This window comes from Microtus pennsylvanicus, chromosome 3 (assembly GCF_037038515.1).
Source record: "Microtus pennsylvanicus isolate mMicPen1 chromosome 3, mMicPen1.hap1, whole genome shotgun sequence".
Taxonomy (NCBI): domain Eukaryota; kingdom Metazoa; phylum Chordata; class Mammalia; order Rodentia; family Cricetidae; genus Microtus; species Microtus pennsylvanicus.
In genome coordinates, this window is record NC_134581.1 from 84,928,084 (window position 1) to 85,072,262 (window position 144,179).

The 144,179-nt window shown below is 44.0% G+C and overlaps 2 protein-coding genes and 1 long non-coding RNA gene across 4 annotated transcripts; 1 reads left to right on the forward strand and 2 right to left on the reverse strand.

Annotated features, from left to right (window-relative positions):
- Positions 1–6,999: 6,999 nt before the first annotated feature.
- Positions 7,000–16,047, forward strand: Vsig10l2 (V-set and immunoglobulin domain containing 10 like 2). Its single transcript, XM_075967529.1, has 12 exons — positions 7,000–7,081; positions 8,091–8,441; positions 8,661–8,936; positions 10,448–10,723; positions 11,238–11,486; positions 12,052–12,312; positions 13,701–13,991; positions 14,332–14,628; positions 15,234–15,356; positions 15,644–15,668; positions 15,776–15,828; positions 15,944–16,047. Exons 1-12 carry the CDS (start codon positions 7,000–7,002, stop codon positions 16,045–16,047), a joined length of 2,388 nt encoding a protein of 795 aa, XP_075823644.1.
- An 849-nt stretch (positions 16,048–16,896) lies between these two features.
- On the reverse strand, positions 16,897–104,483 carry Cdon (cell adhesion associated, oncogene regulated). 2 transcript variants are annotated; one of them, XM_075966391.1, is made up of 20 exons: positions 101,011–101,075; positions 74,415–74,547; positions 73,755–74,027; positions 72,025–72,171; positions 71,072–71,215; positions 70,133–70,423; positions 68,147–68,416; positions 62,048–62,401; positions 56,233–56,522; positions 55,287–55,461; positions 52,084–52,215; positions 48,932–49,135; positions 48,050–48,231; positions 47,464–47,569; positions 43,125–43,247; positions 39,667–39,888; positions 37,593–37,858; positions 35,071–35,150; positions 21,535–21,794; positions 16,897–20,954 (listed from the first exon to the last, which is right to left on the reverse strand). In XM_075966391.1, the coding sequence occupies exons 2-20, from the start codon at positions 74,485–74,487 to the stop codon at positions 20,794–20,796; spliced, it is 3,753 nt and encodes a 1,250-aa protein (XP_075822506.1). In that variant the 5' UTR covers positions 74,488–74,547; positions 101,011–101,075; the 3' UTR covers positions 16,897–20,793. The 2 variants fall into 2 exon arrangements, with proteins under 2 accessions (XP_075822506.1, XP_075822505.1); XM_075966390.1 differs by lacking the exon at positions 101,011–101,075 and adding an exon at positions 104,325–104,483 and having other exon boundaries at positions 16,909–20,954.
- LOC142847224 (uncharacterized) lies at positions 25,053–27,073 on the reverse strand. The gene is made up of 3 exons (XR_012910128.1): positions 26,539–27,073; positions 26,420–26,447; positions 25,053–26,307 (listed from the first exon to the last, which is right to left on the reverse strand). It is a non-coding gene; the product is annotated as an uncharacterized LOC142847224 (long non-coding RNA).
- Positions 104,484–144,179: the final 39,696 nt, after the last annotated feature.

Below are 144,179 nucleotides of genomic sequence, written 5' to 3' on the forward strand. Positions count from 1 at the left end.
TGTTCCCTGTGATCTATATGCATTGGTATGTATTTCTGGACTTGGTTCTATTTCTATCCTGAATTGATATTTATTGTATCTTTTTCTTTTTGTCCTTTACTTTTAATATATGACTTGTTCAAAGTGATTTTTATTGTTTTCCTAAGGCCATTCTTGCCTCAGGAGAGAGGATCTGACTGCTGTTAATTTTTATCATTACTATTAAAAAAAATTCTTGGACCGGCAAGATGGCTCAGAGGATAAACTTGTGACCAAGCCTGATAACCAGACTCCCAAAAATCCTCTTAACTTCACACACCATAGTTCAGGCATGTGTGAACACACAGACACATATACACACACATATGGTGTGTACTGGTGGGGCTCCCCAAACTTCTTGCTCTTCCATGGGACCCAGGTTCAGTTCCCAGCACCCACAGAAGGCAGCTCACAATTCGTTATAGCTCCAGTTCCAGGGGAAGCTCATACCTCGAATCTTTGAGGGCATCTGTCTCTCTCTCTCTCTCTCTCTCTCTCTCTCTCTCTCTCTCTCTCTCTCTCTCTCTCTAACACACACACACACACACAAAATTTAAAATAAATTTTAAAACAATGTAAAGACAGCATAAATTCTTCCCAGGTTTCAGAGCCTGTGAATGCCAGTAACCCTTCAAAACAATCCGGGCAGGACAGAGCTGCCCACACCTCATGTGGTTCCTCAGGAATCAACAACTACAAGGCACAGCATTGCTCTTTCTATAAAAAACAAGGCTGGAAGACCCAACTTTCCCAATCGTGATCCATAATAGCTCAAGCTTATATTCTTCCACACTCAGCTTTGCAACACAGGCCTTAGGAACTGCAAACCTCTTTCTGCTTTGCCACGGCTCCTTACTGGTCTCAGCCACTAGAGGGAGTGTGTAGTCTGGAGCGGAAGGAAGGCAGGACAAGCTCCTACTTGTGCTCACAGCAAATGGTGCCTTCTTCACCCCAGCAGCCACCGGCCCACCTAACAGCGTCAGGTGAACCCAGTTTGCAGATTTTCCACATTTGTGTCTTCATCATCTACCTCACTGCCAACGACCACGCTATCCTCCTACCCAACAGACCCCAGCACCAGCTGGCAGCTACTCAAAGGTCTGGGCATGCAAGCCCTTCCTTTTCACTCCCCGACCCCACCACCAACTGGGTAGAGCCCCTCTCTTCAGAGACCCCTTTCTTGAGAACTTCTCCTCTGGTTTTCCCAGCCCTGAGAGGGAGGCACGCTTGCAGGTATGGCTTCCCTATACCCTAGTCTTTTCTTGTTACCCGCCCCTTACCTAATTAACCTTAGGCCTCGTTATCAGTTCCTTATGTTAAATGTTCTTTTTCAGCGAATGCATGGTTTCTGTCTCCCGACAGAACCCAATTGGCACAAGTAATGAGGAATTGAAGTTTTCTGGGGCTGAAGGCTGCTTCTCTTGGCTGCCCTGCACACAGCTCCCCTCCCTCCTCCATTCCCAGAATTATTTGGCTGCTAGTTGCCAAGGAGACGGCTGACAATTTCCAGTTGCCAAGCCTCCCCCTGAAGCCTGCAGAGACATTCTGGGAACTCCCTAGTCCTTCCTGAACCCCAGCCAGAAAACTTGGAACACCGGGCCAGGTTGGGGTGGAGGGCTTTGGAAGGAGGCAAGGGAAGCCAGCCAGTACTGAAAGATGGAGAGAGACTGGAGGTTTCTGTGGTCTCTGGTTTTCTCCACAGATCCCAGGTGCCTGGCTTGCAGTCAAAGGCAAAGGGCCGGCCTTGATGGATGCCCCTCTGTTTTGTGTGGACACACGTTCGTCAGGATCTGTTCAGGTGTCAACTGTGTCCTCTAGACAGGCCTCCTACCACACACACAAACAGTCCCTACACTGTCACCTCAGGCCTAAGAGAAGCCCCTGCCACTTCTTTCTAGGGAAAATCCAGGGAAGAACCTGGCAACCGAAGGCTGCAGAGGGAAATTTGAACACTTTGTTGGCACCAAACAGCATTTAACACCCTTTGAGACCTAATGTCACAGCCCGTTCTGTTTGACGGTAATGACATCAGTGCCAATCACAACAACGAAGAATCTTACTCTAAAAACTTATGTGCACTAAAATGCACATTCCTTTCTTTCATTAGAATCAGAGTTGATGGCAGAGGCTTCCTCTCCCTTCCCATGTCCACCAGAATCCAGGAGCTTCATTGCTATACTTTGAAGAGGTCTGCAAACTTATGTGTTTCTGGAGCAACATGATTAGGGGATGGGCTTATAAGAAGCAGTTAGACTCCTTCACTGGGAATGGGTTGGGTGCCCTTATAAAGGGGCTTGGTGCACAGAGTTTATTTTCGCCCTTCTGCCTTCTGCCACGTTAGGACACGGTGCTCATCTCCTCCACAGACGGAGCATCAGGCACAGTCTTAGAGGCAGAGAGCAGCCCTCACCAGACACCCAAGCCACCCAGCACCTGATCTTAAACACCCCTGAACTGCTCCTTCTAAATTACCAACTCCGTTGAGAGACACCATAAACAGGGACAGGCCTCCACTCCCCTCAGTCCAGGCTGCTAGCATTGTCCTCGTCCCTGACTGGAGTGGGCCTGGGCATCAAAGATGGCATTCGTTTCTCTACCCTGGGCCATTCTTTCCTGGATGCCTCCTGACCTCCTCGTCTCTGCTCTAACCACCCCCACAGGCCTTGCTCCTGACTGGCTCCCAACACACCTCACACACCTATTCCATAAATTCAGACTTCTAAAAACTTAGGAAAATTTTAGCTTCTGTTCATAATCCCTGCGGCAGTGTAGAACTGGACACATGGTAGAAGCACCATCAATTTTATCTTTGTAGATATATTTAAGGTATATGGAATATGTTATTATGTTCCATCAATGAACACTTTAATATTTATTTTAAAATAGAAAGAATGCATGTTCACAAAAGTGCTCGTGTGATCAAATTAACAATAATTTCCTGATATGATCTCATAGATGATTGATCCCATATTATAGAAGAAAAACTAAGACTCAAAATGAATAAGTAAAGTGTGTGTGGTTTATTGAGGACAGAACCTAAAACCTTGCATATCTAAACATGCTCTCCAACTTACCCGCCGATTCTGTAACCACGTTTTTTAACCTACTAGGAAACGGGGACAGAAAAAGGAAAGGTTTTACACGAAGTGGCCCAGGAAAGGCCCGATGTGAAGAGGTCCCTGGAACAGGAAAGCAGGTGGAAGGTCATTCATTTCCAGACCCTTTGGCCCCAGAAACAAGACTTTCCCTCGGCCCCAGCAGGTGTGCTAGCTCCTATCACCCCCTGCTCTTCTCTGTCTCTTCCTTCCTCCCCTGACACACTCATCTCCCTTCCCCAGCCGCTCCAGCAGGGCTTCCTTCATTTCCTCTCCAGTCCCCAAGGTGCAGTTTACAAAGTGACTGATCACTGACCCTAGCTGGTCCTCTGTCCCTCTTGTCCTTCTTTCCATTTTGAGCACATCCAAGGATGTGCCGAGCGTGGAGCCTCTGACCCATGTCCTTTCCAGCTCCTCAGCTCATCTCCTGCTGGCATCCCCAGGGGCTCGTGCTGGCCTCCAAAAGGTGCGTATGGAAAAGCTATTAGCTTCCAGAAGCATCTGCTGCCCCTGCTCCAGCTGTCCCCATCCTTCCGCACTCCGCTTCTCTCTAAAGCCCTGAGACTGCAGAGTCAAGTTCCAAAATGGTTACAACAGGCCTGTGGCCGGAACCCAGCCTGCGGTTGCCTCTAGGAAGCAGAGAGGCGAGAGTAAGAGGCAAAAGCACAAGCGTCACCTGGCTCTGAGTTTAACTAACAGCCAGGTTGGTGTCGCTTTTGCCGGTGCCAGGGTAGAGGAGGAATGGGAGGCAGTAGTCGGAAACCTGGGCGCCTGTGTCACCTGCATGGATACAGACATGGTCAAGAGACACAGGGAAGCGCTGGGATGTCCTTGCAGATGGAAGAAGGCTTTCCCAGCCTTCCTCACAGGCCTGGGTAAGGGCTCAGGGTGTAGTGTGCCATCATTTCCTTAATGGTCAACACAGGTTACCTAAGAGAAGCAACAACAGCCTCACACTGTATATGGCCAAAAGGCTTTTGAGTAGCCCCATCAGAAAAGAAGGAATTTACCACTTCTGGAGGCCCCTGGCTGGGCAGCACGAACCACTGTATCAGAGCGTACAGAGACATATGGGAAGGTATCCAGAGCTGGAGAGCAATAGGGCCCATGGAAAACAAAAGTGGAGAGAATTGGGCATATTTAGAAAATGTGCCGAGCAGAACTCTCTCATGGTGTTGTTGCAAACTCTTATGCCATCCATCTTTTCCTGCCTTCAGATTCCCAGTGAGAAACTAGCTCTCTGGGGTACCACAACTTACCAAGCTGCAGTATCACACGAGTGGAGAGTCCTTAGAACAAATCTCTTCCTGAGGGGCTTGGGTGTGGTTCAATGCTCAGGTGCTTGCTTAGCATGTATAAGGCCCGGCACAACAAAAAGTTAAAATAAGAAAACCTCTTGTGATATACCCATACTTCCTGTTGGTTCTAGTTCCCTGGAGAAAACTAATGAATAGGCCTCTTTCCCTGACTTCCTGACTTCCTCTCCTCCAGTATCCCATGAACTGAGAAGCCCGCCTGAGTCTTCTGTGATCCTGCTGCCCCTAGATCAGAAAGAGATATAGGGGTTAATTCTGCATGCAGCTTAGAGTAACTTCTGCTGCAGAGCAAACCCTTCTCATGGGCAGGAGCATCCTGTAAAAGTTTCCTAATTCACACTGCCTCGGCTCTACACTCTCTCCAGAGACAGGCTAGTGAACACCTTGAGGCAGAAGGCAGTATGAAATTCTCCACTCAATGTCCCCAAATCTATTTGAGTTTCTTTTTCCATTTTGGTTGCATGTGTACATCTATGTTTACATTTGTGGGAGCACACATGTAGGGGGCAATGCCTGTGCATGTGGAAGTCTGAGGTCTTCTACATGATCAATGAGGAAGAACATATCCATCAAACTTGTCTCTCCAAGCTGGGCAGTGGTGGCACACGCCTTTAATCCCAGCACTCGGGAGGCAGAGGCAGGCGGATCTCTGTGAGTTCAAGACCAGCCTGGTCTACAAGAGCTAGTTCCAGGACAGGCTCCAAAACCACAGAGAAACCCTGTCTCGAAAAACCAAAAAAACAAAACAAAACAAAACAAAACTTGTCTCTCCAACTTGCTCTGGTGATCCCCATCTCTGCTTTCTGAGGTTGGAATTACAGGTGTAGCCAGAAGTTTCTGTTCTACCGGGTCCCACAGCCATTCAGTCCCAAAGAAATACACAGAGGCTTATATTAATTATAAACTATTTGCCCTATTAGCTCAGGCTTATTATTGCTTATTATTAACTAGCTCTTACAACTTACATTAACCCATAATTCTTGTCTATGTTTAGCCACGTGGCTTGGTACCTTTTTATCAGTGTAGCATTCTTATCTTGCTTCATCTGTGTCTGGATGGCAACTGTCTGGTCTTTCTTCTTCCCAGAATTCTCTTAGTCTGGTTGTCCCACCTCTACTTCGTGCCTGGCTACTGGCCAATCAACATTTTATTGAACCAATACAAGTGACAAATCCTTGCAGTGTCCAAAAACATTGTTCCACAGCATACAGGTGGGCTGGTATGCCCATGTGGCGTTTACATGCATTCTGTAGATCTAAATTCCAGGCCTCGGGCTTACATGGCAGGTGCTTAGTCACTGCGCAGTCTCTCCAGCATCTAATGGAGTTCTGAAGAATCCTGCTTTGAGAAACATGTCAGAGATCAAAACAAGTGATCCATATGAACTAGTCTCTAGGATCAGGCACACTTGTTCTCACTACATAGGTGGAATCAGATTTTTCAAGGACTACCTGGGCTAAGGGGATGGGGGATAGGAAACCTTGCCCATGGGTTATGGGAAGAGACAGGGTCTGTTCACAGGGCTACTGTCCTAGGGCAAAATTACAAAGGTCAGAGTATCTCTGAACCCCACTGCCTAGCAGTTGCCTCTGACAGCGATCCTGTCACCGAACCTGACACCAGACATCAGATCTCCCTTCTCACTGGGGTCCAGAAATCTCACCCTCCCCTCAACCCTGCCACAGAGAATGGAAAAATCCAACCCCGTCTCAGACTGTCATTCAAACACCATGAGGGTAGCAGGACGGGATAGGAGACACACAAGAGGAGGAGTCAGAGAACCCTGGAGAACAAAATGCTGAGTTCTGCTGTAGCTCCAGACAATGGTGCACCTACTGCATGCTAGGCAGGATTCACCTGTATATATGTACATGTATATATACATACACCTGTATATGTGTACATGTGTAAATCATATCAAACATAAAGTGCATAAAATTTTAAGGCTTTGTGAACTGTGACCCTACCCAAATCAAGAAATAGAAAATTACTAGCATCCAAATGTCCACCACACATTGATATAAATTTCATGTAACATACACAATATGTTGTAACTTAGAGTGTAATCCCATTTATCTATGAAATTACCAAAGTTCCAAGAAGCTAGAAACTTCCTGAAATCCCATAGTCCTTCATCTCTGTTTGACTCCTCTTCCTACACCTCTAGTTTCCCACAAAATATGGGGACAACCCAGGAAGGGATGAATGGCATTCATTAACATGTTAAACCTTAGGCGTCCTTCCTTGGAAGCCCAACATGGAACAGTTGACAGGTTCTGAGGCTGGAGGCTTCATTCACCACCGCAATTGGTGACACTCTGGTACCACTCAGCGGGAAATGCAGGGGCCAAGGTCCTCTCTGTCATGCCTGCCCCTCACCAACCTTGCGCTATGGATAGGGTGAATTATCAGGTAAATAATTCATGAGTTATCAGGGTAATAGGAGAGCAGGGGTATCAGGAGGGCTGAGGTTGGCAACCTGAGCCTGATCTCCATCCTTCCAGGACTCCTGTGCCCTAAAGAGAGGGATTCAAGAGTTAGGCAGGAGCTGCAAGTGGCCTGATGGGGCCATGCTGGATTTGAGTGCCCATCACAGACCTTTCTGCTGCCAGCTCCTGGTACTCTTCTGCCTACTGCATCCAGGAGCCTCAGGTGAGTGACGCTCAGACCTTCTCCTATCCCCTTCTCGCATCCCATTACTTCTTCCCTTTTGCACACTCGTGGTCATTTGATGGCATTCTTTCACGTCATCCATCTGCTAGACATTTAATTAACATGTACTAACTATAATCCTTAATGCGCTGCACCATGATTGGTTAACAAATTAATGGAGCTGGGTGGACTGGCAAAGGCTGCTCTCCTTTCCCTGGGCCACAATAGGATCTGAGGAAGCTAGAGTCCTAGCCTGGAATCCTTACAGAGAAACTTCCAGACCCTGTCTAGCTCTCTTGTGTCCCCAGGATTGCCATTGTCACCAGTCTAATCAGACTGACGTTAGGATGCTTGTTGAATACCCTGTTTTGGAGATGGAGAAATGGGTTGCTGGTTAAGCAATCATAAGGAGCCCAGCTTGGATGCCGGGGCTCATGTAACAAACTGGGCATCCCTGCCAGCATCTGTCTCTCCAACTCTGAGGGATCCAATACCCTCGTCTGGTTCCTGCATGTGCACCTGCAAACACACAAGTGCACAATACGTACACAGACATGTGTGCACACACACAAATAAACACACTAAATCTGAAAACAAACAAATAAACAAAAAACAGACTCCCGGTCCCTGACCCCTTCTCAGACTCTGGGTTTCTTACTCATTGGTCTGAGGAGCCCATGAGTTTGTATTTTTAGCAGATGGTTTGATGGATGGATGAGAGGGTAGACAGGCTGGCATGAAGGTGGGAGGGGGAGACTCTGCTCCAGGATGCCCCTTTATGTCAGTTAAACTCCCTTCCAAGCACTAAACAGGGAACCCCCACAGATTCCCTCTGGGACTGTCTCTTGCCTACTTGCCATAAATCTTGCCTACTGGCCCTCACAGTCTCCCGGAAGCCCAATGGGCTCCCTGGACCTACAGAGCCAGAAACAGACTTCAGATAATGGGGTGGAATACACCCTGGAATCTAGGACAACATAGACATTATGGTTGTCTCTTATGTCCCCAGACCAACCCCACTCAACCTCCAACAACCCTGGAGAGGAGGCTTTGTCTATCCAAGGAGTGCGGGGCAGCTCTGTGGAACTAGACTGCCGTCCTGGGCCAGCCCCAGTGGCGGTCCTTTGGAGCTTCACTCCTCTGGGCTCCCTGGCTCTTCAACCTGTGGCAGTCACCAACGGAGCCTCTTCGAGAGTGGAGTCCAGGGCGAAAGCTCTGGGAGTCGTGAGTCTGAGAAACAGCAGCCTGGTGATAGAGGAGCTCCGAGAGAGTGCCCGTGGCCACTTCCTATGCCAGACCCTGCTTGTATCCGATGGCCAAGTCCACACCACCTATTTGTATCTTACACTGGCCGTGCTGGGTGAGGCGCCAAGGCTGTTGTCGCCAGCCTTCAGCTTCTATGCATGCACTTCTTGGCGCGTGGTGCGCTCCAGATTTAATTCCCGCGAGTGGGGAATCCTGGGATTTAGAAAATGGGGTGTTCCAAATCAAGTGACCAGAAAAGCCGATGGACAGCAGGGCATGAGCCGTTGGACAAGGGTCCATGTAACAAACCCAAGGTCTCTCTTTCTCTAATCAGTGCCTGTGTCCAAGCCTCGGGTGCACCTGAGTGACCCATCCCCAATAGAAGGCGGCTCCGTGGTGGTCACATGTGCCGTGAGGGAGGGCACAGAGCCATTGACCTTCTCCTGGCGCCATCACACACCCCAAAGACCTGAGGAGGTCCTGGTGGGCCTTTCAGAGCCCAGGCTCCAGCTAGATCCAGTCAACCGGACCCACCTTGGCTGGTACAGGTGCAGTGCCAGCAATGCAATCAACCAGCTGAGCAGCGATGGGGCCTTCCTAGATGTCATCTGTGAGTAGAACAAAGTCGGGACCTGGCTGGCCCCTACCTACCCAAATTTGGCCTCTGGTCCCATGTTAGAGCTTCCCAAATCCTTTCACAAGAGTGCTCCAGCCCCCGCCCCCGGAGACTCCAAACATTGGAGGGTGCTTTTCCCGTTGGGGCCAAATGTGTCTCTCACGTCAAGGTTTTGAACCTTTGAAAGTAATGAGTTTGTTTTTCCAGGAAAGGGGCATCTATTCACGTTCATGATCTTACTTACAACTTGGGGAGTGACCTCAAAAGTTGGTCTTTGTTTTGAGTGTGTGGGGCTTTAACTGATCAGCAGACCCCTGGGGGAGCAGGGAGAAGGGCCATAGAGCAAAGAGGACAGCAAGCTGGTCCAAGAGCTGCCAGTCCGAAACCAGAAAGTGAAGGCCGGAGGAAGACAAAAAGCCACTTCCAGTGCCCGTTATGGTGGCCACAAGTGTCTCTGATTACTTGAGAATGTGGCCAATTTGAGCTCTACAAATAAGGGGGAAATGCACCCGAGGTTTTAAAAACCCATTTGAAGTAAGAAAATATAAAACAGCACAGTGCTAACTTTTAAATTGAATAGATATTGAAATAATGTTCTAGATATATCTACTTGACATAAATATTAAAGTAAAAACTGGTGTGTGGTTTGCTTGATTGAATTTGGTTGTTTTTGCTAAGATTTGATCATCGTAAATTTAAACCCACAACACAATGACCCCAACAGCGGTGGTCTAGGTAGAGAGAGAGCTATTCGTTTGCTTGCTTTTTTTTTTTTGACAAGGTCTTAGTCTAGGCTGGCCTCAATCACTGTGTAGCCCAGACTCGTCTTGAGTTCCTAATTCTCTCCCTCTCCCTCTGGAGACAGATATTCTTAAAAATGCTGCCTTGCCCACTGGTCCAGAGACCTTAAGGAGCAAGGACTGATGGTGCCCTTCCAGTAACCTAGATAACGTGTGGGGATTGCAGACTGAAGACAGGGTGCAGTAGCGTGAGCAGGAGAGCTGGGGAAAGAAGGGGAAGCAGGGTGAAGGAGGAAGGCAGACTTCTCTCCCTTCTGGAAGGTGGAAAGAATGGCAGGAGTGGAGAGCCCCATTTCGGAAATCCAGAGAAGGGAGGGCAGCCACTCAGTGAGGTGAATAGTGTTGGCTGTAGGCTTTTTGCTCAGAATGTTGTTCCTCTGTTTCCTTCCTTCTGGAGTCTGGAGTGGTCAACCATTACTGATCATCTGCCTAGTAGGTCCCTTGCTTCAATCCAACCCTATAGGCCAAGCTCAGTTCCCACAATATGAGGCTCCTGTCTCCTGGAGACTTGTCCACTCTGTGCTGTACCGTGCCTATGTCCCAGTCTTCCCAGTCTCCGGAGGCTCTAACACAGGGAACAAGGCTTGCAGCTAGCCAGTGTGTACTACGTGCTCCCAGGATGGGTGAAGACAATCAGCAACAACAGCATGAGCGAACAAAAGGACAAAGAATGGAGAGGTGTGACGAACCTTCCTTATCCTCCAGATGGTCCAGACAAGCCTGTGATCACTGTGGAGCCCCTGGGATTCACTGAGGACGGGTTCTGGGCCAGTGAGAGGGAAGAGGTGACCCTGAGCTGCCTTGCTGCATCCAATCCTCCTAGTCACTATGTGTGGTTCCGTGATGACTCTCAGGTCCACTTTGGACCCACCTACATCATTGCCAGAGCTAGCCGCACCCACACAGGCCTGTACACCTGCCTGGCCCACAACAGCCACCTAGATATCCACACCCAGTCCACTGTCCAGCTCACCATCTACTGTGAGTGTTGAATGGGGAGGGCACCCAAATCTGGAGCTTACCCAGGCTTCTGCTCAGGCAGCCTCCAGCCACCTTGGGGGACATGATGTCAAAGTTATTGGAGTTGGGGAAGGTGTGTCTAGAGAAAGGCCAAGGGAGGTGATGGGAAGAGCCGGGGGACAGGAAGCTCCTAGACTTCCCTAGTACCCTCTCCAAGTTATTACTCCCATGGTCCCAAGGCCTGGACTGAGGCACAGAGAAGGCACTGCAATGACAGAGAGGCAAGATTCCTGGGGCAAACATGAAGACCAAAGGCCTTTCATGGGGCCTCTGCGAACCCACAGGAGCTCCGAACTGCCTAGCCCTTGAACTCCTTGTTCCTTGACTCAAAGGCCTATATTTTCTTTGCCAACCCCCCTCTTTCCATTTTCTCCCCCTTCGTCACCCCGGTTCTCCAAGCCCCCACCTGGGCCAGGCCTTCTGGGCACTAACAGGGGAGCCATTTCAGCTCCTTCTCACCCACCTCTCTACCTAGATCCCCCCAAAGGACAGCCCTCCTGTGCTGTGCTCCCCACCCTTGGGGTTGTGACTCTGCTCTGCACCTGGTCTGGGGGTTTTCCAAAAGCCCAGCTTCACTGGGAAGGGCCCCAAGGGATTGGCCCGACTGCCCCCAACAATGTCACCTGGAGCTATACAGCCACTGGACTTCCGAATGGCAGCATCTTCACCTGCATGGGACAGCACCCAACCCTGGCCAAGCCCATCCTCTGCAGGGTCACTCTCTGTAAGTAGACACAGCTAACACCCAGAACCCTGGTAGTGCTGGCTCCAGAAAGTGTGGGCATGAATCATAGGATACCCAGAAGGACCTGGGGTCTGGGATTAAGCTCTGGATCTCCTACTCCCAGGCATTTCAGGGAACACAGAGATGGTAACACTCCGTTCTCAGCTTCCTGTCCATCATGTTCTCTGCCCTCCTCTGCCTCCACCCGTGACACCCTCAATCTTACACTCTGCCTCTGCCTGTTACATGTTGATCTGGAAATAGACTTCAAAGCTGTCTTCGCCAAATGTTCTATTCTGTGTTCTCCTCTGTGCATCCATGCCCAAGTGAGGGTTGCAATGTGTTTCTGTCTCAAAGACCACCCAGAGCCCAAGACTGTTTTCCACCTATAATCTAGTGCTCACCAACTTTAATAGCTGCTCAGCGTCTGCTGCTGCCTTTGTCCTCCCACACGGTCAGCCCTGGATAAATGACAAGGAATGTGATAGAGTGGAGGGAAAGGTAGGGGAAAAGTGTGTCTGCCAGGCCCTTCCCCTGCCCACAAGATCCCATCGCTCCTTTCCAGGGGAACCTCCCAGGAGCCCCACCTGTGGGACCACAGCCACAGTAGGTGACCAGTTCATCATGCTGAGCTGTGAGTGGCCTGGAGGTGAACCTCCTGCCATGCTGAGCTGGCTGGACGAACATCAGCAGTCCCTGGGTGAGCCCAGCTCTTCTCCAGCTGTCTACCTCCTACAGGCTCAGAGCGATCTGGCAGGCAGAGAGTTTACCTGCCGGGGCTCTCACCCACTCAAAGGCCCTGGTTCCCACTGCCGGCTAAGGCTAGGTGAGCAGGAACCCGTCATGGTGCTGGGGTTTGGGCATGGGGACCCCTTCAGAACCAGGGTTAGGGGCTCTGGAGGTGTGCAGTGCTGTGCTGAGAAGTGAATCAAGAGAGGGACTGATTCACTTTCTCTCCAGGAGTTCAGACTATTTCCGTGTGTGTGTGTGTGTGTGTGTGTGTGTGTGTGTGTGTGTGTGTGTGTGTGTGTGCCCTTGCCACTCTCTGCCTGGCAAGACAGAGAACGATGTGTGAGAGTCAATGTTCTCCGTCTCCCATGTGGATTCCGTGTGAACTCAGGTTTTCAGGCTTGGTGGCAAGTTCCTTCACACAGAGCCATTTTTGCCAGCCCCCCCTCCCTTTTTAATCCATAAAACGAGAGAACTTGGTCAAGATCAGTGTTGTCTAATAAACATATAATATGAGCTATATATAATTTTAGTTGCCACATTAAAACATTAAGAGGTAAAACATTTAATTATTTAAAATTCATTCCCATGTAATAATGTTATTTATGAGTTAATTAACATTTTTCACACTATGTTGAAAATGCAGCATTTTTGTAATTTACCGTACATCTGGCCTCATTTCAAGTGCTCAGTGGACATGCGTGGCTGCCGGCTACAGTCTGGGATGGGGCAGCACTGGACTAGATGGTGTGGGTCCATCGATTGTGTTTCTCACTTGATCGTTTGCACAAGGGAGGTGCCTGGCCATATTCTTGACTTTCAGTGCCTCAGGCATCAAAGACCTCTCTTCTTGTGTCCCTTGCTTTATCTACAGTTTGGTCCCCCACTCCCCGTCTTCACCCACCCCTTCTCAGTCTATGAACAACTGAAAACAAGAGTTCAAAACTGAAAGATTTAAAAGGTGGGGAAAGCAAACAGGAGCTATTGCATGCATCAGGTCTCACAAAATGGTTCTCCACTTGCTCTCCAAAGTCTTTGAGACTAGTGCACTTTAGGGGGCTTTAAGGAGATCCTCAGCTCAAAATGTTTCCTTCCTGATGCCTCAGACTCAGAAATCCCACTCCAAGAGATCCTTTGGCACCTGACTCTCAGGGGCCTTCAGAATCCCTCCTATGGCTCTGCAAAGTGCCAGCCGGGAGATGGCAGGCTGCTGCAGGAAGGAGGCCCCTGCTAGGTGTTGAGGATGGAGATGAGTAAGCAGGACCCCTGCCTGAAGTAACAGAGGCTGGGATGGGAAGGTGGAGGATCACTCAGGAACACTGCAATGACCAGCAGAACCCGGAGTGGACCACATCAGAAGTCTGAACAGGAGGGCCGAGAAGCTTAGGAAAAGCTGCCTTCTCTATTCACTCAGGCTTCCCAACAGCTATTCCCAACAGCTGGGGGCAGCTACTTTTTACAGCATCATCTTCTCTGTTTCTGCAGAAGCCCCACAGCTGGCAGTGGCTGAACCCCGAGTGTCGGTGCTAGAGGGAGAAGAGGCCTGGCTGGGCTGTGCTCTCCAGCAGGGCACACCACCTGCTCGGCTCCTCTGGCTCGGGCCCCAGCAACAGCCTTTGGAACAAAGTGCTTATGGATTCATTCTACACCCCGAGGGTACCCACCTGCGTCTTCAAGTCCGAGATGCTGACCCAGCACACCACAGGGGCACCTACCAGTGTGTGGCCCACAATGCCGTGGGCAATAGCAGCCAGAGTGTGCTGCTGGAGGTCCTGAGTGAGTGTAAAGGGGGTGTGTGCTCCTGTGGCAAGGGACATAGGTGACAGATGGCTGCAGAGAGCTTTGCAGGAGGCTTTGGAAATTACCTTCTCCAAAATTTAGGCACCTTCCAGAAAGTGACCAGATTGGTTATGGGAGTGTGAATCTGGTGGAATCTCAAATACAGGCACATGGAACGCCACTCATTTTATCAAAGGGAAAGTGGAGATTACAGACGCCTAGGGATACATACGCCATCCTGTCTGTCCTCTCTGCAGACTCTCCATCCATGGGGGAAGCCCACATAGCTATTGCTAGGCAGATGCCTGTATGTATCCCCATCTTCACTCACCTCCAGGGTATCCAGCCCCTCCCAATGTCACCATCAGCCGCCTGACCTACAGGCGACAACGGAGAGAGGTGCAGCTGCAGTGGGCCATCTACGGCCCCGGAAACCTGACGGGCTTCCTGGTACAGCAGAGGGCCAGTGTCTCCAGCTCAGAGGCTGGTGCTTGGGAGGTAGCCGCTAGTGACATCGAGCCAGAGAGCAGGGACCGGCGTCTGGGAGGGCTGGACCCAGGAGTTCTTTACGCCTTCCGCATCCTGGCTATGAACCACCACACCGCAGGACATCCTTCGGAGGTGAAGACGCCAGGTGCTGGGCTGGCAGCAGGGAGGAACTTGCCTTTTCCCCAAAGAACTGAAACTTGACCTATCCTCCTCTTCACAGGGTATCCTGCTCCAGTCCTTTGTCTCCATCCTGATGGGCCCCTTAGCCTATGTATGCATCTATTCGTTCTTTCCTACTATCCTTTACCATCTCTCTGGGCAGCTCAGCAGAACCCAGGCATAGGAGCAGACCTACTCCAGCTTCAATCTGAAGAAACTGGAGAGAGAATGATGTTTAGGGGTTAAGAGGAGCCCATTCTGTGCCTCAGTCTTACCTCTCAAGGAACAGGAGAGCTCAGCTTCCTGTTGCTCCCTCTGTCCTGGGAATTCCTTACTTCGTGGCCTATATATATTATCCCTTCAGGCCTGATGCATCAAGATAAGTAACCTTATGTATCTTTTGCCAGAAATGGGTATTTGGCTGGCACCAGGCAGCCAGATCACCTCTTTCAATGGGAAGGAACTGAACTCCACCACATTCCGCGGGCCTCCCACAATAGGCAGCAGAGACTTTGGGATATGCAGGGTACCATCTCCGTGCCCTGTGGGCCACTGTTGCTAATTAATACAACCCATGCTCTCACCTCCTAGTGGACCCTGCCTTCAGTGCCTACCCCGCTGTACTGGGTGCTGCAGGCACAGGAATGGTGGTGGCATTGGCGATCTCTCTGCTGGTGTTCCAGTATGCTGCTCGGCACCCACACACTTTCCCCTGTGAGTGGGGAAAATGAAAGGATGGGCTGCTGACCCCATAGGGCCGCCTGGTGTAGATGTTGACCCCATAGGGCCGTCTGGTGTAGACCTACCCAAAGGGGAATCTAGTCTCTCCTCTTGTTAGGTTGTCATCCTTTGACAGTCAAGACCCCAGCCAGCCTCAAGCTCTGAGGCCATTTCCCCTAGGTTTCTGAGACTCTGCATGAAGCCCATTAGGAAGGGAAGGGCCATTCTCCTGGGGTCTACACTGCATTGGACAAGTAATATTCTTGCATTTCTCTCCACAGACCTCAGCCGCTTGCTTGTTCCCATGTGAGTGTACAGCCTATCTTTTTGGGGTCTGGACTTTTCTGAATTGGGAAGGAAGGCTAGGAAGGTACAGAACCCTCTGACACTCCTCTCTCCCTTGCCCACCACAGGGAGCACAGGCAGCATCAGAGGAGATCCAGGGAAAGCACTGAGGCACCAGCAGGTAGGCAGCGTCTGTGCCAATGGCTACACAGAGACCAGAGCTGGGTTCTGTGCTGTCCCAAGAGTGGCCTCAGCACCCCTGCTTGCTCTTCTCTGCCCACCTGTGCCCTTTCTAGGCACTGAAACAGCAACTACCACCTCAAGTTCAGACCCTGTGCAAGAATCCACTGAGGCACCAGTGAAAGTCACCCTCACGGTGACTGCAACACCAGTTCAATGACGGTGCAAACAGGCTGAGGGAAGGCAAAAAGGGTGGAATGTTCCCATCAGACTGTGGTCTTAAAAGCAAGGAGGCAACTCTCCTTTCCCCATCCAACACGCAGATACCAACTACCTCCCATTCAATATCCCAACTGCAGAAGTGGATGTGTCCCAGCTGCAGCATCTCACGTGATAAAAGTGACCCTGAGCCGGATTGTGGCAGAGAGAGGACACTACACAACTGAAGAAAACATGGAAGGCATCTGAGAGTAGCTGAATATGGTACAGGGAATGTCCCTGGTGCCAGGACACTAAGAGACAGCTCTGAGCTCTTTCGAGAAGAGGGATGAGGGAGGCGCTGGATTGAGCAATTCCTAGCGCAATTCTATCTATGTCTTGCAGCATCATTTCAATTCCAAACTTCTGAGTTGGTTGCTTGGACCTTGTTTTACTGGCAGGAAGAACCAGGTGCCTAGATATGTGTTTCTTTGCTGAAACGCAGCTTAGGGACACCTCTGACCCAGCAGTGGTCAGACTTCTGGAATCTGCGCCAGCAGAGTGTTCCGCAACACTCCAGCCACCAGGCCTGGGGGAGCTGGCTGACAGAAAGTGAGGGTTGTTCCAAAGTCACACTCTGCTAGCTGCCAGCATGAGTCCCTGGCTCCGAGTGTGCGTGTGCGTGTGTGATCTGGGTGAAACACAGCGAGTGCTTGTTTGGCTGACTGGAAGAATCAGGACTCAGAGCTGCCTCCGCAGAGGATTCGGATGAGAAGAAAACAGCAGCAAAGCCAAGGCTGATCTGCCAGTAACAAGGAAAGTGGCGCCTGACGGGAGACAGAAAGCTGGGAGAAACTTCAGTTTCTTTGGTTCTCACATACTTCGAGTTTATTAGAAAGGGTTTCAGCTTTCCTCACAGCTCTCAGGACTGCGTCTAAGAGTAAAAAAATCGTTTATTTAAGTATGGGAAATGAAGTACAAAACGGCAGCCACACCCGATGGGGAGGGTTCTGTTGTTTTTCTGGTCAGGGAAGATGAACCACTTCCACTATTCAAAGCGGTGAAGCAAGTTTATTTGGAGGTGCTGCGTCCATCCTGGAGTTACACTCCAAGGATCCTGAGGTTGCAGTAACAGACACCCCAAGGAAGAAGGGCTTCCTCTCACCTCGCTTCTCCCCATCCACCTGTCTACCCGATGCTATCTTCCCTAGCAAACAGCTGCCCATGATTCTGCTCCCTCCCAATCTCGATAGGACAAGTGAGAGGTGGCTGGGCCCTTGGGTGTTCACAGGGGAGCTGCAGAGCAACAAGGTGGAGATTCTGAAAAGTCTCCAAACAGGACATTACATACCCTAGAAACAAGCAACAGGGCTACTTTGTGCACACACAAGTGCACGAGTACCCCTCTTCACAGGGCTACTGTGTGTGAAAGCAGCATTCTCTTTTAATATAAAATCATATCAACAAAATAAAACCTGTCAAAACTACATCACTTAAAGTATGTACAATTTCAAACATAATATCACAACTTTAAGGAAAATAAAACATACTTTTCAATATAGTACAAAATGTGCATCTCACAGGCAAGGCTGTAAGAGCGAGCAATACAGGTAAAGACAATTCCGAACAGTTTCTGGGCAGCACTGAAGCTGGCGGAGAGAAGTGATAGGATCAGCCTGGTACGATGCCTTGGTCTTCAGAGATTCAGTCTATACAAAGCGAATCCAGCAAACCACTTGATGATGAGATCACACCAACAGTTTCAATAATGCAATTAACCCGTACCCTGTACAGTACCTATCCCCAGAGTCAGCACATAACTGAAGAACACAACCAGGGAGCGGCGACATGATTCACTAGGACTCGAGTAAGTTTAATGCTAAACAGTCACCCAAAACATGAAGAGGACCTACCAACTTCATGGTCATCAGGTCAGTTGAAGGTCAAACCTCCATGGGGGGAGGGAGAGGGACAGGGTAGGAGTGGGGGGAGGGCTAGGGCGGGATGTCAATGAGAGACTCCTGAAGATGGAGTACTTGGCTCTGCTCTGCCAGTTTGGGATGAGTCTGGACAGGGGTAAGCCCCACTAGCTGCAGCAGGAGACTTGCAGAGGAAGAACGCAGTAGGGATCCAACAGCCCACGTTCTGGACTGGTCCCACAGAGAGTGTAACACCTCCAGAGAGCAGGGAAATGGGAACACGGGTGACGGACCGGGGAAATGGCTCCAGTGCAGCCTTTTGTTCATGCGTGAGCCGGGAATTTCATGCCTGCTCTGCTTGCTGTAGGCGTTGGATAACACTAACGAACGGAGTCTAAAACACAGTAGTTACCCCACAAATGCATGCCACCCCCTTATTTTCCTATGGCCTCTTAATTCCTGGGGGAAGCAACACTTGCTAGGATCACTTTTGGTGACTGTGCAGGGCATGAAAGTTCAGAGAAACTCACACTGAGGAGAATTCAAACTCCTAAATATAAAAGCAATTATATAGATTTATATTTATATTTATATATCTCAATATATAAAGCCATTTTTATAAATAAAATACAATAAAACGGATAACACTTAAAACAGCGTTACTATCATAAATAAAGCAGTCCACAATGAGATTGCCCTAAAGGTAAAGTCATTTTCTCTTCATCATGGGCAAGCCCCATGTCAAATTCAATCTTTAAAAGCAGTTTCTGACCTAAAGCTCAAGCTTTACGAGTCACAACAAACTGACCGCCCACAGACATCTGCTTCCTGCTTTCCTAAACCCCCACTCCGAGATGAGACAGCTTTGTTCTAACTAGACTGGCAAAACACACAGTATGTCTCTATGTCACATGTACTAGGACTTTGTCCTTTGCTAGTCACAGATGTAAGGGCTGCAGCTAACTGTCTCCAAAACTAACTACAGATCTCGTACGCTACAGACATGAACCCCGAGATCAAAGAACTTGCTTCTCCAGCAGCCCTACTACCCAGCTATGGAATTCCAGTCGCTGCATTCTACCAGGAGTAACTTGCATAGCGCCCTTGCTGAAACAGCACATACCTACTAACAGCTCTGTTTATAAAAGATACAAATGTGTGAAAGGGAACACTGGCACATCTACACAGAGTTGATTAGTACAGAATCTGATTCTCTTCCACTGCGATTTGTGGGCAACTAGAACAAAACGTATCCTGCAATTGTTGGATTCCACAAAGGAGAATGATTTTCTGTCGTTCCCCCTCGCCCCACCCCAAGGGATACACCATTTAAAAACAGAGCAGTGATCCATCAGGGCCTGGTTTGAGCTATGAAGTACATTTGTGGTGCCTGGGGTTTCTGTTCTACACATGGAGAAAAGCCTTCCAAAGATAGCTGCAATGTTCTTGCCACTCAGAAAACAGTAACTGTGATGCAGAGACTCTATGGACCAAAGACTGAGTTCACAATGATGGCAGCCAGACAAATGTCAGAAAACGCCCCTAAACCTTTTCCTCAAGCTTAGCCTTCCCTGCCATCTGCTATAGTTTGGCTCCATTTCCCAAGGCCTGGTGCCCAGGGTGGCATGTTTAGGAGGTGGTAGAGGCTTGAACAGGGGACAAGTGCGAGGGCTCCAGATCTAGAGGCATGCTCTTGGAGGGGGTGTGTACACTCTGCTCCTCTTCCCTTTCTCCCCGTGCCTCAGGCTTATGGTATAAGCTATCTTGCTCCCCCCCATGCATGCCCATCACAATGTGCTTCCTCAGCACTGGCCCAGAGCCACAGGTCCATTCAATCACAAACTGGAACTTCTGAAACTGTGAGCCAAGAGAACCTTTTCCTGAGTAAGATAATCATCTCAGGTAACTTGCCATAGTGGCGGAAGGCTGACCCACCATGCTTGCTGCTATCATCCAAGACACTGTGCATGCTGGAAGTGACAGAAGGGACCGTCTTCAAGTGGTGAGGCACTACGAGCACTACGGAATACAGAGCTCGCTTAGGTCCCTTCTTCCTGAGGCACGTGGCAGCTTTCCTTGCAAGCTATCCCTTTACAAGCCTGATTTTGCACACACCCTTGCAAACATGGCGCCCTATCTGTAAGCTGACGTGATTAAAGCGGTGGACCACGAAGGCACTCATTTTCCTTCTGAACTTGGTTCCCCTTCTACACAATCCAACAATCCAACCAGGCCCTACATGCCTCTCTGTTCATAACACTGGCTAATTTGCTACCCAGAAGGTTGATCATTTCTTGTACCCAGGTGGAGAGAGAAACTAAGTCAGTATTAGTACTTTTCTGGAGGGCAGCCATAAAATTTGTCAGTTGGGTTTGCTATTATAAATATAAGATCACAACTGTGGTTGATTTTAAAAGTTCTCTAAAAGTCTGGTAACATGGGATAAGTGACAGTTTTCTATCTGGGGGTGACGATGGCAAACTTCAAATGGCTTGGGCAATCCTCCTCCCCACAACTGACTGGGCCAGAAGACGGGACCCAGCACAAGTTCCTACTGCCATTGAAGGTTCTGGAAAACAGAATGATCCCTATGCTCTCCCAATTACTGAAAGTATAGGCGGTAGTGTGGGGGTCCCACTGAAGGGGAAGAAGAAATGAAAAGGGCATACTTAAGACATAAATAATATAAAAGGGCACACATTTTTAAGATACATTCATGACATTACTACTACAAAAATAAATAACGGTTTTCTCTGGTTTGAATTAATGTCCTTCACACAGTTTGTCCCCAGCCTGTGCTGTACAGTCACTGGCTTACAGTGGGAACGTGAGGAGGCCTGTGTACTTTCTCAGGTCTCCTGGGCTTGCCGAAGGACCACTGGCAGCCCCTCTAGAGGAAGGCCAGGAGACCATGTTGTCTTCTCCGTGCAGTCCTCCACGACAGCTGACAAGATAAGAGGATCCCAACTTAAAGCTCTGTCCTCTGCGTCTGAAGGGCCATTGCTATCTCCTGAAAAACACGAGATTTGGGCAGATTATAGACTAACAGACGGTCTTCACACAGCAGTTCTGAAAACAGTTGAATAATAAAGGAACACAAAGAAGTAAGTCCCACTTAAGTTTGGTTTGAATCCGAGGAAGAAGAATACATTTAAAAAAACAATTCTCTCGAGTCACTTACTATATAAGTTATTTGAGATTAAAATGATCCTCTTAAGAGCCCCTACAAATAGTGCTTTACAGAAAGATTATAGTTTGTACAGCCGAGCCAGAGAAAAGCAGGGCTCATCCCCTAAAGCAATGGAATGAGCAGCCTGAGCTATCTACTGCAATCCATCCCTGAATGTGTGCGCTCATCCGATTCCACAAGCTAAGCAGGGCCAGTTTTGGTTAGTGCTCAGATGGAAGAGACAACATGAGCTACCGGATGTAATAACAGAATTTCCCAGCGTCTCTTATCCATCCTTGTTTTTTCTTGAAGTTCCCAACGCTCCCACCCAGTCTGCTAGCAAACAGTGAGTTGACGGTAGAAAACTTCCTGATAAAGTTCTCAGCCCACTGGAGACCAGAAACTAAACGCCTCCCTGTACCTCTGCTGAACTCGGCTGTATCGTCTGTGGAATGAGAATTGATGTCACTGAGCGTGTCCTGACAGCAGGTGTGCTGGGCAGGTGCTGGTGCCACACCGTCCCTGATGCTCTCCTCAGGTAACTGGCCACAGTCAGGAACTGTGGAAGCTGGACACACGGGTACCTTCACGGCACTGAGGGGCTTCATTTCCAGACCATCCTGAGGATAAGGCGCTACCACTGGGACCACAGGAAGGGGAGCGCTGGTTTTGGTGAAACACCTGCAGAGTTTGAGTGAGAAGAAACAGAACTGAGTGTTTAGAGACATCAATAATTATAATAAGTTCATTTAAAAGTATAATGAATATTTTAAATTCACAAACTCTTAAGAATTATGCTTAAAAAATAACTAATCAGCTCATTGCAATTTGAAATAGGAAAACTCTGAAAGCTAGCAATAGTGGACAACGATAGGACATGCACCGAAGGCAAACCTAAGGGCAGAACCTCCTGTGATGACCCAAGCTATGTACTTCCTCCCAGTTCACTGCCAGCAGACATCTCCCATTTCATTAACTAGTTCCCAGATATAGAACACAGGAGCAAGAAACACCAGCTACCGCAAGGAACGAGGGAGAGAAAGGAAGGATGGAAAGCTAAGACACGTGGCCGCATAAGAGGGATGACCTTATGACGGTCAGCATAAAAACGCATGGCTTTGGACAACGGTCGGAATAAAAAAGCACAGCTTTGAACCCAGAAGGCTCATCAGTTCCTTTCCTCTTTGCTGTGCCACACACCTGACAAAAGCGACTTAAGGAAAGGTTTATTCCAGCTCTGAGTCCAAGGGGACAATGTACCACGGTGTGGAAGGCATGGCGGCAGGAGCTGGAGGCAGCTGGTCCATTGCATCTGAAGCCAAGAAGCTGGTGTTTCATTTGCTTTCTCCCTTTTATTCAGCTGGGACTCCAGTCCACAGAACAGTACTGCCCACATTCAGGGTCCTTCTACCTCCATTAACCTAAGCCAGGAACTCCCTCACAGCCGCGCCTGAGAGGTTTGTCTCCTAGGTGATGCTTCACCCTGTCAAGCTGACAGTCAGTATTAACCATCACAGGTGGCTTTCCTCTCAGCCTTGGAGGAAACCGGATAGAGACTAGCCATTTGGATGCCAGGAGTTTTAAGATAGTTTCCCCATTGTAGAACTAAGTGGCTGGAATTTACCAGCACTGAACATTTCACTTCAATTCCATTCGACCTTTACTTCCTGCCTCCAGCTAAGAAGTGTCTTTTCAAACGGGGTAGATCCTGACTCGACCTTTTCGTTCTTCGATTCTTCTGTTGTTTCCTGCAATGGCTGCCACATTCACCCTGCACATTTGCCATTCAACTTCCTGTGCCTTTTCAGCCCTGAAGCTTCCATTTGGATTTTTTCACAGCTGAAACATCCACACGTTCATTTCCTGAGTGTTTATTCTCCTGTAAATGCTTGAACATAATTATAATATTTGCTTAATGCCACTGTTTGCTAGTGGTGATGCTCGGGCCATCTCCCGATCTGCTTCCACTGTCTCGTGGTTTCCCCAAGAAGCACCAGGATCCTGTTTCCTTGGACGTACCCCAATTCTTCTTCATTTCCCCTTGAATTTGCTGGTTGTTTTACTGCCGTTGAACTCAGTCTTCTGACACGCTCTTTCTTGGGCCCTTACCCCAGGACTGGAGAATGCCTTCCGGAGAAGCCCAGTCTGCCTTTGAAGGGTAGGTTCTAGTTCAGCTTCCCTGCTCCAGTTACCTCCCAACAGTGCTAAATTGTCTATATTTTATCATCGCCACTTGTAAGATCAAGCTGTTCCTCTGTTCCTGGTACATTTTTCTTAATTTCTAAAACGGGGACTAAGAAAAGCTGGAAAACGATGGACTTTTATGTAAGGCAGACAGGAAAACAGAAGAAAACGGCAATGTGCTAGAAATAGGTCATTCAAAAGAATAAAGGTCAGAATTTTTTATTTTCATTTTTTACACATAGCAGGGCAGGTTTCTGGGACAAAAAATTAGGAAAGGGTCCAGTTCTGTTGGCTCAAGCCATTGGAAAGACCCGTTCTGAGCAAGATGATGCAGACAAGCCTGAAAGAGAACAGAGGCATGTCAGGAAATCAAGTCCTTAACTTAAATAAACCCAACTTCTATTAAAAAAAAATACACTAACTGCACAGTTAAAGGACACTAGAGATCTAATTAACTTTTGAAAATATGGCAAAAATATGAATATGACCCACATTTTCCCAGGCAGGTCTACAACTGGCCCAAATTACAAGCAGGTATAGACATGGATGTACTAGAATCGGAACCAGAGCCCTGGCTTGGACAAGTCACCTCTCAGAAGAGTATGGTATTAATTCTGATTTGCTCTCTTGGCTACTTGATTCAACTCAGAACTTTAACAGTGTTCATGTGATCAATGTCTTCCTCCCACAGTGCAGTATGTTGTTAGCCTCTCCGGCTCTCATACTCAGTGGACTCCAAAGCGGACTACTGAGTGGTACATGGTACCCACAGACTCTGAACATGTTAAAACATGGGGTGATGTCGAGGGAAAATCTTTCTAGCTTCAAACTACTATGAGAGAATTTAACGGGCATGAGGGTCTCCTGCAGAAGATCCTTCCAACTGTGATGTACTGTGGTAGACATTGGGAAAAACAAGGTAAAAACAGCAGAGGTCCTGTTCCCAGCAGAGCAGAGGAGACAAACAAGCAAACCAGAGTTGCAGCTGATGGTTGGGATGTGGAAGGAAGTGCTGCTGCTGCTGCTACTGCATGTACTTCCCAGGCTGTGTCTGGCTCTACTGACTTCATAGCTGAGGACCTGGCATTAGGTTCAACTATGGAACTGGGGAATTTAAACTCAGAAACATCTCTGGTTGGGGGAATCAGTATGGCTGCTGTGACTAACTGGAAGTATTTCTCCCTCCCCCACCAGGGTTTCTCTGTATTTATTACCCTGGCCATCTTAGAACTTGCTCTGTAGACCAGGCTTCCCTTGAACTCAGAGCTCCACCTGCCTCTGCCTCCCAAAGGGCAGGATTAAAGGCGTGTGCCACCACCACCTGGTTTGAAAGAATTTCTTAAAATTTAAATTCTAGGCTCCCAGCTCTGGCTGCTTAGTTTATATCAGAATATCTGTCCTAAAAGGATGAAGGAATTTTACTTTAAATTTGCTCAAGGTATCAGGAGTTATTAAAGCATTTATATGGCTAAGGGTACGAGAAGTGAGTGTGAACCTGACCTTCAGCCTCCCTTTGCTACTGATGTACCTGCTCAACTGAGTGCAGATGATGCTCTGCAGATCAAGAATGGAGGAGCTAAGGAGCTGAGCTGAGCTTTCAGAAGCATCGTTGGGGCTAGGAAGACAATACTGGAGTTCAGAGCCTGCCAGAAAAGACCTGGAAACACACATAGGCTTTGACATGGGATTCTCAAAGGACCATCTCCTAAAAGCAAGTGTGAATCAGGAATAGGCTGGGCCTAGTGTGTATATGTGAAACAGTGTGGTATATGTATGTCTGTGTGGCACATATGGCCCTGTGTGCATGCGGAGACAAGAGGATGTTCTGTGTCTGTTCCATCACTCTCCACCTTTTCTTCTGGGACAAGGTCTCTCACGGAATCTGGAGCTTGGCTGGCAGCCAGCGAACCACAGCAATCCCCCTGTCTCCACCTTCCTAGCACTGGGGTCATAAGTACACTTGCAACTGTGTCCAGCTTTTTGCATGGGTCTTAGGGTTTGAACTCAGGTCCTCATCTCTGTGGACAACACTCTTCCTTGCTGGGTCATCTCCCAGCTTTTAGACTAGGTTTTTACAAAGCCTAAAACTCAGCATTACATCTGTTCAACCCTAGCTGGGCTTCAAGTGATTTGGCCCTGATCTAACTATATGGCCAAACATAAAAGTAAATCCTTTCTGGAAGAAAACTTTTTCTAGAGTTTAAACCAGTTATATGGCATATATGAAAAAGAAATATTGTCAAGCATTAAACAAGAACAAAAGAAAACAAGTTGGGGTTGGAGAGATAGCGTAGCCATTAAAAGCACTTGTTACTCTAGCAGAGGACCTGTGCTCAGTTCCCAGCACCCACATGGTGGCCCACAACCAACCCATAACATCAATTCAAGGGGATCTGACCCCTCTTTCGACCCTTGGCAGACAGTGACAATACAGTGGTGTTGAAGGTTTCCAGGTTGAAGGAAAACGAGTGTCAACACACAGAAGAGAGAAAATACAGAGTGGAACAAGTAGCAGCAGAAAGGTAGTGTAGCTAAAGTCATAAAGCCCAGTGCCAAGCACATAGTAAATACAGTAAGGAAGGACTTAAAAAATGTAAAATAAATAATTATTAACATTAGAAAATTGGGCTTTTGTATATACCTTTTCTCCAGCAAGCAAGCTCTTAAGGAACATCATCAGGCTCATTGGAAGCTGCTGCTCACAGTCCACACCCCAGGAGGTAAGAAGAAATGGATATTAAGGCAGGAGGACCCAGCACACTGATCCTCCGGCTGTTTGCATCACAATACTGATTGTCCACCCTTGTTCAATAGATAGCTATTTTGTTGGCTAGATACTTTTCTACTATCTGTTGATGTCAGAGTTGTCTAGAGGTCAGTGAATGACTATCCTCAACTGTCACAGGAGACAGCTAAGGACAATAAGACAAAAAGCACAGATACTTGACCTTGATTGTGTCACAGGTGCTAAGTAAACTTTAGGCTCCTGTTTCCCTTTCTCTGCAGGAATCTGAAAATTAATGGAAGGTGCCAGGAACTTAGACAACAAAGAAGAAACAGAATGAGAAGTTCATTTTAAAGAAGTCAAATTAAATTGAGGGAGAAAGAAAAGCCATGCTTACCAGAATCTGAAAAAACCAAGGCAGTTCCCTGTAAATAAACATTACAAATATTAATTAGTTTGCAGAGCTAATGTGAATGAATTGCATCATGCTGAAGTAATAAAATGCCAGGGACTCACCAGATAGTGAGAGGCCTTCTTCCTTCCCTTTGGCTTCCTCTGTCCTGTGCTCTTCTTGAATTTAAAACAGGCTGTAGATGGGATTCCTGAGTGAAGTCTAAGGGCTTTTCCACACCATGGTTTCTAAAGATCCTCTGCCAGAGGGGCAGGAAGTTACACACACAGGGCAGGACCAGGGTCAGTGAGACAGAAGAACAGGGTCAGCTTCTACAAGGACGGTCATCGGTGGCAGTGTGCCACAGGCAGGTATTAAAAAGACATTCAAAAACGAGATTCTCAGCAGGGGAAAGAAAGGTACAACTCCCTTAGCGTATGCTTTCCATGTAAGTAACAGGAACTCAAAAACTCCATCCTGAACGCTCCTTCATCAGAGGGGGTGACAGTAATATAATACACATTTGTAAAGTAGCTAGGAGCTAGGATCCAGATTTCACCATGATAAACCACACTGACTTAAAATTTTCTAGTACATTGAATCTTAACTCAGAATCAGCAATTAACCACTTAGCTAACCAAATGTAAGCAATTCCATCGCTTTCCGGTTAGTGTGCTTCCAGATGTCTGTGTGTCGGTCGGCACGAGACCATCTGGGACTTAGGCTAGGCATGCAGAGATAAAAGAATATGGGCCATGGGCCATAGAGGGATACGACCTCTCTCCTGAATGTGACCAGGTGCAGCGTGAGGAGGCGAGTCTGTCACTGAACATGCTCTCAGACATTTTCTAAGGCAATCAAAACCCACAGAGTAGCTGGGAATATGTAAATTAACAGACCAAATCTCCACAGAGTGAAAAAGAACAGAACATTTGCTGAGACTCTTAAAAGGCACTTTACAGTTCACACAACTCAGCAACGTTTACACTCCGAGGCTCCACAGCCTTCAAATGTAGTGCTGCCAACCGTGGAGTTGACGCTTCTGCAGAGCTGTCTCCAGACGGAGAAACTCGGTGTCTTAATTGTATCAGCACCAAGTAAAGGGAACTCCTGTCTATACAAAGTCTGGGTTACCCAGTAAGCGCCCAGGTGGTCTAGGACTCGCCAGTTTACAAGACAACCTTCCCACCTGTCTGAGGATTTAGGAGAAAGAAAAATGACTATTGTAGGAATCACAGGAACAATGAAATACTCTGTAATCAGCCACAGGAACAGCACAAATGGAATGAAAAAGAGAAGAGACCATTTGTATAAGCTTGCATTTGGGAGACAAGGCGTGTGAGTAGTTAGTTAAACATAATTTAGCTATTTCTGTAAAACTATACACACAAATATCTTCTAAAGAAGTATTTCACTTCTGATTACAAGGCTGGATATAATTAAGCATAATCATGACAGTTACTCTGATCAGATGACAGGACAAGTTTTACAGAAAGTCCTTTTCCCAAGTTCTTTGCAGTCCTGGGGATTGAACCCAGGATCTCATGCATGCTAAGCAAGTATTCTGCCACTAAGCCAGTCAGTGGTACTCTTGATTAGCCTTGAAGGCAAGGAGTAAAGACTCATGAATCCTTGAATAGTCAACCTTTATTTTCACACCTGTGCTCTGAAGAATTCCATAACAGTATCTTGGTGGCAGTTTGTCTCATATTTAGTTCATCTTTGCTGTTTCCTCTCGTCACTGCGAGCTCTCTTACTTGCTGTTCTACTCCTGGATTGTGGGAGCAGTTGAGCTGCTGTATAACAGCGCTCTGATGACCCTCCTGCAGGGCCATGACGTCCTTCATTCTCACCGTCTGCACTGTTGGATACTGTGATGACCCTCCTGCAGGGCCATGGCGGTTCTCACCATCTGCACTGTTGGATACTGTGATGACCCTCCTGCAGGGCCATGACGTCCTTCATTCTCACCGTCTGCACTGTTGGATACTGTGATGACCCTCCTGCAGGGCCATGGCGGTTCTCATTGTCTACACTGTTAGATACTGTGATGACCCTCCTGCAGGGCCATGACGTCCTTCATTCTCACTGTCTACACTGTTGGATACTGTGATGACCCTCCTGCAGGACCATGGCGGTTCTCATTGTCTACACTGTTAGATACTGTGATGACCCTCCTGCAGGGCTATGGCGGTTCTCACTGTCTGCACTGTTGGATACTGACTTTTGTGCTTCTTTAGCATTATGGATAGTTCTCAAGTTGCTAAGTGGTCAAAAATAGAAGAGGGGCTGGGTTATAAAAAATTACCCACTAAGAGGAAGAGTTTAAGTATGCTAGACAATTAACAACCACCTGGGTCCATCGAACCTCGCCGGAGACTCCTTCTATAACTTAATATCCTCGCTTCATCTCTGCGTCTCACAGACGCAGCTGACATCAGTTGTGGAAGGGTACTCCCAGACCGAGAACACACAGACATTTAGGATTATCACAAAAACTTGGCAGCCATCTGTAATAACTGATTTTCTAGACATTATCCCCAGTGACTTTCTTTCTCTTGATTATCAGCCATTCAGCCTGCACTTTTTTTCCCCCCAGATGAATTATAGACATTTTTTCATGCTGATTTTTACTTCCTGCCCATTTCCAGTCTCTCTAGGACCCTTAAAGTTAATCTCTCCTTCTTTCCTGATGGGACCTCTATTCACTCATCTGTGGATTTCATCAGTGTCTCCTCTACTCTCTCCTACAGATGATCAAGACTGATGGCAAATGGGCCCAATTTAATGTCAGTTCCTTCCCATTAAACCAGCCAAGCAGCTAACAAACCACATTTGATTGCATATCCAGAACTGTACTCTTCTGTCTGAATTGAGGAGAAGAGAAAGGCAGAAAGAATTTGATTTATTTGATTACGATCTGTTTAACTCTTGAAAGGCTGAACAACACAATGGTTTCTCAATTTTGTCTTCAGCAGAGGGGATGCGAACGGCACAATGGTTTCTCAGTTACATTTTCAGTGGAGGAAACAGGCTCCCTGTAAGGCTGCATTTAACAGGCCTCTTTCTACACAGCACTAAAATCCAGAAAATGTTTCGAGTCAAGAGAACACAGGAGAGCCGACAGTCATTTACATGCCACAGAGCCCTGGGACAGTTTTCCCACAGATGGCTAGGGTGCCTTCCCTCTTACTTGTTCCGTTGTGTTGTTGTTGCTGTTGTTTGTTTGTTTGACACAGGGTTTCTCATATAGCCCTGGCTATTCTGGAATTCACTGTGTAGACCAGGTTGGCTTCAGATTCACAGAGATCTTCCTGCCCCTGCCTCTGAGTGCGAGCATTAAAAGCACGTGTCTCTGCACCTGGTTTGTTCCCAGATCTTTTTCTATCAGTACTCCAGTTAGGTCAATAGCGTCACCCTTGCTCCTCAGAGTCACTGCTAAAATAGAGGGATGAGAAAAGGGATTGACTGAGGGTTACTAACAACCGGTTTCTTAAAAGCCCTGCTCTAAGAAATGCATTCGGGTTTTAACCCTGAGAAGGCAGAGGAAAAGGAGGAACAAGCTGCAGGGCAGGTGAGATGCTGCACAGAGAGACTCCAAATGAGCCCTGCCTGGTCGTAAATGCCTGTGAAACAGAGAAGACACTGCCAGGGCTAACACCAGGTGTCCTATAGCACACTGCTGGGCAAGGAGCCTTCATCAAAGCTGACTCCTAGGGAGATGACTGCAACTGGTGACCAAGACTCACCCTTCCCCAGCTCTTCAACAAACTAGCGTCTCATTTATGAAATCCCACACCCACTCTGCCTCTCACTTCACAAACAGGGCCTGCAGTGTTCTTGATGACTGTAGGTCTAGCTGGTGACGAGCTGTTTAAAAATCTTTCGCGAACCTGCTGTGGCTCTGAATGACGTGGTTTCATTAACCTTTCTCCTCTGACCCTTTTTAAAAATAGTTTCTAGGAACATCAACCTGACTTAGAGATTCCACATAAATAGTACTCTCTGCCTGGAAAGCTTCAAACCTAACCTGTCCCTTTTACATCATTTTGTAAATTCCTCATCGTTAACAAAATGCTTTCCGCTTAGGGAGCTCTAATATCTCTTATTCTTTTCTTTTTAGAAGACCTAGTTTCACTATTTATTAATCTTTATGATGTCATTTTGAAAAACACCAGACCATGAGCCCCATGTACGCAGGATGAGCCCGTTGGCTTAGTCCTGTATCCCCGCACCTCTGGCTCACTGCAGACCCGCAGCAAATGTCTACCAGATGAACACAACTTCTTTGTCCTTTCTCACTCTCCTTTCCTCATTTCTTTTATTTTTTGACAATATTACCAAGGTGGTGAGCAAAAAAAAAATAATAAGCAACATCGAGTAATTAAATTCCAAAATAAATAAAAGCAAATCAACAGCTCAAGTAATGGGTTAAAATTAGCCAGTCAAGGTTATTGTCTCCTTTAAAAATATCAAACTGCAGCTATAGGTACAGCCTGGAAAACTTTGCAACCGATGTTATTACATCTGTATTGCAGTCCCAGTATCTCCACCCAAACAACAGTATCCTTGCCTGTCTCCCCGGATCAGCAACAACCATTGGTACTAGAAACCAAATTCATCACTTTTCTCAATGAATTGCTTTATTAGGTTGCTTATTTCTACGTCCACCACCCTGGCAATTACCAATCAGGTCATTCGCCTTTGAAAAATGTTTACATATTTGGAATCTTCATTTAAAAAAAAACTTGTTAAAAATGTTTGTTTAGTCGGTGTGGTATGCATACGTGGGACATGGCACATGTGTGGAGGTCAGAGGACACCTGTGGGAGTCGGTTCTCTCCTCCTACCAAGTGGGTCCTAGTTACTGAACTCAGGTAGTCAGGCCGGGCAGCAAGCACCTTAGCCAGTGGAGCCATCTCACCAGTCCTAATTTAAATTTTTGGGGCCCCTATCAGACAACGGCAGAGTCATGATGACAGCAACTCTAGAATTTCATCCCCTGCTTCCTCATTCCTGGGACAAAAGCTAAGTTTGCTTACAACAATGTCTAACAGTCTCTCCTCTCCAACACCTTTGCACACTGTTATGTGTTAAGCAGAAACCCATCCCTGAATACATGACACTTTTCAGAGACCTTCATATGAGGTAAGACACCACTTGCACTGTGTTTTCCGACATTTCACACTTGCCTCCTCCTCTAACACATATCCTGCTGTCTTTTACATTACAGAATCAAAGGTTTGCTTCTACTCTTTAAACATAAGGCTGTAAGATGCACAATGCTGCTGCTGCTGCTACTACTGTGTGTGTGTGTGTGTGTGTGTGTGTGTGTGTGTGTGTGTGTGTGTGTTGCCCTAAACAAGTGGATTTTCATGCAGGAAGAACACTTAAGTGAGAAACACAGATGAAGAGAATTCTCTTGTTTCCAGACAGCAGAAAAACAAACTTGAAATGCAGAAAGTTATTAACCTCAAAATTAAGAGAAATACATTATAATTTATAATAAAACCTCCTAATTCTCCACAGATAAACATGCAAATGACCAAACTGAAGTTGGCAGAGGTCATTTACGTTCTTTTAAAGAAATGGGATCTCAGCTGGGCAGTAGTGGCACACACCTTTGATACCAGCACTTGGGAGGCAGAGGCAGTTGGATTTCCTTGAGTTTGAGCCAGCCTGCTCTACAGAGTAAGTTCCAGGAAAGCCAAGACTACATGGAAAACCCGTCTTGATAAACCAAAAAGGAAGGAAGGAAGGAAGGAAGGAAGGAGGGAGGGAGGGAGGGAGGGAGGGAGGGAGGGAGGGAGAGAGGGAGGGAGGGAGGGAGGGAGAGAGGGAGCAGATCTATTTTGGGCATAAGATGGAATCTCATCATCAAGACATTTTATTAAAGTCTATATTGTACTGTGTTCAGATCAGTCTTCTACTACTGAGATACCTTTCAGATAAGGGTGCTAACTCTAATACTATTGTAAGTCTCCTAAGATCATAAACCTAAACAGTGCCAAGGCACAGGACTACTTATTCGTAGACCAAAGGGCCCCCTCATTACAACACTCTTAACAGTCAAGATCTGCAATGACCACAGAACCACACAAGGACAACACAGACATTAAAACTCTCGTGACCACTTGTTAAATTAACCCAGTTGATTACTGCCAAGTGTGTGAGCCAGCTTCATTAACTTCTTCCTCCTCCTCTGTAGTTTTTGGAGACACAGTCTTGCTCTGTAGCCCAAGCTGGCCTTAGACTTATGGCAATCTGACCACCTCAGCCTCTCAAGCACTGAGATTACTGGCAAAAGCTACCTCACCTAGGTTTTCAAGTTCCTTCCCATGTTTTCTTAACCAACTGTGATGAGTCTGTGAAAATCTCTGAGCAAAACTGTGGCTTTGATATATGCACATTTTCAAAATGAGTGTCACAGAGTTGAAACATGTAACTCTTAGTATACAAACTAGGCGAGACAGCTCTGGCTAATACATAAGCCTTTACAAGTTAGGTAAGGAACAAAAAGTAGCTATGATTTGTTGCTCTGTTCTGAGAATTGCTAAAACAATGTACTGTTTGTTTTCGGAGATAGGTCTCACTATGCAATCCAGGCTTGCTTTCATTCCAGTACAAACCCAGCTCTCCTGCCTTGAAAAGATGTACTTTGATTTATGGTTAGCTAGGTCTTTCTGGTGCAACTGATTTCTAGGGATAACTCTTAACTTTTTATTTCATTGAAAAGCAACAAAGGAAACCCTTCTCTATAGATGGAAGTTTCTGTCCTGCCTGGTCCCACACTCCCAAATAAACACACCGAGACTTATATTAATTATAAACTATTTGGCCTATTAGCTCAGGCTTATTATTAACTAGCTCTTACAACTTAAATTAACCCATAATTCTTGTCTATGTTTAGCCATGTGCTTGGTACCTTTTATCAGTGTAACATTCTCATCTTGCTTCCTCTGTGTCTGGCTGGTGACTGCTACTCAGTCTTTCCTCTTCCCAGAATTCTTTTAGTCTGGTTGCCCCACTTCTACTTCCTGCCTGGCTACTTGCCAATCAGCACTTTATTAAACCAGTATGAGTGGTTTAATAATTACAGTGGACAAAATTTATCCCACAAAAAATATCCCACAGTGCTTCTCAATAATGCATGATCCAAACTTCAAGCTACACTCCAGCTATCTTAGGTACTAAGCTTTCTACTTGCAGAATTTCAGAAGTAGGATGAATTTTTAGGATTATGTAACTCAATACAATCATTATAGAAAAGAACTAAGATTTCTGATGTAACTTCAACAGTCCTTTGGAATTGATACGTACAGCAGTACATGGAAGAACTAAGAGCCTCCACCCCATGTCAGGCTGGCCTTGACCCTACAATTCTCCTGCCTCGGCCTCCCAATTAGCTGTGATTAAAGGCTTGCACTATCAGACCCAACTAAAATTCAAGTTTCTTAGCAAACTGTCTGCTAGTTCTTTGCAATTAATATTTAATATATTAATAATTAATACATATAGAAATAGTATGAAAGCTTTCTTATATTCAGTGTGTCAAAGTTGATGCATTGTGTTTGCTCGTGCTTGAGATAAGGTCTTACCATGTAGCCCAGGCTGGTCTTGACTATACTCCCCAATTTAGGGATTACAGGTTACCGAGGTTATAGACAGAGATGTGCCGCCATGCCAGTTTCCTATGTGTCAAGACTTAAGTTTACATATTATTCTACAGAATTTTATCTTATTTAAACTATTGTATATATCACTTTTACTAGTGAAAACTGTAGATTTGAAAAGCAAGGTTTGGGCTGGGGAGGGACCCACGGACCCTGGTCTGTGGTGTGTGTCTGCAACCCCAGTGCTGGGAAGGCAGAAAGGGCAGATCCTCAGGGCTTGTAATCCAGCACAGACTATCAGATGTGCTCCAGGTCAACGAGAGATCTTGTTTCAACAAACAAGGCAGACCTAAGGAAGGGCATCTGAGGTCATCCTTTAAGTTCCACATGCACACATGTGTACCATACTCGTGTACACACATGTACATGCATGGACATACATATGCAAAATTTCTTGTGGTTTTTGTTTTGTTTTAAGATAGGGTCTCTCTATGTAGCCTGGCTGTCCTGGAACTCACTGTGGAGACCAGGCTAGCCTCAGACTCATAGGGATCACCTGCTTCTGCCTGCTGAGTGCTGGGACCAAAGACATAGACCACACAACCCAAGTAAATATTTTCTTAAGTATCAAAAGATTTTAAGAATTAAAGAAAAAAATAAAAAAGAAACACTGCATAGTCTAATAAAACCATTCCAGCAATATTATTGTGGAAAAACCACTCTATAGATAGGAGATGTTTTTGTTTTGTGTGCTGCTTAAACACGATCAACTGTTTATACTCATCCCAACACAGACATGCAAATAAGAAATGGGAAAAGACAAAAACTGCAATATGGTGAAGAACCCTACCCTTAACAACACTCTATTCAAAAACAAAGCCTTTAATATCATCACTCCATGCCTAAAGAAACTGAGGCACAGAAACATAAAAAATCGCAGCCTTAAACTAAGGACGGTGGAGTTTTGTGTAAAGTATAGAAAAACAAGGAGGTGACCCAGAATGTGTTGGTCACAGCAGTGTGGCTGGGCCCACGCTAACATACCTATTGTTGTTCCGGCAATTCCGACAATTAATGCATTCCAGTGGGTCAATCTGAGGCACTGCTGTGTACACTCCTCCACCCTGGGCAGGACAACATCCAAGGAAAAAGGAAAGAAGAAGCTGAACAGGCAGAGATCACTTGTTAAATAAACACAAATACACACCACTAACCAATGGAGGTAGTACACTTTCACACACTGCCTGAGCAATGGGATACTTGCTACTCATTCACAAGTGAGCCCTGCGCAATGGTACTGTGCACCCCTAAAGCTGAGCTGCCACATTCTTCCAGGTACTTTTATACTGGATAAAAAGCAAATAAATGGAGGGAGGTTAGTCACTTCCTTTCAGTATTTCAAATTTATGCCTTAAAATATATTATGCATCATAAGCGCCCACTCGTGTTTTCTTTTCTAGCAGTCATGGCAAGAGCTCATGTGACGCCTCTTAGAGACACAGGGTGTAAAGTTTGTTTGAGTGATGTCACAAGATCAGCCCATCTTCATTTTCCCGTAATTATTTCGGTTAGGTCTGTTCACTTGACTGTGCTGTTTTAAAACGTCATATTTTTCCAGATGGAGCAGACTCTCAGCCAGCAATGACTTGGAGGGAATATTAATATTTTGGTGTTGCTTTTGGCGGGAACTGCTCCGCAATTAAGGAAAATGCCCAGATTAACACATACCTCATTGTAAAATGTTCACTTGACATACAGAATGGCAAACAGGAAGTTAAAGATTGACTGGCCTTAGAATCAGAGTTCTGCTTTCTGGAGAAAAACAGCAGGGCTGAACTGGGAAGGGGGAGGGGTTGTCACACAGCACTCAAACCTCAGGCAGGCCTTTGAGGTTAGAGAAGGTTCAGGCAGTTTTTGCTACACTTTCCATGTCCCTTATCTTAACAAGCGCCAAACAAACCAAGACTAGACATTTCTCTCAGTAACCCTAATCCACCTAACAACAGAGGAAGCATATCCCTGGACTACATCGAGTCCATGAGGGCAAACTCCGGAAGTTCAGAAGAATGATGTCGTTTGTGAGAATTGCTGAACTGTTAAAGTCAAATCAGTGATTTTCACGATCCCAGGTAAGGTTGTAATTTCTTTATGTCTTCCCTTTCAGAAGGGTAAGAGGATGAAAAGTTTACAGTCACACTGACAACCTCATTTAAATGGCCAGTCGGTTCTGAAAAGCCAGAGTTCTGAGCTGGTCTTCCACAGGGCTTCTTCTAGAAACAGCCAGTGATGTTCCAAGTGAAATGCTTTCTCCATCAGCTTTCTCTGCTCCTCAGCTGAGGTGAGGAGTGGACTGGGGATGGTGACTTCCTCCACAGAAGAATGAAATTACTACCTTTTGGGGACGGTACACTTTATAGAACGTACAAAAATTCAGTCCCACAAAAGCTATAGGTTTTTAACTTAATGGTACAAATGGACCTTCTAGCTTTTGTGGCAAATCTAATATTTCAGTATCTTTACTAAATTGAAGATGAAAAAAAAAAAACTAACTGTTCCAGATTGTAGCAAAGGTCTTGGTAATCAGAATAAGAGTAAAAATGAAATAAGTGTTTAATTTGATAAACTGAACAATTATCTGATTAAAAGGTAATATGGATGCCCAGGCCAGAAATATAATAAATCAAACTCCCTCATATGAGAACCCGTCAAGCAGTATTACCTAAACTGTGCCGGTCATTCCAGTCCATTTACAAGGGACGAAACTGTCTCAGAAATAAGGAAATTTCAAGGTTTTGCAACTGAACTCCTTGTGGCTAAAAATGCTATTCTAAAATCCAAAAGGGTTATATGCTACAAGGTTTAAAAAAAAAAAATTACTGGGCTAAACGAAGTCCCGATGTGGCAGCCTGTGAGCTCTCTTCACGGTCTTCATAAAGCTAGGGGTGCTGCTCGTCAGGGGAGCACTTGCCTACTAGAGGAGAAGCCCCGGGTTCCAGCTCTAAGGGAAAAGATCTCAGTATTGTCCTAGCATCTACATTTACAAGTGTACTGATCGGTCAAAAGTTAAGCATCACCAGGTCCTGCACTGTGCCCGACAACAGCAGGTACAGACCAGAATTGCTTCTTCAATGAGGAGCGCTGGCCACCACCTCCTTCTACCACAGCACCCCAGTGTGCTGTAGAACGTTCCTCTGTTTGCCAGACTTCACAGCATTGCAGTTCTCAGACTCGGCTCCAAGTAAATGAAATGTGAACCATCTGGCCTGGTCTTTGCTCAGCACTATTTCCATTTCGTCTCAAGAATAACTCCCAATGTGTTCTTTCCTGCATTCCACTTTGTGGTAAATAATTTAAAGCTAGACCAAGCTGACAACTACAGCTATTACTGATGACAGAAAACTGATGAAGATTCCTCTAAATCTGCAGCGACTGGCAACACATGCCACGCCCACATCCACGACTTATGGGGTGCCTACAGTGAAAGAAGTGGAGTGACCACCAGTCCTTGTACCCCACCCACCACACTGAGGCCCCAAGAAGCTATCATTTACAATGAGGTCTCTTACATTCAGTAGATGGTGGGAATGCTCAAACTCGACCCGTGTCCTGGCTAGAGAGTTTGTGTGTGCAGAATCAAGCACTCTGTTGATGCTTCCATTCAGGATCCCATTGACTCCACCGGGACCTTTATGGTGGGGATGAGAACAGCCATTGCTGAGGAAGCCTCCGTGGACACTCCCATTGATCCGGGCTGCTCCTGAGAGCGTGGCGTACTCTACCATCTGCCCGTTAATCTCTGACCCTTGATAGAGGTATCCTGGAGGATCGTATTCTGTTGAAAAGAATAAACAAGCCCAGAAGGAAAAGCAAAGTCAGATACTGAAGGAAAAATCTTCCTGCTAAGAAATGTTATTAATGAAATCACTAAGACGCTACAAACAAGGCTAAAATAAAACATGCTAAACTGTTCCCACAAGGCTCTGGTAGAGTTGCTGCTATTGTTTCTTTAGAGTGAAGAGTAGCTTGGCATGCCGAGTTAACTCAGACTCTGCTAATAGAAGGAAAATTTTATCTGGGAGAATTACTCCCAGGGGAATAATGTGCAAAAGGAAATCATCCAAGCGACGGCAACGCTTAAGTAGAAGTGCTTAGACTCCCACGCACCGCAGAGAGCTGAAAACAACTGTCAGAATACTGAGTCGAGAAGGATTTAAACAGCAGTAAGCAGCACTTTTACGTAAAAAAGGATGATGACATGTGTCCATCTGCTGGCTATTCAATAGCTCCTCCTGTCATTGTGCATGCCAAGGGTGTGAGGTTCCAAAGGCAAAAAGGCGATTTTATTCCTTATATTAAAAACACTTGTGCAAATTCTGATTTCCAGAGGCACATCTGCCAGAAACATTTAGAAAAAGAAAAGCTATTCCTATGAATCCTAGCAATGAAACTCTACAGCCCTGGTGCCAGGCTCTTGCTAGATGCTCTCCAAGTTTCTCCTGGTCCTGCTTTCCCCACAGGTGGCTCCCTCCTGCACTGGTAACCTGTGCTCCTTCAGAGCAGGTCCTGGTTATCTTATCAGTAGATCTCCATTGTTTAGCAAGGTGTCTGAAAGGCAGCAGACAATGAGTTTCTTCTGGTGGCATAAATGGCTGAATAAATACTCATGATAATTTTCCATTTTGTAAAGATATTATGATCACAAAGGAAAATGACTTCTTATCAGATCAGTCTCGCTCAGATAACCAGAACAATGCTTTCCTATTCAACACACACACAATTAGTATAACTTTAGAACCATTTAAAGGCCCAATCAAATGGTCACAAGCTTTGCAGCCTGATGTCATCAATCCAGTCATGCCTCTTTTAGAAGGCACTGTCCAATCAAAATACATAATGTTTTCCCCCAAGAGTGACTAACTTAAAGGGGGAAGAATCTGACAATGGTCCCTGCAAGTACTTATCACTATGGGTTTCCCCTTGCTTTTCTTTTATTTCCTTATTCTTGGACCAAACAGGAAAACCTTCCCCTCACCGATGTCTGATAACCCTGCTTGACTTGGTTTTAGTGTTTCAAGCGGTTGGGGACAGGAGCAATAGTACCATCATCAACTTAAAATCACGCCTCTTACTTGATGTATTTGGGAGGCGGTATGCCACTTCAGAGTTGTGCAGGTATAGCAGTTAGAGTCAGGGCCACGCTATCCCTGCTCATGACACCTACTGATGGTGTCTAACAGGCTTCACTGTGCTCCTTTCTGTCAAGGCATTCCCTGTTGACCATCACATGCACCAGCACGAAGATGTTCCTACAGTGATTCCAGAACCGATGCTTCAAGCACTCATCCTCTTTGGTGGTCCAACAAAGTCAGGCTTTTCCCAGCACCAAGACAGCTATTTACTCAGAAACCTGCTTAGCTTGGGCTTTGGTGTTTATTTCTATTGGGAAATTTAATTTGATGCTCCACTTACTTTGGCTGGCAGCACGAATGGTTCTAAAGTCACCCACCCCCTCTGAGTGGAGAGTCTAACAGCTTTCACTCCAGGGCACAAATACATGAAAGTGTTAGGAATCAATATTTATTCTGACAATATTTTTTCTACCCATCTTTAGAAAAACACAAGGAAATACTTATGACTCACTCTGTATGGCACTCTGCTGGCGACTCTTCCACAAACACAGCGCAATGAAAACCATAAGAATGAGGACCATAACACCAAGCACACAGCCAACGATGAGGTACAACATATCACTGCTCCTGGCAGGGCTGGTCGCAGGCCCCACATGCCCTCCGTTTCCCGAAGAACTGGGAGGGGTGCTCAAGTCTCTCACGGGATACTCTGAAGCTCCAGGAACACGTTTCACTGGATGAAATATTAAAAAAAAAAAAAGAAGTCAGAGTGAATAGAGATCATGAAATGGACTCTCCGAAGGAGGTCTGGCTGGGGAGGCGGCTGCTCTGTTTACACTCCTCACAGAGATGGTGTGACCACCAGTGAGTCACAAGGAGAGATCTAGAATTTGAAATTCTGATCAGCCAGAGTTTTAGTCCTCAAAGTTTTGAGCAACTCTAAGAGCCAAGAAACATACCAGTTGGGTTGACCCAAACAGCTGTATGATGATCTGCTGGGTTGGGCTCACAGAAGACTCCCCAGGTTGAACTAAAATACTTCAACTTATGGACAGAAAACAAAACAAAAACAAAAGAAACACACAAAACAAAACTAAGTCTGTGTGATATCTTTTCCTCTAAATTAGACTTAGTGCTGCATTCTCCTATCATGTAAAAAAGGAACATTAGACAATTAACTTTGACATAAGATAGCAACTGCATATAACCCTAAACACCTTATGTATCCTTTAAGCACCCCCAACAAGGCCACTAGAGTCCATATAAACACAGTCCTCTTTCCTACTTCATGGGTATTCTGGGCAACTGTGATCACAAACTTATTTAACAAATGGGACACAAACTCCATTCTCGCCATCTGCAAGTCACATGTTCTTACGGCTCCAAAGGTCAGAAAAGTCCCACTCCGTCGTAAGCAGAGTATAGTAGCTGACGGCCCAATCTCTGGAACCAGGATCCCCAGGTTAAAACTCAACCCTCCCACTTATATTACATTCACTTCCACGAACCTGTTCTGTGTTCAGAAAAATGGATAAAAAAAGAGCTCCATCTTAAGGCTGTAACAAAAAGTGCTATGGTCTGAATTTAGCTGTCTTTAAACTCATGTAGAAATGTAACACAAGATAACAACATTAAAAAATGTAATTGGTGATTAGGTAGTCAGGACCTTATCTCCACCAATGGATCAACACCATTATTACAGGAGTGGGTTTAAATGTAGACTCTTTTTGTCCGGTCTAATTCACTTGCTCTTCCACTATGCTATGACACAGACTGGAGGCTCTGACAGACTGTCGGCACTATGTCCGACTTCCCAGCCTCCATTCAATAAACTCCCACCGGCTGTAACCTGCAGCTGATAATGAGGGGTGCTATTCTGAACACAGCCACGTGACCAGAGAACACACTATGATACCGTCTCATATGATTCCTTCTTTGCAGGGCTGGGGACAGACATACCACTTTGTACATGCTATGCAGGTGCCTTCTCTCTGACCTATAACCACAGACCAGCATTGTTTCACCTGGTGTCTGCTAAGATTTATATAAATAATTTTGTGTGTATATATGCACATGTGTGTTCTGGCACCCTCAGAAGCCAGAAGAGCATTGGATCCTCTGGAGCTAGAGTTATAGCACGTGTGAACCACCCAGCATAGGTGCTGGGAACCAACTGCTCTGTGCTCTGCAAGAATAGTCAACCTCTCTAGCCCGGTCTGGCAAGACTCTTAATGTTCTGGGTAAAGAGATGACATACTTCATTTGATTATTCTGAATGTCACAGCAGTCTAGAAACAAGCAAGAGCTCCTAAGTGCATCACAATGCTGCCTTCAGAAAGGTACTCAGACAGATAGAATCCAAACGAAATTCAAGATAAGGTCCAGGCGGACAGATGGCTAATGCAGATTTCATAGGAGAGCTTTTCAGCAGAAAGACACATGACTGAGAATTTCTAAGCAGGAACTAAGCCTGGCTTTGCAATTCAATCTTGAGTCTTTGTTTCCTTGTTTTATTCCTTTTCTCATCATCAAATAAGAACAATTGTAGCCGACACTAATGGCTAGTCGGAATATTCAACTTTCTTCTTCCACACCACCCAAACCTTCTTCAAAAGATCCTTCTTAAGGACCGGGGATGTAGCAGAATGCAAAGCCCTGGGTTTGAGCCCAACACCACATAAACTGAGTATGAGGCTGTGTGCCCATAATTTCAGCATTCAGGAAGGGCCGGAGTTCAAGGCTACATAGGAAAACATGAGACACTGTGTAAACTAATGATGATAGTAAACTTAATAATAATTATTATTATCTTCTAAAATAGGCATTACCAGATCTCAGCATGCCTACATGACTAGATGAAAGCCAGATCCCTGGCTGGCTATGAGCAGTGCTGCACTGAGAGCCTCACTGACACCTAGGAGAAAGCAAAGAGGAAGGAGAAGACACAGAACTTCCTAAATTATCTCAAAGGTGGTTCTCTACTTCTCACTAAGCAATGGGACAACGGAGATCCGCAGTGGAGACTTTTGTGTTAAAGACCATTGAGAAGAGTCCGAATGAGGTATAAAGACTTCCAATCTGCTTTATGAACAACCAGATTAACCATTTCTTCTGTCCCCATGAGGTGTTTCCTCCTTTTAAAGATCCCCCTATAGTCATTCTCTGTGTGCAGGCAGAGTTGAGAATGACAATTTAAAATCTGTGACCGCTATCTTAAACTTAACACATTATTAAACATGTAGCTAGTACATGCATCCATCACTCAAGAAACTGCTTTCAGCAGGTTGCCATGGCCTCAGTGTATCCTCCAGTCTTGGTCCCCAGTGTGGCCATGTAAAGAGTTGGGGCCTAGAGGGAACTCCCAGGGTTCCCGACTCAGAAGGAACTGCTTACGTTCTTGTGAGGTCCTAATGGTTCTCATGAGAGAGATGTTATAAAGAGCAGGCCTGCCCCTGTCTGGCCTTCCTGGCTTTCTGTCTTGCCAGATGACCAATTCCTCTCGTGTGCACTCCTATCCCTGTGATGCCGCCTGTCACAGGTCCTCACAGACCTGAAGAGCTAGGAGCTCAACACACCCCCTTTCCTTATGCAGTCCCCAGCCTCAGACACTGCATTATCATAACTGTAACACTAGGGTAGTACTTTTTCTTAATCTTTTATAGTTTTAATTATATTTTAATTTTCATAGAAAGTAGCAAATATTTCTACTCTATGAAGAATAAGAAAAAAGAAGTGATGTATATATGGTCACATGGAAAGTAATGGGCACCATTACATAGACAATATTTTAGATAAGTGTTCTATCCAACACAATGTACTTCTATGGAGGCAGTATAAATGCATGCATCTAGAAAGGCGTCCAAAGCAGAATTTGCACGTAGAAATATCCCCATAGCTCTAAAATGTGATCTAGTGTTTGGGATTCTAACACTGGTCAGGAAGGAACGCAGGCTTCCGCACGTGTCCTACCTTTGGTCTCGCAGATCATCACGTTGCTGAACTCGCTCTCCCCGCCTTCATTAAAGCACTGCATCTTAATGTCATAGGAGGTTTCTGGCTGCAGGTGACCAATCGTGTGCCACTGCTTTGAACCTAGAAAAGAGATGCGAGAGACAAGCTGTGGACACCACACAGGATTGTGACACAAATGTGCGCATTCCGTGCTTTCAGAATGAGATTTATCAGCAGCGCTCAGCATTTCACACAGCCTGTGAGATCAAAGCATCCGCCACGTGTGAGAGATGGATGAACAGCATCTCTACTAAGTGGCACGTGAAACAGGTGAAGAGATGAACTCAAAGGGCATCTGGGGTGTTGGCAGCAATACTGGTTGTTATTAAAAATTAGTGGTGAGCCTTTAATAAAAATACATGGATAGGGGAAAAGTATCTCAAATCCTCATTTTAGTCCCGCAAGTCTGGCCACTATGCCCGCCCACTAAAACTTCAGCAAACAGTGCATGCCCGACCCTGCGGTTGCAGGGAAGCCTTTCACAGAACCCTCGTCCACTGCCATGGACACATCACCGGCTGCCACGGAGCCACAAAAGGCAAACAGCCGCGGTGCCCAAGACCGCTGTCCTTTTGAGTCAGAGTCCCAGAACTGCACAAGTGTCTCCACTATTAGGGCTTGTTATCTGTGGCATGTGGCCAACATTTCATCTAGAAATACTCCCAAACTGAGCACGCCAGTGTAAATCAGCCCCGTTCTCACTTTCATGGATCTGTGACAAACTTTCATAAACAGGGACACTTTTGCCAGCTCTAATTAACTCTTCAAGTACTCTTAATCCCATTTAGAAATTGACTCTGCAAACTGTTTCCAGTGTTTCCTAGAAATCCAAGCATACCACCGACCGATTTAAGAATTAATTAAAGGGATAGAAAGAAACAAAAAAACCGCACCACACGCATAAGTCAAATGTGCTTGGCTGACAGGACCAGGATCACAGGCTCCTTTCTAATTCAACACAGACAAAAACACTTCAGCCCCTTTCCAAGTCACCATACAAAAACCCCTCATTCACACAGACTCGCATTTTATAGGGGAGAAAATCTGCTTGTCTGAGATCAAGTGTCTCTGAGAGTTGTTAGGAGTGGGTTCTAGACTTGTAAAGAGATAACTCTCCTCACACCCCAATTTTTTTTTTTAAACGACGAACTGGTTAAAGCTGGAATGGGACAATTTCTAAAATGCAAAAATTCCCCGTTAAGACTATGCTCACTCTAGCCCTTTGACTTTTCTGATTCTACACCCAACTATAAACGTCTCTGCTAGACCCAGGGCACTCCCTTCAGAGAACCAGTAATGGTATTCAGCTTCTAGCAATGCTTCCAGTAATGGGTTCTGGTTTTTAGGAGAAAACAGTTACAATAGACACCTTCTTGGATTTGTATTTCAGCGTTATAGCCAATCTTTCCAATAGCAAAAACTATAGGTTGGCAAACAGAAGTCATTTTTATCCTTGACAAGTAAGATAGCATGTGCACTGTTGTGTCTAAACCCAACCAATGAGTGTACACCCTGCGCTCAGCCTCAGGCTTAGCACTGCAGTGCACAATGAGTTTTATACATGGGGATCTGGAACTCCTCTCAACAAGACAAAAGTACTCCACACAAAAACACTGGCAGGCTGACAACATTTGTAGTTTACCCAAATGTGGCAAAGAATTTAGAAGATCTGATAATGTAAGAAATGCAAGTGTTCTTATTGTAGTCTGGTCACTAAAGAGAGAATGAGGGGAAGGGGTGAGACCTAAATTTTGGATCAATACACACATGAGTAGCCAAAATCTTTAGAGAAAAGTGTAAGTACATTCTGCAAATGAACATTTTGTTCCTGGATTTCAGAGAATAGACCAATAGCTCCAGTTGCCACAGGAAGAATTTCAAATGAATAAACTTGAAAATAAGGAATAAGCAAATTACACAGCACACTGGATCCCACTTAAACATCCAAGTGCTCAGTGTGCTACGTTTATAAACAAGCAGGCCAAGAACCGGGGAACTCCATCTGCGAGCGCTGCGAGACCTGGAGTGCCGGTAAACGCTCTTCGAGTCCCAGGCTCACATCAGGTCAAAGATTCCTCTGAAGAGCACAGTTAAAACCTGTTAACCCACCGGGATTCCTAGAAAGTACAAGGAGGAAGGTGAGGAAGAGGGAGAGGGACCCAGAGAGCTATTCATGCCACTTAACGTCGGCTTTGTTTAGAGCCATCTTATGCCAAATGTTTAACCAATGTCAAAAGTTTTCAAAATAAAAATCTGATATCCCCATTCTTCTAAATCATCTAAACTAAAACAAAGACTTGGACAGAGCAAAATGCAGAAGTCATAATTATCTTTCTGTTTTTTCTAACAGCCTTTTGATTGACGGAAAGTATGCAAACTGAAGAGCCACACACTATGTATAGCACACTGAATGTTCACAAACCAAACACACCCAAGGCACGGACGTCTAGACCACCAAAGAATGCCGCTGGCTTCCCACTGTCTCCTAATGTTCCTTAGGTTCACTTCTCTCCCTCAAGATGGCTACTGATGGCTTCTGAGAGCAGAGAATAAGAGTGCCACTGACCTTACAGCAGAAAAGAAAGAACTGTTCCTCCATTCAAAATATAGTCATGTGCAGTTACCCTGCTAAGCATAAAAACCCAGACTGCAAAGATTTTTACTAAGTTACAAAAATAATTCCACTGAATAAGTACTAAAAGAAATCCTACAGGAGCTGGAAAGAGTGAGGAGCACTTGGCCATTTTGTAGAGGACATGGTTTGGTTCCAGCACCTACATGGCAGCTTACAATTGATCCACAACTTCAGCTCCAGGGGATCTGACTCCCTCTTCTGACCTCCGAAGGCACCAAGCACACACCTGGTACACATACATACATGTGGGGAAATATTCATCCATGTAAGATAAAAAAACATATAAAATCTCAAAAAATCTGTAATATTTTATATTATATAGCATATTTAAACTAATTTTTAAAAAACCTATGATTTTATGGCAGGAAGTAATATGGTAAATCCTAGGCCTAGGACAATTTTCTGACAAGATTTGCTACATGTATATATATTTATGTATACTGGGGTATATGTATGTGTGCAGGAACATGTGCTATGTCTGAATTACTATACATCCAATCAAGACATTCACTATTTCAAAAGGTCAGAATTTACACTGAAGACAGAGCTTGGAAGAAGTTTCCCTCCCAAATCAAGAAACCCATCTATAATACTACCAAGAATCGAGCATCTGGTTTGTACCTGATGCTTCCAGACTCCAGGAACCTGCGAGGGAACCTAGACAGTTATGTCAGAAAGCTCTTCCCTATTTCATTCCTTAGAACCACCCATCTCGACTGAAGCAGCTCCCACCCCACAGGAAGGTCTGCTGGTTCGCCAGCTCTCATGCTGGTCCCTGCCCCAGCCTGCTTGTCACCAGACACTCCACTGCTCTTCCTCTGAATAAGTCCATCAACACCAAACGCATCACCACAGAAGGTGCAGGGAACACAGCAGAGGGAACAGAGATCCCATGTCCAAAGGAAGTTACTATTTGTAAGAGAAACATATAATTCCAAACACTGGTGCTCACATATGTACACTTAGATAAAATGTTACGAAATAAACACAAAGGGCTTATTTTGGTTAGAACTCCAGGGAGGACCTGGTCTGAGGAAGAGGCATGTAAAGTCCCAGCAGAGAAGAGTGAGAATACCCATGCAGAGGGTTAGAAAAAGGGGACGGTGGGTGCAGAATGGTTCCTGCCACCAAAGGTTTGCATCACACTTAAGATGCGATCATCCTAGTACAGAGACACTGAGGAGACTTTGCTTTATAATGTAGTAACAAGTTGCAGCTGATTTATGCGTTCAGGTCACTGGTAACTAAAAAAAAAAGTCAAATTTTTTTTCAGATGAAATACTGACCAGTCATCTTCTCCCATACTTTTATACCTGTCTGTAAAACAAAATCAGGTCGCTATAATATATATTACATATAGGTGTGCATATGTGTGTAACATACACACATATGTGTAAATGTGTAAATATATGCATATATACCAACACACATATGTATGTACTGTATATATACACATATATATATGTGTGTGTATGTATATATATGTGTGTGTGTGTGTGTTGTGTGTGTATATATTGAGAAACTGGGTTTCATTGGAACAAACTTAATAGCATAAACCAGATCATTTCTAACTCGGTCTCAGCCTGTGATGATGGGTCATGATGTTTAGCCCCTCCCCACAAAATCACTTATTCAGGGGCTCCGGCTTACCAAGGGACTCACCTTCAACAACATCCCTCTTGTAATCGCTGTCATTGTCACTGTCTGTCGGCCGATAATAGATATAAAATCCTTGAATGGGAGTGTTATTATTACTTGATGGAATATACTAGAAAACAGAAGCAAAGACTTGTCATCAAAGGCAAAAATAAAAGTAACAACCACATTTCCTTATGTGTATGGTAATGTTTCTCTAGCTTTGTTTTGCAATAAGTGGCCATTTTTTTAATCTGATGCAGAGATATTTAAAGGTATATGAGCATTTAGCTTACTGCAGAACTAAACAAAACTAAAACAGTATACACTTCACTAGAAAATAGCACATACTTCACTAGCTTTCAAAATAAATGTACACTTGATTCAAAAAAGAATAAATAATAAAGTATCAATTAGGTTAATATCTGGATGAGGGCAGAAGAAACAATAATTTCACTTTAACCCTGTCTCTTAGAATATGTGCTTTAGGCAAACATGAGTGCCCTTCCATTTCCCCACAGTTAGGAGTCCAACAACTGGTGGCTCATAACATCACGTCACAAGGGCATTACAATGACAGGAACTCTCACTAACAAGATACCCATTCACCTACCGTCCACTTGAGCACAATCTGAGTATCGCTGACAGCCTCTGTGTATGCAATGTGAGGTCCGGTTATTGGGCGGTTGGAAAAGCGATTTGGGAAGCCAGCCACCTGGTAAGGACGGGATGCTGAGCTCCGGAAACTCTCACCATAATGGTTGATAGCAATGACTCGAAATTTGTACGTTGAACCTTGAGAAAACGGGCAAACACAAAACATTTTTCATAAAAACCTATGATGATGTTATGCTGCATCTAAAGAATAAAGTAAAATCTTAAAGCGAGTGTCCTCATCACTCAAATACAATCACTGAAGATTTTCAGTCTGGAATGTGTCACTTGGATTCACCCATATCTAAAGCTGCTGTCATTTCCCAACTAACTACATCTGTTCCTCACGGCAGAGAGTTAGACACTGACACCTGCTACGTCTGTGTATTTAAAATTCCAGGAGCAGAAGTGGTCATAAACCCAAACAGAAGTATAAGTTTATTCTCACTTTTTCACAAGTCTCAAGGTTTGGGGGTAAATGGGATTAGAGTAACAACTAAAAATCCAGAAATGAAATGGTTAAGGGGCGGGGGATGTAGCTCAGTGGTAGAGCGCTTGCTTAGCATGGGCAAGGCATTGACTTCTATTTCCACCACTGAAACAACAGCAACAGCAACAAAAGTATGACACACTTAAAAAGTTAAATATAAAAGGAGGGATGCAGCGCTGTACTTATGGCAAGATTCCAGGGCATATAAAGACACAGAGAAGAAATACGCCGAAACATAAATAGTCTATGGATGGGTATAGTTCAGACAACTTATTCTCATATTTTCCTTTTCAAATTTTTCCACAGTAAGCATTTGTTACCTCAAATAACAGCCAAAAAAAAAAAAATTACCTGGTTCTAAACTACGAACTTCGACAGAAAGTTTGGAAGGAGGGATATCTTCGGCGGCCACCAGCCAATCACTAGTCCTCATTCGTTTATACTCCACCTTGAAGGCCGTGATGGGTGAGCCACCATTTGCCCGGGGAATCCAAGTGACATAGACGGAGGTCTCTGACGCTGTAGAGATAGTAGGCCGATCCGGCGCCTCTGGGACTGAAAATTGAACATTCATTTCACCATCACCATGGTGTCAGAGACAGGAATAACCTACAAATACTATGAGGGATAAAGCCCAAGCCCTGTGTTAAAGGTCCCTCACGAACTTTTTGTCATAGCTAATAATTTACAGCCTGTTTCCTTGTCCTGTTTAAAAGCTAATAAAAATGTACAGGAAACTGGAAGGAAGGAAAGTCGAATGATTACAGATATGATAAATAACTCACAAAGAAAGAGCTAATGAACATGATAGGTTCTGCCATTCTATTTTAGAATGATGACTAAAGCCAGGTGCAAGCAATCATTTAATTTTGGTATATGAACAATTCTCATAAATGTTTTCTTATTTGAAACGTTTTCAGAATTCCGTAAAAGAGACCCCAGAACCTATTGATGGTTACAGTAACTGTGACTCTTACCCTCCCTGAATACACCTCAAGACTTCAGGAATTGCTGCTCTGAAACAGTCTGTCAGCACATGCACAGCTAGACCAGGACAAAACCCACACTGGCATGGTAACGAGGGAAGGAGAGGATGTGAGGGAGACAGAAGCAGTGCACAAAGAGACGATGGCACTGACAGAGAAAAGTGGACCAGAGAGCTCATGCACAACGGCTTGCTGTGGGCACGACCACAAGACACAAGTTAGGACTAGACCTTGTGGCAGATGGAAACATCGGGAGTGAGGTACCCAGCATTTAAACCAAGGGCCTAACTTCCCTTGCTGAACAAGCAAGCCGGTGGTTGTAACTGGCTTCCTTCGTGACTCCTACAAGAATGGCCCACAAAACAGTTACACCGAACAATTACACTGCCATTCTGCTTTACATCAGCCGCCTGTGAATCCTGTGGACATCTGGCTTTCAAGGCCAGTGGGGCCTCTGGAGTGCTGGTAGTAAGTTGCTAAAGCTGGACACGGAAGGCTGCCCTGGGCCACGGTATTGGGGCAGCCACTAAAGAAGCCTTATCTTTCTGAGTCCGTGCTTCTCAAGCAACCTGTTACAACTCAGCATGGACTCAACCCTCATGTCTCAGGCATACGAAGGAAGCCACACTGAACATGGCACGTGTACACAACGGATGGCTTGCGGGGTAAACAGACGGGGGCATTGGCAGGCAACTGCAGGCGGTACTTACGGTATTCCTTTCCAGTAGAAAGCAATGGAAAGAAACGGGAGGAGCAGAAGTGTTAATGCAGCTCTTTACCGAAAACCAAGCGACTTTCTCAGGGTGACTGTGCAAGGTTCAAACTCACCAAGTGCCACAGGTCAGACAGGAAGGAGAGCCACTGGGGAGAGCATGTCTACAGGGAAGAGCACACTGTCCCTTTCACACAGCAGCTCCACTGGCTAGCACACAGAAACCTCAGAGCCTGTTACCTCGTCTGAAGAGCACACAAGCTGTCCTCCTCAAGAAGCAGTTATACACAACAAACGAATCATTTCACGTGTGTATTTCAGTTTGGTGGACTCCAAATTCAGAAGCTTCACCTACAATCCTTTGAAATGGTTCCTTGCGTCCATTCCCACACTTCCTCCTCTCATTCAGCACAGATTCCATTACTCTGACCTCGGCTCTACCCTTCCTCCCTCTTCTTCACCCAGTGGTGTCATCTTCCTACTTCTCTAGGTATGTCTTTGCATTTCTCCCTCTTTAAAATCCTTTAGGGCTTTTTTTTGAGGGGGTAGCATGAATGTAGTCCCCCTACTACCACAAATTATAAAGTTTCTAGGATTTGGGGGACTCATAGGGGTCAACACACCCCAAGAATAGTAAAAGAACCTTGCCCTGAGGAAACCACTTCATGATTCTGGAATCTCCCTTGTCAGGCTAAGTACGAGGACTCCTCATAGCTCCCAAGAAAAGATTACATTTTTAAATAATTCTTACTACAGTTTACTTATATATTTATTCATTTGCGTGTGTGTGTATGTATTGTGGGTAGAGATTCATTTGTGTGTGTGTGTATGTATGTATGTATGTATTGTGGGTAGAGAGGCATATGATATAGCACATGTGTGGAGGACAGAGGACAATTTGCACAATCCATTTCTCGTCTTCTTTCACTGTGTGTGTCCCAGGGGTCAAACTTGGGCTGTCAGGCAATAAGTGTCCTTACCCACAGGTATCCTAAAACACCTACCTGCTTCCTTACACTACTATCATCCCTGACAGAAATAAGCCACACTAACTGAACACAACATGTCATCTGCCCATCTGCATAAGCTATCTTGGCCTGTCCTTCTTCTTCATCTGAGCATCATTCTTGTCTCCTGAGGCTCAGCTCAAGTTGCCAAGCAGCCGTGTGAACCACCATGTGCCCTCCTTTGTATCGAGGCGAGTTGCGTACTCTCCTGAGGTTCCAAATCACCAGGAGTATAAGCACGGGCGGAATGGACAAACTGGCTGTGACTGGTGTGCCTGTGTATATCCATTCTACTCCTATAAGCTGAGCTGTCTCTTCATTTTCTAGCAGTCAGTTTACTGGTGTGTGTGCTCTGATGTCTGTATCACCCACTAGGCTTTAAATCCTTGAAAGCAAGGATTATTTTATCTCTGCTGTACTGGCAGTCAGTAACGTCTACATGTTGGGTTAAGTAAACAGTAAAATATTCACCTATAAGGTGCAGTCTTAACACTTATAAAGTTGATATTCACATAAGTAGTATGCTTAACGTAACTGAAAAGTAGCTCTGAAGTGAAAGTCCTTGGATAAGTAAGGTTTGACTTCAGGCCTAAACAAGCACACACACACACACACACACACACACATGCCCAAATACAAACACACATGTACATATACACACACACACATACATACACACACACAAAGTAGCTATGCAGGGTAGAACATAACCTAAATAACAAATGTCCCATTCTATCCTATCTCCCCAAGTGAAAAAGAACACTGACATTATAAACAAACAAGATGAAGATTCTTTACCTCCGCTATGCCTAGAGGAATCCGTAAGCACAACTCCGAAATTGCTGTTGGAAGCCTCTGAAATAACAGGACGCTTAGGGATGCCCACAGGTAGAAAGGATGCCTGGGTGTTTTTTGACGATGTCATTTTTTCTGTAAAGTATTTTTTAAAGAAACAATAAGCCAATAAGAATACATACATATATATATATATATATATATAACCAAAACAAAAATTATTATGAAACATAACCAGCTATAAAGATATCTGTGTCTCTGTCTAAACATAATACCTCCCTTTTACTTAGCTCATGTCAACAACTGGGGCAAAATTATTTTGTCTTTCTCTAGTATCATTAAAAGAAAGCTAAATGTCTTTCTTCATGGTACTACTTGAATTGACACGTGGAAGAAACAACTGTGATGTTCGGCTTTGAGGTAAGCTTGCCACAAGTTAGAGTCATCTGAGAAGGGAGCCTTGAGTGAAGAACTGCCCTGCTGTCCTCACCGGTGTGGAAGACCCACCCCCAGGCCTTCCGGTAGCAGCTGAGTAGACTCAACCAGCTGCTGCTACTGCTTATTCCAGTGTTTCCAGTCTCATTGCTGACTGAGGACAAACGCTTTCCAGGAACCTTTCAGGTTTTTAGCACCAGACTGGGATTGCTGAGGCCGCAATCCTCCTGGCTGAGAAAGTACCAGGTTGTTAGCTCTCCAGTGAGAGTCAGCACTGTGAGGCTGCTCCAACTGCTGAGCCACTGGGCCTCCAGGACCAAGAACCACCTGAGATTCTCAGCCCGAGAGACACTGGTGTTACCACTTAATGTGTGCTAGTTTTAAAAAGTCTATGTCATGTCTATGTCCTTCTTTGTCTATGTATGTCTCTGCCTATGTCTATGTGATTGTGTATATGTCCATGTCTGTCTGTCTGTCTGTGTGTATATGTATATGTATGTCTGTTTATCTAAGCATGTCTACGTCCATCTTTACCTATGTTTGTCTAGTGTATGTATATATCTATGTCTATGAACTTGTACTGGTTCTGTTCTAGAGAACCTTGACTAATACAACAACATGAGAAAGAAGCCATATAGGGACTTGAACCAAGGTTCTGATTCGACCATTTTCCTTTTTGTTGCATGTATTCATTCCAAAATAATATTTATAATTAAGGAGTTCTGTTGTTTTTCTACAGGAAAATGCCACACTGACTTTTAATGTTTCAACAAGTAAAAGTGAAATTGGGTTTTTTATTTTTTTAGTTTTTTAGTTTTTAAACAGGAACAGCTAGCTATTCAGTGGTTATAGGCCAGACTATAAGTAACTAGGACCGAGTGGTGAAAACTAACTGAAGATTCATTTAAAATGGGAAGTATCCAACAGTGACTAAACAAAAGTCCTTTCCCAAAGGCACTGGATGTGTCCTTCCCAATCCTCAGAGGCCACTTCCCTTACTGTTATTGAATGTTTGTTTAACTATGGAAAGATGTGTTGGTGTTGCTGTTTTACTTTGCCTGCGTAAGGCACCTTATGGGTCTAATCAAAAGCTGAGTGACCAAGAGTGAGAGAAAGGTATAGGCAGGACATCCAGACAGGAGAGTAAGCAGGAGGAGGAATTTAGACTCAGCAGGGGCCAGACAGACAGACAGAGGAAGCAGAAAAGTAGGACATACAGAACAAAAGGTAAAAAGCCCTGAGGCAAAATGTAGATAAATTAGGAACAGGTTAAATTAAGTTTAAAAAGCTAGTGGGGGGGGGAGGGAGGCTGAAGAGATGGCTCAGTGGTTAAGAGCTTTGCTTGCTCTTCCAAAGGTCCTGAGTTCAATTCCCAGCAACCACATGGTAGCTCACAGCCACCTATAATGAGGCTTGGTGCCCTCTTCGGGCCTGCACTGTATACATAATAAATAAATAAATCTTTAAAAAAAATAAAAAGCTAGTGGGACAAGCCTAAGCGAAGGCTGAGCATTCATAATTAATAATAAATCTCCATGTCTTTATTTGGGAGCTAGTTGGTGGTCCAAATTCCACCTACAACACTGGGGTAGAGCATGATTCTTTGGGGTTCCCCTCTCTACTTCTGAATTATTTCCCTGTATTTGGTTCACTCCAGCATGGCCTCTTCTACCTGGACTCCCCTCATGAGATGGTCATCAAGACGATCCTTCTGGAATTCTGTCACGGTGCTGTTCACATTGTCTTTCCCCCACCCTACCCTCCTCCATTACACCTGACTCCATAACTCCCGACCAAATGTTTCAGCTCCTCCTAGCTCACTGGGCATCACCAGCAAAGACTAGTCAAGTTCCACAGAGTGCAGTGTGACTCACCCACACTGCCACACAGAGAGACAGACATCGTCCCTCTTTGCTCATCACAGTGGCCCTTTGGTATTTTTGGTATGCACACCAAGCACTTCGTTTCCCCAGGTGTGTAAGGGTTTTCTACTTCCCCCTCTCTAAACAACTCACTGCTGACTAATCCTGCCCATATCCCTGGCCAACTGTTTACAATAACTCAGACACTTCCCAAGTCCATCCCTGAAGTTACTTCTTTGTTAACACCATCCCCAAGGTGCTCAGAACTTCAGCACATGCTCCTCCCACCGAGCACATAAACTCCATAAGACGAGCGTTGTTGATTTTCTGTACTGCCCAATGCACGGACAGCATTTCGTAAGTCCCAGAACCACACTGGACTTTGTCTGGAATGTAAGCTGAGTATGCACTTCATCTTCCTCATCAGAGTGTAAGCTGCAGTGGGTTGGATCTCAGCCTGACTACCTTTGATACACCTGCCATGCCCACCTTAATGCTGCTGAGCATGAACTGCAAAAATGTGTGTAGACATAATACAACATACATAATACAATACAATACAATGGAATAAATAGTACAACCCCTTAAGTGTAGCCCCCAAAAGGTGCTGCAGTATGCATGCATAATGGATTTGTATATTGTATTTCTACTCTCCAACAGGATTCTACTTACTTATTATGTATACAATATTCTGTCTGTGTATATGTCTGCAGGCCAGAAGAGGGTACCAGACCCCATTACAAATGGTTGTGAACCACCATGTGGTTGCTGGGAATTGAACTCAGGACCTTTGGAAGGGCAGGCAATGCTCTTAACCTCTGAGCCATCTCTCTCCAGCCCTCCAACAGGATTCTTACTAATAAATTGACATGAAGCAGCCAGTTCACTCTGCTGGAAGACGACGCTCACCTTTGCTGGTCCGGAAGGTAAGCATGGCAGGCTGGCCTTCACCAGCTGCACTTCTGGCCACCATCAAAACTTCATACAGACTCGATGGCTCCAGTTCAGTTAGATGCAGCTCGTTTTCACTCCCTGGGACACGAACCGTGTGCCAGTTGCCCACTGCACCAGTGCCGTCATCCAGCTGCTCAAGAGAGACCCAGAACAGTGAGAGATGGCGGGCAAGAAACCTTCCCCCTCGTTACAAAACTCTAGCATTCATTTGCAGAAGTGATGCACTGTTGTCAGCAACAGATAAAATGCCATTTGTCTTATGAAAAGTATTACTGTCGTTAAATAAGAGGACTTGTTAGATTTTGCTTTAATACAAGCCTGCCTGCAGAAAAAAAAAATCACCCAGAGAATCACCCAGAGATAGAGAGGGCCAAGCACAACCAAAATAAATAACCAAACCATTTAAAATTCGACCCCCAAGAGGTCAGACTGCAACACGATGGTCATAGACAAGGCCCGAGGGCCTTGCTCTAGCAGGTATCCTTTATTTGACGAGTGTTCTACAATCTTAGCAAAGGACAGAACCAAGGTTTTCAAAGCAGTTTACAGGTTTGATGCCCAGGGGGTTAAAACAAGAGGTTTGATAGAAGATGGTTACGTGGTAAGGCTAGAGCCAGAGCTCAGTGGTAATCACTAGCCTTGACAGGGTGGGAAGGAGGGAAAGACAGGGAAATGTTATGGTTACTTTGGATTCATACTTCAATTTGGGGGGTATTTATACTCCATCCGTACTGGTTTTCTAAGATCTGTCAATTTAGCCTGACTGGTGGAGATACCACCAACAAACTTACTCTAGAACACTTACCTTTCTACCCTCCCACAAACGTAAAACATAAGCAAATGTCTCACACATACACAGGGTTAAGGAATGAGAAATTAAGAATGAATGGGAAGGCTTTACCTTTCGGTACTTCACAAAATAGGCATTGATGGGCAGTCCGCCATCCCTCCCTGCCCTCCACACCAGGTTGTACGTGTCTGGCATGTGGGTCTGTGGGGGGCTCAGGATGTTAGGAGCATCGGGGACGGAGGCGTTTTTCTCTGCTGGCAGTTCCACTCCACTAGAATGCACCTTCACTGGAAACAAGTGCAGCAAGCTAGACTCTGGAGCATCTCCTGGGTCTCGTTCATCGTTCTGAGTCGCTTCAGAAGGTGTGACCGACTCTGCTTTGGTATTTGTTTCAAAAGGAACTGCATAGAGAAGGACAGGAATAAGGGAAGACGGCTTGAAGAAGTTCACTTTTCCAGCATCTTCTACAAAGTTAATATCAGTGTTTATGCTGACATTCTAAGCACAACTTGAATCTGAGACATTAAAACAAGTACCATTTCCCAGCATTCAGGAGTCAGAGGCAGGCAGAGCTCTGTGAATTCCTGGCCAACCTGAGCTACAAAGTGAGATCTAGGACAGCCAGGATTGTTACAAAGAAACCTTGTCTCTAAAAAACAAAAAACAAAACAAAAACAAGCCACATTTTACTGTTTCAGAGTGGCATCTAACCTCTATTATCAATCTGTCTACTCATGGGAAAGCAGAGGGATTGTTTGGGGATAGTTGACTAGTGAAAATACTTTCATTTTTACTTAGCTTTGTATTAATATTCAGTTTTTTCAGTAACAATTTAGTAACTCAGTTTCAAAGAACCTGGTAAGTCCAACGCAGCAGATGATGCATTCTACTGGGAACAAAGTGACCGAAAAGAACATCGGGAGAGTGAGATGGCTCAGTCGACAAAGGCACAGGCCCGACAACCTGGGCTCCATCTCTAGAACCCACATAGCAGATGAGAAACAACTCTTACAAGTTGCCCTCTGACCCCCATATGTACACCATGGCATGCACACCCATCTCCACATACATGACAAATAAATGAATCTCAGCTTAAGCTTCAGGAAACCCTATTCCTTCTGTTTTTACTTTTGTTCTCAGGGTTTGGCTGCCCCACAGACATGTGCCAGCTGGTCTCGTGCAGAGATTTCATGGACAACAGAAGTGGAGATGAGGGCCCACTTCCACAAAAGTCCACAGGAGAGTGAAGCTACTTTGGCTGTGTCCTCTTATAGTCAAGTTCCAAATCACTGACGCCAAACAAGGCAAAAGCAAGAACACCCCATCTGCATCTAGCTAACTAGCAGAACAGAACAGAGTGGGAAAGAACAGCAAAAGGCTGTGCCACTAATCTGAGCAGTCAGTACTCGTTAACAGGTATTGCACTTATGAGGTTTAATCTTAATGAGATCCGGAACCTTCACAGAAGAAAACCTCTGGGCATGCTCATGGGGGAATTTCCAGGCTGAATTAACTGAAGTAGGAAGACCCGTCCCCAAAATGGGTAGCACCATTCTATGGGCTGGACGCACAGAATGCCAGCTGGTACCAGCATTTCCAACACCCCTTCACGGCTGAAGATACAATGTGACCAGATAAAATCCCAGCACAGAGGAGTCAGGAGCTAGTGCCAGGATAACTGCTGGGAGAGGAAGACTCAGGTTTTGTTTTGTTTTTCTAATGTTAACCACATAGCAGGGCAGGCCCCACTCCCAAAACTAGCTGGGCAACACAAACTGGACTCGATAAGGGGAAAAAGAAATCTCAAAGTTGGGCAGGAAGTGATGGGAGAGTGGAGGGTCATCATGGGAATAGTTGGAGAAGGGAGGGTGAATATGTTCAAAAAGTGCTATGAAGGTCTCAAAAGAATTAATACAAATATCATTTAAAAATTGACAGTCTAAAGCTTAGCTTCTACAACCAACAAAAAAAAAAAAAGATCAGTGACCTCAAGTGTTGGGGGAGGGGCCTGCTTGTTTGTTCCTGGCTGCCCTGAAATAATCATGCAGAAACTGTATTAATTAAATCACTGCTTGGCCCATTAAAAAAAAAGAATTTATAACATATAAAACAAGGTAAAAATAATAATTTTTATACACACAAAGAGGCATATATCCAAAACGACTGAGACCATTTTTGTGCCAAGAATTATACAAGGTATTTAATATGAACCATCTCAGTTAATTCTCAGGTAGAGAGGAGACCTTCCCCCTGCTTTAGACAGGAGGTGCTGGAGTTCTGAAACCCTAGGGAAGGGCTGTGGAAGGATGCAGTAGGGTCCTGTGAGAAGAACAGGGGGGGTGTGAGTGAGATCTGCAGGAAAAACGGCTGTCAGTGTAATAAACCCAAGGACCGACAGCTTGGCTTCTCTCCAGTGCTGCTAATACTGACAACAAAAGATGCCGTTATTCACTCCCTTGAGAAGGAAGTGAGCAGAGGAAATAGTTACCCCTACAATGAAGTCAGAGTCCTCACCAAAGGTGGGTGTGATTCTAGAACACACACACACACAAAGACCCAAAAGACACAGGCTACCAGTGTTAGTATAAGAGAGAAAGGATGTCCTAGAATCATCTCCATCAGAGAAAATAAGAAGCTAGTGTGAAAGGCTGCAGAAGAAAACTAATTACGTTCGCTGAGACAACTTGAAAATATTGCTCCTGGAAGGAGCGTGTTTACCTAGTGAGTCAGAATGGAGTGGACATTTAGGGTGGATGTGGTGCCTTCTAGTGCAGAGAAGCGGGCTCTGACAGGAGGGGATTAGCTGTGGCTTGGGTGGTGGAGATGGACTCTTGTTTCATTAGGATTCTCCAGGCAGCTGACCACTAGGAAGTGGTATCTGGCCACAGAAGCATTTCCATACCATATACCTCGGTTTATACAGAAGCGTAAGAGAAACGCTCTTCTGCAGCCTGTCCACTGCAAGAGCATCACAACTCGGTTTCTGCTACTCCTGCAGTGCAGTCTGCCACGACTTTTAAAATGGGGGTGGGGGACTAACTAGCATCTACTATTGCAAAGAATATAGTTTGAGTAGTTAAAAGGTTATATTAGGTATTGTCTGAAGATTAGCCATACAATGCTTTTCATTTTATCCCAAGAAACTCATCATAAATTAAAAATATTAAGTTGAAAAGGTACATTTATATTCCCACCCACCGGACACCATCACTTAGCAACAGCACACTACAGTATTCATGTCTTCCTTGTCTGGAATGGCTGACTGTACTGCCCAGGGTCACATTCGTCCTGCCAGCCCAGGAAAAGGCCTAAATCCAATTTTTTTTTCTTTTGGTTTTTCGAGACACGGTTTCTCTGTAGCTTTGGAGCCTGTCCTGAAGCTAGCTCTTGTAGACCAGAATTGGCCTCGAATTCACAGAGATTCACCTGCCTCTGCCTCCCAAGTACTGGGATTAAAGGCGTGTGCCACCACCGCCCGGCAAATGTTTTTTTCTACTGAAAGTGTACCACTGTTTCTTGAAAACCTGTAGATAAAATCACTGTAAGTTAAGGGTGGATACTTGAAAGTGCTCATCATTATTATCTCAGTTTATCCTCAAACAACACTGTAAAGTAAGCAGAATTCTATTTCCGTATTTAAAAGAATAATGTTTATTCTTTGTAAATTTGACACACTTATACTTTGCCTTTTGATCATATCTGCCTATCACTACCTCTCTCCATTTCTCCTGAGCACCCCCACCCCAGTCTCCCAATTTCATGCCCTCATTTTGGACAGATTTGCTTTGGTTTGGTCCTTTGAGACAGGTTCTCACTCCACAGTCTGGACTAGCCCTGTTGTTGATTAGAAGCATGAACCGCCCCCCCCCCCCCAGCTTAATGGTACACTGCTTTTGAATTAGGAAAAATTATAGGCACGTCAATGAATTCAACGAGTCTACACAGAAACTAATGAAACATGGAACACAACCACAGCTGACCAAAGCGTTCCCATGGTGACCATTCACATCCACACCACACTGCAGGACACCGCGCCAGCCCCCATTACAGTTACAGATACAACTCACCCTGTAATACTGTACATCCAAGACCTCAAAAGCTCAAGGTCTCTGGACAGAGAAGAGAGGGAGGTGTCACCTTGCTTCCAGACCCTGCTCTCCCTCTCCACACTAAACAAAGTAACCGAAGCTGAACTGGGCTCAGGTTTCTATGCAAAGAACTGTGTTAACATGAAGTGTTTGAGCTTTAGCAAACTCAGCTGGGTCCTAATAATTTTCTGGGGCGTGGAATGCCCAGGTGGGTAAGATGTAACTGACGGGGTTGCTGCTCATTAAGATGGCATTTACTGGGACAGGATCTGGAGCTTAGGAGACTGTGAAAGATCTAATCTAAGCAAGTTAGGTTATGAAATTTAAGTGTTTCGGACTTCACATATATAAAGTGAGAAAAACAAAATATCTAGTTCCAGTAGCTATAATCATAACATCTACATCTCCTTATGCTGCTGTACATTTGCATAAAATAATCATGCCTGCCACATTCTACCCAGGCAGCTCCTGCGACCTATCAGCAGCTAATAATTCTAAGCTGTGCCACTCTATTTTGCCCAGTAGAATATGTATATACAAATGCATCCACATATATGCACATACATACTCATCTGTCTGAATGTATGTATGTAACATTCAAGTGCCTCTACTTAAGATTACTAAAATAAGTAACTACCTTTTCCTGCAACAAATATCACAATGAATAACTATAATTTATGAGTAATTAGATAGCAATAACTGTAACCTGCTATGTTATATTGTAACACTGTAGCACTCGTAGCACCATTCTAACAGCTTTCCTGGCCTCTTAGACTTGCATGTGAACAGGACGGCAGTGACACAGATCGGGAAGCAAGCAGAGTTCGGCAGCCAGTCCACCTCTAACAGCCACGGCGAGCACATGTGAGAGTGCGGGGCCTAGCTCTTCCACACTTCTAGCTAGAGACCCCGCTTACATGAGAAACAGCAATGCTAACACCCAGACTCTCGCACCAGCGCTATTCTGCCAGGACCACCCTAAGGTTCCTCCTCTGCCTTCAGGACATCTATGAATGACAGGAGAGGCAAGAACACCCATGAAAGCCTGGACTGGGAACTAATTAAAGCGGGGAATTCTGGAGCCCCACAGTGAACTCCAGGATAAACACTGAACTGGATCCCACTTTATGACCAGAAAAGACATCAGAGGATCCAGGCAGAAAAAGGTCACATGAAACCCCAAAAGGAGTGTGTGCCTAGGGCAGGAACCTGTATCCCTGTAAAAAGCAGTACTGGATAGCCTATCGTGTCTCAGCGAACACAGCAACAACCTACTCATCTGACTTGAAGGCTTAACAAACCAACTCAGCCATCTGCTGACTGAACCTTGGGGAGCATTGCTTTACGTGCCCACTGAAGTAAGGTCAGACTTTGAGTACTTCAAAAGTCATGTGAAACCACTAAGTCATCATCATCATCATGACAAACCAGGAGAACAGAAATTCTACTAATCATCCCATTAGGAACATAACTTACATCGCCACATATGGGCATATGATAGGACCATACGTTTACATACAAGCCAACCCTTCATACCTTAAATCTTGCTTCTCAGGTCGCCTCTGAAAACTACATGAAATAACCTCCTCAGTACTTCACAACCCAAAGCCATTAGTCACAAAGACAGATTGTACTTTGAGCTCATTCCCAAGTAAGACTTAAACAAGAAATGGAGACCCAGGCCCACCTGGTTCCTATACAGCAAAACACCCCCAAACACGGCCCTATATTTCATTGCCACAGGGAAAATACACATTCATTAAAATAACATCTCAAATCATCCTTTCCGCACTATAAAAGGCAGTGTTGTACTGAGAAGACCACCGAAAGCCACTCACCGACTGTGAGGAATGCTTCGGACCGTGTGGCGCCGTGTTCGTTAGTAGCTTCGCAGGTGTATTTCCCAGCATGTTCCTGAGTAACTGCCTGAATAGACAGAGAGCTTGAGCCAGCTCGGGACATGATGAAGTAGACAGGCTCCAGGTTCGGGTCCCTGTGTCGGAGCAGGTGGGACTTTCGGGACTTGGACCTAAGGACCTGAGATGGATGGCTGGTTATCAATCCATGGCGGCCATACCAATGAATGACTGGGACAGGCACTCCAGTGGCATTGCAAGACAAGGTCACAAAGTCTCCGTCCGTCACCTCTACGTTTGCCGGTGCCGTGACTATAACAGGCTTCAGTCCACTGTCTATTAGAAACACAATTCACAGAATCAAAACGAGGAACACGATAACATCTTCTCTTTAAAGTAATTTCATCCAGTTGCTAAAACGATACTGCAAAGATATCCCCTCCGATTGGCTCCCTTCTCAACTTTCGCCAAGTAAAATTGACAGCGGAAAAATACAATGTTTCAGAGCCAGGAGAGGCACTCACCACCAAGCCTGACAACCTAAGTTGGATCCCTGGAATCCACTTGAGATCTCTTCCAACCATGTAGGTTCCAGGGATCCAACTCCACACACACACACACACACACACACAAATCAACATAACTGAGGAGTACAGAGGAAGCCATAGTAAATGTGTAAGGAGAGGATGGAATCCTGAGTGAACGTGTATTATTGACAAGTACCTCCATGCCTCAAACCCATAGGAACTGGCAAAGCCTTGCTCTGGTCCCTGTGCAAATGTTGAGTATGTTCAAAGAACAAAGAACTGCAGCTGTGTCGCCCTGGATGACTGCAACCTGAGACTGCTCCCCTACAGAGACCAGCTAACCTCCCCCCCCCCCCCCCCCCCCCCCGTGCTGTGCTGTACAAATAAAGGCACTGAGTTTCTGGGTTGTTGCATCTTAGGGGTTCTCTATCAGAGCACACACAGCCCATCCAATGCCAGCTTTTCTGTCTGTGTGTCTGTCTGCCTTTTCTCCATTCCCTTGCCACCCGTCAGGCTTCCAATACCAGGTCATGCATGCATGATGTTGTGTGTAATTTGGGGGAGAGCAGTTTTTTTAAGACAGGTTTCTCTGTGTATCCCTGGCTGTCCTGGAACTTGCTCTGTAGACCAGGCTGGCCTCAAACTTAGGGATCCACCTGTCTCTACCTTCTGAATGCTGGAATTAAAGGCATGAGCCATCACACCAGGCTTGCAGTGTATAATTTTTAAAAAGTATAATCTTTCATAATTGTAGGTTCCTCAAATTCCCCACACAGATTCCCTGTTCCCCTGAAAGAAATGTATATAAACAAATCTACTAAGATTCCAATAGGTACACAATGCCTACTTGACTGGAGTAAAGACAGAAGAGGTGAAGCCAGAACCTCAGACCATAACGTGAAAAAAGTAAAGAAGGATAAACTACATAATACTCCTTCAAGAAAATGGATGGTTCTGGTGAAATCCAATTAGAGAAAATCTGAGAGGAAGAAAACCTATTTTAAGTGAAAACTGGCATACTATTTATCATGGGCACGAACAGCATTTTTGTTTCTAAATCAAAATGGCACCAAGTCTTCCCTTCTAGTTCTGGATTTTTTTCTGAAGAGATTTTTAAGTGAGGCCACAATAAAATATTGGTCATCAGAGAAGACATTTTCTCCCAGCATGCTTCTTTTTCTGCAGACCTATTTACCATGTCTGACAAAACTAAAGACACTCCATCTTCACAGATTTCTGAACCTTTGCCAAGTGAATGAGTATGAACGCTCTGACGAGCCCTAACATGCATGTCCCTGAGGACTGATGAAGCTGAACATCTCCTGGCAGGTTTATGTGCCATTCATAAATGCTTTACATGACTTGCTAAAACGTTTGACTCATAGATCATACAAATACCCTCCAACCCAGTCCTCAAAAACTTTCCCTTGTGAATTTATCTTTATGTTCCGTGTGAGTTAGAGATTCAATTTTTGCTTTCTGTTTTCATTTTGATAATTACCACAAGTCAAAACTTGAAGCAAATATCCCCTATGGGGTATACAATACCAGTTCAGTCAGGTCCTTCCAAGTAAATCTATTTTCGTCAGTCTCTGCCATGTCCAAGAGTTTATTTGTTCCTGTAGCAATCTAACTTGAAAACTGTACTGGCTTTTTATGCTTACAGCAAGTGCCCCATGCTTTTAGAGTACATTAGCTACTCTTGGGCCTCGGATTATCTTTATACCTTTTATAATCATTTTATCAAGGGTACACACACACATACACACACACACACACACACACACACACACAGAGAGGCACATATACTCTCATGTAACCCAAGGTGGACTCAAATTCCTTATGCAGTCAAGGATAACCCTGAACTCTTGATCCACCTGCCTCTACCTTCCAAGTGCTGGTGTTACAGGCAGATGCCATTAAAGCCCAGCTAAAGTCTTCAAACTATTCTGATAAGATTTCATTTGAAGCAGCATAAATCTACAGAAAAGTCTGAAAAGACCAGATAACTGTATAACTCCAAGTTTTGCTACCCATGACCTAGAATGTCTTTCTATGAAACTTTGTTACTAATATAAAAAGTGATTCTTAAATAATATTTTCTGTTTGTTGCTAGTATACAGGAAGGCAAATGATTTGTGTTTATTTAGGTCTACACCTAATTTCTTCCTAAAAGTTAATATTTTAATCAGAAAATGTATAATAAATAAGAGCTAGCAAGCACTGTGGATATTGTACAACGGCAATGTTGGATATAAATTAATAACTATTTGGATTATTTCCTTCTAATTTCTTTGTCTTGGTTTGGTTTTGGGTCTTTTAAGACTGGGTTTCTCTGTAGCTTTGGAGTCTGTCCTGGAACTCGCTCTGTAGACTAGGCTGGCGCCTCGAACTCACAGAGTTCCGCCTGCCTCTGCCTCCCAAGTGCTGCCTAGCAAGAGCACTTACTCTTTTTTTTTTCTGTTTTTTTTTGTTTGTTTGGTTGGTTGGTTTGGTTTGTTTTTTGAGGTTTTTTTGAGAGAGTTTTTCTTTGGAGCCTATCCTCCTTCTGATTTCTTTTGTTTCTTTCTGTCCTGGCTGAACTCTCTCGTACATGGATACCTAGAGTAAACTCTAAAGAGGGTACCTTTTACACTTTCATGGTAAGAGATGTTTTATCCGAGTCCTTGTTAGATACCTTTTATCAAGTTCTACTCCCATTTTTCTGACTGTCAATTTTGTCTCATTTTTCCTACTCTTTATGAAATAATGATGGTTTTTCTCCTTTATACAGTAAACAAGGTGAACAATACATTTTATGGTAGACTTCTGAAACAATTGTTTTCAGATATATATATATATATAAATAAATAATTATAATTTATACGTTCTTGGCTTGGCTTGCTGGTATATTATTTATGATTCTTATACCTATGTTCACAAATAAGACCTGATTTAGCTCACTTTCTTATCCCACCCTGCTGTGATTTGGGACTCAAGACTGTACTGACTGGAGGTTTTCCATTGCCCCCTTTCTATGGGAGAGTTGTGTAATATCTGGAAAGGTCTATTACTTGCAAATTGGTAGAATCTACAAAACCATCTGGCCTGGTGTTTTCTTTGTGGGAGGAATTTAACTCCTAATTCAATTTCTGTCAGAGCTGGAGAACTGCTCAGGCTTTTTATTTACTTTAAGTCAGAGCCTTGCTAAGTTCTAGTTTCCCTTCGCTTTTACACATGTTATAGTCCGAATCCACAAAAGCCCATGAGTTGAAAGTTTAGTCACCAGCCTGCCATGAGTGACAATGAAATCTGAACAAGACGGGGCCTGGTTGAAAAGAAGTTAGGATGCTGAGGGTGTGTCCTTTGAGGGAAGACTGGGAACGTCCACACGTGCGTGCACACACACACACACACACACACACCACACACACACCATACATACACACACACACCACACACACACACACCACACACACACACACCACACACACACACACCCCACACACCACACACACACACATACACACACCACACACACACACCACACACACACCACACACACATACACACACATACACACACACACACCACACACACCACACCACACACACCACACCACACACACACCACACACACACACCACACACACATACACACACACACCACACACACACACACCACACACACCACACACACATACACACACACACCACACACACACACACGCCACACACACATACACACACACACCACACACACACACATACACCACACACACACACACACACCACACACACACACACACACTGTCCGTCTCTCTGCTTCCCAGCCAGGAAGTAAGCAGGTCTGTTTCAGCACTTCCTTCGGCCATGACCCACTTACTGTGCTGCCTGCCATAAGCCCAAAGCAACAGGCCCAAGGACCAAATCTGAAGCTATGAGCTACCATAAAGCCTTCTCTTTAAACTAATCATCTCAAGTATTCTGTCACAGTGGTAGGAAGCTAACACCACAGCTCTGCTTATATTTGTAATCTACTGCCCTAACAATTACTTTATTACTTTTTTAATCTCTATAGTGAGATTTACAACTCCCCCCCAAAACTGTCCATTTATACCTATTTCTTTACTTAGTTTTGCCAACTATTGGTCCACTTTATTAGACTTTACAAAGAACCAATTTCTATGCTTATTAATCTTGTGCTTCACCTTTCTTTGATGCTTTCTGCTCTTGGCTTTGTTTCTCTCGTCCTCTGCTTTCTTTGAACCTACTCTAATGTTCCTTTGATTTACTTAATAATTTTCAACCTCACTCGTTTTCTTTGGTAAGCACACAAGACTATAATAGCCCTAAATTCCATGCTGGCCGTCTTCCCACAGGACATGACTGATTGTGCTGGCTAGTCTTACGTTAATTTGACACAAGCTAGAGTTATCTAAAAGGAGGGAACCTCAATTGAGAAAATGCCTCCAAAAGATCCAATTGTAAGGCATTTTCTTAACTAGTGATTGGTGAGGAGGGCCCAGCTCATTGGGGGGTGACACCAATGGGCTGGTGGTCCTGCTTCCATAAGAGGGTGGACTGAGCAAGCCATAGGAAGTAAGCAGCTTCCCTCCATGGCCTTTGATAATTATGATAATTATGAAGGGAAATTTGGTAATAGCATCTATTAAAATTTCCAACATATATATATATATATATATATATATATATATATATATATATATATCCTTATTTTGCAAGCTCCCTTCTAGGAATTTCTTTTAGAGATACTCGCACATATGCAGAATAATTAAGATACTCATTACACCTCAAACAGCTATCAAGAAGATGCTAGTCAAATTTCTGCAACTATAAAATGGAATAGTAAGCAGCCAATTTTCTTAAAGAATAAAAATATGCTTTGATGTGCCATGTGAGAAAAAATTCAAACTATAGGTGAAGTAAAACTTTTAAAGGAAAGAATTCTGCTGCTATTTATGTTTTTAAAAGACAATAAAAACATATATATATACACACACACACCTGTGGTATATAACTGCTTGCATATGTACATAGAAGGCTATTCAAGAAACTAATAAAACCAGTTGGTTCTAAAGAAAAGACTTTCTGACCGTTAGATGCTGGCAGGAATAGGGAGAGCAATTTTGTTGTTTGCATGTTTGTTGTGGTATCACTTGTGTGCCTGGTGCCCACATAGTCCAGAAGAGGGTAGTGGATCCTCTGAGGCTGGAGTTACTCATAGGGTGCTGATTGCTGGGTGCTGAGAGCTGAGGGCTGGGTGCTGAGAACTGAGGGCTGGGTGCTGAGAGCTGAGCCTGGGTCCCCTTGAAAGGGCAGCTGTTAACCAATGAGCCATCTCTCTATCACAAAACAATTTTTTAAATGAACTTGATTAAATAAGACAGCTTTATCATGGAAATGCCAGTCTACCACTACAAAGATCATGAAAAATATGGTTCTTATATGGTAGTAGGATTATTTTCTTTCAATAACATAACTTCATTTCTAATTACTGAACAAGCCTACCTATGAAGGAAAATTGCTTGTGATTATACAACTTAAAAGCACACCTTGTTCAATTTGAAGTCTTCCAGTAGACTGCATGAATCCAATCCCATTGTCTGCTACACACTGATACAGCCCAGAGTCTTCCATGGTAACCCCGGTGATCTTCAGTCCATTTCCTTCGGCTAGGTGCCGTGGGGAGGGGCGAATAGGCTGTGCGTTATGAAACCAGGTGCGGTTGGGGGCTGGGTTCCCGTGAACATCACAGGTAAAATGCACAGTGGCCCCCAGAGACACTTTCTGATCCTGTAGTCCTTTAGAAATTGAAGCATGCTCTGTAAAGAAAGCAGGCGTGTTTCACTACCACACAAGTCATGGGGCACCTGTCTGTAGCATTGAATGTGAAATCCCTCTGTGTCCTTTATTGACACTCATTCTTCCATCTATGTGGTCAAGAAACACTAAGAAATCCACTTTAATGTTCACCAGCAGAATAGGTATAGTGCTACTAAGTTAGAATCTTTTTTATATTGGCCCACCCATTTTATACCTCGTGTGCATGTGCACATGCGTGCACGCGGACACACACACACATTTCTACCCTGCTCTTCTCTTAACATTTAACATTACGTAATAGTTTCTCTAGATCGTATACCAAACAGGAGACAACAAAGCTTTATTCAAAATGAGAATCTTTTAAATGCATCAAATAATGCTTTTGTTTTAAGTTCTGATGATGGGGCTGTTGTGACCACCACTAAAGAGCAGCAGCCATGGCCCTGGGGTACCTCTGGCTGTGGGTCTTAACAGGGGCCAAAATGGATGAAGAACATCAGCAAGCCAAGCCATAGCTGGTGCATCAGGGACCTCACCAAACACAACCAATTTGTAGGCCACATTATCCAGGATGTGTGTGGCATCCTGTTAGCTGCACGGCCATGACATTGCCCAAGGTCCCCAAGCCAAGGCTTTCAAGTTCAGTCAGAAGAGGGTAGAGGTGCATATCCCCGTGAAGAGGAAGCACTAAGTGGACTAAACCTACCCAGCCTCACTATATAAATCCATAAATTCTGTCTGCAGTCAATTCTACTTTGACACTATATGAATAACAGGCAAAATACTTTAGTTTCCACAGAGCTTTGTTCTGAGACAGCGCTGCCTCTATGTACTGGCATTTGCCATGGAGACTAGGCCAGCTTCACAAAGATCTGCCTGTCACTGGCTCCAGTGCTGAGATTAAAGGTCCGAGCTGGGATTCCTGGCTTAAAGTCACTTCTTAGTCTTGAAAGTACGTCATTCCCCAACACTTTCAGTATCTGCCCCAAATAAGCAGTGATCGTATTAATCCAGTTCCGATTACCACTGGGTTTAGAGTTTTCGGGGGATTTTTTCTTTGGTTGTCTGGTCAGTTTTTCTGGCACTGGCAATCAAAGCCAAAGTCATGCATGTGTTAGGCTACTCTAACACTGAACTGTACACCCAGCCCCATCACCAATTTTTAAAGCTCACTTGCCATATTTATATTAATCCCAGTGTAACTAAGCTACATCAGGTTATGAGTATAAATCAAATGTAAAAAAAACATTTACAAAAGTCCTGTTTAACGAGACCAGTTCCTATTCATTTCTTTCTAGTTTTCAGAAGACTCTGTTTTGATGAAGGAAACATTTTCCAATGCTACAGGATAATGATGGCAGCTGCTGACGGCAATGTTCCGAAATAAAGACTATCTACAGAAATGGGGAAGGATTTTATCAGCCAAACATAACAAAAAGGTAAGAAGTAAACAGCTGGATTTCTTTGTGAGGTGATACCTCTAGTCAGTTCCATCTTAGCTGCCGCTGAAGGACCACACACACATGCACACACACATGCATGAACACACACACACACACGCACCAAGCTCTCCCCACGTTCCAGCTACCAGTGTAGATATTTCTTAATATTCTGTATCTCATTTTTAGCTCACAAATATCCTTCAAACATCAGTTAGACCAGGAAAATGATGTGACTTGAAATGAAATCTCTGTATTGAATAAGTAAGACCTTACCCAGAACATTGACCATGTAAGTGACGTGTTTAACATCTCCAGACTTGTTGCCCACCACACACGAATAGTTTCCCGAGTCTGCTGGGTCAATGCTAGCCGTGGCAAGATGAGAGTAAAGCCTCCTCCAGTTGCTTCCTGACACAGCATCCTGCCCATCCTTCAGCCAATACACCTGTGAGGCCGGGACCCCACTCACCACACACTCCAAGGTAACAGGGCTGTGAGGGAGGACAGACAATGCCTGAGAAAGAGCAGGGTGAAGAATGTGAAAACCGTCTGCTGAGGAAGGGCCTGGAAAAGGAAGGGAACACAAAGCAGTATTAGAAATGACTATTAGAAATCCACCTTCTCCCTTAGCTGATCTGTGAACCCGGGAAGCTGCTTCCATTTCCAACAAGTCCATGGGGGCTAGAGAGATGGCTCAGTAGCTAAGAGGACTTGTTATTTTTGCAGAGGACCCAGGTTCAGTTCTCAGCACACACATGGTGGCTCACAACCATCCATAAATCTAGTGCCAGGGAATCTGATATACCCCTTGGGCATCCGGCACAGATGCGGTGCATACACATATATATGCAGGCAAAACTCTCATATGCATAAAATAAATAGATCTTTAAAAAACAAAATAAAAGCAAGTATAGTCCTGTTAAGGGCGCTGGCTGCTTTTACAGAGGTCTCAGGTTCTACTCCTAGCACTCACATTAAGGTTTACAACTATCTATATATTTCCAGAGGATATGATGCCCTCTTCTGGCCTCTTGAAGACCAGGTATGCACATGGTGCACAGACATACATGAGGGAAAATACCCATACAATAATAATAATAAAATAAAACCAGTGTTGAAAAACATGCTGAACTCTCTTTTACCAAGGCTTCCTGAGCCACACTTGTGAGGAATCTTCCTTCCCTAGCCACCAACATTCTCCCAGATACTTACGACTCACAAGGAGCTTCCGGCCAATGGGTTCAACCTTCAATTCACTGGTGACAGGATTATAAGCAGCACATTTGTATGACCCCTTATCCTTCGAGGACACATTCAAAATCTGAAGATTTCCCGAGGGGAGGATTACGTAGTTCCCTGGGGAAGGTAGAGGGATGCAGTCAGGGCTACAGATGCAGCTCAGTTGTAGAACCCTTGCCTGGCACAAAGCTGGGCTCAACCCCAGCACCCATCATATGAAACAGTGGCACATGACTATAATTCCAGCACGAGGGTGGTAGAGGAAGGAGGACCAGAAGGCCAAGGTCATCCTCACCTACAGCGCTCCAGGCTCTACAGACCCCTACCACACACCTGGAACTAGCAGAGACTGCTGAGATTCACACAGAAGACTGGCAGCGAATGTGCAGCCAAAGAAGCATTATTACCCAAGAAAGGAAAGTCAAGCCCAACCGTGCTTATACAGCAAAACCTTCAGCAGACAGTCAGAGTCTGAAACACAAGAACATCATTTGGACAAAGACGTAGTAAACACATCTTGACCTATGGCTGCCGCAGTGTTCAGTCACTGGCTACTCATCACGCTTCTTAGTAAATGCACACAGAGTAGCTATTCTCCGCCAGCCATGGCCTGGCACACATGCCATAGAAATGAGGAAAGCAAAATCCCTGCATTAATGCATTTGACATTCCAATAGGCAGAACGAGGTGGCAGATAAAGGGGCGACTAACAAACAAAACATACCCAACTTACACCAGGTGTGATACGCTCTACCAGAGAAAGGGGAAGAAAGTGACAGAGCATCTACACATCCATGTGGGCCATCTCCTCTAAGAAGTAGCGTTTAAATATGGCCCTAAGTGGTTGAGGAGCGAGCCTTTGGGGTCAGCCGTCTAATGTAACTACGTGCCCTGGCCTCTGAGAGCACATCCCCAACAGGACTCACCTGTGGAATACTTCAGCCACTTTCCCCGGATCTTATAGCGCACCTCGGCTTTGGGGTTGCTCTCTGGTACCCTACAGCTAACGAAACCCGTATTCTTCTCTTCTGCAGTAATAACATGCATTGTTGATGGATCGAAGTCACCAAGAGCTGAAATAAACAAGGAAACAAAGGAATGTAAAATAATTTAAAGGAAACTTAAAACTTAGAAACAGAGAATGGCCTTTTGTGGCAGCTGATACCAGTTCCCAAAATAGCAGGAATAGGATCTTTTGTTGTTGTTGTTGTTTTGTTTTGTTTTGTTTTTTGAGACAGGATTTCTGTGTAGCTCTGTCCTGGAACTGCTTTGGTAGATCAGGCTGGCCTCAAACTCACAGAATCTGCCTGTGCTGGGATTAATCCCAGATATCTGTGTACCTCTGCCTCCCGAGCTCTGGGACTAAAAGTATGCACCACCATGCTTTTAACCAAAAAAATTTACTTTTTGACAGGTATACATTATGCATTATACATTATGCAGCTTAAGCTAGCCTTGAACTTGTGATCCTCCTGCCTCAGTCTCCCAGTTGCTAGGATTACAGGTGTGCACCACCACACGCAGCAATGAGAGTTTCTCATCTGAGAAAGGTGCTGCAGCAGAGGTGAGTGGTTGAGGGATGCAGCTAAGTCAGGGCACACAGGTTTTCCCTTCAGGGAACTGTAAGGAAAACAAACTGACCCAAAACACCAGAGAGAACTGCAGAGCACACTTACTCCCACTCTGTCAAGATGAATTCTTCCCAGTCCAGAGGGGTCTTCATCAAAACTCACTTTCCCTGCAATAAAGCGGCTTCTGGGAATGAACCCAGGACATTATAAAACACGGCAGCCCACTGAGCCTGGAAGCATCGGCTCGGTATTGATTCCTTTCAGTTTAGACAGTTCCCTGTGGACTGAGCGGGCCCTTTATTATCCCCACCGCCCAAGGACGCCAGCTGCCGGCCTCCAGGAAATCAACCCTCCAGTGTGTGTCTTGGAACTGCGCATGGGTCACAGCTCTATAAAAACATTTACTCTTCTCAGTTATGACAAACTCTCTACTCCAGGGGAATCCAGATTTGTTCTGTAAATAGGGGTGCCCTCACAAAGCCGTTTTCCATTACTGGAAGCCATCGCCATTTGAAAGGCAGATGGCTCAAACTTACCAGGGAAAACCATGCATTCCAGATTTTCCATGAGTTCAATTCCGCACGTTCCTTTCTCTACAGTCAGTTTTCCTCCCTCCCCCACCCAGCTTCTTTAGCCTGGCTTCAATTACATAAATTAAAACCCCCTGGCAATCAAGGGAAATAAAACAATTAGATGTGAAATAAAGATTGAGGACTGCATGAAATAAATGAGTGTCAAAAGTCGACTTTTTTTTTTTTGGCCTGTACTGATATTAAGGAGTTTAAAATAGATTCACAAGGATATTGCCCATAATTCACAATAGAAAACTGCCCTGTGCTAATTTTTAAAACAAAAATCACTTCCACACTATTAATACAGATTAAGCAACAAGGCTGGGCTATAGAGGTTCCAGCATCTTTCCCCAACTATTTAAAATCAAGAGGAGGTTAGGATAAGAACTCTCAGACCCCTACATGTATGGCATCGGTGCCCAAGGTTTTCCCACTATGGAAATTGCGAGAACGAAGAGAAAACCCATAGATTTCAAGACAAACAACAGGTAACAAGGTTCACTGTAAACTCACCTGCAGTGGACACTGTTGCAGGGCCACTCACAATAGCACCAATGCTGTTGTTGGCAATGCACCGGTAGCAACCAGAAAGGGAAGGGTTAAGAGACAGAATTGTCAAAGTCCCCCGATGAATCTTAATCTGTTCCGTGTTTCTGTCCAATTGTTTCCCATTGTGCAACCATGAGATGCGGGCAGTAACTGGTTTAGCAGAACAATGTAGGACCACGGGTCTACCAAGCTTCTGGACCGCAGAGAGTGGTTCAGAAATAAAATAAGGTGCCAAGTCTGCAAGGGAACATTCCCGTGTGCAAAAGAAGAAGGAGAAAGGGGGAGAAAGCAGAACAAGAAAGTATATTAAATACATTTCAGCTGAGTCTATAACTAAGGCCATCTCTTATCTCTATATGTGGTACGGAGTTCTTAATGCTTATTAAAAAAATCATAAGCCCATCTTAATCTCAAACTCACAAAGATCCTTCTGCCTCTGCCTTCCAAGTGCTGGGATCAAAGGTGTGCCACTATGCCAGGCCCCTACAGTACTCTTAATACATAATAAATGCTACACAATGATTACACATTACTACACATATATATCCACCATCACATAAGTATAAAGCCAAAAGATTGAGCTGAAGAAAGACTTCACCCAAAGCCCCATCATTTTCCTCTTACCTGAACTCACAGAAGAACACAGAATCACAAGAACATACAGCAGTGTCCATAAGGGTCCGAGGTCTGGATGCATAGCGCCCAATTACAGAAGTATGCAGGGATGACTTCCAGAGAAAGCCCAGGCCTCAGCTCACTGGAAAACATGAAGGAAGACAATCTAACCACAAGAACCACTAACAGCTTTAAACTGAACCCTTTATCTTAGACTCTTCATGATCCATGTCTTCTCAACCCACACACATATCTGGACACTAAACTAGGGTTAGAAGCTCTGCTCTTCCTTCCAAGGGACTAGGATACTTTTTACTAGGGACGACTCAGAACCGATGGATAACACACTGGAGTGGGTCAAGATGGAAGATGAAGCGCCTTCAGGAGACACTGAACCCTTGGGAGACAGATAAGGGCATGGTGAGTTGTGAACTGTGACAATGACAAGTGGATTCAGGACAATCTGAAGCAGAGCCAACGAAAGCACAGGCACGGAGATGAAGTATGAGTGCGTTGCAGGTATGTCCAGGATAACGCTTGGGTTTGGGTGTAAAAGAGAAAAGAATGCCCGTTTACTAAAGAAGAAAAATCCAGAGAAAGGGATTCAAAGTGAGGAAGGAGAGAGTCTACTGGATATCCAGCTGCTCCCAGGAGGTCCAGAGTTGCTTAAATGAATCTGGAGTCATAGGGAAAAGTTAGAGCTGAGAATGTAGATTTCAGAGGTTAAGAAAGTCAGGCACGAGCTCAGACTCTTCTATGAAATACACGCTTAGAGCACAAGACATTTCCACCAAGGATCTTGGAGCAGTGGGGGTGCAGAGCAATGAAAGAGATGGAATCCAGGAGAAAACTCTTTCCAGTCATCGCTGTCTTAAACCAGGTGAGAAGCAGAGCAAGTCCAGCTGCCATCCGAACGGTGCAATGCAGACGGCTCATAACACTGACAAGAGCAGGTCAGCAGAGAAAGGCTAACTTAGCGGGAACCATAAGGGAGCAGGCAACAATGAGGAAAGAGGAGAAAGACTTCCCAAGTTTTGCCATGCAGCAGAAAAACAGGAAGAAAATGGCGGCAGACAAATGAACAATTCTGACAGACGCCACCCGAGGGAAGGGTTGCTTCTGGCTTGTGTTGCTTTTCTTTTCCCTTTCTTTTCCTTTTCTTTTCCTTCTCTTTCCTTTCCTTTCGGCTGGAAACAGTACAGTACACTTAGAAAACGTTTAAGAAATCCATAAATCGCAGGACTGGCAAGGACATGGAGACAAATCACCATGCATGTGATGGGTGGAGGAAGAACTAATGAGTTCTTTTTGGAGACAATATATATGTATGTATGTATGTATGTATGTATGTATGTATGTATGCATATGTGTGTATGTATGCATTATCATTTATTTATGCAACAAATATTTTTGATTATTTATTATGTAGCAGATACCATCCTAAGGGCTAGACAAAGGGCCGTTTCCATTACAAAAATAAAAATAAATAATACAGACATAAATTTAAGCTTTACATTCTAATAGGAGGAGTGGACAATGAGCAAGATAAATAAGTTTTAAAATGTCTGTGCATCCTCCAGATATTGCTAAGTTCCTACTTTGCTCTCACTTTTCCGTGTAACATTCTGTTTCCTCCTTAAAAGCAAGCATATTCAATAATATAAAATTCTACTTTCTAGAAACACTATAATGTCCCTTAAAACGAAAGTACTACTTTAATATAACAAAATACCCATATGTGCAATCATAGTTAATAAAAACTGATTTCTGAACAATTCTAGCTACATTATTTGTTCCTTCATTTAGTCACTCGTGCATCTAATTTTAAAATCGGCATAAATCTATAAACATCTCCCCACACACACACCATGCTAGGTATTATGCTGGTCAAGGTTATCAGTAACCACTGTAGATCCTGCCCTGCGTCCCTGCTTGGCCGGGGTTGTAAACAGAGTCTATGACTCTGGAGTACAAGACAGAATGACCAGCTACATTAACAACCCATTAGGAATACAAAACAAAGCGCTGAGGGTTCTGGAGTCGGCGTCTCCGTGCATGCGCTCCTCTGTTTCTCCTGCTCCAGAGTCTGGAAGCTTACAAACCTAAGCTTGTCGAGATCTCTAGCACTCATTGGCAGGAGGGGTCAGTGGTGTGGAAACCTTCGGTTTCATTTGAATTCTCCTAGTTTACAGCTAAGGACAGACACAGCAGCAGTATGAAAGTAAACATTCGTAAGACTTGGTAACAGGAGACACTTTCGGAGCAAATGTGCACACGGAGGATGGCTTCTTCCTTCTGTCAAATCTTTCTCCGACCATTTATTTATTAGAAGGCAGCAGCGTGGATTTTACAATGAACTTTAACCCTCACTCACGACCTAATTTACAGCTGCTCTTTGAAGTTTCACAGCTCATTATTTCTACCTAAACACGACCACACAGAAGTCTCCCTGATAGAGCCTACGGGCTGCTCATCTACACTTCAGACAGGCTCTCAGTGTGCGCTCAGGGCTAGCTCTAACTACGTAATCCAGGCTAGCCTCAAACTTGCAGTGATCCTCTGTGTCTATCTCCTTGGCGCTGGGATTACGGGCAAGATCTCATTTGATCTTGGAAGTTAGAAAGAAGCTATGACCATAAGAGGCACTTACTAAACATCGGTGGGCTCTACCACACAGCTCAGTGGTAGAGGACTATGTGGTGACGTCATCTATGGGCCCGGTGAATTGTACTCTGCAGCAATGGAGTCTCACTACCTCATCACTACACGTGTGTGTGTGCATGTGCACACACACATGTATAATCTAACTAAATCACCCTTTTGGATAGTTATTTTAATATAAAATGTACGTGTGTATATACACGTATATATCCCAAGAGGACATGTGCATATACATCTCATGTGTAGGAACGAATTTCATCTATAAAATGTTTACTCTTTTAATTATGTGTCCTGAGGTTATATTCTTGGAAGCAGAATTCCCACATCCAGGACAGAAACATTTTAAGGATTTTTACATACATACATACATACATACATACATACATACATACATACATATATATCATCAAGGCGTTTTCTAAGAAGCCACAGTACAGCACATTTCCAAAACCACCATCAGCACAGGAAGGTGACTCCTCCCTCCGTTTAAGGTGCAGATCCATGTACTACGTAAACCAAATGTGAATATGAAACATAAGTGCTCCACTCACTAAAGAACCTGACATTCCAGCCACATTAGTCACACTGTTTACCTTTGACCTTCCAGTGACAAGAAGATCATGGTATAAAAATCTGATTTTTACCCTAAATCCATCAAAAAGGAGGATAAAAAGTCACTGTAGTTACTGTGTGGTTTTAATTTATAACATGTATTCCTCTAAAAATAAATTTATATGCAAAAATTATCTGTTGGGCCGGGCGGTGGTGGCACACGCCTTTAATCCCAGCACTCGGGAGGCAGAGGCAGGCGGATCTCTGGGAGTTCGAGACCAGCCTGGTCTACAGAGCTAGTTCCAGGACAGGCTCCAAAGCCACAGAGAAACCCTGTCTCAAAAAAACCAAAAAAAAAAAATTATCTGTTGGCATTTAAAATGTTAAACTTCTGTTCAAGAATATATTCTTAGGCTGGAGAGATGGCTCAGTGGTCAAGAGCACTGTTGCTCTTCCAGAGGACCCAGGTTCAATCCTCAGTACCCACATCCTCAGCACCCACATGGCAGCTCACACCTGTCTATAACTGTCCCAGGGTTTTTGACACACTAATGCAGACATATACGCAGGCAAAATACCAATGAAAATAAGAAAAAATAAAATTTTATAGCTATACATACCTATATAGAGACATATTTGTACATATACATGTATGTGTGTGTATATATATATATGTATATATATAGCCTCCCTCCCATAGTGCTTTTTTTTAGTCTATCCACCATATATATATGCATATACAATAGAAGTACACACACACCTATTTTCCTAACTTAGGGAGGTAGTAAACTAAACTAGGCTCAATTAATTAGGCAGCTGACACACACATACACACACACACACACACACACACACACGCAGAGATACATGCACACCCACCAAGGCTCCTCTAACTCACTGGTCTCAGAAGGAACTGATGGACCATGAGAAAGCCCTTCTACTGCTTTCCTATGTTCAGAGAGTTCTTTCCAGTGTAATCACGTCCTTCCACTGCAATCCTGAAGAGACGCTTCCCAGTCACTGTGCTCCCAGGAAAGGCTCTGGGGTGCGGATGCTCCCACAGACAGCAGAGTGCCAGGAAGAGGGAAAGCAGCTACAAGAAACAGGCCCGTCGGTCCACAAATCAGGTTGACTCTCCTCCATACTGAAGAAAGCCATAATGCCATCTGGCAAAGTTCTGCTCCTTGAGTCTCGAGGTTCAAAGAAGAGCTGCTATTTCCTAAGTAACCAAGATTGAAGCCTCTCCCTTCCCTGCACAGGTAATTTGTGTGTGCCACACTTTCTGCGCCATGCTGGGCTTAGCAGAGGTTCTGCTGGCAGCGGGAGGCTGGAGGTATGCCTCGTCTTAGCTCAAAAAGGAAACACTTCCCTAACGTTTGCTTAACTCATTGTTCGGGTTGTGAACTTACTGCTTTTATAACCCCTCTTCAGCACGCTGCCAGGACAGTCCTTTGGGGAAAGCCCTTCCTGAGTTTTTAGGTTTGATTTCTTTGTTTTTGAAGCATCTTTTTTGCTTTCCTAAGGCTGATCAAGGCTCTCTTTCTGAATTACACCCCTCCCCAACCCTCCCTGCCTCCCGTCCTCTAACTGTGAACAAAAACTTGGCTCTGGGATCAGTATAGTTCTTCAAAATAGGAAAAGTTTTCAGCTAGTTTGCATTTTAAAGGGATCCTCTTCTTCATGAAAAGTAATCTTTAAAAAAGAGAACTGATTCCCATTTTCAATCAATTTCAAAATGTACCATTTAGCAACTGTTGAGAAAAAAATATTTTTCTGCAGTAACTAAAACCTAGGATATGCTTAGAGAAAAAAACTTGGTTATGTGGTGTAAGATTAATCTAGTACAGTTACAATCATGGAAGTCAGACAGAAGACATTTAAAAAAACAAAAACAAACAAAAAGAGCACATTTAAATTACCAGAATATTAATCATATACAACTTTGAGTCTCCTGTCAAGTCTTTCTTCATTCAAAATACTTAAATAGTTTAGTGAAGACACTAACATCATTTCCTGTGAATCCTTCCTTCTCTTGCAGCAGCATCCTTTGAACTGTCAGCACACAGGACGTCTTTGGGTGAGATATTCTGAGAAGCAAAGATGAGGAAGGAGTAAGCCCTGAACTGAAGCAAATCGCAGCTCAACTAAGAAAAATGAACATGGAAACAACCCCAGCAAGCAAAAGGTATTTGAAAGTTCAAAGCACAGGAATGTACTTTTCACTCAGCAGATCCTGGATGCATGCTTACTGTTGCCAGGTGCTAGGCTACTGAGGACAATATGGTGTCTTCCCTGTGGGCTTGGGGTGGTCAGATGAGGGATGATGGTGCAGAAGCAATTACAATGCTAACTTCTATAACAGCACTGTCCAAAGAGCCACTTTCTGTCAGAGTGGCTATTCAACATCTTTTACACTTGGTGGATGACTTCTTTCTATGCAGTACAACTTTTCAGAGGTTAAAGAAAAACCTTCAGAAAGTTGTGTCTTGGTTCTAAAGATACAATCACCAGTTATGATTCATTTAGTCAGAAGCGTCATACTAAAAAATTGAATTGCATGTTGATTAGATGGTTCCCAAAACAGGGGACTTTGTGGACAGATGCCAAGTAGAAAGGCAGTAAGGATGTTTTCCTAATCTGTCTAAAGCCATGGCCCCATTTCCAAGGGTGAGGAAATGTTCATACTTCATTTTTTATTTTGTTGTAGAGTCTTTTTTTTCCTTGCCAGAACTTTAAGTGCACTTTGAAAACAAGACAACTAAGAGTCATTACAAAAAAAAAAAAAAAGAAAAAAAAACTTTCAAAGAACCTCTTCTTGGTTCTTATTGTCTATTGCCTCTAGAAATCTGTTTTGTTTTCGTTGCTCAACAGGTATTTTTTTCTTATGTACAAAAGCTGGCTTGTATTGACTGGAGCCTAACCTAACGTTTCCACCACAATCAATAAAGATCACTTTCACTTAGTGACTGAGTTTTCAGAGAGTAAAGCAGTTACATGTGGAAGACATGGGTGAGCAATGGAATCAATATATAAGTCACAGGAAGGACTTATTTCACCTAGACCTGGGGGCTGAGATTTCTCAGCGGAGGCAGGAGAATTACTGCAAGTTCAAAGCCAGCCTAGGCTACATATATGTAAGGAGACTCTGTCTCTTCACAGAAAGAAAAGATACATAAATGAAATCAAATTAATAAATCAGAGAATGCAAGGAGAAAATGGTAAGGGAGGGAGAAGGAATGGAAGGGACAGCTTCTAGAAAGGACGGGCAGTGTGTATAGAATCTGTAGAATCTACATATAAAGTAAGGAAGTACATGGGCTAGAGTACAATAATATATATAAAATCACATTAAGGTATTCGGCTTTTATCCTGAGAGAAGGACTATTTTCTACAGGAGAGGGCAAGCTCAAACCTGCACCTCTGCAAAGCCATTGGCACTGGAATGTGGAGAAAGGCTGAAGACCAGTAAGAGGAGGCTGCTATGCAAGAAAGGAACTCGCACTAGAGAAACTGTCAGAAATTTTAAAGATTTGAAATCCCCAAGGCCTGACATATTTAAGTGATGCAAACGGCAGAACTGATGGGATGCAGTCCACAGAGCTCAGGTCTGGGAGAGAACGCACCGCTCAGACATCACCGGAACCCATTTGTCTACCCACTTCCTGTTTCCTGGCTGCTCTGATAGTCAAGGAACTGAAGTAACTGTCTATATTTCTGACTAAGACAAGTGACCATGCAGGTCGTCTGCACTTTCTCCGACAGGAAATCCATGAGAAACAGCAGGCCTTTGTGCGTACTGTCTGGAAGGTGCGCGGGGAACCGGGTACCTGTACAGATGCTGAGTCCGACGGAAGTGGGGGGAAAGAGAGAGCAGATGGCCCCACAGAATCTGTGGGGACTAGTGGAGACCAACAGCTAACAGAACTGCTGCCCCACAGAGGAGGTTACCTCAGGCTGAATCCTGAAAAGGCACCTCATTTGTAGAAGCAGGAACTCCCCCCACTCAAAACTACGGATCCCAACAAAGCTGCTGCTGGGAGAACCTAAAAAGGGAGGCAGAACCGATTATCCAGGGATGAGACTGAACAGGCTTGATGGAAAACTCAGCCCTGAAACGACACTAATCAATCTCAATCCCCCCCCTTCCAGTCTCTAATGTACTTTTCAAAGGTGCCATGAGCTAGGTAATCAAATACGTCCCACACCCCCAGACTGTCACTCCTTCATAATTACTAAGGCTTTGATGGATGAGTCTCCTTGCTGTGTGCACGGGGGCTCCCAAAATGAGAGAACAGCTGGCATTCATCTTTCAGTAATTTCACAGGAGGGACTGAAAGAGGGTGAGGCAAGAAGCAGCAAAGAGCGTACCATCATTATGAGCCACAACAGATATATTATCTAACGGTCTGCCATTCTGGCTCGGGGGATGTACTGACAAACTAAAGCATCCCTTAAAACAGCCATGTGCATGTGACAATGACGTATTTATCCTCTGACCTGCTGCGTAGCCTGGAGATTGAGAGAAGGAATCTATTGGTCTCAAGCTATTGAACTCCCAAGTCCTGCTCCTCTCACTAAGGAAGCCCTCCGGGTGTAAAATACAGACAGTGTCATTTGTGCACACTTATTAATAACCTTGCCATCATTCAGGTCAACCTTCTTCTGAAAGGCTGGCGCCCACAGATTTTCCAACCTTCCCCCCACCTCCCCATGTTTCAGTAGAACCAGCCAAACATACACACGACCCCGCTGCCTTTCACTGACGACCAGCAAGAGCGGAGGAAGAAAATGGAAATGTCGTGGGAGGTGTGGCACCAAAAAGGCCAAGTGAGCAAAGAAATAATCAACTCCACATGAGCCACTCCAGGACTGACACAATAGAAAGGGCCTAGGACTAACCCCAGAAAAGGTCACAGGGATCAAGGGTCACAAGAAAAAAAAGGCAACAGCCAGGGGCTGCCAGCTGCAACAGGCATCAATGTGGTCCTAATTAGACACCAGAAGAACCTCTGAGTGCAGGGTGAGGCACTATTCACAATATTTGTGTGCTTTTTAAAAAAGTCACATCAAGAGTTCCTTGCCACTCTTCCTAACAGACGACTTCTTCCTGCTCTTGAGCAAAGGAAACCAAAAATTGCAGAGACCAGATAATTCTGGCAACCACCAGGAATTGTTCAGGAGGGTTATGAACATTTAAGAGCATAGCTGTATGCAAATCATGAAACACAAAAAAAAATCTTGGGAAAGATTAGTATAAAGATAAAATACAGCAAATCTCAAGGAATTACTGAGCAATCCTACAGAGTCAACACTTGCCACAAATGCACTACTCCGTGGATTGGGGTTTATTGTTGGCAGTGGTTTCATGGGAAAAAATAACAGAATTATGGTAACCACAAAACAAATGCTCAGAGAGAAGATTTCTGTTTTTTTTTTAAGTTCGCTAAAAACTAGAACAGACTGGTGTTGTAATGATGCCATCAGACACTTGGCTAGCCTTCCTTGGTGGGGGATGAGAAGGAGGAACATGGAAAGAGTTGAAAAAGAAGTGGTTAGGTAATATTAATAATATTGCTGTTTAAAAGTGCAGAGCTTCACTGAGACCAAACGATGCACTGAGCCAACAGTTTCCCTGGGCAGTTACAAAACACGACCCTCACTGGGTTTAGATTTAATTTTAATAACTGGGGGAAGGGCTTACGGAGAAACTAACGTCCATGAAGTATATACTAATATATACAGTCAAGCACTGATGGAAGGGCAAATGAGGGGGAAACATCAGAATTCTAAGAAGAGTACCTTTCTGCATATAAACTCAAATCAGTGCCCATGAATGATAACTCAGTCTTGGTGACTTTCACACCTCTCTACCTGTTGAGTTATAAGTTTTCTTTAATCTAGAACATACTGATTTTAGTTTCAGGTTATCTATTCACCTTTAAACTTACTATACAAAAGAACTGAAGAACCCTAGATTTCTTTGCTGCGTCTGGTGATGAGAATCTGGTCAGACACGGCTTCATCAAACCTGCCATTCTACCATGGATGAGCAGCTGTGCACTGACAATAGGGCTCTCCGGGCTCATTCAAAAGTTGACATACAAGTCAATCACAGACTACCACCTAGTAAGCACATAGCAGGCCCAACATGACTGATAAGTCTAAACATAAATAAAAGCTCACAATGGTCCATACCAAGAAAACCTGCACTTCAGAAAACCTTACATCACCACAGGCAGTTAAAAACAAAGTAATGATCAGGCTACAATGTGCTGGTGAACAAGAAACTAGGAAAACAGCCAATTAAGTTCACAGTGTCTTTACACACATAGCACTTTAGATCATGAAGCCTGATCTAACCAGAAAAGCCTGAGAAGTCATCAATGACATAGGAACAGCCTGTCTACAAGAAACGAGGCATAATTTGCTAGAACAGTGCTGTTAGGCTCAACCTAAACCAACCAAAGGCATCGTAATATGACACTGGGTGCCAATAAACAGGGTAACCAAAGCATACAGAGACAAGACACACACAGATACGGGAGCCAGCATGGAAGACAAACACTCCAGTGATGCTTCTTAGTGCGAAACTTTTCTAAAGATTCTCTACTGTTTACAACATCGATGTAGAAATGAGGTACAAAAATCACTTTCATTATTATACCTCTGTTTAACCTCATAAAGTCTCAGCTTCAATATCATGATCCAGTATTTTCATTAATGGTTATTTCAAACACAATCAAAAAAATCAAAAGTTTTAACATACTATAGTCAGTAAATAATAAACAAACCCTAAGTTTTCTAGAGAAGCAATATGAGCGTAAATCTAACTCTGAAATTATCATCCAGACTGGATCAGGAGTGCCTTGCGTTTGGAGAACACACTTCCACATGCCAGAATACATAAAGTGTTGTGGGCTCTGACTCCTCTTGTCACTACTGACTTTCATGTATAACATGAAGGGGTTTTGTTTTGTAGTGAGGTTTTTTTTTTAACTCACAAAGGTTTTGTTCATTTGTTTGTTTATAAAAGCAAGAAAGCTGTAGATTTGACTGATAATCTAACTCTTCCAACATCTCTTGATGCATCCATTATTTTAAGTACAGGTATAAATGGGGTGCCAATCTGTTAGACTAAAAACTACACAGAGGGCCAGAGTGAGAGAGACGTCTCTGCAGGTAAAGGGAGTCGCAGCACAAGCAGGGCAGCTTAAGTCCAATGGACCCTGGAACCCTCAGCAAGGTCCAAAGAGAGAACCGACCCCATAAAGTCATGCTCTGACCTTCACATGCACACCATGACATGGGAGCTCTGCCATGAACACATCATGCATGCATGCACACACAAATAACACATTAAATGGCTTTAACTCTTAAAGAGTAACAATTTTCACTAACTTTTATAACAAAAAGGTTGTTTTTGCTGCTATGACAAAATGCCTGAGACTGGGTAATCCATAAAGAGCAGGGCTCTATTTGGCTCTCACGGCGCTGAAGGCTAGAAGTTGAAGAGATCGGTGTGGTATCTGATGGGGTCTTTGTGCTGTATCATTCTGTGACAGAAAACAAGAGAGCAGGGGAGCAAGAGATGCAGTCTGCATCATTGTCTGAAACAAACTCGTGACAGCTCACACCTACGGTGGCATTAGTTCATCACAAAGGCTGGGCTTTCACGCATCTACCCTCCCATTAGAGAGCCCACTCTCAACGCAACTGCCCTGGAAATTAAGTCCCCAGCAAGTGAGCTCTGAGCATATATTTAAACCACATCAAGCAGTCAAAGGAGCTCAGAAATAAAGGATGGGTAAGGGCTGGGACAATAAGGTAGAAGGTAGCAGAGACCCTGTCTCCTAAAACGCTACATCTCTCACATTAGCACTCATGATCAATTTCAAACATTTTCAGTGTTAAAAAACAACCAAAGAGACAGAATTTCATTTGTAAATATTTTAAAACAAAATTACTGGTCGGTAATCTAAGCTGATATGTTTCCCTTGCCTTAATTACGTTCAGGCAGGGACTGGCAAGATGGCTTAGAGGAGAAAGGCACCTGCCACCAAGCCTGACAACTTGAGTTCAAATCCCCAGGTCCCAGATCCCACACAGTGGAAGTAGAGAACTGACCCTCAAAGGTTGTTCCTGATCTAAAGGTGGACATAAAGCACATGCATATTCTCATTCTTGATAGATGAGAGAGAGAGAGAGAGAGAGAGAGAGAGAGAAATATAATAAATAATTGTATATACAAAGCAACAAAAGAATGTTCAGACAGAGACCAATAACATGCCCCAGTGGGTAAAGGCAGTCGCTACATGGCCAGGCCTCTTGAGTTCAATCATGGAACCTGAGTAAGTGGAGGAGACAACCAACCACATACATGGCAGAGCATGCACATCCATATGCATACACCACTTACAGACATATACAATTTAATTCTTTATTTAAAAAAAAAAAGACTTTTCAGAGGGAACATCCCCTAACTTAGTGTGGCGTGAGTTCTCTCCAGAAGAAAAAATTCCCAGCCTTAGAATCCTATAATGAGCATTTTACAACTGCTCTCCTTAAATGAGAAGAAGACACGGAAGTCTGCACGCACCGCTCACATTATAGCTTGCCTCATTCTTGGCAGACACCACACTTACAAAAGGAAAAAGGGAGAGAAGCCACAGCTACCATAGCCTCAGCCCTAAAACTGAAGCACAGTGCTTCCACGGACGAGAGAACGAGTATGTGTGTCTACTCATGAAACAAATAATAGGCTTTGTGCCTTTTTTCTTAAGTAAGAGACATGACGTTCATGGATTCACTGCAAGAACTTAAGCGAAGGGGTTCCCTTGTTCTGTAAAAGTGCCTACCACCTCACAGTCAAACCATCCACGAGGCAGTCCCAAGATTCTGCAGACTGTCAGAAATATGCAGGTAGTGAAAACAAAGCTCTTTTCATGATGGGGGACTTATCTTTAAAGGGGGAAGTACCCATCCGAAAACTACTCAGGTGTGAGAAAGCAAGCTGGATTTATCCATGCACGCCACATGTGTGTATGGAAATACCACCTAGAACCACATTAATATATGCAATGAATACAACTAACACATGCTAATGAGGGAAGTCAAAACAAATGATATTAGTTTTTAAAATGAAGGTCAGGGAGGAAAACACTGAGGTACCGAGCCCTCAGGGATCTACCCTTGAAGCATCTCATCACACCACAATCACCTCCTTTCTCCCTGCTGCCTTCACTGCCAACACAAGCAGCTCAGGGGTGAAGGCCAGACGGCAGGTGTGGGTGTTCCAGAACATCAGATATTGTTTTGTTTATCTGAATTACAATCTTTGCTCAAATGGCCTGCGGGTGCACATAAAACATACTGCTAATTAAAATAACCAGCAGCAGTACTAATAAAACATCTAAAAAGCAACTATTTTATAGAGAGAGGCTTTTAGGAGCTTGCCTCCCAACCTCAGGATACAGAACAACCAGCATGCTGTTAAAACTAAATGAGTTGTCCCAGTTTCTGCTGGAGGATAAAAAGCAACTTAGACCTGGGGCCAGGCAGAATCAAACTTGACACCGAGGCATCACATGTTCTTGGCATGCAGCTCCTATGTGAACAAACACCTAGCCTAGGCATCAGCCAAAAACCACATCCTAACATCAACAACTGTGCTCATGACCTGCTGAATTTACACAACAGCTATGCATTCCAGGCTTCTGGATGATGGTGATTGAATTTAAAAAGGAGGTGCCTGGATGTTCAAAGTGTAGCTGTCTTGGGACAGTCGCCTAACATGAACATGGTCATGGGTTCAGTCACTGCAGGAGATAATGATAGTGGGGGAGGGAGGGAGAAATGTTTAAACCACCTGTGTCCTATGTATGAATGTCAAAATCTGCCAGGCAAGAATATTAGCATTTTTTTAAACTAAGAACTGTTACCAATTATAACTGTTCCATTCAAACCAGACAGAAAAGCAAGAGGGAAATAATTTCACAAAGAATGGAGCTTCAGAAGCAATCATTTTACCTCTTGGCTATTTGTTTTGTTTTTCATTCTCTCTAGGTCAGTATAGAATTATCTCAATTATCTCAGCATTAAGACACAACTGAAGACTTGGTTTCTCACTATCTTAAATTGGTGTACACTTTTAACAGTTAGATATCACTCTTTATGAAGCAGCTTTCCCTTCTTCCCTTTAGATTCTCAGACCTTGGTCCTCATGCCACACCACTGCTTTCCTTGACAGAACAGGTCTCTGCCACTCACAAAGAACCAGCCGTACAAGCCGCCCCACCTACACCGTCATGATTGTCTTGGCCAAACATTTCCCTGCAGGGATGTGCCATGCCCAAACCTACATTCAGCTCAAGGAAGGCCCTGCTGGCCTCTTCAACTCTCTACACACTGCTCTAAAATGTGGGGTTTTAAACTTTCTTTCCTCAACAATGGCCTTGACTCTCATTTTAATGACTTCCCATGTGTAAAAACTGTAGCTGACAGCCAGGCAGTGATGGTGCACTACTTTAATCCCAGCACTCAGGAGGCAGAGGCAGGTGGATCTCTGTGAGTTCAAGGCCAGCCTGGTCTACCGAGCGAGTTCCAGAACATCAAGGCTACACAGAGAAACCCTGTAGCTAAACAGATGTCACAAGGGGAAAGTGCAGGCCTCACTTTACCTGCCCTGCCATACTATGAGGGAAATGAAGAACCTAGGCTAGATTATTTTCAGGTCACAGGTAAGGCTGAGGATGAGAGGAGGTAAGAAGCCCTTATCCCTTCCACTCACCTGTACATGAACCTGTTCTAAAAACTAAAGAGTCTTTAAAAACCATTTCCTCGTGGGCCCAGTTTAACCACTTGGTCAGCTCTGTGCTAGAAACGTTCCCATCTGTTTAGCTCACCACTTTGAGCCCAACGTGGGAACCAGCTGTCACAAAGTAAGTCTTCACATACTTGACAAATGAACAAGCCCACACTGTAAGAACCCCAGCAGTATTTTCTGAAAACGGCACAGTTGACAAACTACTAAATTCCCGTGCTAAAACATTCTGCTAAGCCAGCAGAAATAGTAAAAAAAAAAATAGTTGAACATTATCAGACAGATGCTTTTTGAGACCCAGCATTCTTGCTCTCTGACCTGGCCACTGAACTCTGTCTTCTAGTGAGGAGCCGTATTTTTGTCTTCACTTATTCATATGCTGGTGCTTACTTATCTGTTTTATATCAATCTTTAGGACTTCATACCCAGCATTTTCATTACACATAATTTAAGACAGTTCCAAGGGGATTATTAGTGAAGCACATGATACGGAACTGAGGAAATCCAGAAGGCAGAGTGAAAACAGGTTCAAGGGGAACTGTCCTCACAAGGTGTGTTAAGCCTGAGGAAGAGACTCAACAACAAAGCACCTGAATCACTAGTCTGAAACACAGTCACCAGAAGGCCAAGGGACAGCGGTGGATAAATGGACACTCAATAGTAGGGTTACTCCATAAAGCCTTGCAGCCAAACACACACAGGACATGCATGATTACCTTTATGTGGATATTTATGACACAGAACATCAGTACAGGCTAAATAGCAGGACTTGATCACACATGATGGCCAGGTATTGTATAATATACGAACTGTAGTCAAAGTCACAAAGCAGGGAACATGGGAAGTCAAGGGCTCTGGAATAGTGACACTAATCCATATGAGGGAGGTGACTCAACACAAAAAATTCCAGCCACAGAAAACCCTAAAATCATTAGGTGGATCTTTCTATTCCCTGCCAGCACCTACTTTTCAGTCTTGAATGTGGTAAAAATCTAAGGGAAATCAAGTACATGTATTAAGCATTCTGCTACAATGCCAACTTCACTTACACTTACAAGAGAAGATGTAGTTATTTCCCGTCAGTGCAGGCAGTATCAATCTGATGATCTGTTTACATAAACAAACTCCACTTTCATTAGTAGGTATGAAGTCAGTAGTTAAAATGCTGTATTTAGACCAGAGCTAAAAAAGAAAGACTTAACTGTAGTCCGGAGTTACTGGTCGGTTTTTATGTCACACCCCCAGTGGTAAGTTATTGATGGAGGGGGTAGGGCTACCACACGCATCTTCACAGATTTGGGTTAAGAATGGTGCTGGGAGATGAAGCAAGAATTATATTTTCAAAAATGCAAGATGTACATTCCCTAAGATTATAAACCCTAAAATAATCTTGTAAATGCTACCCAACTCCAAAGCCACAAGACCACCACCCTATGAAAACTCTATAAATGCAATACAGCCAAACTTTATCCTCTTTTTATAGGCCCCAAATGGGACATCATAAAGCCTGTGCATTGGTAGAACTGCGGTACAGTGTTTTCTCCAGAGTACAAGTTCAATACCACTACAAAAATTACTATGCTTCCCTGAATGCCTGGATTTCTGTGTGTGGTGGGGAGAGGAAGGGGAGTTCTTCCTTAGCTAGACCCAACTCTCTTGGCAGACGAATGCAGGTAGAACATTTGGCACATTCTGGTCACACCATGTGAATGGGAATGAGACATGGAACCCAGAGGCCAGCACAGAGGCCAGCAGCTACACTCCACCGTCCAGATATGCTATCACAAAGGTCAAGTCAGTTTCTTGTAATTGGAAAGCAAGGAATTGAAAATGCCTTAAAGCCAAACATTTCCAAATTGATTTAATTTCATTAGAAAATGAAGGGGACTTTTTTTTCTTTTTTAGACTAATCCCATTATATTAAGAAATATATAATATCAAAGCAATCCATGTTAAAGATGTTATGCTAGGAAGCAGGACCTCAAGTAAGAGACTGAAGATACATGGAGTGCAGAATATAAGCCTACCATGCACAGGGCACCAGAAACAGTATTAACCTGCACGTTACCTTGCAGACAAAAACTAAGCCACTATTGTTCTAAAACCATTTAACTGTCACCTAAGAAACGCATGTTACTATAGAAAATTATATCAGACAGTTTATACTTGGCAAATACAAATCAGAATTATTATTCATTCTTGTTCAGTGTTTTTTTTTCAAATTAAAAATAATAATAATAATACAAAAACTAAAAAAAAAAACTCACAGCCCAGAGTCATCAATCACCAGGAGGGTCTGGTTCTGATATTATATGAGCTCTGTCAGCCTTAATCAAATTGCCTGCCAGATCGTAGATAAGTAATGACTTGCTTAGGTTAAGCCAGGCCAGAGTTTTCCTTCTGCAGTATATACATCTCTGGAGTGAAAATAAACAACCTCACACCTCGCTCTGGGAGCCACACTGCACTGAGATTACAACTCAGCCTTCTCCAATAGAGGAGGAGGGCAGCTTCTAGTCCGAAGGACAGCAACTCTTCCCGCTTCTCAGTGTGGCCACCAACTATTCTAAACCATGCACTAAGCACTTAAGGAGTATTTTGATGATCTACCCTAAATTAACACACATTAGACATGGTACAGTACTTCAACACTGGCTTTCATCTTGGCTAGCATTACTGTGATAGAAAACAAAACTGAAATTGACCAAAGTAATACAGAGTCACTTAAAACCCACAAAACTTGAAACGCCACCCTCACATGAAAATGAAAAGTGAGATTTGGTCTCAATATCAGCAGTCACATTTCAGAAACAAGGAATACCAGAGAATAACCAGTAAGATTGGAGACAGAATGCATCAATTTGGAGACTGCATTTGTTCTATAACCAAAAACATAAAGAAAAAAGTGAGCTTTATTTCTAAAACGTCCCCTTCGCTTTTTGCTTTTACTATAACTGGGAAAGTCTTTCAAGCTGCACATTCCGCCAAGATAACAGTGTAAAATAGTGTCGAAACATCCAAGTATTTTTCTCTGTTCCAAAGGAAAAAGTCAGAAAGCCAGGATCCAGTAACTAGGCGAGGAAATGGAATAAGACACCAGGGATTCAATCTTAGCTTCGCAGAATTCATCTCGGTGTTTTCCATTAGCTCAGTCGGCTGTAGAATGTAGAAATTGTGGTTTAGAATTATCAAAGACAAAAGAAAAGCACAGAATTTAACAGCTCTCATCTATTACTAAGCACATACAAATGTGCACTTGCAACCTAAAATAAGTCCTAAAAGACAGCTAGAAATTTCAAATAACACTTTCCCCACAGTCAACAGGGAGACTTTGAAAGGCCACCTGACTTTGAACTAGATTAAAACCTTTGCATCTGATACCAGTGCTCATAGATCTCCTTGCTCACAAAAACTGTATTAGCTCATGCATTTCTTATGAGTAGAGGGGGGGAAAAGAGAGCTGTGAGCCACTGTGGAAAGCAGAAAGGGCTCTGCAGAGGTTATTTAAGAAACCATCAGGGCAGGAGAAACGCATTCTATATAAGGAATAAAAAGAACCACAAAACAAGAGTTTGTAATTGCTCAGCAGGGGGACTAAGGACAGGGTGTCTGTGGCTCCCCCTCAGCCTGTCTTGCATGCAAGGCCCAGACTAGGTCAGGACTTCTGTTTCCCAATCTCCTAGAGGCACCATTCTTATAAGTCTGCAGGGCACCCCAACAGACAAGAGCCTCGCTCTGCAAAAGCAATACTTCACTCTTTTGTCAGCATATTATTTATTGTCGGACTCCCCAAGCGCACAGGCAGCATTCACTCTAGGTGAATGAACACACAAAAGACGCTAGTATTTCTCCATGAATGAGAAAGAACCTTTACAAGCAAATGGGGACCTTGTTTGCCTACTAAATGTTAAAGCCCACCCACCCCCCCCACCCACCCCTGTCCCAAAAACTCACATTTCAACATGGAGAGAAAAAAAGAACCGTATTTTTACAAAAGAACAGCTCAAAACAGTTCCTCACTCTGGGTTGCTGAAGAACTAGAGAATTTTATACGTGGGACCTCCTGGTTTGATTTCATGCTTGCTAACATCTATAATTACAACTAGTAAAATACGTTTTCCCTACTCTTCTCTCTCTCTCTCTCTCTCTCTCTCTCTCTCTCTCTCTCTCTCTCTCTCTCTCTCTCTCTCTCTCTGTGTGTGTGTGTGTGTGTGTGTGTGCGCGCACGTGCGTGCGCGCGCGCGCGCGCGCATGTGTACACATATACAGCAGGCTAAGAAAACAAGAACCAAACCTAATGTCCTAGTGTTTACTTGCAGGGCTAACCTCTTTCTTTCTTTTCTCTAGTAATCTACTATATATTGGGAAGAAAATCTCAAACTAAGAAGCACCTCACTGAACGGGCCCTTTAAATAATGTTTATGCTCATGTCCAGGGGTTGGGGAGGACACATTTGTCTGGACTTCCCTGAAGTTCACACTCAGGAAACCCACTCTGGGAGTTAACTAAAAGATTCCTATTAACATTGGTAATATGCACATAGGCGAATCCCTGAGCTAAAATTTATTTGATGCCACAAAGGCCAGATAGCAAACCTCTGCAAGCTGCATTATATTATATAAAACCCCACTGTGGCTGCTGTCATAGCAACAAATGTGAAATTATTCTAAGACCTAACCACTACGACAATAGTTCTTTTTAAAATACATCCTCAAACACAAAAGAAATAACAAATTATGACAACTGTGTTTGCCAGCTTCATAGGCGACCACGGGTAACAACCAGCCTCAAAATGACTCAAAATGAACTTCAGCTAGCCAGGATAGCAGGGAAAAAGAGCTTAGCTCAAACACATGATGAAATTTACATGAAAGACCTATAGATGATGGCAATCAAAGCAAGACTAATACAACTTATTTTAAGGGAGAAATCCGACTAAAATACAAAATAATTTAAAGTATGATAACTAGAGCTTGGAATCAGGACTGGGGAGAAAATGGATGTTTATTTTTGTTATAACCTCAAAAGGGACTTATTGTCTTTTTAAAGTACTGTTTTTCAGTAAATATAAGTAAAACTATACCAATTTAGAATTTAGGGCAAATCCAATGAGAATATAGCTTGAAAAAATGAAGATGTCCGCGAGTAGAACTGGTTTAGAAAGACACCTATCTGCACCATCAAGTGTGTGCTCAACACAGAACAATGTGCGCTTCCTTCTGCATGGGCTTCCTAGGCTTAAAGACTCAACAACTGCTTTGAAATGGAATCCTACAGCCCCCAGTATCGGCACCACTCAGGAGAAGATGGGAGAGCCGCTCCAAGTAAAGGCTAGCCTGGTTTATAGGAAGACCCCCATCTCAAAAACAGCAGGCCAGCAGTTCAGCCAGCAGAGGTGTCGGTACACAGGCCTGAAGACCTGAGTTCAACCCTAGACCCACAAGGTAGAAGATAATAGACTCCTGAGAGTTGCCCTCTGCCTCCATGCATGCCACAGACATGGCTCATGCATACCTCAACACAAAGACACATACACGCATGCGTGCACACACACATACACATATACACATGCACACACAAGCACACATACACACACGAAATTAACAAACACTGTGATAATAAAATAGGATGGCAACCATGCAGAAGGATGTACCAATGAGGTAAGTCGTGGACATGGCACAGTAATAAGCCGTCAGTGTGGTTCCACTCGAGTTTCTAAAGCTATTAAGTACTTAAATTTTCTTTGTGGAATTTCCTGGTGCCAAGGTTGACTGGATCCAAAGCTCAGACGCTAGAATGCCAACAACCGAAGTCATTTCCTTCACTGCCCTCAGACTTCACCTTCTCAACATTGTCTCACAAGGTCACCAAATGTTTTCAAGCCCCGAGCTACAGAATGTTGAGCCATGAGGGGGAGCCCCTTTTATGAATGAGGGTTTATCCAATCTCCATCATGACAGGAAGTGCACACCGACACACAGGTGAGTGGGACTTCTATTCCAGCTAAAACCGTTCACTCCCGAGTTCCTACGCTTGCAGCTCACACCGATTTGCTATTTTATTATACATACTCCCAGAGGGCAAAAATAGGAAGAGAAGCCAAAAGAAATGGGCAGGGGAAAATGTCTCCTCCCCAGAGCATGATGCCTTTTTTTTTCTTTTTATTGGACTAAAAAGGGCTGCCAAGTTCTGATGTCACTCGAGTAATCTTAGGGCCTGATAAAAGTAGTATTTTACCCATTAAACATTCATTTCCCTTGCCAATTTTACCTCCAGCCAGGCGATGTGTACAATTACTCACTGTACAGATACCAAATTATTATAAAACAGAGAATACTAATTACAGTAATTCTGATACCACAAAAGCCCAATAACTGTCAGAAATTTCCCTGGCAAAGAGACAGAAGCCAGGATGTATTTTTTAGTATTTACACACTCAAGGGAACCCCTGTAATAATAGCCAGTTAAAACACAAACAAGCAAAACATGACCTCAACTCCCTAGGCACTAATGCTATACAGAACAAAAACATATTTTAAATACATAAAATTGCTAAACTATTCAAAATACCTGACATGCATCAGAGTACCAACATTTCACAGTTCTTAACCTTAAACTCTATTTCACTGTTTTCTGAAAATTCTTCGATCTTCATGATTAGGAGCTATGTGATATTTCCCTGAATTGAAAATCTATGATTTCATTTGATTTTTATAAGAAACACTGTGTGTTGAGATGATCCGAAGATCTAGAAGAAAGAGCCAAGTATCCCACTGTGCCCTGTGCTCCACCTAACTGCTCAACATTGTGTTCCTCGCCAGTAAGACAAAAGGACAAAAACACAAGGGAGAAAGATTCACTTCGGCACACTGATCATGGTGCCAGCTCAACCTCCACAGGCCTGCGGTGAGGGAGGACATCATGACAGTGGACGTCCATGGCCAGGAGGGTACTGACCTCCTAGCAGCCAGGAAGCAGGGAGAGAGAGAAAAGTAGACCCCCACGAACTCCATTCTTCAAAGGCATGTCTCAGCAACCCCCTTTCCTCCAACTAGGCTCCGCCTCCTCATAGCCCAATCCGTAGGAACCCATTATGAATTAACCCATTATAAAGTTAGCTTCCTCACAATCCAATCAAGCCTTCAACTCATGAATTTAGGGTGGAGAGCACACTCCAGATCCCAACCATAACATGTGGAAGCTTGTTAGAAAGGAAAAATGTTGACTTCTGCCCATCCTATACGCTTTAACATTCTCCCAAGAATTCAAACGTCCATCAAGTTCTCAAGGCATTTTAGTGTCCGATGATCGGTAGGTAAAAATGGAAGATGGTGGGGGAAACTCCATTGTCAGAGTTTGGCAGAGGCAGATACAATTATGATACAACTGTTCAAAGGGAGCCACGCTCCCAGCTGAAAGGGAGAAACAGCAAGCTGAGAACAGAGTGCTTGCCTGGAGCACAGAGAGCCCTAAGTTCCATCCTTAGAACCCCATAAACCAGACATAGCAGCACATACCTAGAGTTCTACCACTTAGCAGGTGGAGGCAGGAAAATCAGAAGTTTGTGAGTTGGAGGCCAGTCTAGGCCACAAGAGACTCTAGCTCAAATAAAGGGGGGGGGGGGTGTGCTGAAGCATGGTATTCACAAAATGCCAATCTGGGGATGACATAAGCAACGGGTATACAACTGATCTTGTACACACACACCCCAAAAAGGATCCAAGCTCTGGAGACCACAGCTCAGTGGTCGAACATTGCCTTAGTGTATATGGGACCCAAGGTTCAATCCCTAGTGCAACAAGGGCTCAGCAGTTAGGAGAAGTCACTGCTCTCGCAGGGGACCTGAGTGGCTCCCAGCACTCCTGTCAGGATGCTACCACTACCTGTAGCTCCAACTCCAGGGGATCTGACGTTGTCTTCTGCCCCCTTGCACTCACAAGTATATACCCACCCCTAACCAACAAAAGACACATGATTAAAATAATGGAATCAGACTTACGGGGAGCAGGCACATGGTCAGACTTAGGGCTAAGGAACATCATTACTCAGGCAAACAATGGACAGTCTGGGAGCCAAGAGCATGGGGAAGACTTAGTAGCTATTTAGGAAAGGGTCACGGAGTTTATTTCTTTCGGGATTTTATTTTTGGGGGAGTCCCCACACACTTTTCATCCCTCCTCTTGAATTTTGAAATGGAAACTGGAGAGATAAGGCCACAGCCACAGAGAAAAGACAATGAGCGAGATCTGCTTTCAGGAGAGGAGGAAAGGCAGCTTTGTGCACACATAAATATAAAACAGTAACTGCTTGGGCTAGAGACGGCTCAGCAGGTCAAAGAGCTGGCAGTGGAAGCCTTGTGATTAAAGTTCCATCCCAGAATCCATAGTCACTCTCTGTCTCTGTCTGTCTGTCTGTCTCTCTCTCTCTCTCTCATACACACACACATATGCTATCTCACACATACACACACACACTTACGATAATAATAGATTAAATTTAAAAGTGGTAAAAAACAAAATATTCTTTCCTTTAATTTTTTTTTAAATTAAAAGAGATAAAAAAAATACTACCTTGACTTGATGATTCAGGATCACACAGTGCTGCCCACTCTTCTGAACACCAATTACTAATATAAAATGCCATTTTGCAGACAGGAGTTACGCACACAGCTACAAGTGGAGCCTAGACCCATCCCAGAGAGTTCTTTGTTAAGTCACTGGCATTGGTTTTTCTCCCTCTATGAGTTTTTCTCTCTCTTGGCATTGGAGTTTAGAAAAGTTTGGATGATGGAAAGACAAGAGGAGTATTCGATACTCTTTGCACCTAATTTGTAGAAGCAAGTGAATAATAACTAGACTGACAGAAATAGTATACATACCAAGTACCACCATTTCTGATACTGATAAATCCAGCTACTAGAAATATCCATTTTTTGTTTTGTTTTGCTTTTAAAGACAGCATTTCACTATGTAGCCTAGGCTGACTTACAACTGTACACCACCATACTTGGCTCCCTTTTCTCCCTTATAATAAAAAATTTTGAAAGAAAGAATAACTGACATAATGGTTACAAATAAACTGGGAATCGTACTTAAAATGCAAAGAGCAGGCCAAGTAGAAGCAGTCTCCAATTTTAAGCCAGGGTTAATTTGGGGAAAATGCAGGTCTTTGGAAACAGGACACATTTTCTTCCTTTGGAATTATGCTATGATGGGTATGGGACCTAGCTACAGCATGAAAACCTATTTTATGGAACCTTGGCACTTCCACGAAGGCCCTTGGAGGTCAATGGTCCAATCTCTCATACGCATCATCCTTGGCAAATACCATTAGAATAGTCCAGAAGGACTCAGTCTTTCCAACAGCACAACCTTGCATGAGGCGGCTCCATTTGTTGGACAGTTCTTTCCTCTGTAACACAGTCTGCATCTACAAGTGCCCTACAGAACAAAAGATGCAGCTCTTGCAGAAGACCTGAATTTGTCCAGCACCCACATAGTAGCTCACAACCATTGGTGATGCCAATTCAAAGAATTGACAATCTCTCTTGAGAGCACACACATACAAGCAAATAGTCATAACCCCAAAAGATAAATCTAAAACATAATTGTAAAAAAAAAAGAGAGTCACAAATGGCCACTGTAGCTGTCCCCACATCCAATGACATCCTGGACATAACAGGCTCTTGGAGTCAGGAGGACCCTTTGTCTACCCATGGCCGTAGGTGAAAAATGACCTGTGTCAGGGAGCTATGAATAGAAAGATTTAATAAACTCACAAATGCTGAAAATTACAATGTCTCCCGAGGGGGAAAAATGGCTAATGTCCAAGCAAAACATCCAGAAAACCTTCAGCTAGCATCTCTAATAACACAGGACAAGCTATCCATCTCAACTATAGTCCCCTACAAAGTCTAAAAAAGAAAAACTTCATATCCATTGCTATCACTTTGTTTTCTGTTTCACTGCTTGTGAGATAAATTTCATTCCCCATATTAAGGAATTTCACAAAGCCAAACAGAGCTTCTCAATGTACGGCGATTGTTCAGACAGTGGGTAACACTCTCTACAACAGAAGTGTGTGGCCTTGCTCTTCAAAGTCTTCCTAGACCATAACATCTTAGCTCTACTCTCCCCAATTTTTGATCAGCTTTTTTAAAATCAAAAAACAGAATCCTCACACAAAAACACGTATGTTTCTATGAACATTCTGCAGCTACAGTTTCAACTCAAAGAACAGGACACTATAGTTGAACTGGTGGTTATTCTGCAAGGTGCTTAATCCTGCACATGAAGATAATACACTATCTCACATACTCCTTTCCCTCTATCTTGAAGCTCCTTCCTTTACCTCTTAAAACACAATCAGAAAAAAAAACGTATTATCAGAAGATTTATAAGGAATTGAAAAGGAAGGTAAATGAATTACTTTCGACTCAGTTTTACATTTTTTTTAAAAAAATGTCATGGTTATTTTTTCTAAAAAAGCCACTGAGATCTGGTTTTCTTTTTTTATATGAATTTATTTATTATGTGTATAGTGTTCTGGGCACCAGATCTCATTATAGATGGGTGTGAGCCATCATGTGGTTGCTGAGAGTTGAACTCAGGACCTCCGGAACAACAGTCAGTTCTCTTAACTTCTGAGCCATCTCTCCAGCCCCCAGAGATCTGGCTTTCTAAAAATTCATGAAGAAATGTTACTTTTCTTTTCTCTGCCAATGACCATGAAGCAATAAAATAAATTTCAAAATACACAAAAGACTCTGTAACAGCTTTAAAAGCATGAATAAGTGCTGCTCACAACAGCATGGATAAACTGTACAGGCATAAGGAGCTGGGCAGGAATGCAGTCACTGAATGACTCTTCCACCAAGTTCAACAGGTGAAATTATCCTATGGCGAGATTCATCAGCACAGTTGTTGCCTGCAGGGAGAGAGGAAGGCTGAGGAAGAGCACTGAGGAGCCTTCCCAGGCAAAAAAAAAAACACGCATCTGGACTAGCTAATGATGGAACAGGTGAGTGCAGACCTAACCATTCGTTTGTTGCTCACTGCATACAGGGGTGACCCTTGTGCAGACCTTTGCCTAGATCAGAAAAGACTCCACACATTGTTTCCAAACACTTTCTAAGTTTCAACTGGAAATTTAAGAAAACTTTAACAGATTAAGTTGTAGTAACTACATGGGACACACTATTACAAATTTCCAAGGCTTCCTCCTTATTTGGAACTTAAAAGGAATAGCTCACAGGAGGAATCAATAAAAATAACAGCAGCTAGCATTTATAGAAGCTTTACTATCTGCCAAATGTTTTACTTTCATTAACTCATTTAATCCCACGGTGGGGAAATATCCTATCCATTTAATCCCCATTTTACAGATAAGGCTCCAAGGCTAGGTCAAGATCATTGTTCTACGAGAGCTCACATAAATAATGAGAGTAGCTAAAAAGCAAATTCTATGTCAACCTCTTAATTCAATTTCTATTACAGTAACATAAAAATAAAAATCAACACACAGCTTCAAGCAAGGAAAGATGAGCAGATTATGTAAGGCAAGTTCAATAATGTAAGCAGCATACACATTTTTTTCTCTATTAAAAGCACATCCTTGGCATCCAAGAGTTGAAGCTCCTACTCATATTCCAACACACATACAGCAGAACAAAATGTTCTATAAACGTGTTTTGTTTGTTTGTTTTTAAGTATCTATGCCATCAAAAGATATTACACAGTAACTAAACTATTAATTCAGACAGAAGTTGACTTCGGAGTTTAATCTACTTCTTAGAAGGCATTCCCTGGGTGAAAGAGGAAAATAAGCAAACATATTCTCAAAGGCGGCTCTTTATATCCTAAACATGTATTGTGAGAACCCAGTACAGCACTACATGGGAACGGGAAGAAAAGGACTGCACTATCTACATGATTTTAGTTAGCAATAAAATATACCACAGCCATCAAACATGCTGCCACATTCTACGCCAGCTGAAAACTGCTCACACTGTGGTTCACATTCTCAAAGATGAAAATCAATTAGTGATACCACCCACAGACCCCACGCCGTCCTCTGTGAAAAGTATACAAGAAGTGAACTGGGTTAGTACTCTGAAAAAAAAAATATGTTTCCAACTATACAGAGGACAGAGGAAGAGGGAGCAGAAAGAGACACACCAATGCTTCTCCACAAATCCGCTCCAGAAACTGTCCAGAATGTTTTTGGAAATTATGTTTTCATTTACTTGGGGCTGCTGGCAAATCTGGGGAGCAATGGCTCCAAATACTAGAGAGTCAACAGAATTCCGTAAAATGCTAACAGAAAAGAATGACAAAATGAATTTAAATTCTATAAGAAGAAACATAACAAGCTCAGATGGCAACCAAGGTATAAACTAAACTATGCCTATTCAAACAAGCATTTCATTTTTGCACAGGCAATCGGCATGCCATAAAAGCCTGACTTTGCTCTCAAATTTTAAGTCATTACACAATATACCGGCCCTTACAGGCAAGAGCACACTGTAATACAATTTCACATTATTTATCCAAAGATCATTCAAAGAAAACTTACCAAGTCTGCAAACGTGTATCTGCTTGTGCTCAGAGAGAAAGCAGAGCACCTCTCTGTACTTACACTAGGGTTCGCTTCAGTGCTAAAAGTACATCCACCACAGCCCTGCCTGCAATAAAGTCCGCACTAGCAGTCCGCCTTTGGGTTGGGCTTTTCTCTTACAAGATAAGCTGTTAAGTCATGCCTTGATTTTAGAGCTGCTAACATATGGAGCCTTCTAATGCAGCCTGCCCGCCACCCCCTCTCCTCCTCCTCCCCATCACTACTCAGCTCCACTCCCTCTCCACACATACACATACACACATACAAAAAAGGCACTGCAGGGCAGAAATTCCTCAGGTGCTCGCTAATGGAATTCCCAGGGTCTAGGAGCCGCTTCGGGGATCAAGAGATCTCACAGCCCCTGCTGGGGTAAGGAGCAGCGAGTCTGTTCCATTTAATCAAATACAGAATGAATTTTCAGCTCTATTCACTAGCTTGTCTCCAGGGCTCTCAAAAGGCACCAGGCAGCTAGAATCACACACATGTGGCTCTTTTAGGCAAGTATAATTAGTTTGATTTTAAAAAGCCACATTAATAATATCACCTCGGGACCATTATTCAGGGGACAGATGACAATGATACTGTATGTTTTAAGCCTGACAATGGAGGGAAAGTGCACAAACAATGGGGAAAGCTTGGAGGATTTTTTTTAAAGAAAAAAAAAACACCCGCAGCTTTTCATTTCAGTGTAGCTCAGTATTTTAAAAGTGACATTAAGTATATTCTTGTATACTACCCCTTAATTTTAACAATAAATAAATACAGCCTTCCCCTCCTAGGCATAACCGTTCCCCGCCACCTACACAATAAAAATTTAGCACACTGGAGTGTTTAGATACAATGTAAAAGTGTAAATAAAAACAATGTAACATTTTCTAATTCAATCTAGGTGAGTAAAATCTCTTGAAAAAAGCGCCAGTCAAAAACAAATAAAATAGTGTGCGGCACACACACACACACACACACACACACACACACACACACACACACGGAAAAAAAAACTCCTTCAAAGCAGTACAGTTAGCAACCAGACTCCAAATTCCTATTTTAATTAGTTTGTATTAAGATCATTAAGCTAAAGAAAGTCTACCTGTAGGCAATTCATCTACATTTCTAATGTATCGTCCTAGCTATAATTCTACACAGTAAAGATGCTGACCACCTACCTGATGTTAACTGATAACACACATTAAAACACCAAATTTTCCAATTCATTATCTTTGATAATTTTGATTCCTTCCCTGATTTCACAAAGGTGTTTAATTCCTGAAATTGCTTCCCTAGTATTTTAGTTAGAAGCATCCATCAGATTTTAGTCTATGTGTTCACAAGAGAAACATCTCCAAAGAAGAAGAAATCGCCTACTGTCATTAAAAAAGAAACGAAGCGAAACTGTCTGGAGAACCATGAGAGCATGCAGACCAAGAGGAAACACAAGAGGAAAGCGTAAGAACAAGTTATTAAATTTTACCTGACCTTTGAGGAGCACCACCCTATGACACAAGGTCCTATCCCTGGGCACTCCTCTATATATGCCTTGATGATGGGGGAGGGTCCTGTCTTAAAGTGAAGTTAACGCCTTCCACAAAAAAAAAAAAAGTCAAGCCACCTGCAAAACCTGCCAGAAGTAAGGGAGATGCAGGAAGCAGCCTACACAGATTAGCTCAGGAGTGTATGTCAGGTCCTCAGATTCTTTGTACTTGGGCTCGAAAGTCGCTGCTGTTTAAGTACTTGGCATGGTAGAGGCTGATGAGAACCGCAGCAGTCAATCAAAGCATCCCAAGTGAGTTACTACACAAACAATAGCACAGCACCTCTAGCGACTGATTTTGCTAGGTGATTGAACTATTCAAAGAAAGACTTCCCAAATGCTGTACCCGAGTTTGTGCAAGAAAGTTAAACAATATACATTTGTGTATTTTATAGAAATATAAACGTTTCTCCTTGCCAAACACACACCCCAGGCTCTTCTTTACAAAATGAAACAGGTTTTCTCCATCCTCCTCACAGAGCTTAAAGCACGTAGCAATTTATTTCCACATGTGCGTAACAGAGACTACAGTATTTTGTGCCTCTCTTGAGTTTCTAAGAATTCTTTCGAGTTCAACACTAAACTAAGATTCCCCAGAAAAATTCTGAAGATTTTCTCTTGTCTTATTCTAAAAGTTAAACTATCTGTATCCCACATTTTCATCTATAAGTAGACTGGAAAGGACGAGTTAGAAAAACGTAACAGAATATGTAGAATAATATTAAAAATAAGGCACCTCTTCTGCAGCCCCCTGCCCACCTCCTCTGGCAGACAGCCCTTGAGCTATGCCAACCGTCCACTGGGAATCCGAGGGGTATGGTATCAGGGAGGCATGGACTCTGAATTCACTCAGCCTCTTTCATCATTCCAGGCATTGGCCGGAGACCAAATCTCACATTACCTTTTAGTCCAACCTCCCGTTTCCCAAGGTGTCTGATTAAGGACACAAAGGCTGGCTTTCTGTTAATGAGGTTCCCTAAATTCGACAGCCCAATTGGGGAGCAGCCTGCCCTTAAAACACCTGCCACCCTCTGTGGTCCCCATGAGGAAAGGCAGGCTTTCTGTGGAAAGTTCCTTTCTGGAGGGCCTTCCACCTGATTTGGTGGGGTTAGGGAGAACAATGAAGCCAAGGGCAAGGGAGTCTATCTATCCCCCCTCGGTGATTTATTACTGAAATTCCTAAAAGTGGAGAGAAAGCAACAAAGGTCTGAAGCTGCAGGCTGAAATAAATAGCGATGTATTTAAAGTATTTAGTAAATGATAATGCGAGTCACAGAAAGCTTTACAGAAAAGAAGGAAAAATACACTCCCTGGGGCTGGGAAGTCACTGAGTCTGTGAAGGCAGAGAAAGATACATTGTGCAGGAAATTTCTCTTGCTTTTCCCTACACATAAATCACTGTCTCTCCCCGGCATTCTGCGGGGATGGAGAGGGGAGACAGAGTCGGCTCCCTTGGGAAAAGCGCCCGCGCCCTCGGCTAAGCGGCATCCCACCTGCCCTGGCAGATCTCGGAAGAAGACCTCAGCGTGTCACTGACACCTCACCCCGCCTCCTCCGGAGAGGTGGCTCCAAGCGCCCTAGGATGCGGCGGCGAGCCGGTTGCGGGGCATCCCTCAACTGCCCTTCCACCCGGACCCCTTGCATCCTGAGGGCAAGCTGGCCTCCGCTTCCCCAGGAACCCCCGCTCCCGAGCCCGCGACCCCGGGTCACCCTCGGGGACCCTGCAGCAGGACCCCCGCACCTCTCCGCAGGGCTGGCTAAGCCCCCAGACCTCCTGCTCGGCAGCCGGCTCCGAGAGCCACCCGCAGGTCATCCCCCCGCGCGCTGGCGGCTGCGGCGGCGGCTGCGATCCGAACGGGCCCCTCCATGCACCGGGCAGGGCGGCCGGAGGGCGCGGCGCCTCACACGCGGGGCGGGGGCGCTGGGGCGGCGCGAGGTCCCCGTCTCGTACCGAGCCGCGCGAGCCGGGCACCCGGGCTCCGGGAGGGGAGCTGGGGGGCGGAGTCCCGGGGCGCGCCCCCGCGGCCGCGCTCCTCCCCCGCGGAGCGCGCGGACGCCCGGCACCAGAGCCCAGAGAGGAGGGCACCGGCGGAGACGGAGGCGGGCCGCAGAGGCCGGGACTCCCCGGCCCGCGCCCTGCCGCGGGGTGCGCGCGCAGCCTGCCAGATCAGCGGCGGGCAGGGCCGTACCACTCCTCCGGGGGTGGGGGGAACGATCCGCGCGCTGGCTCCCGCTCGCCGCCTGTCCGCTCGCTCCGCACCGACACCCCCGCGGGCAAATGCATCTGAAGCATCGGGTGCTGTAGACCCGGTAAGGACTAGCTGCCTAGACGAGACACGGAGGCGCCCGTCGGGTCTGCACTCACTCTCCCCTCACCTTCGCTCGCCCCGGAGAGGCGGCATTTCTGGCCGGTGCACCTCACAACACGTTCCCGGTTCCCGCCCACGCCCCGCCCCGCCTGCCTACCTTTTGAGGAGCTACCTAGTATTGCTGTTCCCTGGTGACCCTGTGATTGCGATTCAACCACTTCCCTTTGCCTTTCCACGACTCCTAGGGTTCAGTTCCTTAGGCAGCTTCCTTTGATTCCCCCAGGTCACCCGCTCTACCTTCACTGGGGCAAGTGACAAAATTCTGAGATCGGAAAAGGCTCAGGGTCGCCTGGTGCAAGCATCTTGGCTTTTGGCCCTACAGTCTTCTCAACTCATCCGCTGGACCTGCCCCCAAATTATTCGAGCTCAATGAACATTAGTTGTTCAGAGAGAAAAAGAAGGAAAACAAATCCTACTTCGGAGGTGGCTGTGAAAAGCGTAATTATGATATTCTGTGAGGAGTACCTGCCACTCATTGGGCATCCGAGGATTGTAACTTTTTGTGATGATGATGATGATGATTTTAACCCATAACCATTACTATTAGTTTAACTTCAAAAAGAGTTTTAATGACAATGATACTTGATCACAGCTACTCTATACTGAGCTTCAGAAGAATACAACTTAGCCTTTTGCTTTAGTTGGAGTGCCGTCTTTCTGAATACTTTGGAAAGAAAATCCGTATAAGAAAGAAAAAGAAGAAAAAAGCTTTAAATCTGGCTTTCCTTCCTATGTTCCCTATTTTTTAAGTTATACGGGCAAGATAGAGAAAAAAAATATTTTTATTCAGCAAAGACACCTTTCTATCAAAAAGATAAGATTTAACTGAAGTAAATTTTGTGCACATGGAGTAGAAGTCTGGTGGCATTGTAAAGAACTCTCTATATCCCTAGATACCAACTCCCCACAAACACTTCCAGCATCTTGTTTGAGGGCTCCGTTGATTCGGGGCACCTCCCATCCCCTAAATCTAACACTGCTATTCAAATATCACTAGGCCTAATGTTGCTCAGAATGAAACTTGTAGATCAGATTCCTCCTCTGATGACTCTTTGTAAATTGGACAAGTCATCGCAGATGCAAAATGGTTTTTCATTAATGAACCCACGTTCATTTGTTCACGTAGAGGTTTAAATTATGGTACTTCATGCCACTAGTAGACACAGGAGTACACAGAAAAATATCACATATCTCAAGCTTAGAGAACTCACAATTGCACCAGGCATTTTTTTAGGGCCACCAACCAGCTCCCAAATCATGACATGAAGACTTACTAATTTTGAATGTTTTCAGGCTTGTTTCTGGCTAACTCTTTTAATTAACCTGTTTCTCTTTATCTACCTTTTGCCTCAGGATGTTTTAGTTTTCTTTCCTTCCATATATCTTCCTTCCACTGCTTCTCACATCCTGCTGATTGGTGACTGCCCAGCTTCTTGCCTCAGGCATATCTGTCTCCCCTTCATTCTCTCATCTTCTCTCAAAGTTCTCCTCAAACCTAGCTTTCTCCTCCTCCTTATTCTCTCTGTCTGAAAGCCCCACCCATCCCCCTTCAGCCTAGCCGTTGGACATTCACCTTTTTATTCCACCAATCAGGTGCCTTAGGCAGGCAAGGTGAATCAAATGCGCCTTTACATAATTAAACAGATGCAGCACAAACAAAAGCAAAACATCTTTACATCCTTAACAAAAGCAGGAGAAACAAATGTAACACATCTTTACACAACTAAAGAAATATTCCACAGCATAAACAAATGAAACACATTTTTACATGACTAAAATAATATTGCAGAACACACACTCTCATACACAGCCAAGCACACTGTGACATCATCTTCCATGAAATGAACTGTGATGCATAAGGCCAGTGAGGCTAACTCTGTCCAGAGTTTGAGCGTGTGGCTCTTTCTAAAAAAGAATTCCCAAAAGAAGTGATTCTTGGATCTAGTCTTAAAGGAGAGAAGGAATCGGCTGGTTAAAAGTGGTAAAGAGTACAAAGATGGTCTGGACAGGGAGCAAAGTGTCGAGGCAATAAATAAGTAGATGAAGGAATGAAGCTCAAAGCAAGTTCAAGCTCTCTTTTGAGGCTAATGTTTAAGGAACAGGTAGGAATTAGCCAATGCAGACTGGGCAGAAAGATACACAAGCCAGGCCACAGAAACCCATGTGGATTATATGGAGGACACAGGCCTTCCAGGTATCAGGGAATCAGTGCAGGGTTTAGAGTAGGAGAGAGATGTAATATAACTGTATTTAGAACAATCACCTAGCATCGATACAAGAATGGGTTTGAGGGATTTTGGAAGCTTCCTGTTGTGGTATGAGTGTACCCCCAAGGTTTTATGTGTTGTAATTTAATCCCTATTCTGAGGCATCAGAATGTGTAACATGAGGGCGGGCTGTGGGGATTTCTGTCCTGCTCGATTCCCACAGCCAGCAAGTCCCAAAGAAAATCACACAGAGGTCTTCATAAGATTATAAACTGATTGACCCATTACCTCAGACTTCTTATTAGCTCTTATCACTTATATTAACCCATTATTCTTATCTCTGTTAGACACATGGCTCCGTACCTTTCTCAGCCGGGTAGATTACATCTTGCTTCTTCCATGATCTGGGCAGGACTGGGGAATGGGCTTCCTCCTTCCTAGAATTCTCCTGCTTTCATCACCCTGCCTCTACTTCCTGTCTGGTTGACCCGCCTATACTTCCTGCCTGGCCAATCAGCGTTTATTTAAAATATGATTGAGAGAATACAGACAATTATCCCTCACCAAGAATGAATACTCATTATATATTTGCAAGTGGGGTCTTTGGGGAATGATCAGGATTGGATACTATCCTGATGACTATGAACAAGGGGAGAGAGAACAGAAATAAAAGTACACTTACATTCCTGATATGGGATTTCCCTCTGTATGCTGTTAATATGTTTTATTACCATTGGTTAATAAAGAAGGTGATTTCAGCCAGTGACATAACAGAATATAGCCAGGCTGGAAAAGATATATAGAGAGAGTAGGTGGAGCCAAAGAGAAGCCATGTAGCCACCACAGAAGGAAGACACCGGACTCCAGACAGAACCTTACCAGAAGGTTGCAACCATGTGGCAATACACAGATTAATATAAATGGGTTAATTTAAGAAGTAAGAACTATCTAGAAATATGCATGAGCTAATAGGCTGAGCAGTGTTGTAAATAATACAGTTTCTATGTGATTATTTTGGGTCTAGGCAGGCAGGAAACAAACAAGCAGCCTCCAACGATAGATTGGCATGCTAACATAGGGCTGACTACATCCAAATAAACCTGAGGAAGCTTGGAAAACAATTCTAGACACATACAAAAACAGAGTTAAGCATGGTTTCTTGATAGGCAGCATTTTTTTCCAGATGGGCTTTGTTTGCTGGTAGCAAGCAGGGGTGCCACAGCTCCTTTAAGAGAGGTCTTACTGATTCAGCATTAGCAGCAAAAACAAACAAACAAACCTTGTGGCTTCTTTAAGAAACGGCAGTTTCCTAGTTCATGATAGCTGCAGGAACAGCTATGGCTCTTTCAGGAGGCTGAGCACTTGAATGGGGTTTGTGGGCCCAGATGCTTGTAAGCCCACTTGGGGTTAGGAGGAAAGTAGCTGAGAGCATGCCTGTCACTCAGCACCCTGGCCTGGGAAGGCGGTGGGATCAGGTCTGCTAGGAGTGCACAGGCAGGAGGCATGGCGAATTCCCGCTGCCATAAACAGAGATATTTCCAGGCCATGCAGTTCACTGCATGGCAGATTTAGCTTTTACTCAGGTAAAAAAAAAAAAAAGATTTTTATGCTGCATGGTGCTACCCAGAGTTGAGTTGGTAAGGATAGCTCCCACCTGGCAGTCTCAGAGGCAGTAAACAGACCCTCACCATGTTAGTTAGACTAGGCAGAGCCAAAAGGCAAAAGCAGCCTTAGTCCTAACCAAGCCGCTTAGCATTTTTTTATTAGATTTTTTTTAAAAAAGAATACCAATCCAAGTTCCTACTCCCTCCTCTCCTCCCATTCCCTCTATATACCCTCCCACCCTACCCTCTCTAATCCTAAGAGAGGGTAAGGCACATTGCCTTGTGGAAGGCCCAAGGCTCTTCCTACTATATCTAGGTTGACATCCAAAGAGAATAGGATCCCAAAAAGCCAGTACATGCAGTAGGGATAAATCCTGGTGCTACTGCCAGTGACCCCTCAGTCTGCCCCAGCCATGCAGCTGTCAACCACATTCAGAGGGGCTTGTTTGGTCCTATGCTTGTTCCTTCCCAGCCTCGCTGGAATTGGTTCACTCCTATTAGCTCAGGTAAACTGTTTCAGTGGGTGAATCTATCATGGTCTTGACCTCTTTGCTCATATTCTTATTCCTTCCACTCTTCAACTGGACTTTGGAAGCTCAGTCCAGTGCTGCAATGAGGGTCTCTGCCTCTGTTTCCATAAGTTGCTGGATAAAGATTCTATGGTGATATTTAAGATAATCATCAGTCTGATTACAGGGCAAGTCAAGATTGGGGCCCCTCTCCTCTATTGCTTAGGGGCTTAGGCAGGGTCATCCTTGTGGAGGTGCTTAACATTTTTAAGAAGCAATTTTCCTGTTATGAAAATTGTTTCAGATACTCAATAAAGACAAATTCAGATGGAAAAGGACTCTAAATGGTTCACAGTGTTGGATAAATGTACATAGGCGAGAGAGAGAGAGAGAGAGAGAGAGAGAGAGAGAGAGAGAAAGAGAAAAGAATATAGACAGTTATAAAAAAAAGTAAATGGTTTAAAAAAATAAAACAAAGTCTTTAAAGAGATAGTATATATAGGATAAAGGAGTAAAGAAAAATAAGTCATGTAAAGATGGAATAGAGAGTCTGGTTTATGTTTATTATTTTTTTATTTGAATTTTTTTGACTATGAACGAGCTAAGTACAGAGAGACATTTCATTGTATGGGCTGCTAAGCTGAACCAACATGTATACTTTAAAGGTATCTTGACTTCAAAAGTTGGGTCTTATAGATGGAGCTGCAGGCAGGCCTGCTTTTTGTCCCACCCGGCTCCTACACAACTAGCTTTACGCCCGAATTAACAACACACAAACTGTATTCATTTAAACACTGACTGGCCCATTAGTTCTAGCCTCTTTTTGGCTAACTCTCACATCTTGATTAACCCATTTCTAATAATCTGTGTAGCACCATGAGGTGGTGGCTTATTGGGAAGGATTCAGCATGTCTGACCTGGCGGTGGACTCCATGGCGTCTGAGTCACCTCCCTTCTTCCCAGCATTCTGTTCTGTCTACTCTGCCCACCTATGTTCTGACCTATCAGGCCAAGCAGTTTTCTTTACTAATTAATCAATGAAACAACAGATAGATAGAAGACCCATCTACATCAGGGTCTAAAGATATGTTGTTTTGAAAAAGAGGTTTGCTTTTGTTTCCACAGATGAGAAACTGTGAATTTCTTAGGGAACAATGTGGTTTGATGGAACAAGATCCCCCCAAAAGGTTTCTGTGAACCCCCTAAAATTACCACCCAACAAAAAGCAGGAAGCAGATTGGAGAGAACTATGCCCAAATTCCCAAATATTGTTTATAAATGTTTGTTTACATTTAAAGGGGGATATGATATAGAGATGAATACTTTGCATTGGTATGGATCTTGGTTTATTGATACAAATTTAAGGTCAATTTTGTTATATGTATATTTTTGCTCTTGATTAAGATATTGTGTTTGTGCAGATCATTTAAAAATGTATGTATAATTAAGAAATACAGGTTAATAGATATCATCTATAATAGTCAAGCTTGTAGTCATGTTAGTTAGGTTTTCAGGATGTACAGAGATATATTTCGGATAGATAGGCATTCTTCAAACCTGTCAAAGACTAAGAGAATATGGCATTTAAAATGTTTTAGGAATTTAGGACTTTTCATGACAATGAAACATCTGCTCCTGGAAGCATCAATGTACTTCAAGAGGAAGATGAGCATCAAAGAGATTCCTTGTAGAATTTACTAGCCATTTGGGCAAGAAATTGCTCTTGCCTGGAATGCTTGGTGTTATGCTCTATGAACTGGACATGCAGGGCCCACAGAAAATTAACTGCTGAACTTGCCTAAAAGTGAGACAGTCCTTTGGGGTTCCTGTGTCATAAAAGAATCTGCCAGGCATTCTGCAGGACACAGAAGAAAATGACTGACAAATTGCCAATATAGGTAAAACTGTCTTTGAAATTTCCTGCTTCCTGGAAAGGTCTGCCAGATACTATAGGCCTGTGGGATGAAGATGGATGCCCCAATGTTACAGAAGAACTTTGGGTGACTGTTCAGGCAACAAGATGTGTCTGTCAATTCTAGAGTTTTGGAAGTTGCTTACAATGCATTTCCTGCTAACTTAGGTAATATTATATCCTTCTGGAGTCTTTAATGGAGTTGAAGAATAGATAGTTTTTCTTAGTTATGATAAAAGATAAAGTAGATATAAATATTGTAACTATAATTCTTGCTTGTTTTGCATATGTAATTTTACTATGTTAAAGTTAAAACCTTCCTTTTTAATTAGACAAAAAAGGAGAGGTGATGCGGGATTCCCCTCTGTATGCTGTTAATATGTTTTATTGCCATTGGTTAATAAAGAAGCTGCTCTCTGCCAATGGCTTAACAGAATATAGCCAGAATGGAAAAGATATATATAGAGAGTAGGCTAAATCAAAGAGAAGCCATGAAGATGCCGAATGGAAACTTATGGGTAGGCAACAATCACTTGGTGATATGCAGATTAATGGAAATAGGTTAATTTAAGATGTAAGAGCCAGCTAGAAATATGCATAAACTAATAGGCCAAGCAGTGTTGTAAATAATACAGTGAAGACCATAATAATAATGGGAAATTGAGATGAAACTCAAAAAGCCCTTAATATGGAACTTAGCCAATAAAATCTAGACGTACCAGTAACATCCTCAAAAGCTACATATACCAGTAACATCCTCAAAAGCTAGATATATTCATTATGATACGCATATACTTCTTGGTAGGTGGCAAGTATTAGCTTAAATTTTAGTGCCACATAAGATTGGAAAACAAGCACCAAAATGTGAGGTCCCTTAAGTAGATCTCACAGTTAGCCAGTGTCAGAGCTGGTATGCAGATCTAGGAAATTGGGGTCTGGAGGCTGGCCTCCTACCAAAGAATGTTTTTGTTATCAATTCAAATAAATTGCTTTATTAAAAAATTTTATTGACTTTAAAAAAATGTTCAACATCGTTAGCCATTAGGGATCTACAAATCCAAACTGCATTGAAATTCCATCTCGTCCCAGTAAGAACAACGATTGTCAAGCAAACAGATGAGAGCAAATGTCATTGAGGAGCAGAGGGGAAAGAAACCTTACACACTGCTGTAGATATGCAACCAACGTGGAAGGGTGTGTGGAAGGTCCTCCAAAGAGTAAAAACAGAATTGCCACACGGTCCAGCCGTAGCACTATTGGAAGCATACTTACAGCCACCTAACCCCACAGCAGAGAAAACTGCATACTACTGAATGTGCGCTGTTCACAGTAGCTGTAGACCAGATGGATGAATAAACAATGCCTCCCCCATTTTATACACACACACACACACACACACACACACACAAATGCTGTTTTATGCTACCATAAAAAGAAATACTGTCTCACTTTCACGAAAATGCACTGAAACTGGAGGCCATTGTATGAAGCAAAACAAGCCACACTCAGAAATATAAATATTGCAAATTTTCCTCTCATATGAATTATCAAGTTCTTCATCAAGAGAACTTGGGGGGGGGGCTGGAGTGATGGCTCAGCGGTTAAGAGCATTGCCTGCTCTTCCAAAGGTCCTGAGTTCAATTCCCAGCAACCACATGGTGGCTCACAACCATCTGTAATGGGGTCTGGGGCCCTCTTCTGGCCTGCAGGCATACACAGACAGAATAATGTATACGTAATAAATAAATAAATAAATAAATAAATAAATAAATGAAATTAAGAGAACTTGGGGCAGGAACTCAAGACAGGAACCCTGAAGCAGGAGCTGAAGCAGAGACCATGGAGGAAGGATGCTTGCCCTCTATGGCTTACTCAGGCTGCTTTCTGATGTACCCCAGGACTACCTGCCCAGGGGAGGTACCACCACGGTGGGCTGGACCATTCCACATCAATCATTAATCAAGAAAATGTCCCATGGACTTGCCTACATGTCAGACTGACGGATGCGCTGCTTCAGTCGAGGTTTCCGCTTCTCAGGAACCTCAACTAGTTTGCGTCAAACTGGAAAACAAACAAACAAACAAAAACTAACCAGCACGGAGGATGAGTATGGTCAAAGTCTGTGGTATGTAATATAAAAACATCAGAATGAAATAATGAATTTTATACTATAAATAGACATGTAATAAAAAATAAATACAATTTATGGGACTCCCTTTAGGTCCCATAAAGGGAGGTAGAAGAGAATGTTTTTTTTTTTTTTATTAAACTTGCCTTAGGGGACAAGACTTGCAAGCTTTCGTGGTAGCCTGACCTGTCTGGGACTCTCAGCTGCTTTAGGCACCGCCTTTCCTTCCCCTTTATTTTCAGACTGGGTCCCACTGTGTAGCCCTGGTCAGCTGGCCTGGAACTCACAGAGACCTACCCTCCCTCTGCCTTAGGAGTGCTAAGATTAAAGGCACACACCATCATGTCTGCCTTGCCCAACACTATTTCTAGACACGAAAGAACTTAGGGTCTGGCTTCCTAGGATCTACTGCAAGGGCCAAAAGACATCACTCAAATGTATAAGTGTTCTCTCCCCATAAAACATAAGAAGGGCAACAGTTAAATTATTTTTCCCTTCCTCCAGGCATGGGTTTCTTTGCAGCTTGTCTGGAAACACCTTCTCATGGCTGAGTGGAGGAACCCACCACAGGGTCGGCCATGGCTCCAATGGCCACACCGCTTTATATTTGATTTTCCATTTTTCCTCTACTGCTTCTCTTTTCCCTCACTGATACCTGCGGTTAACTGAATTCTTGCCTCAGTGTCTGTTCATTAGGAAGTTTTTGAGCACAGAGAGCTTGTAATAGAGCGGTGGAAGGTTTAGGCCTATTTATATGTATAAAATAAGTAGCTATAAGTGTGTTAGCCTGAGTATCATCAGCATTTTCCATGCCTCAGTTTCCTCTTTCATAAAATGAAAATAGTAATACCTACACTGGATCTCATGCATTGCCACTAGGAGGATAATATGACGTAACTCTTGAGGGAAGAAAATAAGTAGTAATATATACCAAACGAGGCGTGCTTCTACACTTTGATCCAACAGTCACTGCCATTTCAGTTTGGAAAGTCATTCTGTAAATGCCACTCATGTGTAAGTGCATTGTCTACATTATTGCTCAGAAGCAATCCAAGCATCCACTATTTGAAAGCAACATTTTAAAACCAAGCAAGGACACTGAAAGGGAAAAGCCGCTGTAGGTTAATACTCCTGGTAAACACAAATGCAGAAATCCTCAACAGATAACAGTGTTAGAGTTAGGCTAGGCCATGTGCTCCCACAAGGGTCATGTATCGAAGGCTTGGCCCCTGTCTAGGAGCAAGCACTGAGGTAGTTGTATCATGAGGGCCTGACCCAGCTAAGAGATGAATCTGCTGATGGACTCACAACTTGATGGCGTTATTGAGCAAAGTGGAAAGTTGTATGAAGGCCTGACTGGAGGACAGGCCATGGGGGATGGCTCTTGGAAGAGAATCTTTTGTCCTTAGCCCTGTGTCTCTTTCTTTGCTTCCTGGCCCCATGAAGTGGACTTCCTCCTCCACACACTGCCACTGCCTTGCCTTAAGCCAAAATAATGGAGCCATGTGCTAGGACCTCTGAAACAATGAACCAAAATAGACCTTCCTTTTTAAAAATCATTTCTCTGAAGTATTTTCTCACAATAATTAAATGCTAAATAGCACAACTAGCAAACAGATCATTCGTTATGGTCGAGTTGATCAAGTGAGATGTATTGTGAAGATGCAAGAATGACTTCATAGATGTAAATCAGTTATGATATGTCATAATGACAAAGGACAAAAACCACAGGATTATTTTAATTCATTCAAAAAAAAGCATCCAAGAAATTCAACACTCACCTGTGGTTTAAAAACTATTTTTAATAGGTAGAGAAGGATGTTGGTGGACTTTTCTTTCCTGCCCACCAGTTCTCAAATAACTGAGACAGAGACTCAAGATTTATTATAAAAGCTCGACCAATAGCTCAGGCTTGTTACTAGTTATTTAAATTAACTCTCATAGATATTTCTTATCTATGCTTTTCCACATGGCTTGGTATTTTCTCAATACAACATGTCCATCTTGTTTCCCAGTGTATCTGTTGGTAACTCCTGACTCTGCCCTTCCTCTTCCCAGCTTCCTCTCTATGTTGTTGTAGGAGCCCGCTTGTTGGATCCTGGCTGCTCATCCCCAAAATAACCATATAGAAACTATATTAATTAAATCACTGCTTGGCCTATTAGCTCTAACTTCTTATTGGCTAGCCCTTACATCTTAATTTAACCCATCTCCATTAATCTGTGCATCACCACGAGGTCGTGGCCTACCAGCAAAGTTTCCTCTTGTCTGTCTCCAGTGGTGGCTCCGTAGCTTCTCCCTGACTCTGGCTCCTTTCTCCTAGCATTCAGTTTAGTTTTCCCTGCCTACCTACGTTCTGCCTTGCTATAAGTCCAAAGCAGCTCCTTTATTAATCAATAATAATCACAGCATACAGAGGGAAATCCCACATCACTATGTCAGGCTGTCTCCCCCAAACACTTCCTGCCCAAGTATCAGCCAATCATCTTATTAACAAAGAAAACAACACAAATTCAGTGTATAAAGATTGTTCCACAGCAGAAGGAGCATAAGAGCAGCATATATGACAATTCCACAGTTAACAGTCAGTGGAAACAGGTTGAATTTTTCCTCCTGAGATCGGAAATAAAACAAGAAAGCCCACTTTCACCACATCTATTCAATATAATACTAGAAGTCCTAACTAGAGGATAGGACAGGGCATATAAAAAAGGAGAAGTGAAATTACCTATTTGCTGATGACTCCCTCTCTCTCTTGTTGTGTGTACATCTGTGTCTGTGTGTTTCTGTGTGTCTCTCTGTGTGTGTATTCTCCTGTTAGAACTTACAAACAAATTAAGTAAAGTTGAAGTTTATAAAATTAATATTAAAAGATTGGACCGGTGAGATGTCTCAGAGAATAAAAGCAATTGCTATACAATCCTAATGACCAGAATTCAAATCCCGGATGTCTCTGTCCAAGGAGAGAACAGATTCCTAAAAGATGTGGGAGGAAAGAACTGAGAGCCAGCTCCTGAAACTTTTCTTCTAAGCCCCATATCCATACTGTGTACAGGCACAACCACACTCACATATACACACAATAATAATAAATTAAAGTAATAAAATGAATTATGGATAGTATTTGCAAAGCTAGAAAAGACCTTACATAGCCTAAATAATCATTAGCAGAAAACAAAACTAGAATCATCGTAGATCCTGATTTCAAGATACGTGTAAAGATATTGTAATTGGTACAGTGTGGCGTTGGCAATAAAGACAAAAACATCAGCCAATGAACAAGACAAAAGTCCTAAAAATAACCCTGGTGTTCTGTTAAAAACCCAATTAGTTTTTAACAAAGATGCTCTAAATTTGCAGTTAGACTAGAAAAGAACTCAGCAACAAGGGATGTCAGAGACGGGCTCTCCACCTGCAGAAGAAGGAAACTGGACTATCTCTCATCGTGAATAATGATCGACTCAAAGTGGATGGAATACAAAGTTGGAGAAAGCCCATGACTTTGGTCTGTGTGCTGACTTCCTGAATTCCAAAAGCACAAGTAGACAAAGAGAACGGCCTCAAACCGAAGAACTGCACAGCCCAGGAAACAGAATGAAAAGATGACATCCCATGGGTCAGAGGAATTCCTAGCAACCATACACCTGACAAAGGGCTATAGATCCAAAATACAACTCAAGAAATTAAATAATCTGGTTAAAAAACAAAGAAAAAAATAACTTAGAAATTTCTCAGAAGAGATATGAGTGACCAACAGATTAATTGTTTTTAAGCTCAATCCCTCTACTTCTCAGGGAAATGCTAATAAAACCACAAGGAGAATCAGCCTACAGCTGTTAGGATGCATGTTACCAAGAAGACAAACGGCAGTGCTGGCAAGCATGGGACAAAAAGAACCCTGTGCACTGCTGGTGAGGGTGTGAGCAGATGCGAAACCATTGTGGAGAACAGCATGGAGGTTCCCTGCAAAAACAAACACACGGTCATTTTCAGGAAAACAGATAGAGCTGGAGATTGCCATGTTAATTGTCTAAGCCAAATACAGAAGGGCAAATCCATGGGTTTTTTTTTTTTTTCGTTTGGGGCATCTAGAGTAGGAAAAATGACATGAAGATGGGACAGGGGTTGTCAGAAGAGGGGACCAGAGAAAGAGGTAATGGGGGTAAGTATAGGGGGTAAATATAGTTAAAGTATATTGTAGGCATGCATGAAAATGTCATATGAAAGCCATCATTTTTCTACAATTAATTTATACTGATTGAAAGATAGAATTATCAGAAAATCTAGCACTTCCGCTTAGAGATATGCACAGGTGAGCACTTGTGCACACACAGAATTAAAATCAGTGTGCTCGAAAAGTTTCTACACTCCGTGCCCATTTCAATATTACTTACAATAGTTAAGGAAGTAACATAAATGCCCACTAATGGAAAGGTGAACAAGAAATCTGTAACATATGTGCACAACAGAACTCAAGTACTTTACATAAACACACACACACACACACACTGGTGGTGGTGCTGTTTTGAGACAGGTTCTCACTATGTAGCACTGGCTGGCCTGGAAACTTGCCATATAGATCAGGCTGGGCTGGAGCTCACAGAGAGAGATCCACATATTTCTTCCTCCTAAGGGCTGGGATTAAAGATGTCCACCAACACTTCTAGTACAACAGAATTTTTAAGAGAAGGAAATCCTGTCATTTACAACAATGTGGGTGGAACTAAGTGAAACAAACGTGGTACAGAAAACAGACACATGGAATCTAATCGTCAAAGAAAAATATCTGAAATAATCACCTTATAAAAGAAAGGGGGTGATTATGGCTCATAATCTTGGGGCTTTCCGTGAACCATGTCATTTGACGCTGTTGTTTTGGGCCAGGGGTGCCACCGTTGCATCATTGAGTGGACATAGTTTTCCTTGTGGTGACTGGAGGGCAGAGAGAAAGACAGAAGGGGCAAGAATTCCAATGCCCCTTCTAAGGGCGCACCCCCAATGACATTAACTCCTTTCTCCTGAACTCCCGCCCCCACCCCCAAAGCTCCAACCCCCCCACCCCCACCCCCACCCCCGTAGTGCTAACCGGCGATCCAAGCCTCCAATGTGTGCTCTCTGGGCGCTCCAAACCCAAAGTACAGCAGCCTGTCTTTCAAGGCTGAAATAAAGTAGGCGTGTCAAATTCCTAGCACAGCCAGCTCTCAGGCAGGTGATTTCCGTGGAGGAAGAACAGCCTCAAGAAGGAAGGAGAACTTAGCCTAAACCAAGAGATAGGGAGAGAAGTTAGGAGCTCTTCAAACACGGAGGTCTGGGAGGAACAACAGGAGCCAAAGAGTGCGGGCAGGACGGAGGCGAAGGCTCTGGACCCTGAGTGACCCAGTAGCTGGAGCAAAGGGGCTGAAGCTGAGCTATGAAACAAGCTGTCAAGAAAGGGTGGAGCTGCCCAGCCGAGCTTTGAATTGTGGGTGAGAGGAGTATTCTTGGAGTCCAAACCAGGATAATTGATCTTTACATTCGCCATTCGCACCGCATCGTATGGCTTATGAAACCTGGTTATTTGTTCCCTTTTCTAGTAGGAATGCAAATCTAACTGTCTGCAATTTGACGCCAACTCAGATTAATGTCTTGAGCCTCTAGAAAAGCAGTTCTCAACCTGTGGGTCACCACCCCTCTGGGGCTCACATATCAGAGATCCCGCATATCAGATATTTACATTATGATTCATAACAGTAGCACAATTACAGTTATGAAGTAGCAATAAAGTAATTTTATGGTTGGGGGGTCACCACAACATGTGGAACCATATTAAAGGATTGAAGCGTTTGGAAGGTTGAGTTCCACGTCTTTAAAATATCCTTAGATTGCCAATGATGGGGGAAATGTGGCAACTATCAGAAGGGGCCCCCTTTAGTGACAGCAAGTGTGGTCAGCGGTAATCATCGCCAAATTGACTCAGTCTGTTAACAGTATACAAACGACACAGCAATTCCCCATGTTTAGCTCTTGGCCATGACTTTGGATTTCGCTTGATCTTATTTATATAAAGAAAAAAGCATTAGTCGATTTAAAGCTAAGGGGCGGGGGGGGGGGATAACCATAAGTCAATTGCTTTATGGCCTTTCTTTTCACTCTTTGCTGAAAGTACCAAAGTTCAAAACAACAGCGAAACCCCACAGTAAGTTGGACCCAGAGGGCTAAACAATAACAGAAGTCACTTGTCTCCAATTTGGATCGTTTCCAAATTTATACAACAAAGTTCCCCTTAAATATGCAGGAAGTTCGGATTATTTATGATGTAACTTAATATTGACATGTTATTAAATGACCTGACCCCACCCCCACACTCCACACCCCCAGCACACAGCCGTCGGAATTCCGTGACTAATGACTGCAGAATCCTGACTGCAGGAGAACCTTCCTAACAAGGCTAGCAGCTGGCAATCAACAGTTTGCTTCTGCGATCGGCTTCTCCTCCTCCTCCTCTTCCTCCGTCTTCTTTTCAAAAGGAATTCCAATAGGTTGGCTGTAGTCTCACTGTCTTGTACATTTCCTGAACTGTGTGCTGGAGGATTTCACGGAGAGAGGGATTTCTAAGGCTTTTTTTATGCTGAACAGGCTAAGCTCCGGAGACTCACTGCCTAAACCTATTACACACAGCTCACCTAACGCTGTTATGGGTTTGTAATGCTAGATTAATTTACCCATACACCAGGTCGGAGAAAATGACTTTCCACATCGCCTTTGCACTCGCAAAGAATGTGCAGATCATTTTACAGGAAAGAGAAAGACGGGTCCCTAACCAAGCCCGGGGCTGAACAGACGTGGATGCCACCTTCCATGTCACTCAGAATGTTCAGCAAAGGAGCCCCTGTCTGAAATATGAAAGAAAGCAAAGGATCTGAAAGAGAACGGCAAGGAACTGGGCATATTTGCAAAGGAGAGGCAGCTAACGAATTAGTTACTTGAGGCTCGATGGTCTCATAGAAAAAGCATCGAGCTGAGAATTGGGAAACCTGTCTAGTATAATTTATTCCCAGCTCCCTCATTATCCTCCTGTCTGCTCTGTGGACTTGGGCCAAACCCTTAGTCTCTGTGGTACAAATTCCCTTCTTTCCTCCCCCCAAAGAAAATAAACTACAGTATATCAAGATCTCTAAGGGGCTTGCATTGTCAGAGAAAATTCCTGCAGCCACAATGGCTCCAGTGTAGGTTGGACCAACAGGATTTTGGATTTTGATATAATGTCTTAGCTGTACTTAGAGAATTTTATTGTAAGGCCCTCAGGACATCCACCATCTGAGGCAGTTCCGGGGGTAGCGGAGATCTTCTGATGGCCCCACCATTTACTGTAGTTACTCAAGCAGGTTTCTTGTCAATAAAACAGGGATAAATAGCCGGGCGATGGTGGCGCACGCCTTTAATCCCAGCACTCGGGAGGCAGAGGCAGGTGGATCTCTGTGAGTTCGAGACCAGCCTGGTCTACAGAGCGAGTTCCAGGACAGGCTCCAAAGCTACAGAGAAACCCTGTCTCGAAAAACCAAAAAAAAAAAAAAAAAAAAAAAAAAAAAAAAAAAAAAACAGGGATAAATACACAGTTGGTTGACGGCATGTTTGGAGGACTGAGGGTGTATCACATGAATGCAACAAGCACCCCATACACAATTGCTCTGACTGATCATAGCTCGGTCGAAATAACCACAGTGTCTCAGTCCTTGTGAATATTTCTTAGTTGGGATGCAAAGAATGTCGTTAAAACTAAATTACACCTGGGACGAGTCCCTTCACAAGCTTTGTGCTTTGGTGTGCTTGTCTGTGACGTAGTAATGTCCCTCTAGAGCCATTCTGAGAACGCAGTGTGATGGTGTTTCTGAAGCACTTTGCCTAGATGCAATCAATAATAAAGCAATACATTAAGAAGTCCATAATCAATAATAAAAGCTGCCTTAGTTTTACCATTACCACTATCATCACTTGTGGTTAAAAAAATTGTCTCTATTACTAATATGTATGTTTGCCCTGTTTAGCAGTATTTATCCATAGAGGACATAGGCTTAGGTTGTAGTTATGCCGACTGGATAAGCTTGATGCACTTGATGCACGGTAAGCATTATTTAAGTGCTTATACATGAAAGGAACACATAAATAAAAAGACAAGGACATCTCACGACTCTCCACCATTCATTGTGCTTTTTCATTACTTAGGCAAGTAGCTCTTCTTATGATGTCAGTTAAAAGTACCTACAGATAATATCAGTGCTGAGAACCCTTAAAGGAAACAGACCTCCAAGTCAGGCTCTTGAGTCTTCCCCAGTAATATTCCCTCCAGCCAGCCCATCAATTCCCACTTTTGTTTCCTCTTCTTTGGTCCAGTCATGGACTTTCTTGGAGTCCTGTCTTTTTCTGGAGAGATGGAAGTGTTGTACTGTGAACTTGACACCTCCTTCTCAGCTCTCTTGGAGGCTGTTGAGAGCACAGGCATGTGGGGAGCATGGCCGGCGAGGGAATACTGTGAGAACTTCAAACTCTCTCCACAGGGGCAGAGGTGGGAGACGAAGAAACCAGTGAAGCTGTTGCCCAGCTCCGTGTCCGTATCTTTGTGGTTTGAATGTCAGTGTCCCCAGAAATTCATGTTGATTGATACCAATACCTGATACCAATGTAACAGTACTGAGGGGGAGCTTTTGAAAAGCCTCTGCTGTCTCATGAATGGATGAATGGGATTAGTACTCTTATTTAATAATTAAAAAAATTAAAGTGATCTCTCTTCGTCCTACCACCAAGTAAGGAGGAAGTAAAAGGTGCCATCTTTGAAGCTGGTGTATTATTCTTGAACCTCCCAGGCTTGGACCGTAAATTTTGGTTTGAAAACTGAACTGTCTACGTTGAGCTTTCGTGCATGCACGTGTATTGAGACTTGATATTTCTATACATAGCCCAACTTAATTCAGACTCCTGGTCCCCCTCCCTCAGCCTCTCTAGTGCTATGATCACAGGTGCACCACCACATCCCACAAGTCTCAGGTATTTTGCTATAGAAACCCAAATGGACTTAATATTTTACAGTGGTTTAGGGTACGTCCTTTCTGTCCACATTCGTGCTTGAGGAAGGGAAGTAAGTAAGAAGACTGCATGTGCATACACGCACATGTATATAGTACATATACGTGCACAGTGGACTCTAGACGCCTAAATAAGGGAGGTTTACAGGAGGTGGCAAAGACTGAAAACAGACACCCCCTTGCCTCTTCCAATCCACTCCTCACGATGGGTGTCATCCCTCGTTTCCTTGCTTCAATTAGCATCTTCTTTCTTTAATGAGGAAGTGCCATGGAGCCAGATTTCTCCAGGAGAGAGCTGGGAATTGGCTTCTCTGTGTTTTCTAACTGAGAAGGCGCACATGAAGGAATTTAAGGTAATGGAACTGCTAATCGCTTTACAGCTTGATCTCCTAGCATCCAAGGATAGGTGCTTCACTGTAGGAATAACTCCTAGGGGCTGTAGCAGATCCCTGGCTGGGGACCTCCTCCTGTCGCTCCACTTTTCAGAACTCAGCACCTCTTTGGCACTCTGTGCTGCCTACATTTAAAGGCCTTGCTACTCCCGCAGCTTACAGAAAAGCCTCCCTGAGGAGCCGCAGTGTTCTAGGGGCAGAAGTGAGAATCCTGCTTGTGTGAAAGGTCCCAGAGTGGGAGGGGCGAGAGAAGACCTGGAGAAGAGCCTGCCCACCAGCTCCTCATTCCTTCCAAGATGCCCACCAGCCTCCCCGCCCCCTCCAACCCCCGCCTCTGTTTCTGTCCCACTCCGATGTGGTATTCATTTCACGGATTTGTCAGGAGTTCAACACTGAGCCAATTCGTTCCTCTTGCAGTCAAACTTCTCTTGGCCCCTCACTAAGGGCTTCCACCTTGATTAAAGGGCTCTGCCTGGGAAGAATATGCTCAACATTCTTCCCGGAAGGCAGTGGGGCCCTAACCTTGGAAGGAAGGAGTGGAGGTGGGGGAATAATGAGCTAAGTCCCAAAGAAACTAAACTGACACAGAAGCTTGGGACGTAAGTTTTATAGGACTTCTCTCCAGAATGAGATAATCCAATTTGTTTACCAACCATTGAGAGCTGTGTCTTGTGGAGAGCATCATGTCCAATCTCCTGCCTCTGTAAACGAGGATGGCTTAGGGAAGACTGACTGTACTTTGGAAGGCCTTACTTCTACTCTCTCACACATTAGTCTCTGCCTCTCCAGACACACGACTTTGGTGGTCTTTTCCAGACCCAGAAGTCTGGCTTCATCATCTTTAGCCCAGGTGTTTCAGAGCCTCTTTAGGATGTTCCTCTCATCTGAATTCCTGTCTGTGGGCAGGTGTTTCCAGAAGGGTGGTCATTGCTTCTCTGGCAACATTAATAGCTGCTGCAAAACGACAGCCTACAGAATGGGAAAAGATCTTCTCCAAACCCACATCAGACAGAGGTCTGATCTCCAAAACATACAAAGAACTCAAGAAATTGGTCATCAAAAGAACAAATAATCCAATAAAAAAAATGGAGTACAGACCTAAACAGAGAAGTCTCAACAGAGGAATCTAACATGGCTGAAAGACATTTAAGGAAATGTTCAACATCCTTAGTCATCAGAAAAATGCAAATCAAAACAACTCTGAGATTCCATCTTACATCTATAAGAATGGCCAAGACCAAAAACACTAATGACAACTTATGCTGGACAGGTTGTGGGGGAAAGGAAACACTTCTGCATTGCTGGTGGGAATGCAAGCTGCTACAACCCTTCTTGATGTCAGTGTGACAATTTCTCAGAAAATTAGGAAACAAACTTCCTCAAGACCCAGTAATACCACTTTTGGGTATATATCCAAAAGATGCTCAATCGTTCCACAAGGACATGTGCTCAACTGTGTTCACAGCAGCTTTGTTTGCCATAGCCAGAACCTGGAATCAACCTAAATCCCCTTAGACCGAAGAATGGATAAGGAAAATGTGGTACATTTACACACTGGAGTATTAAACAGCAGAAAAAAATAATGACATCTTGAAATTTGTTGGAAAATAGATGGAGCTAGAAAACATCATTTTGAGTGAGGTAACCCAGACCCAGAAAGACAATTATCACATGTACTCATTTATAAATGGTTTTTAAACATAAAGCAAAGAAAACCAGCCTACAAATCACAATCCCAGAGAACCTAGACAACAATGAGAACCCTAAGAGAGACATATAAAGATCTAATCTATATGGGAAGTAGAAAAAAGACAAGATCTCCTGAGTAAATTGGGAGCATGGGGACCTTGGGAGAGAGTTGAAGGGGAGAGGAGAGGTAGGGAGGGGAGCAGAGAAAGATATAGAGGTCAATAAAAATCAATAAAAAAAAAACCGCCGCTGTCTGAGATGTGGTTTGTGTTTTTCTCCAGTGTCTAGATGGGTGCAGGCTTCCACTCTAAGGCTGTCTACAAAACGCCTCAGACGGTCCTACTCCTCAGCAAGCTGCACCCCAGGTCCTCAAAGGCAACAATCCTTCCGATTCTTCATTTTTGTCTACCTTTAAAACCCTGAAATCACCATAGTTTTTAATTTTAGTCAAATTGCTAGTAATTTTAAATATAACAAATTATTTGTGGAGCAGAGAGGTAGCGCAATAGTTAAGAGCACCGGTTGCTCTTCCAGAAGCCCTGGGCTCTGTCCCAGCACACACATGTCCATTCACAAACACCTGTAACTCCATTTCCAGGAAATCTGATGCCCTCTTCTGTAGGCACATATGTGGTACACAGACATACATGTGCACAAAACATCCACACAAACTAGAAAATTATTCATCAAAAAGAAAAATAATTATGGTCACCCATTAATCACCTCGTATGCTCAAGAAACTGTCAAGTAAAATGTAGTGTTTCTAGAGCCCTTTTGTTTGCCGCATGTTTGCTTGTTGTTCTAAGAGGGCTCCGCACATATCGCCCCCGCACCACTGTTTTTTAGCAGCCAAGTACTCAGACAAGTGTTTATCAAACTTCTCTTTATTTGCCATTAGCATGACACCTGCAGAAAGGCTTCAAGACCATCACTAGCAACACAGCTACTCTTTTCGGTGAGATAAATATGTAGGAGCCGCAAGCAGGACCCAAGATTGGGTCCTGTCATCGTTGCTTATGAAGGAGGAAATGTAGGAGCCAGCCATGATAAGCTAAATATGAACAGATCTCCCGAAGAAAGTTTTTACTTCTAACCATTATCACCTGTAGGACTCAGCCATCGATAAATTTAATAGAAACCTTAGTCTCAGTAGTTTACCCTGAAGCAATACCTGGCTGCAGGAAGAATCACAAACTGAGATTACCTGAGCACCACCCAAGAGCAGATCATCCAAAGGAAATGCCTAACATTCCAACCGCTGTAGATAGGATCACCTGCCAGCATACACTCACCAGGACACCCCTAGACAAATGTCAGCCAATCAGGGGTCCTGAACCTCAGAGACCCCTCACCCTCACCTTTACTACTATAAAAACCCAACTTTAACTGAGCTCGGGGCTCTCTGTTTAATCCAATACGTTGGACATGTGGAGGGACCGAGTTTGCAAACTTGCATAAAATAAAGGCTCTTTGCTTTTAGGGACTCAGTCTCTTTGTTGGCTTTTGGGAGACTTGCAGATTTGGGCATAACAAATATACCAGCTAGATGTGGTGTCTTATACTTGTAATCCCAGCACTCAGAGGTGGAGGGAGGAGGGTGGCAAATTCAAGGCCAGTATGGAACCTGCCTGGATCACATACCAAGACCCTGTCTCAAGCAGACAAACAGAAAAAAACTTCCATGGTACCTTCTAAGTGCCAGCCACAGAGCCATTTTCATAAACATGTATATCATATTTTCGAGAATTTTGAGAATGAGGCATCTTGTTGATTTTACTTTAGACATGAAGAAGACTACGTTGAGAGAGGTTAATGTAGTGACACAGTTAAGGTGGGAAGCTGGGCCCAAGCCCAGGCAGTTGAGTTTCAGCATTAGCGTCCTTAGCCACTGTGCTATTCAGCCTATCAAACCGTCAAACAATTAAGAGGCTCTCGGTTGCACACCATTATAAGTAAACATTATCCAAGTCACACTAAAATGAGCGGCATGGGGAGAGTCTCTAAAGAAGATTGCTGGGGAGTCCCAGAGGAGTTGCAAACCATGACTGACATGCTATGGTAAAAAGGGAAGGGATGCGTCGTATAGGCAAACACTAGGGCAAAAGAAGACAATGGCTTTAAAGGCAAAACAAGGGGGGTCATGTAAATACTTTTGAAAGAGCCTGACCACAAAAATTGATAGGATGAATGGCAGTGGCTGAGCAGGTGCCTATGCAGAAGTGTGTGTGTGTGTGTGTGTGTGTGTGTGTGTGTGTGTGTGTGCGTGCGTGTGTGTAAGACTGCCCTGGCCTTTGTGCAATGTTGTAGTTTTGACGGAATCTTTTCTTATTTGTTTGCTTGTTTGTTTACGGCAGGACACAAGCTACAATGTGCCTTCCAAGGTCATAGAACAACTTGAAGGAGTCAGTTCTTTCTCTCTATCATGTGAATCCAGGAGACTGAACCCGGGGGGGGGGGGGGGGTCAGGTTTTGCAACAAGAACCTTTACTCAGTGAACCACTTCTCTACCTGTCCCCTGAATATTTTTGATAGTTCCTATTATCAAGAAAGTATACATGAAGACACCCACACATACACACACTTCATGATCTCCTGGCCCTATTTTGCTAGGGTTTCGCATAAGTAACTCCATTTTGATTCTACTAAATTTCATAACACTCATTGTCTATGGTGCAGACTGAGGTTGTGGGTTTGAAGAATAAGACATCATTCTTTGGAAAAGAACCACAGACAGAATGGGTTTTGCCTGATAAAAAGGTACTTGAAGACACTCAACAGTCAGGATGGGATGGGCAACCTACAAAGAGGGGCTGAGAAGCGGATGGTCATCTTGCCTGTGTTATGAAAAAGGAAATCAGAAAAGTTCCTCTCTGCAAAATGTCAGTGACAATAGTATAGAGTAACTACCCCTGATCCAAAAAGTCCCAAATGATCCAGAAATCCTAAACTCTTTCATTGTCAGCATGATGCTGTGAGTGGACAATTCCACAGCTAACCTCACGTGACAGTTCACAATCAAAACTGAAAATCATACTGAAAGTTGGATGACATCGCCTTGGGGCTGTGCATAAAACATAGGAACTTCATATTTAGAGGGCTCCCATCACCAAGATAGAGCATTATGGATATACAAATGCCCCAATCCAAACACACCAGGTAAGGGATCCTCACCCTGCCGTGCCCCACAGTTGTCCGGTGTAGAATACCGCCTTGCACCCAGTAATTGCAAGGAGTTTTCTAGGCTGGTGTTGGCTGCCCTCTTACTATTGTTGTTCTTGGATGACTTACTTCATTTCAGGACCCATTAGAGTTGGGGAGAAGGGAGCCTGGCTTATATTATAGTGTCTTAGGTTAGTGACTGAAACACACTGAAAATCTTTGTTCCTGGCAAAGCCGCTCCATGCTCTCATTTCAATCCCACTTATAAATTCTGCAATGGAAAAAACGGAGCTAGCCCTTAGGGAACTCACTATACGGGCCTGAGACTTGAGCCACACTCTCTCTAAACCCTCTGGCGGAAGACCTTTGGGCCACCCGGCCCCACCTGGAGGTGGAAGGCAATTAAATGGATGATCTCACCGAGTCCCTTTTGACCGAGGAGAGGGCTGTCTGTGGTCCTGTAAACAGACTCCTATGCATTGCACACCATGGGCGTTTTTGTGGATTGTTCTTTGTTCAGGAAAAGCCAGAACAGCTTTGAGAAAGTCTGCAGAATGTTAGGGCTGTCACTTGGAAAGTAACGTAACTCCATCGCCCCACCCATCAGCAAAGCAAGCAAGGTATATGTCTCCATGAGTCAGGGTTTATTTAATATTCACGAGCCTGGCAGCTTTTTGACTGATGAAAATGCTTTGCAAACAGAGCCGGGTCCTGTTCTTTCCCCCAAGCTCCTTCCCCGCTGCCAAATGTAGAGCAAGAGGCTGGCAGAGGCAGGACTCAGTTGGTAGTCTAGCGGGACGCTGTCTCCCTCTCCATGTAACAAAAAACATCGAGTTTTGCAACAACTGAACCCAAAACTGAAAGGGGGGCAAAATTTCTGGGAGGAGGAGACTTGGCTTCCTCCTAGGTTTGTTGACTTTACCTTTGTCACCTCCCAAGCCGAGCAGGAGCGCCACCTGGGCACACACGTGGTGCTCCTGGGAAGGCCAAGGCCATTCTAGACCTCTCCAAACCTCCTTAGGGAGATTGCAGCGGCAGAGAAGAAGCCCAGCCAACCTTAAGCAAATGAGATCAGACTGGGTGGTGACTCCCTTCTGCCTTGTCCCCTAGCTGTCCACGGAGGGACTTAAGGACCTAGGGATGAATATCTCCCTAGGCAGACACAGCTTGGAGACTCGCTGAGCAGATAAGAAGATACAGAGTACTTTAGGGGGACTCTGCATGAAGACACCATCTTATGGCTTAGTGAACATCTTGGTTTTAACTCAGTAGGTGTACTAGGTGGTTTTGTGCGTCAACTTGACGCAAGCTAGAGTCATCAGAGGAAGGACCCCCAGCTAACGAAATGCCTCCTTGAGATCCAGCTCTAAGGCATTTTCTTATTTAGTGATCAATGGGAGAGGGTCCAGCCTATGGTAGGTGGTGCCATGCCTGGGCTGCTTGTCCTGGGTTCTATAAGTAGGTGGGTTGAACAAGCCATGGAAAGCAAGCCAGTAAACAGCACCCCTCCAAGGCCTCTGCTTCAGTTCCTGCTTCCAGGATCCTGCCCTGTGTGAGTTCCTGTCCTGACTTCCTTCAGTGATGAACAGCAATGCTGGAGTGTAAACCAAATAAACCCTTTCCTCCCCAACTTGCTTTTTGGTCATGGTGTTTCATCGCAGCAATAGAAACCCTAACTAAGACAGTAGGTGACCTTGGACAAGTCATTTAACCTTCATTGTGCCTCAATTCTTTATCTTTGAAATGGGGATAAGGACCATACCCACTTTGGGGGCTATTACTAGAATAAATAATAAATAAATTTATTTATTCTAATAATCATTATAAACTCAATACAAGTGGTAACTGTTTGACCACTCCTGTGTGTGCACACTTACCCACAGGCCGGGAGACATCCACCCTACAACTTGGCATTCCCACCTGTGTGTGTATACACACCTGTCTGTGTGTCTGTGTGGGTATGCACATGGGAGTCCTGATGCCCTCAAAGACCAGAGGCATTGGCTTCCTGCCATTTGGACTTACAGGTTGCTATGAGTTGCCTGACACTGGTGAACTCAGTCCCTCGTGACAAGGGACAGCAGCCTGGCACATCACCCAGATGGATGACTGCTCCCAGTGCCTTTCATTACCAATACTCCAGCTCAGAGAATCGCAGCTTCTCACAGTGTCTTGTATGTTTGTGAACATCTAAAGTGTGCACTTGACTGCTGAGCTGTCTCTCCAGCCATCCAGCTTGTCTCTGTCCTGCTTCTTGTGTGGGGCTCCCAGTACCACCTTTGCCCTTTTTGCTCAACTAGTAAAGCATAATCACCACCTGAACAAAGGGAATTGGATTTAGAACTCCAGGACTATAATCCTGCTACGAAAGGTACAGTCTCTTTATGTGTTTTTTTAAAGCATTGATTGATTGTTCATGTATGTTGTGGGAGGTGCACATGCTCCAATGCCTGTGTGGAGGTCAGAGGACAAAGACAACTTCATCGTCATACCTCTTACCCCGTGAGATTCAGTGATCAATCTCGGGTCACTAGTCTTGGTGGCAAGTACCTTTATACTGGCTAAGCCATCTTGGTAGCCCTTTAAAGTGCAACTCAGATTCATGAAGCAGTATTTAGGTAAAAACCCGTGAGCTCAGCACGATGGCCATATTTGGACAGAATATGTGTTGTGGAGACTGTAGTGTGCGCTGTGGACTGTCCGGTAGCATTGCCGGCCTTCACACACCAGATGTGGGCCATACCCATTGTTCCAGTAGTGACAAAGGTTCTCTAAACGTTATCCTTAGACTACAGTTGTCAAACTCAGCAAATAAAAAATATATTTCATCCGGTAGCCCTCCTCTTGCAGAAAATGTCACCCCAGGTTGAGAGCCACTTTTTTAAATGCCTACTGTGTTGGAACAGTGTGGAGCAACTATAGCAGTCATTCTAAAGATGAACGGACTGAATCGTGACAAGGGACAGCAGCCTGGCACATCACCCAGATGGATGAGTGCTCCCAGTGCCTTTCATTACCAATACTCCAGCTCAGAGAATCGCAGCTTCTCACAGTGTCTTGTATGTTTGTGAACATCTAAACCACCTTTCCCATCTCATTTTGACCTTCCCCATTCTCATGCTCTGGGAATTGGAGCATTGATTACTTGAAGAGCCAAGCCAGACATTTTCCTCCAAATCCACCTCACACGGCTCTGAAAGTGTCTCTGGAGAGAAGGCAAAGAGAGGAGGGGAAAAGCAGGGGATGCAGGGTCCCTGCCTCCCAGATCTCCACAGCCAAACCTGGAGAGACAAAAGGCAGCGTGGTGCAGGGACATTATTTCCCCTGCTCCATCACCCATCTCAAAGGGGCATTCTGGATCCCTGCCCTCAGAGGCCTTATTAACAGACCTCAGCTGTGGCCCAAAGCCCTTACCTCACCCGAGAGGGCTCCATTTGCATGATAATGCCCTCTTTGGGGGAATTATTGCTTAATTAAAGAACAGCAATCACTTTAATTAGCATGTCTCCTTGCTCCCTGGTACTTTGCATGGATTCAAATGAGCTGCTCATTAGCCCTTGGCACTTGTACAAGTCTGGGGCCTCCGGCTGGGAAGGGAGGCTCCCGGAGCCGCAGCCTCAGCCAGGACCTCAGTGGTGGAGAGGCACAGCCTGGCCAAGAGCACAACCCAGGCTTTGTGAGGGGAGCAGCAGACAGGGCCCCAGCCAGTGCCCTTTGGGGGCCCAGGAACCCCACACGCTGGGAAAGCCAGGCCCTGGAGGGTGGCTTTTGCTGAAGCTATGCAAGGGCTTTCTCTTGCCTCTGTCTGCACACTTAGGCTGTCACTCTGGGCTTCAGGTTTAGCTTCCTGACCCCATCCTCACCTCCCTACCCTTCCTCTCTCTCACACACACACATCTGACTCAGAATCAATCTCACCTCAGCTTCTTCGCATTTTGGGGGTTCATTTTTCTGTTACATACATCAGTGTGGAAAACACACACACACACACCTTCCTGACCCAAAGACAGCATCTCTCCTTGGGTTAGATGGCAGCCTCATGGCTTCACTTTCTGAGGTCTACAAAGACATATTAGAATGACTGCACAGATAAGGCCTGAGTGGATTTGTCGAACTCTGAGCCATTGTGGATCCTCACCAGAACTCATCCTCCCCAGTGTTAAAAAATATATGTTAGGGGCTGGAGAGATGGCTCAGTAGTTGAGAGCACTGACTGCTCTTCCAGAGGACCTGGGGTTCAATTCCCAGCACCCACATGGCAGCTCACAACTGTCTGAAGATCCAGTTGCAGGGGATCTGACACCTTCACACCAGTGCACATAAAATAAAGTTAAAAAAAAACTTAAAAAATATATGTTATCATGGACAAGTACTGTCTACACACTGGCTATGGTATTCACCTAATTATACTCTGGTATTTCTCTTGGGGCTTCTGTCCACTTTCTACAACAGCCTCTCTCCAAGAAGAGACATGTCTCTTCATCCACCTTTCTAATCCTTGAAGTCCACCCTCCTTCCTGTCCCTTATTACCGTACATGTATAAGTGTACACACACACACACACACACACACAGAGAGAGAGAGAGAGAGAGAGAGAGAGAGAGAGAGAGAGAGAGAGAGAGAGAGAGAGCGAGCTGTATCCATAGTTCCTCTATCACTAATGATAAAAACACACATTTAAAGCAATAAGATAGGATGGACTGGACCCTAGACTTGCATTCAGGTCTGTCTTATAATATCCCTTTTTCATTTTCCGGAACTATCAAGAATTGCTTCATGGCTCCCTGACCCCTGAGGAAGAAAAACACATCCTCTCGTTTAAGTCAGTGTCTTTTTCTCCTGCAGCCAAAGCGACCCTGTTTCCCCTGCCTCCATGCTCCCAGCCTGAGCTTGATCGGGAGAGAGTCTATCTATGAAGCCCTCACTTTTTTTTCTGAAAAAGGAGCAAGAGGTAGCTGGTAATGGTGTCTCTCGAGAACGGGAGAGAGAGCCGCGGAGAAGGAGCCGCTCATCATCGTGCCGAGAGAGTAACAACAAATCAGGTAAATCCACTTCCTGGCAGGAAGCGGAGCCTGAAAGCAGACGAAGCCCCAGCAGTTCAAAGGCAGAGTGACACCCAAACAAGAGGCCAGCCCCTAATCCCCATGGAAAGATGAGAATGGCGCTCTCAGCCCAGGAGGGAGACCACTGGGCTTTGTTTAACCAGGATTGAAAACACAGCCCCATTGAGAGGCTGGGGCTTTGAGGCATGGACCCTGAGGGGGTTGCCAAGCTGAAGGCAGCGAAAGCTGCCAACCTTCACCTTTTTAGTGCTAGGCTTGGCAGTAATGAGGCAAGGGCTGGGACTTTTAACTGACTAGGTCAAAAAAGTTTCCTTATTAGACACACAGCACAGGGCTGGGGGTTGGAACGTGGACGTTTAGAACAGGAACTTCCAGAAACGATGCAGCCACCACTGAGGTTTGTCACCTCTGTCCCAAACCTTCTCTGGCCCATTCTTTTCACAGTTTAAAGAGGAATGTGAGAGATGTTTCCACTCTGCCAGAGAGAACAACAAGCAGATGGCAGGGGAATGAACCTGCCCTAGGCTGGTTCATGACCTGAGGTTAGCGCCTGGGATAAGGTAAACAGGAGGCCAGCCCACAGACTGTGGGCAAGTGAACTGTCTCTCTTTGGAACAGCCCAGGGCCTTTTCGTAGCTCCCAGACTGCCATGGTGCTGAAGTCCCAGGCCCTGCGGGTGGGTTTGAAGCTGTGCTTCTCTGATACCCTTTAGAGACATCAGGCTTAGGAGCTAGAACCAAGGAGTAATGTGGATGGGGAAGGGGGACTCAAGCTGAATAAGAGTCTCCTGCGCTCAGACTCACACATCTCAGTCGCAGCAGCATCGTTTTGATTTGTTGTACGCTCCTTAGAAGACTTCATTTGAAGAAGCTGTTCTACCGTAGCCCAGAATGTTCAAAAGACACTGCCCTGTGACTCAAAGATGTACTAGAAGGAAGGTTCCTGCATCTCCATTTCCATCACAGGACCACTGAGTCTGGGTATCCAACCTAATTCACCCAGAGAGTGCCTATTGAGCGCCTCATTTGTATGCCTATTAATTCCTCAGAGGCTTTGGGGCAGCTTGGAAAGAGATGTGCACAATGAAACAGGGCCAGTAGACATGGAGACAAAGTAACCAAACCAGAGCAAAGAGACATGAGGCAAAGTTAAGGGCAGGGTAGAGGAGCACACACAGAAAGACAAGCAATATGTGCATTTATTCTCTCCTCTTAGACTCCAGACTGGCTTCTGGACTTTTCAGAAGACAGATCTCTGGGGAGATGGGGAGAGTGGGAGGGGAAAGAAAAGGAGAGGGGAGGAAGGAACAAGAGACAGAGAGCTAACCAATTCCCATTGGTCTTTGATGGGGATCCACTTTAGGAAGCCTTGGTTTTCTGATACCTCCAGTTTACCAAGTACATAGGCAGTGCAGGCTCCAGCAGCAGAGCAGTGTAGACAGTAAGATACAGGGTCATGATGCCAGAATGCCAACTAGCATCCTGTGAAACAGGGCAGGGCACAGGGAGGCAGTGAGGCAGGCAGTACCAACTGAACCGTTCCGTTCTAGGCACATCAGATACCACTCCATACACTCTGACCTCTTGCCCAAACCTACTGAAGCAGAACTCTAGGTTCTCTGTGAAGTCCTCCCATAATTAACACCTGGGAGAACTCAGGGAATGTCCCCCATTTGTTCACTGGGCAGCCCAGCCAGCTACCAACTACCCTGTCAGATCTACCAGGCTCTAACACCTGCCTTAAATAGCTTGTCCTAACTCTCAGGTCAACAGCCTCTTCTTCCTGGTGTTGGCACCCTCACAGGGCAGGAGAGAAAGAGATCAGCTGTTGCGGGAGGTCATTCCATTCCTCTAGCCAATAGTCGCTGAGAGACCACGAGGTGTTGCGGGAGGTCTTTCCGCTCCTCCAGCCAATAATCAGCATCATGGATACCCTTCCCTCACAATTCAGAGGGACATGGAATTCTCAGAATTGCTCGGAACATCCCACTGTGTTCCCAGTTAAAATGCTTCTCAGCAGTTACATACAGTCCCGTGTCTCTATAGTGAACAGTGGTTTTTTGTTTTTTCATTTTGAGGTGTCGGCGAGGGGAGGTCTCAGTACGTAGCCCAATATAGCCTCAAATTCTTGGACTCCAGTAATCTCTCTGCCTCAGGATGAGTAGATGGGGGTACAGCTGGTCAAGATTTTAATCTTTTTAAAACACTTTATTTATTCTTTGATAATTTAGTTGATCGTGACTTTAATGATCAGCTAGCTGCATGACCATTTCTTCTTTGGAGGGAACAAACCCAAAGAATATTCTGCACAGTGCCCTTGCTTCTGTTCAACAGCCTATATTCAGACATACTCTTTCCTCTTCCCCTCTCACAATGCTGTTCGACCACACTTGGGATTATTTCCTAAAAGAAACTTTACTCCTTTGTACAAATTGAAGGCTTGCTCTACTACTGTGCCAAGTTGGTTTTAAAATGTCTTGAATCGCAGTGGTTGATACAACCTAGAAGAGAGCTGAGCGTCCACCTTCCAAATGATGACAGTTTAAACATGGGATGAAATGGAAAAATCCCACGTTTTTCAACTACCCTCTCCCAGGTGTTACCTTTGGTAGCTGCTGATGGGCCAGCAGCTCGACACTGTGCTCCATCGGGAGATCCTGGGATACCGGTATTCTTTACTGATGAAAGGGAATAGGTGCGTTTGGAAAGCAGATGAGCAGGCAGCATTTTTGAGGATTTTCAGGACCAGGACACTCAGCTGTGCAGAGGTCATTGCACTTCAGCATGGAGAAAGGATGGGGGTACTTGCCAAGAAAAAAAAATGTTCCTGAGGAACTGATCCATCTTTTTTTTTAATTTCTAGATGCAGGGGTGTCTAAATAGAGATAACACTGTTCTGGGTTATTAAGGTATGCATTTTTAGTCTAAAATTTAAATAGGGAAAGCATGGAAGTATAAAAATATAATTAAAGGAATCAGAATGTTATAACTATAATGTCTATGTTATTTTAGTTTTAAAAATGTTTATAATGTCACTTTGGTCAGGAAATAATCCTTGTATACAGAGAATCTTGTGATGTTATCAAAACACAGGTTTTTGCTTTGAACCTTAGCAACCAGGGGGCTGTACTCTTTCCATATCCATCAAGTCAAGGCCAAATAAAGGATATTAAAACCTTTCTCTTAGCTGGGCAGTGGTGACATACACCTTTAATCCCAGTTCTCAGGAGGCAGAGACAGGCAGATCTCTATGAGTTCGAAGCTAGCCTGGTCTACAGAGTGAGTTCCAGGACAGCCAGGGCTACACAGAGAAACCCTGTCTCAGAAAAACAAAACAAAACAGAGGGGGAAAAATCCTCAGTCTTGCACTGGCTACTGAAAGTAAACAAGGGATCAATAATTGCATAGCTGTTTGAAAACTCTAACTGCTCCTCAGACCAAGACACCAGACTCAAGGAACTACAATTCCATTCTCTACCATTTAATTTCTGTAACAGGAAAGATGCTCCATGTTATCCACCAAAATAGGTAAAGGGGAAACTAGAAAGGAGCAGTTGAAAGGCTCTGGAGTAGAACACTTTTGTAGCATACAAATGACCTTAGGTTTGATCCCCAGGACTGAAAAAAATAAAGAACCAACTAGTTAGCAATGCTAATTAGTAGCAATTAGTATAAATATAGAAGGGTAAATAGTTAAATAAATTAATAACTTAATTGATAAATTAATTAATTAATTTAAATAAATAATAACTTAAATAATAAATAGTTAAATAGATTATAAATAAAAAGAATGAAGTTTTGGGGAACTGGGTACTTTGTTGTATGCTGTGTAAAGATATATTATTGCAATTGGTTTAATAAAGAGCTGAAAGGCCAATAGTTAGGCAAGAGGTATAGCAGAACTTCTGGGCACAGAAAAAGGAAGTAGGAGATCAATCTAGGCCTACATCAAATAACAGCGAGACGTGGAGGGAATCAGATATACAGAATGAAAGAAATGCAAAAGTCATGAGGCAAAACTTAGATTAATATAAATTGGCTAATTTAAGTTATAGGAGCTAGTGGGACAAACCTAAGCTAAGACCAAGCTTTTATAGCTGATAAGACGTCTCCTTGTCATTTGTGAGCTGACAGCTGAGAACAAGGCTTGCTACAGATGGCACCCAATATGGGGCACATACACAGAGCCCACTGCTCACAGAGCTACAGAGGCTCAGATCTTTTAAAGAGGCCCTGCTGTGCAGTAGATTACTTAAGCAGTGGGTGCACTGGGTAAAAATGCCTGCTGCCAGGACTCAGCAAGTTCCCAGACCTGGGGTGATAAACATGGCTCCCACTTTTACCACTAGTATGAGGCTATGAAGCTAAGGGGGTGGAGCCAATCACCAGAGTCTCATAGCAGTAACCTAACAATTTAATGTTTGGCTCACATGTCAGAGAAATTCACCAGTGTGTGGCTACAAGAACTTAGTAAAGTCAGGACCTGACTATGAAAATCTCTGAACAAATATAGTATGTTTAAAAATGTGCTTAGATACTAAAGAAAGAAAGGAAAATTTTTATAGACAATCATAAAAAGAAATAGTTTAAAAATAATGTCTTTAAAGAGAAGAGTAAAGTAATATAAAAAAGAATACAGAGTATCTGGATCCTATATGGTACTTTGTTGACCTTGAATTTTTTAAATGTTAGTGTGCAAAAAACAATAGCCGCTAGTAGATATTGGATTATGAAAGCCGCTAAATTAAACCAATGTATATATATTTTTTAAATGTCTTAACTTCAAAATAAAAGTCAGAAAATGTCTTGTGTTGGGGCAGAGGTTATGCCTTTGTTTCCACAGGAAACAAAAAGTTACGGTTCTCTTAAAAATTAATAAAGATCAGATTTGATTGGGGGAGACCTCCTGAGGATCTTGGCTGTAGACATGAGGGAAAAAAAAACAAGAAAGACCACAAGACAGGTGATCTGTAAGATAATCCTTTGCATGGGAACAGCTCTGAGATTTAATGATACACAGTAAATCTTGTTGGCTATAGAATTCTCATGACTTATTAGTACATGTCATCCTTTCATATGGCATGGATATAAGTTTAGTTACACAGTCTAAATGGACTTATAAAGTTGACAGATGACTTTTACCTGTTCAAACATAAAACAAAAAATTTTAACTGACTTGTGTACACTACACATCTCATACTTGTGTTAATACATATATGTGTGTGTGTGTGTGTGTGTGTGTGTGTTACCTTTAAAAGTTTATGTGTTTTCAGAAAGAAAAAAAGAAACAAACACCAATGAAGACAAGTAGCCCAGGAGACCCAGCCTCTTGAAATGCCTTTATTACAGTTTCCTCAAAATTCTACACCCAGAACATCTTCAGAGATGCTAGCTATGATTATCCAGCCTCATATGCTACTCCAGCCAGGACTTCAGATAAGCCTTGTAGTTTCCCATTACACAGAGACTGGGCAACAAATAATACAGCTGCTCTCCTAGGACTTGACCATTATCCCAATTTTCTCAGGGTCCCCTAAAGATGTCATTGCTCCCAGACAACAAAAATTAGTCTAGAGAACACAACATCCACATTCCCAAGAGGCAGCATGGGTGGTTTTTGGTTATTTGGTGGGTTATGAATGCTTGCCACCAACTGGAGGAGTTACAAGTTGTTACTGATCAGGGTAAGGGAGAAACAAGGGAAGTTAGATTTAAAAAAAAAAAAACTCTCAAAAACTGGGGGGAAATGGAAAGTATAGGATAAAGGGTAGATTATTAAATCTACTTTAAACTAAAAAACGACTATTAATCTCAAACAGTTTATATTGGTATGGATTTTTATATATTGAGACAAATTTAAGGTTATTTTTATTATACTGTATGTTTCTGTTCTTGTTTAAGGTATTGTACCTATTCAGCTCATTTAAAAATGTAATGTGTAATTAATAAATACAGGTTAGTAGTTAGTCATCTATAATAACCAATATAATAATATAGTTATGTTAAATAACCAATATAATGATATAGTTATGTTAAATATGTTTTCAAGGTTAAACAGAGATATATTTTAGATAGATAGGTGGTCTTCAAACACTTAAGAGACCTAAAGAATATGGAATTTAAAGTGTTTCAACAAACTCAGGCTTTTCATGACAGTAAGATATGTCTGCTCCTGGAAGAATTTACTTCAAAAAAGGATGATGGGCATCAAAGAACCTCCATATGGAGTTTGCTTTTGTTGTGGCAAACTTAGCCACTGGTAAAGAAACTGCCCTTGCCTTGACTCCTGATAGTATGCTGTCCAAATTAGACAAGCAGGGCACAAAAGAAGACAACTGCCTAACTTCACCAAGACAAGATAGAATAGTCCTTCAAAATGTCTGCTTCACAGAAAAGTCCGTGAGATATTCTAGGCCTGTAGGCTGATAATGGATGCCCCAGTGATGCAGAGGAACCTTGGGTGACTGTCCAGGCAGCCAACTGCTTCTGTCACTTCTATAGTTTTGGAAGTTGTTTGCTCTGCACTTTTTGTTTACTCAGGTAATATTAAATCCTTTTCGGGTCTCTGATGGAGTTGAAGATGCATGGTTATAGATACAGTTTTCCTTGTTAACAAATACAAAAAAGAAACTAAAAATAAAAGAGGTATAAAGTGTATAATATTGAGAAAGGAAGTAGGGGACAAATCTAGGCCCATGTCAGACACCAACAAGAGATGAAGGGAGTCACAGAGGGAGATATTCAGAATGAAAGAAAAGTAAGAAGCCATGAGGCAAAACATAGATTAATATAAATGGGTTAAATTAAGTTATAAGTGTTATGATTTTTGAAAAATGCTGCAAGATCCCCAGTGGCAGTAGGCAGCAGAAATGCTGTAGCTCCCCAAATGGTGGTAGCAGGCCATGTGGTGGCAGGCAGTGGGCCCCAGGAGTAGCCAGTCCCAGGCAGAGATGGCTGCCAGTCCCTGAGCAGTGGCTGGTCCCAGGCAGGGAGATACATGGCGGGCGGGCTGGTCCCAGCTTAAAATAGGGGCCACACAGAGATGTGAGCAGGCAGCAGGTAGGAGGCACATGGACAGACACATCATATAGAATAGAAGTAGATATTTATTACTTAGAGGAGGGGGGAAAAGGAGAAGATGACAGAGAGAAAGGGGAGGAGCAGCGAAGTGGGGAGAGAGGCAGAAGTGAAGCTGCCTCTCAGAGAGGAAGATGGAAAAGAGAGCAAGCTCAGGCCGGAAGCTGATGATCAGCCTGCCTCAGTGGATGGGGGAGGAAGTGGGTGTGGCTTGTCTCTTAAAGAGACGACAATCATAACAATAAGAGCTCGTGGGACAAACCTAAGCTAAGACTAAGCTTTCATAGTTGATAAGAAGTCTCCCTGTCATTACTGGTGAGCTGGCAACCAGCAACAAAGCTTGTCACAGTACATAGCTCAGTTAGCAGAGTGCGTATGGTAACATTCACAAGGCCTGGGGTTGGAATCCAGTACTGCATAAAAAGGGTGTGTTGGTACACACCTGGAATCCCAGAACTCAAGCAATAGAGAATGAGGAGGACCAAAAGTTCAAGGTCTTCCTCAGCCAAAGTGAGTTTATGTTTGACATTATGGAAAGTTGTTGGGTCTTCCTTTAACTAGAAAGGGATGTCTGAGACCTGATACTCGCTTGAGAGCTGGACTGATGGAGGAAGGTCATTGGTTAAAATAAAAGAAACTGCTGGGCTCTCATTGGTTAGGAGATAGGTGGGAGGAGTAAACAGATCAGAACGCTGGGAGGAAGAGGAAGTGAGCTCAGACTCCACAGCTCTGCTCCCGGGAGCAGACGCTGCAGCAGAGACGCCATGCCCAGCTCCCAGGCAGACGCAAGCAATGAAGCTCCGACCCAGGATGGACATAGGCTAGAATCTTCCCGGTAAGCGCACCTAGGGGCGCTACACAGATGATTAGAAATGGGCTAAATTAATATGTGAGAATTAGCCTAGAAGAGGCTAGATAGAAATGGGCCAAAGCAGTGTTTAAATGAATACAGTGTCTGTGTAATTATTTCGGGGCATAAACTAGCCGGGCAGGCGGCTGGGGTATTGGGGACGCAGCCCCGCCGCCCCTATTACTACAGCTGGACCTTCAACTACCTATTGTCTGTTTCTCCACAGCTGGCTAAGGTCATGGAATCTGATGACAAGCTTAGGAGCCTACTAGTAACTCAGATTATAACCTAATCCAGGTACAAAGTCTGAGGCAGGCAGCTTGGCTCTAGGAGAAGGGTGTGAACCTCATGGTGTTCTCACCATATGAACCACATGGTGCTCTTACAGTTGTGTGGCCTTGGCAAAATCATTTATCTTTTCTTTCATGTGTAAAAAGAGTGCAATAACAACCTTGTAGGCTCATGTGATCTACAGCTATTGCATGGAAAAAGAAAGATGCCTGCTTTTGATTCATAGAGCCCAGCAAAAGACAAGCTTGTTTTCATCACTGGGCAAGGAGGCCTTTGAATGGAGGCGTGATTCTTCTTGATTGACACAGCCCAGGAGTACACCCATGGGACGTTGGGTCCTGACATTATAATCATGCTCAGAAAGACTTAAGGTTATTAATCAATTTAGCAATTAAGAGGACATTTAAAATTAATTCTCTCCTAGAGTCATCAGAGTGCAACTCTGGGCTAGGTACTCCAGGGAGAATTTTTTAGATTTTCTTCTGTGGTTGTGTGTGGCCGTTGACTGGCAGGCTTTCCCTCTGGACACTGTCAAGGCCCAAATAAATCACACCACTCTTTTATGGTCTGCCTTGGCAAATGGAGTTCATTATCCCCAGGGACACTTTCAACATGCCAGAGCGGGTATATAAAGCCATTGGAGAGAAATGGCTTTTTCTAAGGGGATCCTTTTAGTAAAGACCTTCAAGGGAAACTGAAAGTAGTCTCTCAGAGGTAGGTTTATCACACAATCTTAAGATAAGGCATGAAACCATGAAGTAATTCCACACTAATGGTGGGTTTGTTACCTATAAGCCTGACCTTTAAGCCACACAGGAGATTCCTGAACATCGTCACAGAAAGTGGATCCGCTTAAAATAGGGGCCACACATATCATATAGTAAATACATAAGGGAAAGTGTGGGTTTGGATTTTATGTTAAAAATTAAACCAAAACAAGTTACTACACAGTACCATCCTTTCTTATCTAAATCATCATGTGATTTAGATAGGACTCCTGTGTACCCTAGCTAGGATCACTATTGCTATGATGAAACACCATGACCAAAGCATCTTGGAAAAGACAACGTTTATTTGGCTTACACTTCCATATCACTGTTTATTGTTGAAGGAATTCAGGACAGGAGCTCACACAGGGCAAGAACCTGGAGGCAGGAGTTGATGCAGAGGCCATGAAGGATGCTGCTTACTGACTTGTTCCCCATGGCTTGCTCAGTCCATCTTCTTATAGACCCCAGTACCACCAGCCCAGGGGTGGCACCACCTAAAATGGGCTGAGCCCTCCCCATCAGTCACTAATTAAGAAATGTCCTACAGCCAGATCTTGTGGAGACATTTTCTCATTTGAGGCTTCCTCCTTTCAGATGAGTTGAGCTGTGTCAAGTTGACATAGACCAGGCAGCTCACTGTGCCCTTGTTTAGCTGTGACAAGGAAGGCATAGACCCTCCAAACCCCCTTATATGAGCCCCCCTCTGAGTAGTCCAATGCCTTGTTCCTATCGATCAGTCAGAACAGTGTATTCCTTAACCAAATTTCAGTTAAGATTCTTTTCTTTCTCAGGTCTCCAGAATGTGGCCAACCCTGTCCAAGCCAGCTGACAGCATCCCAGAGTATAGGCTAGCCCGAGTTAAACCTTTCTTGTATAGACACTCATCAGACCACATCATCCAGCCCACTTCCTCACACCAGCCCCTTCAGCACTCCTTGCTCCCCCACAAAAGAGAAGCCCTTTCTACCCAATGTGTAAGCCACTTGTAGCTCTAAGAGTCAAAGCTGCCTCCCTAGTATAACAGTCATTTTCCCTCTGCCAACCTTAAGCAATCTCTTGGAATAAAAATCTGTCTCAGCACAATGGGATGATATGCCTTTAATTCCAACACAGAAAGAAAGAGGCAGGCACATCTCTGTGAGTTCAGGGTTAGTCAGGGCCATACAATGAGAGCTGTCTTTTAAAGAGTCTACCTTTCCCAAGCCCACATTTGTTCTTTTGACAGTAGTAATCAACCAGAGAAAGACAGTTATTAGAGTTTAGGGGATGGCTCAGTGGGGACAGCGCCTACTGCAACAGCGTGAGAACCTGCGTTTGGATCCACAGAGAAGCTGTCTTTGGTAGTAGGTGCCCTGTCTTTAGTAGTAGGTGCCTGTAACCCCAACACTTGTGGGTAGAGACAGGGAGATCACCAGAGCGCACTTGCCAGCCAGATTAGCTGTAACAGTGACTCCCAGGTTTAATGAGAGACCCTGTTTTAACAAATAAAGTAGAGAAACAATTAAGAACATCCCAGCATCAACCTTTGGTGTGTTACACAATACACACACACACACACACACACACACACCGTAATTTTTAAAAGTGTAATTATCTCTCTCGCACACATATACATACATATATGGATATATAATGTGTTATATATAGTTATATTTCGTATGTAGAAATAACTTATTTTGTGCATGTATGTAAAACATATAAAGCGTTATATAATTTTATTTAAGTGCAAAACACTGTATTAACCAGTAATTATATGTATTTACATTATATATATATGCATAAATATGTATATATACTTGAGCTTTGGGGATGATGCTAAAATTGAAACTCCGGACCCTGCGATAGGAACTCTGTCACTGAGTTATAGCCACACACCCAAAGCTTCTCTTTATAGCATGTGACTACTAATTTTGATTATTGATGTGTCATACCTGGGAAGAGGGATCGCCAATCGAAAGAATTGTCTCTTTCATATCGGCCTTCATACAGGTCTATAGAGCATTTTCTGGCAGTAGACAAGAGACTCCAGGTTATATACTGAGAACGGAAGCTGAGCAAGCCAGTAAGCAGTGTCCTCTACGGTCTCCACTTCTATTTCTGCTGCAAGCTCCTGCCTTGGCGTCCCTTTATAGTAAATGGTAACCTGTAAGCAGAAATAAGGCTTCTCCTTTTCAAGTTGCTTTTGGTTATGGTGTCGATCACAAGAGAAAAGAAATCTGGTACCTACGGTAAGTGAGTTGCGTGTGTATTAAACTCATTTGTTCCGTGAAACATACAATAAAACCAATAGTCTTCAGTCCATGGTCAGAGTGCCCTTTGCTTCCATACCCATAAAAGGCATAACACACGATGGGAAGTCACGGAGGAGGAAACCTGTTCATCCTGTGGCCAGAGTGAGAGAGAGAAAGGGGCTAGGGTCCCAGGAGTCCCCTGAAAAGCACACCCTATTATGACCAGAAGACTTCCACCTTCGCCCCACCTTTGACAGCGTAGCCATGGATTGTAAACAAAACTTTCA

Coding starts and splice junctions, on each gene's coding strand:
- Vsig10l2 (XM_075967529.1), top strand. CDS start 7,000: ATGCTGGATTTGAGTGCCCATCACAGACCTTTCTGCTGCCAGCTCCTG. Junction 8,442..8,660: donor TCTTACACTGGCCGTGCTGG/GTGAGGCGCCAA, acceptor TTCTCTAATCAG/TGCCTGTGTCCAAGCCTCGG. Junction 15,669..15,775: donor AGCCGCTTGCTTGTTCCCAT/GTGAGTGTACAG, acceptor TGCCCACCACAG/GGAGCACAGGCAGCATCAGA.
- Cdon (XM_075966391.1), bottom strand. CDS start 74,487: ATGCATCCAGACCTCGGACCCTTATGGACACTGCTGTATGTTCTTGTG. Junction 43,248..47,463: donor CAAGAGGGATGTTGTTGAAG/GTGAGTCCCTTG, acceptor TCTCTTTTCTAG/GTTCAAAGCAGTGGCACACG. Junction 37,859..39,666: donor CCAGCAGAGTGCCATACAGA/GTGAGTCATAAG, acceptor TCTTTTCAACAG/AATACGATCCTCCAGGATAC.